The sequence below is a fragment of the Lepidochelys kempii genome, chromosome 8 (assembly GCF_965140285.1).
Source record: "Lepidochelys kempii isolate rLepKem1 chromosome 8, rLepKem1.hap1, whole genome shotgun sequence".
Classification (NCBI taxonomy): Eukaryota; Metazoa; Chordata; order Testudines; family Cheloniidae; genus Lepidochelys; species Lepidochelys kempii.
The window spans coordinates 82,841,596-82,976,384 of NC_136387.1; the positions used below are offsets into that span (position 1 = coordinate 82,841,596).

At 41.3% G+C, this 134,789-nt stretch overlaps 2 protein-coding genes across 4 annotated transcripts; both read right to left on the reverse strand.

The window, feature by feature from the left end:
* Positions 1 to 62,345: 62,345 nt before the first annotated feature.
* Positions 62,346 to 108,680, reverse strand: GIPC2 (GIPC PDZ domain containing family member 2). Of its 3 annotated transcripts, XM_073357265.2 has the most exons (7): positions 108,171 to 108,653; positions 96,501 to 96,686; positions 88,960 to 89,140; positions 74,029 to 74,138; positions 72,396 to 72,477; positions 65,326 to 65,349; positions 62,346 to 64,108 (listed from the first exon to the last, which is right to left on the reverse strand). In XM_073357265.2, the coding sequence occupies exons 1-7, from the start codon at positions 108,438 to 108,440 to the stop codon at positions 63,957 to 63,959; spliced, it is 1,005 nt and encodes a 334-aa protein (XP_073213366.1). In that variant the 5' UTR covers positions 108,441 to 108,653; the 3' UTR covers positions 62,346 to 63,956. The 3 variants fall into 3 exon arrangements, with proteins under 3 accessions (XP_073213366.1, XP_073213367.1, XP_073213368.1); XM_073357266.2 differs by lacking the exon at positions 65,326 to 65,349 and having other exon boundaries at positions 108,171 to 108,662; XM_073357267.2 differs by lacking the exons at positions 65,326 to 65,349; positions 72,396 to 72,477; positions 74,029 to 74,138 and having other exon boundaries at positions 108,171 to 108,680.
* A 14,179-nt stretch (positions 108,681 to 122,859) lies between these two features.
* On the reverse strand, positions 122,860 to 134,766 carry DNAJB4 (DnaJ heat shock protein family (Hsp40) member B4). Its single transcript, XM_073357262.2, has 4 exons — positions 134,444 to 134,766; positions 133,346 to 133,634; positions 127,121 to 127,695; positions 122,860 to 124,860 (listed from the first exon to the last, which is right to left on the reverse strand). Exons 2-4 carry the CDS (start codon positions 133,554 to 133,556, stop codon positions 124,627 to 124,629), a joined length of 1,020 nt encoding a protein of 339 aa, XP_073213363.1. The 5' UTR covers positions 133,557 to 133,634; positions 134,444 to 134,766; the 3' UTR covers positions 122,860 to 124,626.
* Positions 134,767 to 134,789: the final 23 nt, after the last annotated feature.

The window sequence follows — 134,789 nt, forward strand, 5'->3', positions numbered from 1 at the left end:
CAATCTAGAGGCTTCTGTACAAACCTAACAGAAAGTTCAAGGTATGATTAGGGAAGGAAAACCCTAAGACTCAGCAAGACTAAATTTCATAGTCCAATAGGGCTTAACAATCATTTGGAATAATTTCCACACAGAGCAATTAGTACTTGCTATATAATAATTTAATTTTAACTGTGGATTTAGAAAAAAAAAAAAAAAAAAAAGTGTTGCACCCCACAAAATAAATTGGAAATAATTGGCAAATTCCTTCAACCACACTGCTGCTTAGGACTTTATATCTAAAGGACTATGTATTTATTTATAAATGGAGAGGGTTATCCTTATAACCACAGGTATACTATTGCAGTTTTTACACACAGGGTGCAAGTCAATGAAAATTTGAAACAAATGGAGCAGAGTTTCTTTTTTACAAAAATAGACATCAACGAAAAGTGCAGACCCCATTCCTGAAGATTCAGCGAGTCCTGCAGGGAATTTCCCTTAAACTGTGTTTGCCTGCACAACAGAGGAGGACCGAGCAGACTGTCGGGTAGCTGCAGCATTACTCCATACTTTACACTTCCTCTTTGGAAGAGCACTCTCATTTAGAAGAAATGTTCTGTTCACTCATCATTATTTCTGATCATCTTCTGACTGTCTGACACACGATTGCCACTGCTAGCAGGCACATACAGCCATTTAAAGACTTCTTAGTGAGTCATTTTTCAATTATAAACATTTCTTTTTTGAATTTATTACTAAGCAACAGAATATGCCTAAAGGAAGGGTCACATATATTATTCTGAACCTGCACATTTTACAACCTTGTTTGCTTCCCTGTTAAGGGCCCAATACTGCCCCCTTAAATCAATCACAAAACTCATTGACTGCAGTAGGCTCAGGATCTGGCTCTTGGTGAGAATACTAATTCTATAATAGTAGTAGGAATTATAATACTTTGCACTTATATTGACAGGTTTCAGAGTAACAGCCGTGTTAGTCTGTATTATCAAAAAGAAAAGGAGTACTTGTGGCACCTTAGAGACTAACCAATTTATTTGAGCATGAGCTTTCGTGAGCTACAGCTCACTTCATCGGATGCATACCGTGGAAACTGCAGCAGACTTTATATACACACAGAGAACATGAAACAATACCTCCTCCCAACCCACTGTCCTGCTGGTAATAGCTTATCTAAAGTGATCATCAAGTTGGGCCATTTCCAGCACAAATCCAGGTTTTCTCACCCTCCACCCCCACCTCCCCACCCCACACACACACAAACTCACTCTCCTGCTGGTAATAGCCCATCCAAAGTGACAACTCTCTACACAATGTGCACGATAATCAAGTTGGGCCATTTCCTACACGAATCCAGGTTCTCTCACCCCCTCACCCCCCCCACCCCCATACACACACAAACTCACTCTCCTGCTGGTAATAGCTCATCCAAAGTGACCACTCTCCCTACAATGTGCATGGTAATCAAGGTGGGCCATGTCCAGCACAAATCCAGGCTCTCTCACCCTCCCCCCCTTTTTCCCGGGGACACATACACACGCACACACAAACTCACTCTCCTGCTGGCAATAGCTCATCCAAACTGACCACTCTCCAAGTTTAACCAGAACGTCTGGGGGGGGGGAAGTAGGAAAAAACAAGGGGAAATAGCCACTCCCAGTCTCTATTTAAGCCTAAATTAATAGTATCCAATTTGCAAATGAATTCCAATTCAGCAGTTTCTCGCTGGAGTCTGGATTTGAAGTTTTTTTGTTTTAAGATAGCGACCTTCATGTCTGTGATTGCGTGACCAGAGAGATATGAAGCGTTCTCCGACTGGTTTATGAATGTTATAATTCTTGACATCTGATTTGTGTCCATTTATTCTTTTACGTAGAGACTGTCCAGTTTGACCAATGTAAATGGCAGAGGGGCATTGCTGGCACATGATGGCATATATCACATTGGTGGATGTGCAGGTGAACGAGCCTCTGATAGTGTGGCTGATGTTATTAGGCCCTGTGATGGTGTCCCCTGAATAGATATGTGGGCACAGTTGGCAACGGGCTTTGTTGCAAGGATAAGTTCCTGGGTTAGTGGTTCTGTTGTGTGGTATGTGGTTGTTGGTGAGTATTTGCTTCAGGTTGCAGGGCTGTCTGTAGGCAAGGACTGGCCTGTCTCCCAAGATTTGTGAGAGTGTTGGGTCATCCTTTAGGATAGGTTGTAGATCCTTAATAATGCGTTGGAGGGGTTTTAGTTGGGGGCTGAAGGTGACGGCTAGTGGCGTTCTGTTATTTTCTTTGATAGGCCTGTGTGTCTGTGCGGATTTGATCTTGTGCTTTTTCAGGAAGTTTCTTGAGCAAATGCTGTAGTTACTTTTGGTAACTCTCAGTGGGATCAGAGGGTAATGGCTTGTAGAAACTCGTGTTGGAGAGCTGCCGAGCAGCCTCTTGTTCATATTCCGACCTATTCATGATGACAACAGCACCTCCTTTGTCAGCCTTTTTGATTATGATGTCAGAGTTGTTTCTGAGGCTGTGGATGGCATTGTGTTCTGCACAGCTGAGGTTGTGGGGCAAGTGATGCTGCTTTTCTACAATTTCAGCCCATGCACGTCGGCGGAAGCACTCTATGTAGAAGTCCAGTCTGCTGTTTCGACCTTCAGGAGGAGTCCACCTAGAATCCTTCTTTCTGTAGTGTTGGTAGGGAGGCCTCTGTGGATTAGTATGTTGTTCAGAGGTATTTTGGAAATATTCCTTGAGTCGGAGACGTCGAAAATAGGATTCTAGGTCACCACAGAACTGTATCATGTTCGTGGGGGTGGAGGGGCAGAAGGAGAGGCCCCGAGATAGGACAGCTGCTTCTGCTGGGCTGAGAGTATAGTTGGATAGGTTAACAATATTGCTAGGTGGGTTGAGGGAACCATTGCTGTGGCCCCTTGTAGCATGTAGTAGTTTAGAAAGTTTAGTGTCCTTTTTCTTTTGTAGAGAAGCAAAGTGTGCGTTGTAAATGGCTTGTCTAGTTTTAGTAAAATCCAGCCACGAGGAAGTTTGTGTTGAAGGTTGTTTTTTTATGAAAGTATCCATTTTTGAGAGCTCATTCTTAATCTTTCCCTGTTTGCTGTGGAGGATGTTGATCAGGTGGTTCCGCAGTTTCTTTGAGAACGTGTGGCACAAGCTGTCAGCATAGTCTGTGTGGTATGTAGATTGTAATGGATTTTTTACCTTCAGTCCTTTTGGTATGATGTCCATCTGTTTGCATTTGGAAAGGAAGATGATGTCTGTCTGTATCTGTACAAATTTTTTCATGCAGTTGATAGATTTCCACTCCATACGGCTAAATGCAGTGCCTTGCATAATGACAGGTTTCAGAGTAACAGCCGTGTTAGTCTGTATTCGCAAAAAGAAAAGGAGTACTTGTGGCACCTTAGAGACTAACCAATTTATTTGAGCATGAGCTTTCGTGAGCTACAGCTCACTTCATCACTTTCATCCTGAAAAAGCACAAGATCAAATCCGCACAGACACACCCCTGGAACCCCGACCTGGGATATTCTATCTACTACCCAAGATCCATAAACCTGGAAATCCTGGGCGCCCCATCATCTCAGGCATTGGCACCCTGACAGCAGGATTGTCTGGCTATGTAGACTCCCTCCTCAGGCCCTACGCTACCAGCACTCCCAGCTATCTTCGAGACACCACTGACTTCCTGAGGAAACTTCAATCCATCGGTGATCTTCCTGATAACACCATCCTGGCCACTATGAATGTAGAAGCCCTCTACACCAACATTCCACACAAAGATGGACTACAAGCCGTCAAGAACACTATCCCCGATAATGTCACGGCTAACCTGGTGGCTGAACTTTGTGACTTTGTCCTTACCCATAACTATTTTACATTTGGGGACAATGTATACCTTCAGATCAGCGGCACTGCTATGGGTACCTGCATGGCCCCACAGTATGCCAACATTTTTATGGCTGATTTAGAACAATGCTTCCTCAGCTCTCGTCCCCTAAAGCCCCTACTCTACTTGCGCTATATTGATGACATCTTCATCATCTGGACCCATGGAAAAGAAGCCCTTGAGGAATTCCACCATGATTTCAACAACTTCCATCCCACCATCAACCTCAGCCTGGTCCAGTCCACACAAGTGATCCACTTCCTGGACACTACAGTGCTAATAAACAATGGTCACATAAACACCACCCTATACCGGAAACCTACTGACCGCTATTCCTACCTACATGCCTCCAGCTTTCACCCTGACCACACCACACGATCCATCGTCTACAGTCAAGCTCTGCGATACAACCGCATTTGCTCCAACCCCTCAGACAGAGACAAACACCTACAAGATCTCTGTCAAGCTTTCTTACAACTACAATACCCACCTGCGGAAGTGAAGAAACAGATTGATAGAGCCAGAAGAGTTCCCAGAAGTTACCTACTACAGGACAGGCCTAACAAAGAAAATAACAGAACGCCACTAGCCGTCACCTTCAGCCCCCAACTAAAACCCCTCCAACGCATTATTAAGGATCTACAACCTATCCTAAAGGATGACCCAACACTCTCACAAATCTTGGGAGACAGGCCAGTCCTTGCCTACAGACAGCCCTGCAACCTGAAGCAAATACTCACCAACAACCACATACCACACAACAGAACCACTAACCCAGGAACTTATCCTTGCAACAAAGCCCGTTGCCAACTGTGCCCACATATCTATTCAGGGGACACCATCACAGGGCCTAATAACATCAGCCACACTATCAGAGGCTCGTTCACCTGCACATCCACCAATGTGATATATGCCATCATGTGCCAGCAATGCCCCTCTGCCATGTACATTGGTCAAACTGGACAGTCTCTACGTAAAAGAATAAATGGACACAAATCAGATGTCAAGAATTATAACATTCATAAACCAGTCGGAGAACGCTTCATATCTCTCTGGTCACGCAATCACAGACATGAAGGTCGCTATCTTAAAACAAAAAAACTTCAAATCCAGACTCCAGCGAGAGACTGCTGAATTGGAATTCATTTGCAAATTGGATACTATTAATTTAGGCTTAAATAGAGACTGGGAGTGGCTAAGTCATTATGCAAGGTAGCCTGTTTCCTCTTGCTTTTTCCTACCTCCCCCCCAGACGTTCTGGTTAAACTTGGAGAGTGGTCAGTTTGGATGAGCTATTGCCAGCAGGAGAGTGAGTTTGTGTGTGCGTGTGTATGTGTCCCCGGGAAAAAGGGGGGGAGGGTGAGAGAACCTGGATTCGTGCAGGAAATGGCCCAACTTGATTATCGTGCACATTGTGTAGAGAGTTGTCACTTTGGATGGGCTATCACCAGCAGGAGAGTGAGTTTGTGGGGGGGGGGGGTGGAGGGTGAGAAAACCTGGATTTGTGCTGGAAATGGCCCAACTTGATGATCACTTTAGATAAGCTATTACCAGCAGGACAGTGGGTTGGGAGGAGGTATTGGTTCATGTTCTCTGTGTGTATATAAAGTCTGCTGCAGTTTCCACGGTATGCATCCGATGAAGTGAGCTGTAGCTCACGAAAGCTCATGCTCAAATAAATTGGTTAGTCTCTAAGGTGCCACAAGTACTCCTTTTCTTTTTGCACTTATATTGTCACTTTTCCCAAAGGACCTCAATGCACTTCAGAAACATTAATTAAGCCTAGTCACTATACGCCAGTGAAGCAGATAAATATCACTATAAAATATAGATGAGCGGCACAAAGCAAGTGATCTGCCCAAGGTCATATACATCAAGACAGTAACAGAGATGAGAATAGGACCCAGGAATCGTGATGTCTGGTGACTTGTTCTAACCACTAGGCAACACTTTATAGAAAGATTCTGTTATAAAGAAATGTGCTTGCAAATAGCAGATTCATTGGGTACTAAAATCAATACTCACAGGTTATGGGGAAATGCATCACGGTTTAGGAACTTTCTTGATCATTTATCAACTAAGTAAAACATGAGGTTTGTTGTGCCAACTACCTATTTGTATAAACTTTCAAAAAAGTATAATATATCTTTCTTTTATTACAAGGAATAAAACTCATTTTAAAAATATATTTTGTTTCTCTCAAAGTGGGGAGGAAGGCTAGTGTAGAAACTTTTTTTCAACGGCGGAGATGACCATTCAAAAGAGCAGCACACTTGAAAGAAAGATTTTTGTCTTTATCTGAGGCTCTTTTTCACCCCTAACTTTTTGTTCCTTTGCTTTTCTTTCTTCACCCTTAAACTCAGTACTTCGGAGAGGATTACTCAGTGTTCTGCTATAGACCAGACTGTACGCAGCGTTCCACTACATATCAGGCTTAGCTTTCCTCTGCACGATCCACTCCGTCCTTCAAGGATATGGAGGAGCAGAAGGCCTAGTGTGAAATAACCCCATTAAGAAGTCCTGTGGTTCAATCTCAGCTCAGCTATATACTGTTAGCAGTACCACAATCAAAATAATGTATTCTTTTGAGTCAATTTCCTTCTCCGTGAAGGTCCTGCACGATGCAAAGTGAAACCAAATGGTCCCAAATAAAACCAATCCCCAACCCTAACCCAGCTCCTCCCCACACACTTCCATCTATGAAATATTAAAAGTTGCTACTCACTAAACTATGGAAGTGACCTGCTTCACTGTAGTATGCAAATACTTTCGAATGAATAAGAAAGCAATAAAGGTCAGCCCAGATCTGAAATGAAAAACAAAACATGAGCAGCTTTCCTTCAGCTACTTTGAGCCAGATCCTCAGCTGACAGAAAAATGATGAAAGCCTTAATAGGGCCCTACCAAATTTATGGCCATGAGAAGCGTATCACGGACCGTGAAATCTGGTCTCCCCCTCACCCATGAAATCTGGTCTTTTGTGTGCTTTTACCCTACGCTATACTGATTTCATGGGGGAGACCAGCGTTTCTCAAATTGGGGAAGTTGGGAAGGGGGTCACTAGGTTCTTTTAGGGGGCTGACGGTATTGCCACCTTTACTTCTGCGCTGCCTTCAGAGCTGGGTGGCTGTTGGCCGGGCGCCCAGCTCTGAAGGTAGCACCTTGCCAGAAGCCACACAGAAGTAAGGCTGGAAATACCACACCGTGTCACCCTTACTTTTGCACTGCTGCTAGTGGTGGCTCTGCCTTCAGAGCTGGGCTCCTGGCCAGCAGCCACCGCTCTCCGGCTGCCCAGCTCTCAAGGCAGCGCCATCACCAGCAGCAGTGCAGAAGTAAGGGTAGCAGCACCGCAACCCCCACTACAATAACCTTGCGACACACCCCTCTCCCCCGCCCCCAGCCCCAGGACCCCTACTGTTACAACACCCTGAAATTTCAGATTTAAATAGCTGAAATCATGACATTTTTAAAATCCTATGACCATGAACTTGACCAAAATGGACGGTGTGCTTTGGTAGGGCCCTGCTTATTTGATCTAGCACCACTATTGCAACCTCTAATGATTTAGGAGCCTAAATCTCATTTTCAACAGGGAGTTAGGTGCTTATGAGCCAAACTCTCATAGATAATCAATGGGATTTAGGCTCTTAAGTGACTAAAACCCTTTTGAAAATGAGATTTAGGCTCCTAAATCAATTAGGCACTGCAATGCTGAGCGCGGCCATAGGCACTGACTCCATGGGTGCTCTGGGCCTGGAGCACTGATCGGGAAAAATTAGTGGGTTCTCAGCACCCAAGCTTCCCTAAATCCCCCACCCCACCCCACCTCCTCCTCCCCTGAGCGCGCTGCATCCCCACTCCTCTGCCTACTTACCAGCGTTTCCCGCCCAGCCACCATCAAACAGCTGTTTGGCAGTGTTAGCACACCCCGGGGGGAGGCGGGAAGGAGCGGGAATGTGGCGTGCTCAGGGGAGGAGGCGGAGAAGAGGCAGGGCCGGGACAGGCATTTGGGGAAGGAGTTGGAAGAGGCGGGGTAGAGGCAGAGCATCATGGAAGGGATGGAGTGGGGGCGGGGCCAGGGGGATCGATGTCGAGTACCCACAGGAAAGAGGGGAAGTCAGCGCCTATGAGCGCAGCAACACCTAAATACCTTTAAAAATCCGGGCCTTAATGAGCAGCTATTCAATATTTTGTTTTATCCTCATTGGTCAATATGTGGCCACATCTTATTTACTGCACACTATTCAAACCCTGTGCTGAATTCAGAATTATTAATTTCCCCCTGGACTTTGCTGTGGCCGTCATCACTAGGATTGCATAGACATCCTTAATTCTGGTATTTCCTAACTTTTAAATGCTTGACTTTGTAACCTTAATAATGTTCCTTTAATGTCATTTGTGTGTGTGTAATTTCCTAGGTTTCCAAAAAAAAAAAAAAAAAAAATCCTGAAAAAACAGTAATTCCATCCTGTGGCATCATATTGACACCTACATGGTTCATCAGCAAGGCTGGAAACTTTAGTTCCACTGCACAGACCTCCGCCGCTTGGGCTAACTGATGGAATAACTGACTGCAGGAGTAGGTTGTTATACTTCATGTGAACCAGCACTAAAGAGGGATGCAACTCACACTTTGCCAGTGGGTTTCACAGACTCAGGAATCTTTGGTTCTGTTCAAGGCTTGGGCAAGGCGTGTACTCCAATGGGCATAGATTTTTCTGCCCTTTCCCAGCCTGCCTCTTCTCTCCCTCTGGTGCCTTGTCCCAGTCCATTCATCTTGCCTGCATAATCCCAGACTCCATTCCTCAGGCTTCTCATCCCAGTCCCAGTCTCTTTACCCAGCCACTCATATTCTCCCACTCCACTGCTCAAGACCCAATCTTCTTCCCCCACCCCATCAATTTCCAGTTTCTCCCCTTCCCCACTCCCAGTCTCAGTCTCCTTGCCCAGCCAATCCCACTTCCATCTTCCTGGCTCCTTGTCCAATCTGTCTCACCCCATTAATCCCTCCTGGCTCCCAATTCTAGTCTCCCTCCCCAGGCTCCTTGTCCAATCTCAGTCTCCCCTCCACGGCTCCTCTTCCTAGTCTCTTTGTACAGCCAGTCCCAGTTCTGCCCCACACACTAACTCCTTGTCAGATCTGTCTCCCCTCCTCCTTGCCCCTGTTCCGCCCACACACACACACACACACACACAGGTTCCTAACTCCAGGCTCCATGTCCAGCCAGTCTCAGTCTTCTCCATTCCCCCAGTTTTTTATCTGATCTCAGTGTTTCCACCCCACCCAGCCAACTGGCTCCCAACCCATTTCTCTTACTGGCGCCCAACCCCGTCTCAGGGATTTCCCTACAACCCACTGAATTTCCCCAACACTCTCCCCTGTGGTGAACTAGTTACCTCATGCAGTGTTGCCAATTTAGTCATTGGTTGGAAATTTGAATTGAAATTGAAACATTAATACACACTTTAAAAGCATATACAGTATGTGACAAAATACTTGTATTTGAAAAAGCATAATAGGTTTGAAAAGTATGAACAAAGACATTTCCTCACACAGCTGTAGTTTTGTCATATTTGTTTTGGCAGTGTTAGCCAACCTAATAATTTCAAGTTATGATTTTCAAGCAAAGTCTGAATGAGCTCTCCCATGACAACTAACTATGAACTGGGGGTGGGAGGGAAAGGCTTCAGGACAAGACTGTGTTTACATGAACACACCTATTCTGCCTAGGTATCCAGCAGACAGAGTTGCGAAGCACTAGTGATCGATTTTGGCTGATGTTGGGTTACAAATCACATTAGTATTGAATGCAGAGGTAATGAAATGTTGTTATTCTCATTGTATGAGTAAAGGGCAGCAGGACTGTACTTAGCCTGTCCTGATTGAGGGGGTCACCCTCAGTGCTTAATTTTTGCCAAGTTTGAGCCCCAGCACATCTAGGCTTGGCAGTTCATAGTCCCGGGACCTCTGAGCTTGACACATCAATCATGAAAGTAAAAAAAAAAAAAAAAAAAAAAACTTGCTTGAGTCCCAGGACTTTTCATTACAAAGCAAGCACTGGTCCCCCTCCACTGAACTGCATCACTAAGCAAGGGGTTTGGAAAGCAGATGCCAGTGGACAGACAGAGAGGGTGGGGACAGGTGTTTTGCTAGGTGGTGTGGGCTTTGCCTAAGAGTCACAGGCACTATTTGACCTGTCCTCCTCTGCTGTTTAAAGCTAGAGCTGATTAGGCTCCACTGAGAATTTTTTGTTTTGTTAAGTGACCACTAGAGCTAAAATCACTGATAATCAGGTCCAAGTGCTTAGACCTGCGGCAGGACAGCATTTCTGTGGAAGATCCTGCCCAGGCTGCACTAGCAGTGAGGTTCCCCCACTGAAAGCTGACGTCACCGAGAGCTGACGGAACCTCAACAGAGCACAAAGGTCACAATGGCAGGTGGCAGCAGAAGGTGACTGTGCAGGGCGATGGAGCGAACAATGGCATGGCGAACAACGGCCAGAGCAATTGGGCAGAGCGAGTGGCTGGAGGAATGAGGAAGGTGCCTTCTCCCTTCCCCTGCCCCATGTCTCCTATGAGAACCAGGGCCTGCAATCTAGTAACTTCTGTGAGTTGCCGGAAGAAAGCCTTGTCCACCTCATCCCCCTGGTCCGGTGGTCTATAGCAGACTCCGACCATGACATCACCCTTGTTGCTCACGCTTCTAAATTTAATCCAGAAACTCTCAGGTTTTTCTGCAGTTTCATACCAGAGCTCTGAGCAATTATACTGCTCCCTTACATACAATGTAACTCCCCCTTTTCTGCCCTGCCTGTCCTTCCTGAACAGTTTATATCCATCCATGACAGTACTCCAGTCACGTGAGTTATCCCACCAAGTCTCTGTTATTCCAATCACATCATAATTCCTTGACTGTGCCAGGACTTCCAGGTCTCCCTGCTTGTTTCCCAGGCTTCCTGCATTTGTGTATAGGCACTTAGATAACTTGCTGATCCTCCCTCCTTCTCAGTATGAGGCAGAAGTCATAGAATCATAGAATATCAGGGTTGGAAGGGACCCCAGAAGGTCATCTAGTCCAACCCCCTGCTCAAAGCAGGACCAATTCCCAGTTAAATCATCCCAGCCAGGGCTTTGTCAAGCCTGACCTTAAAAACCTCTAAGGAAGGAGATTCTACCACCTCCCTAGGTAACGCATTCCAGTGTTTCACCACCCTCTTAGTGAAAAAGTTTTTCCTAATATCCAATCTAAACCTTCCCCACTGCAACTTGAGACCATTACTCCTCGTTCTGTCATCTGCTACCATTGAGAACAGTCTAGAGCCATCCTCTTTGGAACCCCCTTTCAGGTAGTTGAAAGCAGCTATGAAATCCCCCCTCATTCTTCTCTTCCATAGACTAAACAATCCCAGCTCCCTCAGCCTCTCCTCATAACTCATGTGTTCCAGTCCCCTAATCATTTTTGTTGCCCTTCGCTGGACTCTCTCCAATTTATCCACATCCTTCTTGAAGTGTGGGGCCCAAAACTGGACACAGTACTCCAGATGAGGCCTCACCAATGTCGAATAGAGGGGAACGATCACGTCCCTCGATCTGCTCGCTATGCCCCTACTTATACATCCCAAAATGCCATTGGCCTTCTTGGCAACAAGGGCACACTGCTGACTCATATCCAGCTTCTCGTCCACTGTCACCCCTAGGTCCTTTTCTGCAGAACTGCTGCCTAGCCATTCGGTCCCTAGTCTGTAGCTGTGCATTGGGTTCTTCCGTCCTAAGTGCAGGACCCTGCACTTATCCTTATTGAACCTCATCAGATTCCTTTTGGCCCAATCTTCCAATTGGTCTAGGTCCTTCTGTATCCTATCCCTCCCCTCCAGCGTATCTACCACTCCTCCCAGTTTAGTATCATTCGCAAATTTGCTGAGAGTGCAATCCACACCATCCTCCAGATCATTTATGAAGATATTGAATAAAACCGGCCCCAGGACCGACCCTTGGGGCACTCCACTTGATACCGGCTGCCAACTAGACATGGAGCCATTGATCACTACCCGTTGAGCCCGACAATCTAGCCAGCTTTCTACCCACCTTGTAGTGCATTCATCCAGCCCATACTTCCTTAACTTGCTGACAAGAATACTGTGGGAGACCGTGTCAAAAGCTTTGCTAAAGTCAAGAAACAATACATCCACTGCTTTCCCTTCATCCACAGAACCAGTAATCTCATCATAAAAGGCAATTAGATTAGTCAGGCATGACCTTCCCTTGGTGAATCCATGCTGGCTGTTCCTGATCACTTTCCTCTCATGCAAGTGCTTCAGGATTGATTCTTTGAGGACCTGCTCCATGATTTTTCCAGGGACTGGAAAAAGTCCTCCCCTGTCGTACTCCTTCTGCTTCCTCCCGGTATCCCACCTTCCCACTTACCTCAGGGCTTTGGTCTCCTTCCCCTGGTGAACCTAGTGTAAAGCCCTCCTTACTAGGTTAGCCAGCCTGCTTGCAAAGATGCTCTTCCCTCTCTTTGTTAGGTGGACCCCCATCTCTGCCTAGCACTCCTCCTTCTTGGAGCACCATCCCATGGTCAAAGAATCTAAATCCTTCTCTCCGACACCACCTGTGTAGCCATTCATTGACTTCCACCATTCGACAGTCTCTACCCGGACCTTTTCCTTCCACGGGGAGGATGGATGAGAAGACCACTTGTGTCTTAAATTCCTTTATCCTTCCTCCCAGAGCCACGTAGTCTGCAGTGATCCACTCAAGGTCATTCTTGGCAGTATCATTGGTGCCCACATGGAGAAGCAGGAAGGGGTAGCGATCCAAGGGCTTGATGAGTCTCGGCAATCTCTCCATCACATCGTGAATCCTAGCTCCTGGCAAGCAGCAGATTTCTCGGTTTTCCCGGTCGGGGCAGCAGGTAGATGACTCAGTCCCCCTGAGGAAGGAGTCCCCGACCACCAGCACCCACCTCTTTTTCTTGGGAGTGGTGGTCATGGAACCCCCATGCCTAGGACAATGCATCTCATGCCTTCCAATAGGCGGAGTCTCCTTCTGTTCTCTTCCCTCAGATGTATCATCTAGTCCACTCTCTGCATAGTACCCGTGGAGAGAACATGAAAACGGTTGCTTACCTGTATCTGCATTGCTGGTACATGGACGCTCCCCTTTCTTCTAGAGGTCACATGCTGCCAAATTTCTTCACCGTCCTTCTGTCCCCGCTGTTCAGCCTGCTCTGAATCTTCAGAATATTGTGTCCGTAGAAGCATATCCTGACATCTGTCCAGGAAATCTTCAGTTTCTCTTATGCAACACGGGATCGATACTTGTTTCTCCAGACCTTGAACCTTCTCTTCCAATATGGAGACCAGCTTGCACTTTGTACAGACAAAGTCACTTCTGTCCTGTGGAAGAAAGACAAACATGGCACATCCTGTGCAGGTAACAGCTGAATGCTCACCTTCCTTCTACTAGCTTCCTCAGGAGTTATAGTAACTACTCAGAGAAGCCTGCAAGATGTAAGCCCCAATGGGCTCTCCCCAGGTGAACTCCCAGGCAAACTCCCTCTGTTCGCCCCTCAGCTGGTTCGCAGCTGACTGGCTTTTTATAACAGTCAGGCCCACTCAAGGCTCACCTGGAGCAAAGCACTCCCAATTCACACTTTTCAAACAATCAAGTACATGGTCAAACTGACAAACTGTCCCCACAACAGACACTCAGATACTCACCAACATAGCCCCCCTAATGCAGCACTTAGCGGACCTCCTCTCAGACAGATCCCAGGCAAACTCCCTCTGTTGCCTTCTGCCTGATCATAAGCATATCATGAAGGACTGGAAGTACCGGACACTTGAGAAGCCAAAGATGAATGCACTGCATTCGAGAAATTCATTAACAGAGTTGTGCAAAATTACAAGGAACCAAGAAGGATATAGATGTAGTGCTTCATAGTAGGATTGAGTAGCCAACTTTAATTTATATGATGATTTTAAAACATGAGTTAAATCTAATAGAATGGTCATGAAATATTTTTCAGTTTTTACTGTCATGCCATGCAGCCTGCCTTTGCCTTCAGGGTCTCATCCCTCGTCAGCCATCACAGACGCACAGACACACACACACACACACACACACACCCCATATATTCGAACACACCCCCTAATTTCAATTCCTGGGGAAAACACTGCCCAGTCTTCTTGTCCAACCAATACAAGCCTCCCCTCTCCCACTGCCATCCCCAGTCTCCTTTGTCCAGTTGTCCCAGTCCATTCTCCTGCCCTCAGATTCAGTCTTACTTGATTTTTTGTCCCAAGTTGCTCCTTTCCCTCTCCCAATGTGGCTTTCGTCCTCTCTGCATTTCAATCAGACAGCAAGTTCCTACTCTGCACAGCCTGCAGCAAGCAGGGGGCTCACTGAGAACACAGCAGAGACAGGCCCTCTGCTCTCAGTTCCAGCTACTACAGGAAAAGTCTGACTTTAGTCCTGTTGTCCTGGGTTTGTGGCATGGTCATTTGCTCTGTGAGGAGGGGGTATGTACAGTCTGTTCACACACAGGAGCTGTGAGGAGATGAGGCATGCTGTCAGGATGATGCATGTGCAGTCTGGTTGGAACTAGAATCTGAGAGAGGCAGAGCCATGTTCAGTAAGGGTGGACTCTTCCTCAGTTTTAGCAGCTAAAAATCTGTGAAGTCTCTGTGTACGTGACAACAACAATTTTTCAAACGCTTATAAATTGGACAAATTTGGGAAAATTTTCATGGGAATGGCAAAAGACACATCCCTGACAAAGGCTCTGCCAAATTTCAACTACCTGCTTCAAAGCATGAGGGTGCTACAGCTATTCAAACGCTACCAACATTTTTGAACATGGGTAAAACAATGCATGTTCCCCAGCCTCATTCTCTTGTTGTTTTCCAAGACAATTCAGCTTGAGGCAGACATCGAGCATAGAATATTTCAGCTCAAATGGCTTGGCAAAGGGAAGTTCCTCTCATGGATTGGTAACTGGGTAAAATATAGGAAACAAAGGGTAGGAATAAATGGTCAGTTTTCAGAATGGAGAGAGGTAAATAGTGGTGTCCTCCAGGGCTCTGTACTGGAACCAGTCCTATTCAACATAGCTGATCTAGAAAAAGGAGTAAACAGTAAGGTGGCAAAATTTGCAGATGATACAAAACTACTCAGGATAGTTAAGTCCCAGGCAGACTGTGAAGAGCTACAAAAGGATCTCACAAAACTCTGGGTGATTGGGCAATAAAATGGCAGATGAAATTCAATGTTGATAAAGTAATGCACATTGGAAAACATAATCCCAATTATACATATAAAATGATGGGGTCTAAATTAGCTGTTACCACTCAAGAAAGATCTTGGAGTCATTGTGGATAGTTCTCTGAAAACATCCACTCGATGTACAGCGGCAGTCAAAAAAGTTAACAGAAAGTTGGGAATCATTAAGAAAGATATAGAAAATAAGACAGAAAATATCATATTGCCTCTATATAAATAGATGGTATGCCCACATCTTGAATAGTGCGTGCAGATGTGGTTGCCCCATCTCAAAAAAGATATATTGGAATTGGAAAAGGTTCAGAAAAGGACAACAAAAATGATTAGGGGTATGGAACGGCTCCTGTTTGAGGAAAGATTAATAAGACTGGGACTTTTCAGCTCAGAAAGAGACGACTAAGGGGGGAATATGATAGAGGTCTATACAATCATGACTGGTGTGGAGAAAATAAGAAAGTGTTGTTTACTTCTTCTCAATACACAAGAACTAGGGGTCACCAAATGAAATTAATAGGCAGCAGGTTGAAACAAACAAAAGGAAGTATTTTTTCCACACAACGCACAGTTAGTCTGTGGAACTCCTTGCCAGAAGATGTTGTGAAGGCCAAGACTATAACAGGGTTCAAAAAAGAACTAGATAAGTTCATGGAGGATAGGGTCCATCGATGGCTATTAGCCAGGATGGGCAGGTATGGTGTCCCTAGCCTCTGTTGCCAGAAGCTAAGAATGGGCAACAGGGGATGGATCACTTGTTCTGTTCATTCCTTTTGGGGCACCTGGCATTGTCCACTGTCGGAAGACAGGATACTGGGCTAGCTAGACCTTTGGTCTGACCCAGTATGGCCATTCTTACATAACGTTATAAGCAGCTGAAAACAGAAACTTATAATGGGAAGAGTTAGGCAACCTTAATAATAAATTATGCTACCAGCCCTGTCTAGAATTATAATACTGTAATTGTGATATATATTGCACTTATATAATTCCTTACATGTGAATATCTCAAATTGCCTTACAAACGGTAATGAATTAACCCTCCCACCACCTCTATGAGATAGATATGCCTATTTCATAATTGTGGACGCATCAAGAATAGAGACAAATGACTGGTCCAATGTTATGCAGCAAGTCTGGTTTATGCTAGTTTAACAACTAAATCATGCTTTCCATTTCAGTACTGCACTATGATGCTGTTTCCTTATACAAATATGGTTGTATTTGCTGTGGTAGTTGATGAACAACAGTATTCTGGGAAGAAGAACAGAGTTTTAAATGACCTTCTAGGTTCACACATCCCTAGTGATCTATTATAAGGATTGTGTGAGCATGATCTTAGATGGCTATTATGAGGACCTTTTTCTAGTTCACTTTTGAAAGAACTACTATTTTCCTGCTTTTAAGAGAGTCAGCTGCCATCCCAACATGGTTCAGAGCAGACACAGAACAGCATAATTGGCTTACAGTAATTCTCTTTCCTTTTGTCAGAAGAGTGACAGGTTTGAGGAATCAGATGACAAGCAGTTTTAATAAGTACTTTTCACTCAGACTAAATGGGTTTTCTAATAATTCAGTAGCCCTTCCTAAATAAATCTGTATTTCATTTTTTAGTTTAGATTTTGGATTTCCATTCCTTCCCCTACACACCCTTGAATCCAGTTGCTTTTCGAACAATGGTAGTGTCCCAGACAGTCACAAAGTATCTTCCACATTCAATAAGCCAGAGGATAAAACAAGATGAGAAAAAGGTGGGAGAGTATTAAATAGCTGGTGCATTAGGATTTACAAAGGAGGATGGCCCCACTGACCAGAAAGTGCTGCACAAATCAGAAGCCAGGACAGTCTCAGAAGCACATTAATGCACCTACTCCCATCTATCATTCTGAGACCAATTTTTCACTTATAAAAAGGTGAAATAGGAGCAGTTAAATGCTGTTATATTTAAGATTTACAGGTGAAAAATTAAACTTCAACGAGGGTCTGCCAACTGCCAGGTTCTAGTCCACTAGGGGGCCAAGCAAGAAAAGGCAATCAAAAAAGTTAGTGCTCCTGTGAAATATAACTGCTCAGCTGCCTGGCTCAGTAGAACTCCATGGGTAATGAAGTCTTTGAAGTTTTGCTTTCACTTCTAGAAGCTGAGCTCGGACATGTCAGATCAGTAAATCAAGGGTATGGGAAAAAAGAAGAAAACCTAACTTTCCTTCCCTAGCAAATAACACTCCAACACTCTAAGCTTCAATGTTCTATACACTCCACTACACACAATAGTTATTGAATATCTGATTATAATCAGTGGTAGGTCTGCTGGTGGAGTACTGACAATATGGGGAAAAAGAAAAATATTATGCACCATTCAGATCAGCCAGTGGCTCTTTCAGATAAAGGGTCCGTGTCTAGTCTTACACAGGTTTTACATTCACACCAATCCACTTCTGCTGGTGGAGTTACACCCTGTAAATGAGAGCAGAATCAGGCCCAAAAGAGCCATATAAGGCAGCAGGTCAAGTGCCCCAAAGTGTGTAATGCACACTCCTGAAGGGGCTACAAAGCAGCAGAGTGGAGTACCTGCAATTAGTTCCAGCAGCCCAGCATCCAAAGTGGTTGGGCAATTAGAGAGACTTGGTGGGAGAGGTAATATCTTTTATTGGACCACCTTCTGTTGGTAAAAGAGAAGCTTTCAAGGGACACAAAGCTCTTCTTCAGGTCTGGGAGTAGCAAACATGGCACTTCTCTGAGTTCACTCAGAGTCCTGCTGGCAACCACTGTAGAGGCTGGGGGGGAGGAAAACCTAGTTCTATGGCAGTCAGGCTTAATTAATGGCTGCACAGGAAACTAAGGAGAGTTTTTTTCTATCCAAATGTTAGTTTAACCCACTGATTACAATGGCAGAGGAAAGAGACTAATTACTTATTTACCACTATTGATTTAGCTACCCCACTTTTCCTTCCGCATGCCCCACTACCACAACCAGCAGGAGCATTTTCAAGTCTATTTACATATTATGTATATTTATATTTAGGGCCAAATTCTGCAGTAGACCCCAGCCTCTTTATGCCAATCTGGTGTTCCCTGGGCACTCTAGAGCTGTAGGGGAACATGCTGGTTGGGAGTATATTGGGGAAGAGAGAATGCTCCTGGCTCTCCAACTATTTTCCATTGGCATACTAGCTGCTCATGGCCCATTACAAGCCAATGCAACTTGGAGCAGCCCTGAGTCTGCTCTAAGACACACAGGGATCAGAATACAGAAAACACAAAAGAAGCGTAGATGTAACGGAATGCAGGAAGGGAGTAGTGGAAGCTGTGGCCCTTACTATGTAAATGAGCTGATTTCATGACACAGCTGGTGATTTCTTATTTATATCTAGAGATAGACAAACACAAAAATCTGGCATCACCAAAAATGCCCAGTCAGCAAGAACATGCCCTTGCTGATCACTCATTTATGTTTAATTGCCTAATTAGCCCATAATCTTGCTTAGGTTGCATTAACGTTCTGTTATAACTTACATTTGCATGGGCTAATAGTGGAAGCATTTCAAAGCCCATCAGTCTGAAACTTGGTTAAAAGCACTAATTCCGAAAGCAATTTTTTATACCAAAAATAATTTCAAGATGTTAGAGTAATGAACAAAAATAAACTTGCCATGGTTTCAAGATTTTTATTTTTTTTTTTTTTTGCCAAGTCCTAGCTAAAAAATAATAAACCTGACTAGCTGAAATACCACTGAAATGAAGGCGCTCCTTCAGAGAGAGCAGTAGATATCCTCCTACAACACTCCCCACTGTTCCTTGTGGCAAGTTTGTCTCACTGCCTTTACTGTGACAACTCACAGCTCCTTACAAATTTTCCCCTTCTGCTCATCAGAAGTTTTTAGGTACAAAATATTTGCACACCTGCTTAAATAGCTAGGTCTGGCCCTATGACTCTGTAGCTAGAGGTATATACTGCTAAAGGGAAGGGGATTGGGGAAGGTTCTAGAAGAAGATCTAGAGTAAAGCAGACAGGGAAGGAGAGTTAAAAGTAGTGCTGTTTTCCCTATTTTAATAAAACTTTCTGGTCGGTGTTTGTTAAAAGTGATGCTTTCCATGATTCTCTACCATTGCTACACAACAAAAGTCTCTTACAGGAAATTGAAAGAATGAAGTCTGTGAATCAGTCATTTCAAAACAAAAAATTCCTACTTACCTTGGGATTGAAAGCATAATGGAAAAACTAAACAAGAGGGAGTTTAAATGTATATTTTGTCCATAGCATGTAATGCATTTGGACACACATAGGATCCTGAGATGAGCCGGCACAGAGCCATAGAATTTACAGCCCTCTCAAAGAGAACTAAAATTCAAACAATTAAGGAACTGCATTATTTTATGTCAGTTTAAAATATTCAGTCCAATGTCAGTCATTATTGCCTTTCTGTAGAACACAGCAAAGTCATTTTCTGGTACCCAAAGGGGCATTGTTGCAAATACTGGAAGCATCATACCGCCTGGTGGGGTGGATACAGCCAAAGTTATGAGAAAATGTGATAGCCTCTGATTAACAGAGCATTACCCAGGCAGCGTGGGGCATCTTGTTTAACCTCACAACGTTACCTAACAAATAGGCTAGGATTACTGGTCTAGGATGTCTCTTGAAGATTAACTATAGGATAGTGCCGCTGCAGGGGTTGGAGGAATCCTGAGACTTACCCTGAGATTATTTTATATTGTAGCTCAGTAGAGCCCTTAGGCAGAATGCTGTTCAGTCAAATATCAATAAATAGCTCAAAAATTGCACCCAGTGGTGAGCGCCAGGTGGCTGACTATCTAGAATGGAAATTTTCTTCCACAAAATAAAAGCAATACTCAACTTGTAAAAATGAAGAGCACAAAAGCACAAATCCAAAGGTCTGCTCCCAAAAGAAGGAGAGAGGCAGGGTGTTCGTTTAAATGAATTATTCATAGAACTCTGACAATAACCTGAAAACCACAAAACAAATAGTTGCTTAAAAGCTGAAACAAATAATTCAACAATCCTTTCTTCACAAAAGGGTAACTGAGGATGCTGGTTAAAAACAAGCAGACAGTAGCTTTGAGAGGTACTTTATTAAGTAGCTACTTTATTATTTGAGACAATACTTCTCTACCTTTTTGAGACAGTACTGTAGGTTTTGTTATTTTATTAGGTTTTCCCGAGGATGAGGTCACAACAGACGTGGCCTTGATTTTCAATTACTTTTACACCCAGTTTTACCCCTACTGTCAGAATGGTGTACTGTAAATGAGGTATATCTACACTGCACTTGGAGGTGTGATTGCAGCTTGGGTAGACATACCTGTACTAGCTTAATCTAGTTATCAGGACTAAAAATAGCAGTGAAGCCATGCCTGGGCCACAGTGCAGGCTAGGAAGACGAGTACATACCCAGGGTCCCAGGCTTGCTTCCACAGCCCTCTATAAAGCCAGCGCTGCTGCATCTTCACAGCTATTTTCCACTGCATGAGCTAGATTAAAGATAGCACACCTATAGCTACCTGGGCTCAATCATATCCCCTATTACAGTGGAAATGTACTCAGAGTCAGGCCCTTCTCTCTTAAAGTGACAACAGCATGTTATAAAATACACACACCCAATTGCAGAAAATAAGTTGACAAAACATTTGTCAGATCAAAATAAAAACAGGTTAAGCACATGGAAATCTAAAAACAGCTAAGTGAGTAAGCATCGTAAAATGCAGATGAAATTGAGTGCAGGTAAATGCAAGGAAATGCACATTTTGGCAAGAATAATTTGAGCTACTATGGGATTCTAAATTAGCTATAACTGCTTAGAGGAAAAGATCTGGGAGACAACAGAGCCCACTTAATTAAAAACTTTGCTTAGTGTGCAGCAATGATTTTTTTTAAAAAAAAAGTTAGGACACATAAGGAATGAGATAAAAAATAATAATCAAAATATTCTAATGTCATTAAGTGAAAATCAACGGTAGGCCATCACCTGAAATATTTTGTTCCATTCTGATCCACCTATCTCAAAAGAATTCCTCAGAAACAAATAGAGCATTGAAAATGAGCAAAGGCATGGAAGGCTATCCATGTCAGGAGAATCTGAAAAGACTGAGAAGATTTAATTGAGAAACTAGTTAAGACGGATCATGATGGAAGTACATAAAGTAATGCATAAGACAGAGAAAGTAAATCAGGTACTCATTTATCCTCTCATAATACAAGAATAAAAAAGGAGTCATTCAATTAAACTGAAGGTCAACATATTAAAAACTGATAAAAAGGAGATCTTTTTTATGTACTGCATAATTAGCCTGCGTGATTAATTGACACAAGTGAATTCATTGGATACACCTACACTGCAATAAAAGACCCGCAGTACGGCTGCAGCAAACGTAGGTCAACATACTCTGTCTCACAGGGCTTGGTCTGCAGGGCTAAAATTTGAAGTGTAGGCATTCAGGTTTAGGCTGGAGCCTAGGTTCTGAAACCTTGTGAAAGGGGGTGGGTCTCAGAGCCTGGACTCCAACCTGAGCCCAAACATTTACACTGAAAATTTTAGCCCTGCAACCCAAGCCCCACAAGCCTGAGTGAATTGATCCAGGCTCTGAGGCTTGGTGCTGCCGTATTTTTTATTGCAGTGTAGACATACCCATTGAGACCAGGAGCTCAGAAGAATTCAAAAAAAAAGAGAAGACATTTATCTGGGTAAGGAGAACATCCACCGTAACATCAGACAAAACAAAAGAACAATTTAGAAGGGATAAACACACTCCTTCCTGATCCAAAGCACATCAAATCCAATGAAAGATTTTCTCTGATTTCAGTTTTATTTGGATCAGACCCTCAAGGTATGTGACCACTGACTGATACGGACTAGACAGAAACTTCTCAGGTCAAGTTATTCCATAATTGCCCAGTATGGGAAGTTTCTTGCATTTTTCACTGAAGCATCTGGTTCTGGCAAGTATTGGAGACAGGATACTGGGCTAGATAGACCACTTCTCTGACCCAGCATGGCATGTTTTGTAATTAAGGATGACTGATTCAGTTCAGTGGATAAAATAAGATTTTCCACCCAAATTAAAAGGTTTTTTTTAGGTTTGAAAAAACTCAACTAACTTTTGTTGCTGAAGTTTTTCAGTGCGCCTCTATTTCCTGGGTCCATCTAGAAACAGATCTACAAAAGTACAGTGAGAAAGGTTATTCTTGTAGCAATTCCCACCAGATCGGAAGTAGGAAAGACAAGAAATATTAAGAGAAATTTGTTAGGGAACAGCAGTTGAAGCTCAGGGAAGAGATTTAGCAACTGGCAGAGTTGTCACATTCAGCCCACACAAAAAAGTATCAATTTCCAAACTATTTTTTCCAGGATCTCCTGCTGATTTGTACTCCTAAATGTCACTTTGTTCTCAAAATCATAATTTCTATTTGGTAGAGAATCCTGATCTTTCCTGGGCCCCCAAACAAGGCATATACCCAGAGGATGTGTGTTCTCCAATCTGATCATTCTAATCTTGGCATTTTGGACTTTGTATGAAAGCAGTTGAAGCTCTTGCTCAGTATTATACAGATGTTCTGAACAGTGTCCAGTTTCTGTTTTATCCATTTAGGACTTCAGGTTCCACTAGTCTTCAAAAATCTTGCCCAGAAAGGCATGAAGTTTGAAACAAGGATCAATTTGCAAAATGTCAGAGTTTCATCATGGTAATGGAAACATAGCAGGCCATAAACTAGTTAAAATAAAAGCTAAATCTCCAATGAGGGGAGCTCATAACTGAAACCCAACAAATCTGCTCGATTTGTGAACAAATTAACCATTTTAATATGATTTTAAATCATCCTGTATTCCATGTTTGTTTCTAATGCCCGACAACTTTTCTTTAGTTCACCTTCTTTGCTGGTTTTGTTTCCATGACAGTCATTTGTTTCTACTTAGAGTTGGGTCAAACAAGCCCAGCAAACTTCAGGTACTTCTAAACGCATGGATGGTGGTCATGCCTGCCAAACTAGTTGCCAAGCCAGCAGACTCCACCATTTTGTAATTAAATTTTTTATTGATTTTCATAAAGAAACAGACAAAGAAAAGTGCAAAAAGGCAAATGACTTACAGCTTATATGTTTCCAAATACTTCATGCTTCACAGGCTCTACAATGGAATTATGCAACTATACAACAACTTGTCAAAGCTGCAAGACCAAATAATACTACATAGATATAACATGGGGGAAAGGGGTAACAGTAATAAGAAGACATACCGGAATAGGGAGAGGAGGGGGTGAAAAAAAGAGGAGGGTTTAAGTAGAATGGAGGTCTATCATTCTTTGAGCCATCCACCATCTTTATTGTTGCTGTTTAAGTAATGGCCTCAACATTGCCGATTTACTGATTCTGTGCTATACTGTATTTCATCACCTGCTAAAAGTAGTACTTCTAGGAATAGCATAGTGAAATGAAGGCCCCCTCCAATATTTGGCATTCTCAAAGGTAAGTAGGAACTGTGGGGGAAGGAAAAAACAAACATGGCTGAGATTTTCAGTGGCAGGCCATTACTTGTTTAATGTTTATTTTCAGAAGGAATGAAATGCTCTGTACATATAGGTTTCAGAGTAACAGCCGTGTTAGTCTGTATTCGCAAAAAGAAAAGGAGTACTTGTGGCACCTTAGAGACTAACCAATTTATTTGAGCATGAGCTTTCGTGAGCTACAGCTCACTTCATCGGACATATAGAAATAATAATGTGATAAAGTTCTTCATTGCCAGAAACTGCAAATAGTGCATATAGGAAACTCTCCAGCTATTTTATAACAAATTGTCCAGCTGAAATAGTACAGACAGGCAGCAGCAAACTAAATTATTGTAAGAACTTTCTTTTTGAACAATTTTAACTCAACTGGTAGTCTTTATAAGTCAGTGAAACATGCCAATTAATGGAATAAGAGGCCTGAGAAAAGCCACGTTGCTATAGATTTGGTGTCTGTATTACATCAGTTGAGGTACAGAAAACTGGATCAATAGCCCTTATATTTTACATGGTTGGAGCTGGTGTGCACAGCAGGTATATCTGATGCCTAGTTAGGACAGGCAAAAACTCAACTAAAGATGACTTCTCTGTCCATATTGGAGACTACCAAAAGAGAACTAAATATTGTACCAAACTCTAAACAGTTTCAGTGTAAGACTGGACTAGACTTCGGATATTTTAGCATAACTCATTCCTCCAGTCAGTACATATTAGAAAAATTAAGATTGTTTTGCAATAACTAGAGATCATCAGAAGAGCTTTGCCATTTGGCAAGTAATTTTTTCAAAAGTGGGAGTGTTACCCAGGGTTTTCAGAACCCAAAGCAGTGGTAACTTAACTGTTTCTTTCCAGGCGGTGTCAGGAATAAATCAATGGAGACAGTTTTTGGTACAAACAAGAATGGTTTTACCTATTTCTATAAGGCAGGGTGGCCAGACTTACTGAGCTCTGAGCCACATAAAAAAATCTTCAGAAGTTTGAGAGTTGGGGCACACCTGCTGCCAGGAGCCAGGGCTCGGGGCATCAGCCTCACTCCTGCTGAAGCCCCGACAGGTGCGCCCTGCAGGGCTGAAGCCCCTAGACTCCCCCTCCCTGCTGGACAGAAGCCCTGACAGGTGCGCCCTGCAGGGCTGAAGCCCCAGACTCCCCCTTCCTGCTGGACAGAAGCCCCTACCCCACCTCCCTACGACAAGGCAGTAATCCTGAGCTCCCCTCTCCCAGTCTGGTAGGCAGAGAAGCGGGGTGGCATGGGGGGCTTGCAAGCCACACTTTAAACAGTAAAGGAGCCACAGTTTGCCCACAGAAAAGCTTCCTCAGACTGCTCCAAAGCACACTTTCTAACTAAACTCTTTACAGATTTTGCTGAGACAAAGCACATAACTCGTAATAATCCCTAACAGGGTAACAAATTTCCCTAACAGTGGCCAATAACAATTAATTATGCTCCTTATCAAGAGAAGCAGCTTCAGCAAAAAACAAAACAAAAAAAAAACTTACAAAACACAATCAGAATCAAGATCAGTTTTCCACATTCCCCACACACACACACACACACCCTGCTCTTATGAATCTGTCCTTTCACTTTTCTATCCCAGTCAGTAACACTGCACCTTGCAGCTGTTTTTGTCTGTCTAAGCAAGGCCAGATTTTTCTCCTGACTCTGTGGTGTCCTCATTTCCAGGTTAGGGGTGTGGGAGGGTGTTAAATGCACTAGATGGCTGTAGATTATATCAAATCCAGTTCTCTCACAACAGAGAGATGCCTTGTGTAAGGGGCAGCATGGAAGAATGCAGAGACATTTGTGTGAGAAGCAAAATGGAAAAACAAGACTTGTCGACATTGGCAAAGCAGAGGGAAGGGGGCAAAGCAATAAGAAACAAGAGGAGACAAGTGGGGAGGACCAGAACTAGGAAGAGCCTTTTAAAGGGAGGACAAGCAGCTTGAACTCGATGTGATGACATAGGAAGAGCTAATGGAGGATTTTAGAGAGCAGGTGAAATGGACTGAATGATAGTTCAGGAAGATGATCTGAGCAGCATTGTTCTGAATAGATTGGAAGGGGTGATTCAGAAGGCTGGAAAGTAATCAAGGTGGGAGATGAGGAGGGATTTTAACTGTCGGGATAGAGAGAAAAAGGATGAACCTTAGAAATATTATGGAAGCAGAAGCAACAATATTTGGAAGCAAGAAAAAAGGACACGGAGAAGTTCCTAGATAATTAGCCAGGATGACATCCAACAGTTGTCCAAGGAGTGGAGTGTGTGGCTCCACTACAGAGACAGCCTTGCCCTCTGGCAACCTCTTGGTCTCACAAAGATACAGTGTTCTTTCCATCTTCATGATGAAGAATAAAACAGCTATTGTGAAGAAGCCCAGCAACTAAAAAAAAATTGCTCTTTTGGGAGCTTTTCAAGTATATGATTTTTTAAAATTGTTATGCTACAGAAACCTGGAAAAAAACATTATATTTTAAAAGTTGAGCTTCACCCACAGTTTCTAGTGTTATCAATAAGGCTGTAAAGCATATTAAAAAAATAATCTAGAAAAAGAAAGTTTTACCTTCTTGAAATATTCCACATGTGTAATGATCTCTGTATCCTGCTGAATTGCATTCCACTTTTAGTGGAAAACTCACTACAACCTGAAATACAGAACCCGGAGGGTGTCTCTATAAATTACCTGAAACAATACCAATAATCTGAGTACTGTATTTGATATTGCTTCTTTTGTTGTCAACTTGCATTGTGGCTAGTGAAACAAACTAAAAAATAAATTCTAAAAATGAAAAACAATAGATGAGAATTAAAGCAAGTTAAGGAAAAACAAGGAGCTTTGGAATTTTCAAAAAGCAGCATCTGATGAAGATGACCTGGTAATGACTGGCAGTATTTTAGAAATTAAAAGAGATGATTAGAATGTCTCATGAACAGAGTTCGACAGTATAACAGAATGCAATTAGGTTTAATGGGCCTGATTCGCCTCTCACACTAGTGTGGATCAGGTAAATTTCCACTAAAGTTAATAGTCCTTTGTTTATGTGTTAGTTTCATGCATGTTCTTTCCCTGTATCCAGAAAATATTGTTACAAATGTTTTCAGCATAGTATATTAATTATATATTTATGACTTTTCTCGCATTACATTCTTATCTTTCCATTCCTCCATTTTTAGGTCTATTTGTCACGACAATCAAAATTTAAATTAAAAAGAACAGTAAAGTGGTTCTTAGACTAAACTCTTATCTGATGCATTCACAGCTATTAAGCAGCCATTTATCATAATGGTTTGTGTGTGTGTTTTTTATTAGGGACAGCTAGTCAACGCTTCTGCTGTATCTGCTCTTGTTGGATGAAGGTTTTGCTTTTCTCATAGAGCAAAGCTAGCCAATCAGACATTCCATTTGTGAACAGTTAGAAGGTAGCACACAAGGTTACACATGGGAAATGCAAATGTTTATCATCATGAATGAAAAGAGCCATTTGAAAACCTTGGTGCAGAATGTTCCCGGTTATTCCCCTCGGAACCTTTTAAAGCTGAGGAAGATTAAAGTTCAAAACCGGTGTTTTGAATCCAAATGAAGAATAACTAAGCTAAGGGCTTTTTGAGAACTGGAATATAGAGGTACTTGAACTTTGTACAGCTTTAGCTAATGTTCTGTCCTGCTGTGCTTTTGCATAATATTAATGGACTTTGAATCTTTAATCCACAGTGACCATTTACAGACTTTAATCCCGCCTAAAATGATGGGCAATGATTTCTCTGTAACTTTCATAGAAAAGTTAGAGTGAACTCTATCAGCAAAGCCTTCTGAAGTTTCATTGCAAAGATCTTACTGAGTAGCTCAAATGAGAATTCCATATGTTGTCACAAGTATCTTTATTAGCTGTCACTGAGTGCAGTGTTTTAAACCCATAACATGTTCCCTTTATTTTATTCCAAAATAGTAATTGAAAGAATATTTGCCTATTTTTTAAACCTATTATGGTACTATTAAGACTCTCCTCAGTTTGGAATTATTCTGAACAATTTTAACAGGCTGTAACCCTCTTTAATTTAAAGCTTCTTTACTCTCAGGTGATTAATTTAACTCCCAAACTTCTAATTTACTCTTTATATCCAGTGTTTGAAGATGGTTCAGATTCATTTATGTGCCCTCCTAACGCAATTGATCTTGTCTGAAACATTTCAGGCTACCTTCTTGTTTTTCTTCACACTTCTCAGCTCTCCTTGATTTCGTTTAGATTTTCTTTGCAGCCTGGGGTGAGCCTGTCTAAAATAGATTTGGACTGATTTCAAATCATATTTTTTAGAACAGCCTTTGTTAATTCTTTTGGAGTAAATTTAGTTTCAATTCATTTATTTGTGATCATGAGTCTTGAAAGGTTTGAGACTATGACTATTGTATGCATCTGCATGATTGCTACAATTCATTATTATGATTTCACTGTTATGCTGATGATAATGCAGAGTTAACACTTCAGCTGCAGGGAGGGATAGCTCAGTGGTTTGAGCATTGGCCTGCTAAACCCAGAGTTGTGAGCTCAATTCTTGAGGGGGCCATTTAGGGATCTAGGACAAAAATTGGGGATTGGTCCTGCTTTGAGCAGGGGGTTGGACTAGATGACCTCCTGAGGCCCCTTCCAACCCTGATATTCTATGATTCTAGTTAGTACTATAACAGTGTTAACTAATTCTTAGTGTGATGATCACATGAGGAAGGTGGCAGATAGAGAAGAAATCTAGTAAAACAAATTCTGGTGATCTTCAGTGCTTGTTTGGAATGGCATCTTCTCTGGCAGTTTACTTAGATAATAAGAAAAGGATACTAGTGGCACCTTAGAGACTAACCAGTTTATTTGAGCATAAGCTTTCGATGCATCCGATGAAGTGAGCTGTAGCTCACAAAAGCTCATGCTCAAATAAATTAGTTAGTCTCTAAGGCGCCACTAGTACTCCTTTTCTTTTTGCGAATACAGAGTAACATGGCTGCTACTCTGAAACCTACTTAGATAATAGTTCAAGTTTCCACATGTGAACATAAATGTTTATAGTAGTTGGATCTAGGTGTTTAGGTCTTTGGATTTATCTGCAGATGAACACTTTGTATGGGTTACAAAATCATTTTGTAACATCATAATGTGGCCAGGTAAAGACTTCTGCTTAGCAAGCATATGGGATGTTAGGAAATATTTTTGTAGATTTTAGTAACTCATTTTCTGGGCTGTTAATATTACTACTATTTTACCTTTTATATACCACATCAAAAGCTGACATACTATGTTGGTGTATAACATTGATACCAGAGTTTTAAGCAGAGCTATATTAATCCCTCCTATTAGCAGCTAAAGACCTGCCCTTCTGGATCCCAGTTGCCACAGTGTAAAAAGATTATTTTACTTCCCTACCTCACACTGGTGTTGCATGCTCAAAGTATGGTGATGAGGACAGATAAATGCCTACTCAAAAGGCACAATATTTTTTGCTTATAATCACGCTTTTCATATTAAAAATAGCAATATTCTCATTTGAGGTGGTTAACTAGTAGTGAAAGAATTTAACATCACATATTTCAGGACTCAAACTTTTGAGAGAGATTTTCAATGCAAGCTCTCAAGCTCTCATCAACTGATGACCATCTAATTCTTCAGACAGAGGAATCACTATGTTCTTCACTATTGCACAGGCAGCATCTGACCACAGAAAATTGACTTTATAAATGTAACTTGTAATTACATGATGCAAAGGTGCATAGTACAACAGGTGAAAAAAAGTAAATACATATCTATGGAAAAACATCATCAAATGGCAGTGTTGGATATGCATTTTTGCAACAGTCTCTTTTATTTAACCAAATTTTCTGTGCGGGAATACAAAAAATTGGTTAAATAAAATCTGTTGGGTCTGATTCTGACTACACACCCATTTTAAACTTGTGTAACTCCATTGGCTACAGCGGAGTTACTCCTGATTTACACCAGTGTAATTTAGATCTGAATCAGATTCATCATTTGTGAAGTGACAGGTATAAACTAAAATGGAAGTGATAAGCAGTTAGAAGACTTGCTTTTCAACATACTTTTGAGTCTCTCATTAATTTTCTTCTTTTCTGGTTAGTTTTATGGCTCTTTTTCATTTCTTCCGTCTACCTTCCAAAGCCTAATCTCCCTTACCAATTCTCTAGTGCACATTTCTTTATTATTGATAAACTTAAAATTATTCAGTGGTTGGTCTTTGGTACTTTTCATGATTATATTGTCCATTTCTTAGCAGACATAAATATGTCAATTTAATGCAGAGCTTCTGAAACTTTCTCAAGCTGTGACCCCAGTTTTTACAATGAAAAAATTCTGACCTTAATCCCTCAATTTTTATGAGTACATGACACTTATTTTTTACTTTGATTTTTGTTCATTTGTATTAGTTAATGACCCTAACATCTTATAATATATCTAATATTGTACATACATCTCAGACAGTTATGGGGCAATAGCAAGGAAAAGGCAATTACTACATTCATTTTCAATTTCTTATAAATTCATGTCTGTGGGATAACTGCTTGTTTGAAGGAGGAGAAGCAATCTAAAATATGTTTCCAGGCAGCTGATTTGTAAATGAAGATTGCCCTAAAACAGCAAGATAGCATAAATTCCTCCCCCCGTTAAATATATATTGAAAGTTTCTGTTAGAAAGGAAAAATAATTGGGACTCAGGACATCTCTGACAGGCTCCCTGTGTGCATTGTGCAAAGCACTTAATCTCTATGTAACTCACTTCCACCTCTGTAAAATGAGTTAATATTTCCTCCCATCTTCTGTCTGCTGTAGTTAAATTACAAGCTCTTTGCAGCAGAGACTCATTCTAACTATGTGTATGTACTTCACCTAGCACAACGGGATCCCCATCTCAGCTGGGCCCTCTATGAATGAAAACAACAACAAATAATAATATGCTGAAGAGCTACTGTATCCAAGAGCAAAAAATAAAGATGGGACGACAACTGAACAGGCATACTATGGAGAGATACGCAATGCCTCGAGAGGAATTGGATTAATACATGGCAAAAGTGGTCAACAAAGGTGAAAGCAGTAACAATTATGGAGAAATAAAAAGTAATACTAAATACTAAACAGTAATGAATTATTTGGCAAGAAGTTCTAGAAAAAGGTCAGGCTAATGAGAAGTGTCTTTGTATTAACATTTATTACATGGAAATAGGCCGCCTGGGTTTCATTTTGAATGAGGAAGGGTCATTTAACATTTATAAGAGTTGAATTGTAATGCAAATAAAAATGTGCTTATGTAAGGCTTATGTAACAGGATGCCTGATCAAAATTAGACAGAGAAGTTGTTTTATATTCAATATCACATTCAAATCTGTTATTTAAAACACTACACTGAAAAATTGTATATTTGGGCTGATTACAGAAGTTACTACAACATTGAAAAATGACATTTACAAAAGATTACAATAACAGCATTATGGATAGAGAAAGATCTTTGTTTGTTTGTTTAGTGGGCATAATGATTTCTGTTTCTTATAAACAAATAGAGTGATACCAATCTTCAAAACTAACGGTATTTTAATTTTTTTAAATATATATGGAGAGAGATAGTTTCTAGAGCAGCAACATTCTTTCTAAGTGACCGTAATGATGTGAGAAGTTAGAAAGAAAAATACTACTTAGTATTCTATGTACACAAGACTGAAATCTATGGGTAATCTGTGATGTTGCCTTAAGGATACTAAGCACTAGTTAAAAAATGCAACACCTAGCCACTCTAACATCCCATATCAAAAGTCTTTTTAACAATTGCCAATTTATGGAGATGTTTTTCAAAATAAGTTTATGAATCAATGTTTGAAAACTGAAGATTACTAGAGTCCAAGGGCAGAAGAGACCATTCTGAGCATCTACTCTGATCACCAAACACAAGTCATAGAACTTCTCCAAAATAATTCCTAGAACATCTCTTAGAAAAGCCTCCAATTTTGATTTTAAAATAGTCACTGATGGAGAATCCACCATGATCCTTGGCTAATTACTCTTGTTAATTAATCCAGTGGTTAATTACTCTGATTTGTTAAAAATTTCCACCTTATTTCCAATCTGAATTAGTCTAGCTTCAACTTCCAGCCATTGGATCATGTTATACCTTTATCTGCTAGATTAAAGAATCCATTATTAAATATTTGTTCCCCATGTAGGTTTTTATAGACTGTAATCACGTCCCCTCCTGAACTCTCTCTTTATTAAACTAAATAGATTGATCTCCTTGAGTCTATCAATGTAAGGCGTGTTTTCTAATCCTTTAATCATTCTCATGGCTCTACTTTGAACCCTCTCCAATTTATCAACATCCTTCTTGAATTGTGGGCACCAGAACTGGACACAATATTCCAGAAGTACTTCCACAAGTGCCAAATATAGAGGTAAAAGACCCATCTTAAGATTCCCCTTTCATGCATCCCAGGATTGCAGTGGTTCTTTTGACCACAGCATCACATTGGAAGCTCATGTTCAGCTCATTACCCATCACAGCCCTCAATCTTTTTCAGTCACTGCTGCCTCAGAAAGAGTTCCCCATCCTATAGGTATGGCCTATATTCTTTGTTCCTAGATGTATACATTTATATTTAGTCATATTAAAATGCATATTGTTTGCTTGCACCCGATTTACCAATCAGGATCATTCTGTATCAGTGATCAGTCTTCATTATTTACCACTCCCCCATTTTGTGTGTCTACAAACTTTATCGGTGGTGATGATTTTATGTATTCTTCCAGGTCATTGATAAAAATGTTAAATAGCTTAGGATCAAGAGCCAGACCCTGCAAGACCCCACTGAAAACACACCCGCTTGATGATGATTCCCAATTTACAATCACATTTTGAGACCTATGGGTTAGTCAGGTTTTCATCCAGTTAATTTATGCCATGTTAATTTTATATTGTTCTAGTTTTCTAATCAAAATGCCATGCAGTAGCAAATCAAACACCTTCCAGACAGGGGTGCTGGACCAATTTTAATAGTGGAGGTGCTGATAATGGAAAGTATGTATTTGGTGTTTTTAATTACTACTTTAAGCCAAAGGGAGCGGCAGCACCTCCAGCACCCCTAGTTCCAGCACCCCGCATATAGAAATCTAAGTATATTATGTGACTACTACTACCTTTATCAACCAAACTTGTAATCTCATCAAAATATATATTAAGTTAGATTGACAGGATTCAGTTAATTTTCCATAAACCCATGTTGATTTGCATTAATTACATTCCCTCCTTTAGTTCGCTATTAATTGAGTCCCATATCAACTGCTTCATTGTTTTGCCCAGGATTGACGTCAGGCTGACAGGCCTAGAATTAACGGGGCCATTCCATTTACCATTTCTAAATATCGGAATTACATTAGCTTGCTTCCAGTCTTCTTTAACTTCCTACTCCAAGACTTATTGAAAATCAGCATTAATAGTCCATCAAGCTCCTCTGCCAGATCTTTTAAAACACTTGGATGAAAGTTATTTATATCTGCTGATTTAAAAATGTTTAACTTCAGTAGCTGCTGTTAAACATCCTCCAGAGATACAGGTAGAATGGAGTGTCATCACTATATGATAACACTACATGTGTTCTTCCCCAAATAAAGAACAGAAATTTTTATTAAACATTTCTACCTTTTCTTCATTATTACTGATAAATTTACCATTTCCATCTAATAATGGACCAGTACCTTTTTGCTCCTAATATATTTTAAAAATTCCTTCCTATTGTGTTTAACCCTGCTGGACATAGATTTCTTCTTGTGTCCCTTTGCTTCCCTTATCAGTTTTCTACAGTTCCTAGCTTCTGATTTATATTCATTACTATCAACTTCTCCTTTCTTCCATTTGTTTATTTTTTATAGATGCCTTTGGTTCCCCTTTAAACCATGTTGTTTTTTTAATCATAGCCTTCTTCCACAATTGCAGGACTGTCGCTTTTGGGACATCTAGTAAACTGTTCTTAAATTATTCTAATGATCATTTAGATATTTCACATGTGAGATATTTGTCAACATATTTCCCAGTCAACAAGTTAAAACTGAGTACCATAACATGCAATTTCCATTTACAGATAATTCAGTTATTCACCTCCAGTAACCCTAGCACAATTATATTATATTGGTTAAACAAGTGTTACTAAACCACACTGGGCAAAATTTGCTGCTGGCATTACACAAGGAACAACACTGATACATCTCTATCAAATATAAAGAATGCAGATAGTCCATACAAGTTAAATCTGGCCACAGAAAGAGCTCTTTCCAAGTCATCCCTTGAATTTATGACTTCTTTCTCATTGTAAATATAATTATCTTGGGTTTCCATCATACCTTAAGCACCTTGAGAGATGCATTCCAAACTAAGTGATAAATACATAGCTGGATTGTTATACTCATGGGTGGCGGGTGAATGCGCCCTTGGGGGAGGCTAGCCCTTGGCCCCTCCCCCTCTGCCCAAGTACCTGCCCCTTCTGCTCCCCCACTGGAGCCCGGAGCACACCACTTCCCCCACCACCACCGCCGCCGCCGCCATCCCCACCCCTGACCCCAGTCCAAGCATTGGGAGGGCAGGCAGAGTGCCCCCAGCTCCAGCGTGGTTTCAGAGCTGGGCAGGCAGGTGGCACCGCTGGAGCGCCCCTGGCCCTAGCATGGTCCCAGTGCCAGGAGGACTTGGCCTGTGGCATGGTCTTGGGCACCAGGGCCCCCAGCCTGCCTGCCCCAACCTCTCAGCCACAGAAGGGAGCAGCAGGCAGGAAGGCGGACCTTGTGAAGTGCAGGTCGGGCCACACTATGCTGTTTGTGGAGGCATTGCCTTCCTTGCCTACGATACCCACTGCCCATGGTTATATTAATATTGAATCACATCTGAAATAACAGGTAATATTTCCCTGAAACCATCTATACAGTTGTATACCACTTCCTGCTCTTCCATGCCAAGCTATAAGAAACTCTCTCTTTATACATTATGAAAGTATATACTTATTTTTAAATTTTGTTTTCTTCTTCTGCTGTCTTATGTAAGCAGCAGGTCAGGATTTCCCCATTTGTTAGCTTCTTTTCTTCTACTTTTCCAGAAGACCTTGCTAACTACCATTGTTTTTTTCTGATGGTTTACTCTGCCCATGCTGGAATCACACCAGCAGCTCAGTAACAATTTAAAGAGACAAGATGGGTGTGAGAATATCTTTTATTGGACCATTTTCTGTTGTTGAAAGAAACAAACTTTTGAGCTCCACAGAGCTCTTCTACAGGTCTTTCCTACCTTGTCTCTCATATCCTGTGACCAACCAAGCTACAGCAACACTGCAAATAATTTAAAGAATCCTTTCTTAAACACATACACTATCCCACAATTACTGGGCCTTTCAATTTTTCCTCACTTAAGAAATCCTGAGGTATTCCCTGGGCTCCTGAAGGGGAAGGTGCAGGGTGCTGTCTCCCAGACAGCCTGCCCTCCAGAGAACTCTCCAAGCCTTTTAAGACACAGCTGATGTGATTCATTCACACTTTGCCCAGGAGTGGCCTTTATCTTGCTTTAGGAACTATTATGCCTTACTTCCTCGATTTATTAAGCACCACTCTAAAAAGGTAATGATTCCAAAGTGCTCCTGGCATGACTACCACACTAAATACTCTTCAACTGAGACCATTTTAATGTACAATTCTTAACTATTAACATTTTTATGTTGTATTAAAAGTCAAAGCTTGAAATCTTGAATAATGGATTGCACTCATTTACATATTTACAAGCTTGTCCATAAATATTTAAGAACAATTAGATACTTACATTTGAGCTAATAGAAGACTTTCCCAACATATCTATAACTACTACAGGGAATTCTCTCTGTGCTCCATTTCTCTTTGAAGAAGCCTCTCTCCTTCCAGCTTATTCTGTTTAGCATTTGCTGCAGTTTCTCAGCACTCTTAAGTTCTTTCAGGTGAAGAATCATCTAGTTTTTGCAGCTGCTCTAAGTACTAGCTCTTTTCAGTCTGCTGCAATTAAATGCTCTTTTTCCAGATTTCTGCCTTTAAATTAGCTCCATATTCTACCAAATACATTGATGGCTGCAGTCACCTTTTCCAAACCTTTGTCACAAGGTTTGTTTGATAACAATAAGCCATGCAGAGAGAGAGAGAGAGTTAACATTCCAATTTTTGCTTCTTCATCTCTCCCTTTTCTTGTCACTCAACCTGATCTTTAATCTTTTTTTCTTCTTACGTAAAATATGAGTTGGCTTATGCCTCTTCGTTTTCACCTGCTGCTTATAAATAACTAGATGGGGAAGATTAACAATAAAGCTGGGAGATAGGAGTGGAACTCAGGTCTTCTAACTGTGCCCCTGATTTCCTATGTGCACTCAGACAGGACATTTAACCTCTCTGTTGTGCCTCGGTTACACCACCTGTAGAATGGGGAATAATACAGCTTATCTACCTTCATAAAGTACTTTGAGATCTACTAAAGAAAAAATACTTTATGCAGTCAATTGTAAGGATTATAAATTAACATCATCCATCAAAATTAAAGTCTTCCCTCAACAAATGCTGCATTTCCTAATCTGCAATGTAAAGGATCCAATTTACATGGTATTCAGTCACTGATAGGTCAGATAATACTAGCTAGCTGAATGCTGCTGCATATGCTTGCTAGAGAGGGTACATAGATTCATTCTTGGAAGTGAGCTGTAGCTCACGAAAGCTTATGCTCAAATAAATTGGTTAGTCTCTAAGGTGCGAATACAGACTAACATGGCTGTTACTCTGAAACTCTAAGCACTGACATTCAGAGACATACTCTCCCACATTTGGTTTGGCACAGAAACTAAAGCAGCTGCACTTGGGAGTGAAGGGGTCAATAATTCTTCTTTGGAGCATCTCAAGATTTGGGCATTTACCAGCTACAATAATGCTGAAACTGGTATCAGAAATAAGTGTAATTGCATTTTCCAGCTCACACTCCCCTGTCTTATTTACAAAATGGAAACAGGTGTTAAAAGCACACAGTCTACTTGGGAATTAAATTCAGCAAAGAAGTAGACAAAACAGTAAGGGATAATTGGAACCTGAAAGGCAGATTAAGGAAGACCTAGGAACAGGATCAGCATCTTATCCTCTGGGGAAGAATAAGGGCAGTTAAAATGATGTAAACATTGCAGTTTAATTATTGTGAACAGATGCTTCCACTAAGTACCCCAAAATTGTACTTTACATAGTAAATGTTTAAAATGGTAATACAGCAAATTACAAGGCCAACCACGTAGAAAACTTGAAAACATATCAAATTACACTATTGCTTACACATTTATCTCATTATTTATCTGCTTATGTTCTTATACATGTGCATCACCATAATATCGGAGCAAATTTTTAACAGAAACACATGGAGGATCTAATATTTCTCTCTTCATCCCCAGGTTCAGGGACTTTTTTCCTATTTCTATTACAGTAGCATGTAGGGTTCCCAGCTGAGATCAGTGCCTCATTTCTAGTCACTATACATACACCGTGACACTCCCTATCACAGAGATCTTACATTTCAACTGAACAAAGTGGGAAGGGCAAACAGGCACATAAAGGTGAAGTGACTTGCCCAAGATCACACAGCAGCTCAATGGCACTACAAGGAAGAGAAGCAAAGTCTCCAGAGTCCCAGTCAGTACCTATTCCCTGGACCACACTGTATCTTTACACTCAAAAGGAAACAAAGTTATTATAGGAGCACTAGGTCAGTGAGGTGCATTTATATTTTATTTGGAAAGTGGTTAGAGCCATTGTCCTTCTGGTGTGATTTTCACAACTATGGAGCTTTCTCAGAATCTAGCCCATCTCCAGCACATGCTAGCTTCATGTTTTTGGTGGACAATTCCCTGTTCCAGTGGAACATAGCTGCCATGAGTAGACACATAATATTGGAGACTGAGGCAGTCCTACAGCTAGCACCAGGCACTCCCATGAAGGTTTCACAGCTGAAGCCATGGATAGGCCCTGAAGAGACCAGAGTAATGAAATAAGCTTTTGGTGATCTGCATTGCTAAATATTGCTGAAATCTGTGTCTGACACAAGAAGACAGTCACAGAATCTCCAGAGGAACTCAGAAGAGAACATTTTTTACAGTCATAGCTATTTCTGTGACTATTATCAGGGAGAAGAGAGGGCCCAAAGACTGCAGAACGACCTCAGTATAAAAAGGTCATGTTACTGTGAGGACAAATTCTTTGAAGAGCTTCTTTCTCCCCACCAGCATCATTGATCCCTTGCCCAAATTTAGTTTCATCCAACTGCTTTTAATCCAGGTGCTTATGTCTCCTAGGAAGACATCTAGGATGTCTCCTAGCTGGGAAATTATGTTGTGTACATGTGCTGGCAAGAAGGTGTAGGCCTGGGTGTCATCTGCATATTGTTCACATTGGAATTCATGCTGTTTTACAGCCTGCCCTTGTGGATGCCCAGAGATATGAAATAAGGCTGGGCAAGAAGGATGGAAGTCCATAGGTAACCTTCTGGGCTCCATCTGAAAGAGAACTGAAGATATTTCAGAGAATTAGCCCATGAAATTATGGCTCTCCAAAGGACAGAGTTTTTCCCAGGTAAAAAATGGAGCAGCAAATTACAAATATATATTCTCCTACATATGGTAGAAATTTTTTATATTCACCCAAAGATCTGAAAAGTATTCATTCATTTATATAACACTAGAGAAAATAATGGAATTTACCCTTCTATACTGTACGTCCAAATCAAAAACATGGACGCAAAAGAACAAACATTTGAAACACTTCCTTGAAAATTGAATAGAATTACTCTATTGGCCCACATAGGTATAAAAGGGAATGTTAAAAGTCTCAGACTTGTTTAGAGATTGTCTAATTTTGTAATCTTTGAAAATTTGGCAACTAAAATTAAACTCGGACAAAAAGCTTCTGGAGATAACAATGGACAGTTAAGATAATCTGGGATGGATCAACATTCAGATCATATTTAGTGACTGCAGTGACCTCTTCTAATGCAATAGTTATTAGATTCAAAATCTCCAAACTTGCGAGGAAGATGATTCAGAACAATCCATACATTGTAAAAGAAATCAGGAGAAATCATGAATGTTAATTCATTTAATTTTTTAATCATATAATGTAATTTATGTCCAAATATAGATTCACTGGATGAAGTAAGAGACAGATTATTCAGGAATTTACTGAATGGTAAATCCAAATTACCCAAAATCATAGCAATTAATCTGAATTTTCTTCCTACCTCTCTACAGCATAGTTCTTCAGAGCATAACAGCCACGATGGATCAGACCAATGGTCCATCTATCCCAGTATCCTATCTTAAGACAATGGCTGGTGCCAGATGCCTCAGAGGGAATGAACAGAACAGGCAAGTATCGAGTGATCCCGGTCATCCAGTCCCAGCTTCCGGCAATTGGAGGCTTAGGGACACCTAGAGCATGGGGCTGGTCCCAGACCATCTTGGCTAATAGTCATGGACAGACCTGTTCTCCATGAACTTATCTAATTCTTTTTTGAACCCAGTTATACTTTTGGCCTTCACAACATCCCCCGACTACAAGTTCCACAGGCTGACTGTGTATTGTGTGAAGGAGTACTTTGATTTGTTTCAAACCTGTTAATTTCATTGGGTGACCCCTCATTCTTGTGTTATGTGAAGGGGTAAATAGCACTTCCTTATTCACTTTCTCCACACCTTTCATGATTGTATAGACTTCTATCATATACCCTACCCCTCTTAGTTGTCTCTTTTCTGAGATCAACAGTCCCCAGTCTTTTTAATCTTCCCTCATATAGATGTTCTGAAAGTACCAGTCCAGATCATTTTCTAAACAATTCATTCCTGTCTTTTATTAAAAGAACTGCAAAAAAGATATATAAATTAATCCAGGGACTCTGTGGCTGGGAATCAGTCATTGGCATGAACGATTCACAAAGGAGGTCAACCCTGGCCCTCCCGAAGTGCGACTCCACACTCCAAACCCCCATAGCATAACCTGGACTGGCTGTGAGAAGCCATTCTCTCCAGTGACACCTGCAGGGAAACTACTACGGTAGAACCAGGTAATTGTACATGGGCCCGTATCAGATCCATCCATCATTAACTAATGAAATTTAGAATCCTGGTGATTTAAAATTCCACAGCCGTGAGCTCATTATTCTACAGCATTTCAATAATAATAAAGCTCTTAGACTTTCAGGTTATTTTTCAAGAAGGAAAGATAGATGGAAAAAAAAAAACCAAGAAATTGTCCTGTGGGTAGGGGAGAACATATGGGTGATTCTAGTTAGTCGAGGATCCAAAGTCAGCTCCAAGACAATCTAACCATCTGCTGACCAGTAAAAATTACCCTTGTGGGTGCAAAAGTCACTTGAAAAATTTACCAGACATTTATTTTCTTACCAGAGAACCAAATCTACAAGCTAAAGAACAATATAACAGAGAACTCACCCTATGAGAGCCATATCATCTGTGAAAAACTTATCATCTGTCTGCCACTGCTGGGATAGATTGCTTCCTCTCAGAGCATAATCCCTGGGTTAAAAAAATCTTTTCTTTTTTTTTTTCCCCCATGTGCTCATTTTACCAGATGATCTGCAGCTGAAAGTGAGGAGGTAACTAACTGGGGCAAGGACAACAGGCAGGTGAAGCCAATAGGAAGGGTTGCTTATCAGTTATTGCTTACTTAGAAGATGCAGTCACTGAGGAAAATGCTGTTTGGAAAATAAGCAATATTCTTCATTTGTCCTTTTTAAAGCAAGATTTTGAAAGATTAGTGAATATTCAGAGGGGCAGTCGCTGCTGACATTATCCTAAACGCAAGCCCTTCTGTGCATAAATTGGTTACATTTTTAAATGTTTTGCTAATTCATTGAAAGGATGCATTATTGTAGGAGCCCAGAGGGGTTGGGTAGTCAGGCTTGTAATAAATCAATGATAATGCGCAAGATAGGGTAATTTGAGATAAACAGCTTTGTTCTGTTTAAAACACATTCCTAATTGGTAATTATGGAGAAATCATGTTTATCTCAAATTGCTTATTTTCCAAACAGCATGAATCTGCACTTCCCTACTATATGACAATTTTGCCAGATTTTCCTCCACTTTCGTTTATGTACAGGAACTGGGCCAATAAAGATTTTAATTTTAAAAAGAAAAACACCAAATGGTTGTTAGAGAGGTCACTCCCTTATTGGCTTACAGAGCTCAGTAAGTCTTTGATCCTGCAAGGGAATGGGTGTGACTTATGAGAAGAGCAGCACTGAACACTCCTGTAGAAGTCCAGGGTGTTTTGTTACTCAGAACACAATCAGATGAAGGGAGCTGGCACTGTTTGCTAGATCTATGTGACCAGCAGAGATTATAAGGCTTAAAAGCTGGCTGTGAGAGATATGGCTTTCTATCAATGGCTGGTCCTCATGGCTGCCCGTGCTCTCAGTCCCAATTAAATGTAGCTCTTAAGCACACCTGAGTACACAGTAATCCTGGCTGGATCCAGGAGTAACTGAAAATCCTAAATGTGGCCACTGTACACATCATTTTGATTCATGCATATCTAACACCACCTTATCCCCACCTCCCTCAGACCCACTTTCCCCCTGCTCCAGTCAGTGTAAGTATAGAAGTCATGCAATCTCCTTGCTATTCGCTGTTGAAATTGTTACTTGCTCACATCAGGTCTGGAGCCACATCCATTTTGGAATTTCCAAATGCAGCAGAAGGGGGCAGGGGACAAAACAATCAAACAGGACTCGGACACACAGCCCTGACTGGTGTAGAAGGCCCAAGGTGATTTTTTTTAAAATGAAGTATGAGACATTTACATTTTCATCTGCTTCTGTTGAAGTAGACCCTGAAGTAGGACACCAAGAGGTGCACAAATTCCACTTCCATGAGCATGGACACTAACAGATCATACAGGACTCATCAAGGAAGAACATAAAACAATAAGAAGAATGACAAGCTATAGGGAGGACCCTTAAGCCCTGGACTGGACACTGCTCACTTTACATGTGCAAAGAGAGGAAGCAGATACACTGGTACAGTTTATGAAGGCCATTTTGAAGTTTGTTTCGTCAACAACCTGAGGTTTTATTTTTCAATAACTTTTAGTCATATTATTTGTCTCCTTCTTTTTGAACAAATCCGAGAGGCTGCTGAGCATTTCTCTGATGGAAAAAGGAAGCCAAGAAAAGGGGTGGGGAGTTAGAGAATGAAGGCTGAGAGGTGGGTTAAGAAAAAATGAGGCCAAATGATGTCTATGGGAGCTCTCTGAGCAAGAGCTGCAGGATCAGTTCTAATGAGATGGCATTAAAGCCTACGGGTTTGAGTTTCCATATGATTCAGAGGAATATTTTAAGTTGCAAATTAAGACACAAACAGGAATTACCTGTTACTGTGTTAACTACTCATTAGCCATACGTATTACAATATGTGACTGAGCGAGGTCATCTTTTCAAATCAGGTATCACATAACTATAATGGAGAGATAATTACTCAGTGAAACTGTCTGGAAGTAATTTTCTGTAAAATAGACCTGAGAAAAATTTGACAAAGAGAGAGAGATAGTTTCGGGTTCTCAAAGGGAAATTATTTTACTGGTATCTCTGTAATCTGACAGAACAGAGCTCATTTTCTAGTACTTATATATTTGTAAGCAAATGCAATATTATGTTTCTAATAATTCACAGAGACTAACAGGACATGAACATGCAGACTGTGGAGGAAGGATAGCCTTGTGGTTAAGACACTAGACGGATTCCTGGGACTCTCAATACCCAACTCTACTCCAGATTACCTGTGTGACCCTGAGCAAGTGAATGGGAGTTGGGAATCTGTCTCCATCCTTAATCTCTGTGCCTCAGTTCTCAATCTACTGCTTTTATTTTGCATCCCCTTTGTCCATACTATGCCTATCTTGTCTATTTAGACTATAAATTCTTCAGGACAGAGACTCAATGTAGGTTTATCCAGTGCCTTGGCCAATGGGGTCCCAATACCAGTTGTGGTTTGTAGGTACTAATGCTTTACATACAATAAAAAAGAATCATTTTTGTGCCAAGAAAAGACAACATACTTCTGTTCTATAAAGTGAAGTGCTGTGAGAGAGGGGGAAAATTGCTTCTTATTGCACTTTTATGCTAACTTAACGCCATGAATTGCTTTTTGTTTTGTTTTTGTTTCCCGTAACTAAATCATGATGAATGGCCATAATAAAAGAAAAATATTGTTTTAATTGACTCACTTAATGCACTAGAGAATTGTCCATTTTGCTCCCACTTGAGGGTGTTGTAAAAGCTGTATCCTGTATGTTTTAATGCCCCTTTCTCTACAGAAGGGCACCAAGAGGTTCCAATTGATTTTTAAAAATAGATGTGTCTGGTATTCTGAGAGTTATTTATTTTGAAATGTAAAGAAGGCTGTGGTTTTTATTTGAGTTATTTGGGGTTTTTGTGTGTTAGTTTGTTTTTGATGGTCCAGTTACCATAAAGTCCTTCCTAGAACAACACTCCCTCTGATTCGGCTCCATTTGTTTGGCTCTGCTACAGTTTTTTTCCCATGATAGGATTTGGGGAGTTTCTAACTGAATAATTTGAAAATTTGTAGGAATTGTGTCTTAAATCATTTTAGTAAAACCAAATTTTATTATTCCATCTCCACTCCCAGACTAGCTGATCTCCTAACCAAATGCCATATGGAACCTAGACTATCTTAAATTGTTAAAGCAGAGGATCCAGGTCAGAGGTCTAGAGCAGCGCTAGGACCCTGCGGAGAAATGGAGAAAATTGAGATGGTGTAATCAGCTCCTTTAATCTAAATGTTCCACATGGCTGATATTGGGAGTCTATTGTGTAAATAGAGCAACTTCATGTCTTTCTACAATAAAGCAATTCAGCACAAAGAGTTTGTTGTTGACCCTTAGTTGGTGTTGCTCTGATTTAAATGAGTAAAGTTCCAAATTTAATACAGTGAATCCCATACTAGTCTCACTTTCCCATAAAATGTCTCTTGGTTCCTCCCTAGGCTCTAGCCGGTTTGTGTACACTACTACTTAAAATTTAGGTCAACAAAGTTACAACACTCAGGAGTGTGAAAAGTATACACCCCTGAGTATCATCACTATGCCAACCTAATCCCCAGAGCTTGAATGCTTCTATCAACCTGAAAAAATGAGGAGTCCTTGTGGCACCTTAGAGACTAACGAATTTATTTGGGCATAAGTTTGGCCAATGTACATGGCAGAGTACCATGATGTGCCAGCAATGCCCCTCTGCCATGTACATTGGCCAAACCAGACAGTCTCTTCACAAAAGAATAAATGGACACAAATCAGACATCAAGAATTATAACATTCAAAAACCAGTAGGAGAACACTTCTATCTCCCTGGACACTCAATAACAGACCTAAAAGTGGCAATTCAACAACAACAACAAAAAAAATTCAAAAACAGACTCCAACGAGAAACTGCAGGAACTGGAATTAATTTGCAAACTGGACACCATCAAATTAGGCCTGAATAAAGACTGGGAGTGGATGGGTCACTACAAAAACTAATTTCCCCCTGCTGATACTCGCACCTTCTTGTCCACTATTTGAAATGGGCCACCTTGATTACATTGGCCTCATTAGCACTACAAAAAATGATTCCCCCCCTCCCTTAGTATTCACCCCTTCTTGTCAACTGTTGAGAATATCCCACTTCCACGTAATTGAATTGGCTCATTAGCACTGACCCCGCCCTCCCCCCCACTTCCACTTGGTAAGGCAACTCCCATCGTTTCATGTGCTGTGTATTTATACCTGCCTCTGTATTTTACACTCCATGCATCTGATGAAGTGGATTCTAGCCCACAAAAGCTTATGCCCAAATAAATTTGTTAGTCTCTAAGGTGCCACAAGGACTCCTCATTGTTTTTGCTGATACCGATGAACACAGCTACCATTCACTCTGAAATCCGTCAACCTAGTTACCATTCCTCAGGGAGGTGGTTTTCCTACTGCAATGGAAAATCCCTTCCTTTACTGTAGGCTGCATCTACACTACAGGGTTATGCTGGCATAGCTATGGCACCATAGCTGTGCTGCTATAGTAGTGAACACATGGCCTCAGCATTGTTTATCTGAAGTGACCATGAGAGGGAAGATTCAATAGGACTCTTTCCAGGCACCCTGCTTACCTGAGAGTTTCCATTTGGCTTTCATATGCTGAGGTGACTGTGATGTTTGCAGTTGATGGTGTTATGATGGAAGGTGTTAATGGCGGCCATCAAGTCAGTCTTTGATCTAGAGCTGATCACAGATTCTGGCTAAAGCTGATGGGTGTGCAAAGCACCCTTCTTTCAGGCTGAATGGAAAGAGCTTCAAGTAGTGAGATAGCCTGATCAGAAGCTAACCTGTGTGGGCTGAGGGGTTCCCTGATTGCAAACATGGGATATGTCTACACTGCAATAAAAAAAAAGTCTGCAGTGTGAATCTTAGAGCCCATGTCAGTTGAGTTGGATGAGCTACAGCTATGCTGCAGGTCTTTTATTGCAGCACAGACATACCCATAGGGTACATGTACACAGAGATAAAGATACCCACACCAGCCCAGGTCAGATGACTGGGCTCAGACTCCAGGGCTGAAAAATTGCTGTGTAGACATTTGGGATTGGGCTGCAGTCCGAGCTCTGGGACCCTCCTATCTCACAGGGTCTAGATCCTGGGTTCCAGCCCGAGCCCAAATGTCTACAGCACAGTTAAACAGCCCCTTAGCCTGAGCCCTGAGAGCCCAAGTCATGGACCAGAGCCAGGGTTTTAACTGCAGTGTAGACATCTCCTGAGAGGGAACAGAGAGATAGTGCTTCTTGGGGCACAGCACTCCCTGGCCAGGCAGGCTTGAAAGCTGTGAGCAGCTGTTTGCTCCTGCAGCATTCAGGGGTACAAGCATCTGTTAACATTCTTTGTAAATAAACAGGATTGCACCAATATACCTGACATCACATCAATTTCTCCTAAGGGAAACAAACTTGGAAGGCCCCAAATACTGGCAAACCACCCAGGCCAAAGGGGCAACAATAAGAACCTTTCTAGACACATTAGCTTGTCTCTTAGCAAAAACAGCACTTTTCACAATTTCGCTCATCAAGCTAATATTTTACAAAATAAAAATGCAATCATCTAGACATAAGGCAGAGCTGTCAGGCTATTACACATGCCACCTGGCAGTCATAAAATGGGGAAGCCTGCAGATTGTTCTATCACATTTCAGACCTACTATATAATAAAAAAAAATAAAAATTGATAATTTGCAGCAACTCTGTACAATTATTCTTTTATATTATAAAGACGGATCATTTTACTGTGCATTGTATTTATGCATTCTAATGAGATTCCAGCATAGCTATTATACTGATATTCATCTTTTTGTGGTAATATAAAAAAAATATATAGACTTGGCCTGTATTGATTCTACCCAATTTATTTATTTACCAATTTCTCTTGTACCTATCACTGTGGTGACTAGACACACACCTGCAAGAATTAAAATACAGGTGTAGAGGATCTCTTAGGTAAGGCCAATCCCATGAAGAGCTTTCCATATCAGGACAGAGATCTTCAGCTGGACTCTGTACTCAATAAAAACCCATCAACATGCAGAGAGTGGAGAAAACATATAATGGGTTCACAGCAGTGTCTGTTGCTTAACAGGTTTCAGAGTAACAGCCGTGTTAGTCTGTATTCGCAAAAAGAAAAGGAGTACTTGTGGCACCTTAGAGACTAACCAATTTATTTGAGCATAAGCTTTCGTGAGCTACAGCTCACTTCATCGGATGCATACTGTGGAAAGTGTAGAAGATCTTTTTATATACACACAAAGCATGAAAAAATACCTCCTCCCACCCCACTCTCCTGCTGGTATAGCTTATCTAAAGTGACCACTCTCCTTACAATGTGTATGATAATCAAGGTGGGCCATTGCCAGCACAAATCCAGGGTTTAACAAGAACATCTGAGGGGCGGGGGGGTAGGAAAAAACAAGGGGAAATAGGTTACCTTTCATAATGACTTAGCCATTTATGGTCACATAAACACCACCCTATACCGGAAACCTACCTATACCTATTTCTACCTACACGCCTCCAGCTTTCACCCTGACCACACCACACGATCCATCGTCTACAGCCAAGCTCTGCGATACAACCGCGTTTGCTCCAACCCCTCAGACAGAGACAAACACCTACAAGATCTCTATCAAGCATTCTTACAACTACAATACCCACCTGCAAAGTGAAGAAACAGATTGATAGAGCCAGAAGAGTTCCCAGAAGTCACCTACTACAGGACAGGCCTAACAAAGAAAGTAACAGAACGCCACTAGCCGTCACCTTCAGCCCCCAACTAAAACCCCTCCAACGCATTATTAAGGATCTACAACCTATCCTGAAGAATGACCCAACACTCTCACAAACCTTGGGAGACAGGCCAGTCCTTGCCTACAGACAGCCCCCAAACCTGAAGCAAATACTCACCAGCAACCACATACCACACAACAGAACCACTAACCCAGGAACCTATCCTTGCAACAAAGCCCGTTGCCAACTGTGCCCACATATCTATTCAGGGGACACCATCACAGGGCCTAATAACATCAGCCACATTATCAGAGGCTCGTTCACTTGCACATCCACCAATGTGATATATGCCATCATGTGCCAGCAATGCCCCTCTACCATGTACATTGGTCAAACTGGACAGTCTCTACGTAAAAGAATAAATGGACACAAATCAGACATCAAGAATTATAACATTCATAAACCAGTCGGAGAACACTTCAATCTCTCTGATCACACGATTACAGACATGAAAGTTGCTATATTACAACAAAAAAACTTCAAATCCAGACTCCAGCGAGAAACTGTTGAATTGGAATTCATTTGCAAATTGGATACAATTAACTTAGGCTTGAATAGAGACTGGGAGTGGCTAAGTCATTATGCAAGGTAACCTATTTCCCCTTGTTTTTTCCTATCCCCCCTCCCCCGACGTTCTTGTTAAACCCTGGATTTGTGCTGGAAATGGCCCACCTTGATTATCATACACATTGTAAGGAGAGTGATCACTTTAGATAAGCTATTACCAGCAGGAGAGTGGGGTGGGAGGAGGTATTTTTTCATGCTTTGTGTGTATAAAAAGATCTTCTACACTTTCCACAGTATGCATCCGATGAAGTGAGCTGTAGCTCACAAAAGCTTATGCTCAAATAAATTGGTTAGTCTCTAAGGTGCCACAAGTACTCCTATTCTTGTTGCTTAACAGATATACACTGCATTCTTTGCATTTTTTGGCCCTTTATCTTATATACTTGATACATACACAAAACAAAAAGGCCACATGCTGCCAGCTCTAATAGCCTCCCATCTGTGTGGCCCAGGGCAGAATGGATTCTAGCCTCTGAATTCTGGGAAGAACAAAATTGCTCCCAGCTGTGCATAGGGATACAGTTACATTCTACATTGAGGTGCAATAGCAGGTAACCAGCTTTATTTACCTCAAAGCTCCAATACTGCCTGCACCATCATATGTAGTAGACTGTGCTTAAGTGATATAAATGAGCCAATAGAGGGGAAACATAGTAATCTCACCTGAAGTTTTGGTATCTACATGTCACAGTGTGGCTGGACTCTGTGGTTAACAACAGGTGCAGCGCCTCTGTGCCAGAGCAGGTGCTCCCAGTTGAGACAGATAAAGGGGCTGCACCTGGGCTATAGAGGGTAGAGCTAGAAGGGGAACTGTAGAGTGAAGCCATATAACAAGATGGTCTTCTATAGCAGCCCCTAAAGAAGGGTGTTGAGGCCTGGGGAGAAGGCCCAGCTAAGACAGAACTTCTGGGAAGAGAAGCTGTGCCTGGTTTAAAGCTGGCTGCAAGATTTATTTTGTGTTTGCTTCTTTCTGGAGCTTTGTAAATAAAGAAACTAGACCCTCTGCAGGGCTGTGACTTAATGAAGGGAGGGGAGGCGGGGGGTGTTGTTTAAGGAGCCCTGAAGGGGAAAATAGGGATGGGGTATGGCAGAGGCTCCCCTGGCTGCAAGTAAGTGCGTGGATGGCAGTCATTGTGTTATACTATGTTGGATGTAGGGAAGTTCCATCCACCATACACAAACTCTGAACATTAACACTGGTAACTAAGCATAATTGAAAAAATTCCTTCTAAATACAGCAGGTTCCAAATTCCTGATGTCTTTTTCTTCTCAGCAGATTAATTCCATAAGTTAAGATGGGGGAAAAAATAAACTCCTTAATATCATTTTCCCAGCTGAGTACATTTGCAACCTCTTCCCAATAAAATAGTGTGTTTACCACTTGCTCATAGCCTGCAGCCTTTCACGGCTTAAGCTATAACAGTTCCCTGAGATTTTAGCATAAATTTATATTACTAGTAAAACCAGTCTGCTCCCCAGTTCTTCAGTCATGTCCCACATATTCTGATTCAATGATGATTCAATCAATCCTTCTCCAGAGAAAGAATTTTTTTAAGTTGGAAAAAAAAAGATTGCACCCCCAAAAATGTGGACAAATGAAATTGTACAAGACAGCTCTTTAAAATTTTGGACCACAGTTTGTAATTCACATTTCTTTCCAAGTGTTCATATTCACTGAAATATGTGGGCAATCTCTGGTGGTTAATTTGAAACTGTCTCATCTTGTGGGCCCAGAACTCAGCATAAGCTAGTAGCTAATGTCCTGATCCTGTAAAGACATATGCACAGATTTAATTTGAAGTACATGACTAGTACCAGGTCATTAGCCTATGCAGGATCATAGCCTGAGATAGTTGTTTTGATTATACTGATCCAAAGTCTTAGCTGGTGTAAATGAACATAGCTACACTGAATTTATTGGATGTTCATTTACTCAAGTTGAATATCTGGCCCATAAAGCAATATGTTCACATTATGTTATGATCTCATTACAATTCTGCTGTTAATCTGTTTTCCTTTCAGTGTGACATAGATGAATATATTGTCACCCATACTTTTTTCAAACAATAAGGAAATGTGTGATCAAAACATTTAACCTGTTAAATCTTCCAAGAGAGAAAGCTAGCACTGTAGGGATAGGCTATCTACCAAAAGAAAGAACTGAGAAACCATCCCCAGTGGAGTATATTATCTAGAGCTAACTTAACCCCACCTTGATTCCCAAACTTACTCACATTTGGTGTCTCTATGTTTTGTTTTTTGGAGTTTTTAAATGGTCACCTCATTTCTCCCCTGGTTTACTTTATAGACAGAAGAAGACGACGCCAACTCTGTAATGAAGTACTTTCATGACTTTAACAAGGTGTCCGGTGGCAAAGAAGTGGTGTTTTTACCCACGAAAGCTTAAATCTTTTAGTCTTTAAGGTGCCACCGGACTCCTTGTTTTTGTGGATACAGACTAACATGGATACCCCCGATATCTTGACTTTGTTAATATTGAAAGGATATGGTCAACCTTTTAATCCGCATCATAATTTAGTGTCATAACTTTACAAATAGATTTTGTTCCTTACTGATTTTGTTCTTGCCAGCTGGAAAACATTCATCGGGGGTATGGGATGTTTCCTCTTGCCATTAGAACTAACACTGACATGACTTTCTTGGTCTATTTCCTTGTTTACTATTCAGATTCTAATATCTGAACTGTATTGTTTAATCTATTCACCTAAATTTGGGTTATTGCTGATTATGTACTCTGTATATCATATGACTTTTAAAAACAAACTTCGTATTTGTGGATAATCTAAGCACTATATCCAGATGTACAAACACTCTTTTCTCAACCTACATATTATATTTTTTTTAACTTTAACTTTAATAATATTTTTAAATCTACCATTATGGATTGTCTAGAAAGACCTGAAAATAATGTTTACTAGTTAATTGCTAAGCCATCTGGCCAAAAGCATACACATTATTTCCAAGGGTTCACAATTTATTTTATTTTTTTCCAAAGTAGCAGAACATTTAAGATTTACATGTAAAAGAGATGGTTGAAAAATGGAAAGTTCTGACATTCAACATTTGTTTTTATTTCAAATAGTAAAAGTTTGAAAGTTTTCTTCGAATGGAAATTCTGAAAAATTTCAATTTTAAAACATTTTGTTTAAATCAGATTTAAACATTTTGTTTCAATAAGTAAAAACTTTTCATTTTAATTATGTCAAAGCAATATAAAATATTTTAAACTATTAAATATATAATATTAAAATATAAATATGGTTAAATGAATAACAAACTGTTCATGTTTCAACATTATTGATACAAAATGAGAAAGTCAAATTGATTCACTGATACTTTTCCATAAAAATGTCAAAATCAATTCATTCCCACAAGACATTTCCGTTTCAACAGCATTTTCCAAAGGGAAACTGCTCTGTAAACAAAAATGAGGGGGGACTGACACTGTCGCACATAGAAATTGAAGAAAGAAAAACAAGTGATATTTAAAGGAACTTACGTAGTTTTAAAGTTATGAATGTTGAAACTTCCTGCACACAGTATATGTTAGAATTTTTTATTTAAATTTATAAATCAACTTTAATAACAGATTTCAGAGTAACAGCCGTGTTAGTCTGTATTCGCAAAAAGAAAAGGAGTACTTGTGGCACCTTAGAGACTAACCAATTTATTTGAGCATAAGCTTTCGTGAGCTACAGCTCACTTCATCGGATGCATACCGTGGAAACTGCAGCAGACTTTATATATACACAGAGAATATGAAACAATACCTCCTCCCACCCCACTGTCCTGCTGGTAATAGCTTATCTAAAGTGATCATCAGGTGGGCCATTTCCAGCACAAATCCAGGTTTTCTCACCCTCCACCCCACACACACAAATTCACTCTCCTGCTGGTGATATCGAATTTGTGTGGGGGGGTGGAGGGTGAGAAAACCTGGATTTGTGCTGGAAATGGCCCACCTGATGATCACTTTAGATAAGCTATGACCAGCAGGACAGTGGGGTGGGAGGAGGTATTGTTTCATATTCTCTGTGTATATATAAAGTCTGCTGCAGTTTCCACGGTATGCATCCGATGAAGTGAGCTGTAGCTCACGAAAGCTTATGCTCAAATAAATTGGTTAGTCTCTAAGGTGCCACAAGTACTCCTTTTCTTTTTAATAACAGATTAAGCCTCAATCCATCTATCAGTCTCTTAGGTGGAGTTCAATAGGTTTACTTATGTGATTAAAGTTACTCACATGTACAAGCATTTGCAGGATCAAGCCTTAGAGTAAAGTCAAGCATTCAGTTTTAGGAAAGTTTAAACATTAATGTATATAAGTATAAATATGCTGCCAAATAAAATATGCACATAAATATTCTGCCAAACTTTAATCCGGGTCTCTCTCTAAAATATTTCACCTCAGTAAATCACTGATATATCTGGAAAAAGAAAAGGAGTACTTGTGGCACCTTAGAGACTAACCAATTTATTAGAGCATAAGCTTTCGTGAGCTACAGCTCACTTCCTCAGATGCATATATCTGGCAATCCCTTGGTGAAATAATCTTTCCCACAGATAGGCTGTGGGCGTGGTTTCTAAACTTAGTGTAACTTAAAAAAAAAAGAGTTGTTAGTTTCCTACCCAGGTACAGAGAATTTAGATGCCCAAGCCTGGAGCTTACAGATGCATAGGTGATATGGCGAAGGCTCTGTCTGATAACAAGGAACCCAATTTTCTTGCAGGCACAACTGGAATTTTTCACCCTCACAACAGTTTGGGTCTCCAGAAGCAGTGAAGTATCCTGGTGAACAGCAGGGCTGTGGACTACCTTGCCCACCTTAGAGCAGGCACCATCAATTGACTACAGAGGGGATGAGTTCTACTCTTCTCCTCATGGTGCACTGCTGGACTTGCCAGCCAGGTGTGTGGGGCAGGGGAACTACCTGGTGCGTTCCTCATGCACACCTAAAGGAGCGGGGGGGGAGGGGGGAAGGGGAGATGGAAGATGGAAGAGGATGCAAGTTCACCTTTGCACCAGCTGCACAGCAATGGTGAGGGGTTGCTCTATGCTTCAGTGGCTGCCACAGTGAGCACCTGCCAGCTCAGTCCCAAGCCTCAGAAACAGTTAAACACTTTACCTAGCAGGGCCAGTGTAAATGTTCACAAAGGACCATGAAGCAATATTTGCTGCCCTGTGCCCCTGAAAGCCATCACCTCATCACTATAGACAAGGCCAGACAAAAAATTTGGGGGAGGGGTTAGCAAGATAATTCTTTGGGATACACCCTGAACTTTTTTCAGAGTAGCAGCCGTGTTAGTCTGTATCCGCAAAAAGAAAAGGAGGACTTGTGGCACCTTAGAGACTAAATAAATATTTATTAAATAAATAAATTTGTTAGTCTCTAAGGTGCCACAAGTCACCCTAAACTTTAACTCCTGTCCCATGCAAAACGTGTGGGGAGAAGAGAGATCGTGTTAGCTGAAAAATGAATACAGCCCCAGAATGTATTCCCTCTCCTGTGTACCCTTGTAGGGTCCCAGGGAGCTGCAGTTAGGGGAGTCCTCCCAGCATGGCTGTATAGGAGCTGCACTACTAGAAAGTAGGGAGGAGCTGGGACCACTGGTGACCGCCTCTTTGGCATGCTAAGGCACCCACATGAATAGACCTGGCCTCACAGATGGATCTGCAAAGTTTACTTTTCCATAGTGGAAAGTCACTCCTGACAGAATAACTAAGGGGAATCTCCACAAAGAAATCCTTGTGAAGATCTTCACAGAATGTCCCCTCCCATGATTCGTCACAGGAGAGAACAATATGGCCCTTTATCTGTACTGTAATGAAGTAAGAACCATATTTCATCACCAAGGAGAGGCCCTCAAGGACTGGTAGTTCATCTTTAGAGGCAGTGCTTAATTTTTGCCACGGCTTGCCAGGGCTTAGCCTCAGCATCTCAACACTTGGCAGTTCATAGCCCTGGCACCTCTGGACTTGTTGCATCAGTTATGAAAGTAAAAAAATTGCTTGAGCCCCGGCACCTAATTGCTTGAGCCCCTGAATCTCTTTCATTAGAAATTAAGCACTGTTTAGAAGGATAGAAACAGACGCATGATCTTAGATCAATCTATCTTCAACCAGTCTATCAAATAGGGTAGGGACTACAGAAAAAGCTAAGTAGCAGCAGCTAGTAGAAAAATATGAGCGAATCTAAAAGGGAAGAGTGTAATTACTAACCTATTTTGGGCTTTAAACCAGACTCAGTTCTTGGAGACATCTCTTTGTTTGATGCTGTTGCGATATTGGACCTACAAATATACCCTAATTGTGAGCTCAACTCTAAAAAGTGAGTATAGGTTCATAAGATGTCACAGTAACCTTTAACAACAAATGCTGATAGGAAAAGGTGCAAAAGTGAGACAAAAAGCCTGAATTAGTCCAAACAAAAAGGCTTACAGATAGAACACAAGGGCTGCGTTAAGATCATGCCTAGTAAACAGGAAACGTGTGAGACAGGAACAAAATTGGTGTGTTGGAAGCAGAGGCGCCAACTTTCTGAGTTCCTGGCAGGTGCTCGACCCCCACTCCACCCCAGATCCTGCCCCCACTCCACCCCTTCCCCCAAGCTGCTGCCCCCGCCCTTTCCTACCCTGTTCCGCCAACTCCCTTGCCTATTCCTGCCCCAGTTCCTCCTGCCCACCCCCCATATGCTCAGTGATCTTCCACTCCCAGACTCCTCCCACTTCTCTGAATCACACATTTCTTCTCTCTGGAGTTTCTGGCGGATGTCTCACCTAGGGTTCCCATACCTGCTTCTCCCCATCCCCAGGCTCTCTTCTGTCTTCCAGCCCTATTTCTTGTATCACCTTGCAATCATTGCCAAAGTAGCTCCTTGGTATGGGTCAAGCCCAGAATTTTCACACCTTTGTCTCCAGCACACAGTGATGAAACATGTTTTTGTTCAAACAAAACTCTTCGATCCAAAATGCTTTTTCTTTTAAATTTTCATTTGTAGACAATATTTAAAATTTTAGGGTTTGTTCTGACTTGGAATTAAGCCAAATTTCAAAATCCTTCGTGAAACAGAATTTCTGTCCTCCACCAGCCGTACTATTTAATTACATTGTTGACAACAAGTTCTGAAATCTTAAGCCAAATTTTTGAAAAATCACTGGTAGTTTCTAGGGCCAGCACTGACTGAAAATTAGACTTTATTTTTACACACCTAAATATGATGTTAGATGCCTAACTTTAGGTATTCAGTTTTTAAAATCTTGGCCATATTGTTTTAACTGGCAAATTAGATGTGCTGACTGAAAACAAAGGGGAAAGATTTCCCTTAGTTCGATTACTTACCGTTTTAATGCACAGATTTGTGCACTAAAAGTCTTTATTCCTATATTTATTGCAGTCCCTCAAATTCAATATTAATGAGCCATAATGCATCTGTGTGAGCTGGAAAAACATTTGTAGTATTGGTATGCAAATATGTATACCAAAGCTTAGCTAGCATCAACCCAATATATTGTGCAAACCCATGGCTATAGCAGATGGCAAACTCTCTCACAACACAATTTAGAAAATTAAATCTATGCACTTTGTGAAGGTCTGCATTATACCTACAACCTAGGTCTAGATTTTATACTGCTGTTTGTATATCAACTAATGCTGAATTAATTAATACAGTGTGGCAGAAACAGCACATATAGCATAGCTGTCCGCGAACAAAGATACGCCAACTAGAAAAACGTAGAAGCTATTTCATCCTCTTCTTCCCACTTTTCTTCCTCCTAATAATAATAGGCAGTAACATTAAGTTTACAATGACTCCAGATCTGAATTCGTTCTTGGAAAAAAATCATTTGAAAAGCCAAATTCATGCATCAGCTACAAAAATTGCTGGGGCATTCTTCTTGGAATAGTACTGGCCCGGTACTACCAGCACAGTTAAGGATTCAAGTGAAGGAAGTAATCCAACCTTAAGGCAATGTTGCAAAACCCACTTCCGAACAAAAGGAGGACAGAAAGCAGCTGAAAAGCACTTGAGGAGGTTGCTCCAGTTCATTACATGGGTCCATTTCTGGGTTGTTTAATTTAAACCCAAGCTGAGAGTGAGTCTGTTAAATTGAGCTGCCTTTTCTACAGTTATGTTGTCTTAATCTATTCTTCCCTTTAACTGAGTTTACTGCAAATCGGACAGACACACAGTGGAATCCAGCTGTTCCAACATAGAATCATAGAATAACAGAGTTGGAAGGGACCTCTGGAGGCCATCTAGTCCAACCCCCTTCCCAGAGCAGGACCAATCCCAACTAAATCATCCCAGCCAGGGCTTTGTCAAGCCTGACCTTAAAAACTTCTAAGGAAGGGGATTCCACCACCTCCCTAGGTAACGCATTCCAGTGTTTCACCACCCTCCTAGTGAAAAAGTTTTTCCTAATATCCAACCTAAACCTCCCCCACTGCAACTTGAGACCATTACTCCTTGTCCTGTCATCTGCTATCACTGAGAATAGTCTAGATCCATCCTCTTTGGATCCACCTTTCAGGTAGTTAAAAGCAGCTATCAAATCCCCCCTCATTCTTCTCTTCCGTAGACTAAACAATCCCAGTTCCCTCAGCCTCTCCTCATAACTCATGTGTTCCAGTCCCCTAATCATTTTTGTTGCCCTTCGCTGGACTCTCTCCAATTTCTCCACATCCTTCTTGTAGTGTGGGGCCCAAAACTGGACACAGTACTCCAGATGAGGCCTCACCAGTGTCAAATAGAGGGGAACAATCACGTCCCTCGATCTGCTCGCTATGCCCCTACTTATACACCCCAAAATGCCATTGGCCTTCTTGGCCACAAGGGCACACTGTTGACTCATATCCAGCTTCTCGTCCACTGTCACCCCTAGGTCCTTCTCTGCAGAACTGCTGCCTAGCCATTCGGTCCCTAGTCTGTAGCGGTGCATTGGATTCTTCCGTCCTAAGTGCAGGACTCTGCACTTGTCCTTGTTGAACCTCATCAGATTTCTTTTGGCCCAATCCTCCAATTTGTCTAGGTCCCTCTGTATCTTATCCCTACCCTCCAGCGTATCTACCACTCCTCCCAGTTTAGTGTCATCCGCAAACTTGCTGAGGATGCAATCCACATCCTGATCCTCCAGATCAATAATGAAGATATTGAACAAAACCGGCCCCAGGACCGACCCTCGGGGCACTCCGCTAGATACCGGCTGCCAACTAGACATGGAGTCATTGATCACTACCCATTGAGCCCGACAATCTAGCCAACTTTCTACCCACCTTGTAGTGCATCCATCCAGCCCATACTTTAACTTGCTGACAAGAATACTGTGGGAGACCATGTCAAAAGCTTTGCTAAAGTCAAGGAATAACACGTCCACTGCTTTCCCTTCATCCACAGAACCAGTTATCTCATCATAGAAGGCAATTAGATTAGTCAGGCATGACTTTCCCTTGGTGAATCCATGCTGACTGTTCCTGATCACTTTCCTCTCGTCTAAGTGCTTCAGAATTGATTCCTTGAGGACATGCTCCATGATTTTTCCGGGGACTGAGGTGAGGCTGACCGGCCTGTAGTTCCCAGGATCATCCTTCTTCCCTTTTTTAAAGATGGGCACTACATTAGCCCATCTTTAAACATCCCACGCCAAGTTGTTTGTGATGGTGGAATAGCAATGTTATATCTCTCATATCCTGGTTCCAAAATGGGTGAGGAAATATTGTTTATTGGACAAACTTCTGTTGGACAAGAGACAAGCGTTCAAGCTCCACAGAGCTCTTCTCTGTGGAGCTTATAAGCTTGTCTCTTTCATCAACTGTCTTTGGTCCAATAAAAGATATTATCTCACCCACCTTGTCTCTCTCATTCTACTCCAAGGACAGTTTAGAATTGCAGGATGTATGCTAACTGATCAAAGATTTAGGACAAAAATATCTGTCATTATTGCTGACATTTGGGGTGAAAGTCTGGTGCCATTGGAGTCAAAGGCCAAACTCTTTGCTACATTATTCAGAGCTTCTTGGAATAAAAATTCAACTTTAGGGCTGTTACCATTCAAAATAGCATGTAATTTGAAATCAAGCAAAAGCCTAAAATAATTAGAGCAAGCATTTTACAGTCAAAAAAATTCTATTTTTTAGTATAGACATATTTTAAATAATTAAATGTTCTAGGATTTTAATTTGTTTACAATGTTTACTTTCATTGCTGTTATTTTTCCCCTTTGTTTTTATAGTCTTGTCTATCCGCTTCACCTTTATGAAATTACTCTCATGAGTTGACTTTAAGTTCAATATTTCATTTAAGGCATGAGGGACTAGTATTTCAAAGCCTTTTTAATATATGCATATCTAAAACAAGTGAGCATGCAATATGATGTAGAAGGTGATGCATTGAATTAGATGTGTATGCAATATTCAGACCAGGAAGCAAATCTAGGTGCAACTTTCAGATTTTATTTGTTCGTTTTACATCTGCCTTAGAAGTACTGACTATACAGATAGCTGCTTGAGCACCTTTTCCCCGTGAGTGCTCCAGCCCCAGAGCACCCACGGAGTCCGTGCCTATGCCAATGTGTATTACTTTGCATTTATCAACATTGAATTTCATCTGACATTTTGTTGCCCAGTCACCCAGTTTTGAGAGATCCTTTTGTATCTCTTTGCAGTCTTCCTGGGCCTCCACTATCTTGAGCAATTCTAGCTTTTCATTTTTTGAACTTAAATTACCCTTGGCTCGCTCACAGTTAAATCAGGGGTTCTCACTTTGTTGATGATGAAATTATTAATTATTATTATTTGTGCTATAAAGGACACATCAGTCCACCAACTTGCAGGTTCTATGTGATACTGAATGTGGGATCATGGATGTAATCAAATTTCTAGTATTCTGTCACAATTCATTCATCCTTGATGGTTTGAGTCAGAGAGGATAGCTCTTACATGTGTAGATTTTAAGTGGTGGGTGGGATTATTCATTATTCTTTTTATTTACTTTCAGTTCCTAAGACAGCTGTGTATCTTATTTCATATTTTTCAGATGGCATAGCCTACTCTCTCAAGATTTTGTCCACGACTCCAATTATAAATCTTCAAACTTGTGCATAATTACACTATAATGAATCCTATAAAATCACCAGCTCTGTCATTGAAATGACATCTGGAGTACTAAAGATAGCTCAGTAAGTCCAGCTGTAATCACAATATTCATTCCCTTAAAAGTGTAAGATATTCCTTGCCTGCTGCGTTTTGCACACTGTAAGATCAGTCCATCAACTTCAGTGGGAGCAGGTTGGAACCCCATAGCAGTTAATGAGTTGTCTCGCAATTCTTCTTTTAGAATTACACGTGTAAGAGAACATAAGAACGGCCATACTGGGTCAGAGTGAAGGTCCATCTAGCCCAGTATCCTGTCTTCCAACAGTGCCAATGCCAAGTGCCCCAGAGGGAATGAACAGAACAGGAAATCACCAAGTGATCCACCCCGTCACTCACTTTTAGCTTCTGGCAAACAGAGGCTAGGGACATGATCCCTGTCCATCCTGACTAATAGCCATTGATGGACCTATCCTAGATGAATTTATATAGTTCTTTTTTGAACCCTGTTATAGATTTGGCCTTCACAACATCCTCTGGCAAGGAGTTCCATAGATTGACTGTGCATTGTGTGAAAAAATACTTCCTTTTGTTTGTTTTCAACCTGCTGCCTATTAATTTCATTTGGTGACCCCTAGTTCTTGTGTTATGAGAAGGAATAAATATCACTTCCTTATTTATTTTCTCCACACCAGTCATGATTGTATAGACCTCTATGATATCCCCCCTTAATCATCTCTTTTCTAAACTGAAAAGTCCCAGTCTTATTAATTTCTCCTCATATGGCAGCCATTCCATACCCCTAATCCGGGGGGGGGGGGCAAACTTTTTGGCCTGACGGCCACATCGAGTTTCTGAGATTGTACGGAGGGCTGGTTAGGGGAGGTTGTTGCCCCCTATCTAACCCCCCCTGCTTCTTGCCCCCTGACAGCCCCCCTGGGACTCCTGCCCCATCCAACCCCCGTTCCCTGTCCCTGACAATCCCACCTGGGACCCCTGCCCCATCCCTCCCTCCCTGTCCCCTGACCGCCTCTGGACCCCCCACCCCTGACTGCCCCCTGCCGCCCCATTCAACCCCTCCTCTCATTCCCCCCCCAGGGACCCCTGCCCCATCCAACCACCCCTTCTCCCTGACCACCCCCCCGAACCCCTGCCCCTGACTGCCCCCCGCTGCCCCATCCAATCCCCCCTCTCCTTCCTGACTGCCCTCTCTGGGACTCTTGCCCCTATTCAACCCCCGTTCCCCGCCCTCTGACCACCCCGACCCTTATCCGCACCTCTGTCCCCTGACCACCACCCCAAACTCCCCTGTCCTCTATCCATACCCCCCTGCTCCCTGCCCCCTTACTGCACTGCCTGGAGCACGGGTGGCTGGTGGAGCTACAGCCGTGCTGCCCAGAGCACCAGGACAGGAAGCCGGAGCCAGCCACAGCACCGCACAGCACAGAGCACCGGGTCGGGCAGCGCAGCTGCAGAGCCGCGGCCTGACAAGAGCTTGCAGCCCTGCCGCCCAGAGCATTGTGCCGGTGGCGTAGTGAGCTGAGGCTGTGGGGGAGGGGAATAGCAGGGGAGGGGCTGGGGGCTAGCATCCCGGGCCAGGAGCTCAGGAGCCAGGCAGGAGGGTCCTACGGGCCAGATGTGGCCGAGGGGCCATAGTTTGCCCACCTCTGACCTAATCATTTTTGTTGCCCTTTTCTGAACTTTTTCCAATTCCAGTATATCTTTTCTGAGATGGGGCAACCACATCTGTACACAGTATTCAGTATTGATATAGAGGCAATATAATATTTTCAGTCTTATGATCTATCCCTTTCTTAATGATTCTCAACATTCCGTTTGCTTTTTTGACTGCCGCTGTACATTGAGTGGAGGTTTTCAGAGAACTGTCCACAGTGACTCCAAGATCTCTTTCTTGAGTGGTAACGGCCAATTTAGACCCCATCATTTTGTATGGGATTATGTTTTCCAATGTGCATAGGTGCCGACTTCTGCTTGCACCGGTGGGTGCTCAACCCGCCTCTGACTCCAGCCCCACCCCGCCCCCATTCCAACCCTTTCCCCAAAGTCCCCGCCCCAACTCCACCCCCTCCCTGCCCTGGCCCCGCCTCCTCCCCTGAGCGTGATACATTCCCGCTCCTCTCACTTCCCTCCAGAAGCTTGCTATGCCTCCAAACAGCTGTTTGGCGGCCGCAAGCCCTGGGAGGTAGCAGAGGAGCGGGGACGCGGCCCATGAGGGGGAGGAGGCAGAGGTGAGGCGGGGGGGTGGGGAGGGGAGCTTGGCTGCCGGTGGGTGCAGAGCACCCACTAATTTTTCCCTGTGGGTGCTCCAGCCCCAGAGCACCCATGGAGTCAGTGTCTATGCCAATGTGTATTACTTTGTATTTATCAACATTGAATTTCATCTGACATTTTGTTGCCCAGTCACCCAGTTTTGAGAGATCCTTTTGTAGCTCTTCGCAGTCTGCCTGGACCTTAACTATCTTGAGCAATTCTAGCTTTTCATATTTTGAACTTAAATTACCCTTGGCTTGCTCACAGTTAAATCAGGGGTTCTCACTTTGTTCCATAATGTGAACCACATCTTAAAGGAGAGATATTATGGACAACTCATGTTCCATTTAACATCCAATCATAGCAACTCAAACAATTGTTTATATGAAGAAATATGCATTTTACACCATTTTCGATGCAATAAAAAGCTGGAAAGCGAGGAGGAGGAGGACCCTGCAATATGTAACCTGGCAGCTCTCTGCAGATTACCAGCAAGTGCCACTTCAACACACATGCATGCAAACACGCTTCAGGCCCCTACCCCGAGTAGATGCCCCACGTTCCACTCAATTCAGTATCTGTATAAATGAACTTAGAACATTCTTATATTGTCCATCCTCTGAAAAGAACTGAGACTTATTGCTCTGATGCACTTATTCTCAAAGGAAATTAAAGAAATCCTCTCATTTAGTACAGCACAGCAAGTATATCTCACTGGTCAGAGCACATTATTTTACTAACTCCATCATTACAAAGAATCATGAAAAATAATTACCTACCCCTTTTTTTAGATGTTTTGAAAGATAATAAGGCATCTTGATTTCCATTTGATGTCACATTTATGTATAGATGAAAAATGGAAATGAACTACTAAGTCAGATATCCATGCTACCTATGTCGTATATGTTATTGAGATACTGAACACAAGATACCATTTTTATAAAATGCAGGATAAAAAAGGGTAGCCAATAAGTGTGTTGTCTTAGTTGTCTAAGCCGCTGTGTCCATTTCCGTGGACACCAAGTGTACCATTTTCATTAGTTCAGCAACCTCTTTAGTAACCAAGAGTTATGAGTCAGGTCCCAAATGGCACCTTTCAGGTTCTAGTACAGGCGGTGCCATTTTGTAAGTGTCATATTTTTAGAAACATTTAATTAGCATGTAATGTGTGGGCACTTGTTACATCCATTTCAATCAGCCACAGGAAGATAATGAAAAACTTTTTCTATTGATGGTTCACAGGGGAAAAAGCAACAACTAGACAGAAATTTAGAAAACTTTATTTTTGGAATAGTATTTATTTTATATGCTTGTTCTAATATAAAAGAACATTGAAAAGCTACAGTACTTGCACAGATAAGGTCCCACTTTTTTCTTCAGCTTTGTTGTAAAGGGATCTTGTCACCCATCATTTGGCCCATGTTTAAATTATGTAAAACAAGCTTTTATAAATTCCAAGATCAATATATTTCCACAATTTAAAACAAACAGAAAACAAAACAAAACCTATTGAAAAAACAGTTGAAAGTATCCTTCTGCCTTGTTTAAAATCCAAACATTGCAACACTGAAAACCTCAATATGAAACTGATTAAAAAGGAAACTGAAATGGATTGAACACAAACAGTAAACACGGGAGTAAATATAGATAAATTGGATTTTTTAAAAAAGTTCTTTCCCCTTTAATAATCATAGGTCTTATTACTGATATATAAAAGAGAGAAAGAAATGTGCTTATGTACAACATGATTTTCTAAAAGGACACTGACAACTTGAAATCCAACCTATTTGAAAAAATGAGTTAAAAGTAGTTTCAAGTTTAAGCCTGGCCTTTGTGTCCATGCTGCCACTTTTTTTTGTGATTTTACAAATCACATTTTCCTGTTTTTAATGTATTTTTAAATTTTTCTCTCTCTCCCATGTTTCACGAGAAAGCCACACAAACAACAGGAGAAACTAAGATCCTGATTCAGCAAAGCACTCACGCACATGCTTAACTCCAATAAGCACATGAGTCGTCATATGCCACAGCATTCAGTGCCACATCCCTGCCATTACGTACGTGTGCGAATAAATAGGTGCAGCTGGCTTTTGGGTGTTCTTTTGTTGTCCAGAAGACTTTGATGCAGGAATATGGCAGACAGAGACTGATCTACAATCTGTCCTATTCATTTCTAATAGACCCACCACAGTAGTACTTAGGCATCTTATATTACACACCAAATTAAAACAAATCATTTCCATCCAAAGTGTCTCAGACCTCAAATGAAGCCTCAGGGTTGAGGGGAAGCTTTTTCTGAACCTCACCGCATACAAAGGGTAGCCTCTTCCCAACTTTCTGTAAGGAAAAGCACTCCTTCATACACAGCAGTAAGAAGGGGTTAGATGTATAGCAAAGTGTACATGAGGGAACAGAGGATTATTGAGTTATAGCACATCTGAGTACTTTTTTATATTATCAAGTTTTATAAGCGTCTCTTTAAAAAAGATGAAATAGCCCTAGCTCTTTATTATATATGTCTAACATCTCTTCAGAGAACTGCAAAATACTTTTAATATACTGCACATGTGAAAAAAAATACTGGATCAATGGAATACTAAACAGAAACCATGGAACTGTTCCATATATTAATTCATAAAAGTAGATTAAATATTTGTTTTTAAATGTGTAGTTTTCAGCATAACTGGATGCTATACAAGGTTTTTCAAAACTCGTACCCAGAAAATACTACTTTGCAAAAGGTTTTAAAGGGGAATATTTCAAATATATACAGCATCAGCCTATAGTTTATATTAATAAACTGAAATTCTGATCCCATAATTGTTTAAAAACAATTTTATCTTCAAACAGCAATTAATAAATTGTACATTTCTCATTAAAATCGTCCTTGTTTAGCATCACCCATGGCTCCCCATACATCAAATACAAACTCATCAGGAAATGCGAAGTCTCCAAGAGCTTCATCAAGTGCAACAGCAAATTCATCTGGATTGTTCTTGTCTCTTCCTGCTTCTACCATTGTTGCAGCTTAAACAAACAAACAAAAACAAAAATAACCAGCCCACAAACACAGATATATAGAAAGACTATAAAGAAATTTATAGTTAAATTACATGCTCATTGTAACATTTCAAAATAATATATTTTAAACACTGAGAAAGGTCTGCTTAGAGGAGATTTTAAAATGCATCTAACAAGATTTAGGAGCACAAGTCCCAAAAGAGAGTCAACAGGATTCATGCTCCTAAATCTCCCCCTTAATCACAAGTGCTCTGCTATGTGGGACAGCGTGGTTGAATTCCTAGGGACAAATTCTTCCTGATCTTGTTCATGTTCTGTTTAGTTCTGGTTCATTTCTCCTTTGCTCAGCACAGATTCAGTATCCTTACTACTAACTGTAGTGTCTTGTGAAAGTAAATCCAGGTCTGGGGCTAAAGAACCAGAAAAACGTGACACAACCCTTCATAACATAATGTCTATTCCAGGATGTCAGAATTTTTATGCCAGATTGTGACACCAACTACTTATCATAAATTCAGTTATTTTAATTGTGAGATCAAGATGCAAAAGTGCAACACATTTAATCAACTGGGCTTCACAGAACAGCTTTTAGCAAGCCAGAGGTTAAAATAACCACACTGTTGGACACTGGATGATCTGTGGAAGTGGAGAATTCACAGGACCTGAGCATGGAGAGCAACATACAACCTGTACACAAAAGGCATGCAGACTGGTTTCCAAACACTTGCAGAAGTCAGGGTGAATCAGACCCCAATCAGGAGTAGGGTGACCAGATATCCTGATTTTTGGGGCTTTTTCTTATATAGACACCTATTACCCCCCACCCCCGTCCCGATTTTTCACACTTGCTATCTGGTCACCCTAATCAGGAGCATATTCAGCTTGCCCAGCATTTGAAAAGGAACATTGTAAATACGACAAGAAAAAACACTGAAAACACTACATCTTTTCTAGGATGAAAGAATTCAAACCCTGGACAGGAAAAAGTAAATCTCTCTGCTATATAAAAGGCAAAAAACAGAGGGCAGAGCACTCCAGGCTGGCCAAGCAATGGATACAGAAGGAAACAGAGATGTAGTATGGCCCAGTGAATAGACTGGGGCTCAAGAAACCTAAGTTCTTTCCCTACTGGGCCAACAGCCTTCTGGGTGATGTTGGGTAAGTCATGTCACCTATCTGTACCTCAGTTTCCCCATACATAAAATGGGGATAATGATACTTACCTTGTCTGTAAAGTGCTTTGAGATCTACAGATGAAAAGAAAAAGCTCTCTGCATTATCTGAAATTATCAGCATTATCTGAAATATTCTCATTTGAAAGATGAATACACAAAAATTGATTATAAGAAAATTGCAAGGCAAAGAGAAGATGCCAGAGGGCTTCTCCCACACAAAGCAGAATTAACACTTTCAAAATAGCTACAAGGTGCTTGGGAAAAAACCCTCAAGAATGTATAGGATAAACTTAATCAGTTTACAAAAAGTTAGTAAAAAGATACTAAACATGGAGAGATTTCAGGTGCAAATGAAGATCCAGCGAGGGGAAAAAATATCTGATTTGTCGTTAGGAATTTTGAAAAGCAGGTCTCTTTAACATCGTTTCAGAGTAAAGGAACACAAACAGCCTTGGAAATTACGCTGTGGCAAGATCAGTTAGGAAGATTTGCTGTACTGAAACAGCAATAGTGCTATTAAGGCAGATATGAGAACAAAACTATAGAAAAATGTGCATTAGGCCCTAGTGTATTTGTAAAGCCTTAGAAGAAGGATAGGATGATGCATCCCTTTAAAGCCACTGTGTTGTAATCTAAGACAACTAGCACATCTAGTACACAAGGTTGTTGGGGCACAGAGCTGACTGCTGAAGCTCTGCTAATAGAGCAACATTAACCCTGTATGCGGATGTGAGCCAGCATTTACTTTCACAAAACAGCAGAGTATGAGAAAATGTGATCGAGATACAGGTTTCAGATTGGAAACGGATACACTTATGTTAATTATGTTGGGCTCAATCTTCAGCTTCTGCCAAGGAGTAATCGGTGGCGTTCAGGATGGGGGGAAACACAGGGGTGTCCTTTGTACCCTCCCAACCCTGGACCATCGGGGCACTGGTCTAGAACCCAGGATCAATTAGAGAAGGCTGCTCTAACTTTATGCCTGCTACCAATATCCCCAGGGGCCTGTTACAGCAGTTGGAGATTGCCAAGGCCCAGGGATGCCTTGGCCATGCTGCCTGCACCAGCTGCAAGGATAATGAAGGGGTGTCAGCACAGAAGCCACAAGAGCAGCTCTATGCAGACAAGGACCCCTTAGTCAGGAAGAATCCTTCAGTGGATGGCTGAGATAATATTAGGGATGCTGGGTGCTTGCAAAGCTATGCAAAGCAGTCTCAGCACAACCAAGAACTGGGCCTTTGAATACAGCTTGCTCACTGAGATATTTGTTTAGATGTCACAGCCTCAGGGCATATTCACAACAATGGAGAATATTACAGCCTAGAATCAAATCAATTCAAAAACACTTCTGCTTTTATTGGCTCATGTCTTTTTCTTAAATTGCGAGCTGATATTAACTGAAACTTTGTGATCCATCCAATACTCAAGTCACTGTTTTCCCAAGCACCACAGAGAAAATACTATTGTCACATTTGGAAGGATTCGAAAACCCCTATAAACTTTCCACTTAGAGGGATGTAAAACAACATATGCAACAGTGCCTGACCAAGGTAACAGAAGCATAAAACCACTAGCAGAGGATCTCTACCTGTGAGTTAGGTCTGGAGCCTGTAAATCTGTCTGATCAAAACCATGTGAGCGTCTCCTGGTTTCAAGTTTTCTTAACATGAAACTCCTCCCAAGTTCACTGATGTTCATGAACTTTTGGCAAACCAGAGCTGACTTATGTGAAGATGTGACAAGTTATGAGTAAACTTGGATCGCTCTGGGTGAAAATAATTGAATCAGTAGTTTTGACTGAATTTTACTTTGAGTTTGAATGTGCAGTCAAACGTCCTGGCGAACTGAAATTCCTGAGATTTTCACAGCGCTCATTGAGATTCCCCCCTGACTCCCAGAAGTTATTAACCCTGTTTAAACTAAACGGTTCCATGTGGAGGAGGGTATAAACCAAAACGTTGCTGCTAAGTGAAATTTTAAAAAATGAGTTATTCAAAGAGCAGAAATAGCATCTCAAAAATATCTAATTAGAGGTTTAACTAATTTTTTTTTAAAAAGTGACCATAGAGCTGAAACACCCATGAGAAATTTCAGCCCAGTCAGTGAGATTTTTCAGAACAAGACCTTGTAATAAAAGTGCTTCCTCAATGGTAATCATAATGTCAGTGCCCCCGTGGTACATTATATATATTATTCTCATTAAAGCAACTTCTTCTGCTCAGATACATGTGATATTATGAAATCTGAAATTTCTGAGAGGAATTATCATAACTTTAGTAGTAGGTGTGTTACTTTCACAATAGCTTGAGGCTGACCTATAGTGTCTGTAGAGCGGAATTACCTTACTACGGTATGTTAAATGGTAGTGCAAGATGTAGAACCAAATCCTTCTTGATTTTCTCAAGTCCCACTAAGGTTCTTGCATGTGTGAGGCTGAGTCCTGCCTCATTCCCTGCACACCTTAGCAGTAAATAAAACAAGGACTCCTCATACACTGAGTACTTTCATTTCATTTTTCACTGTGAGACTAATTTAGCCATGTGTGCATTCACAGTATATGGTTTCCTTTCAATAAGTCCTTTATGGCCTAGTGAGAAAACTCCATGAAGTATGTACTGATCTTTACAGAGTCCAATTTTCCATGGATAATTGCAACAGCAAATCAGACCAGTGTTCGTTAAAACATTAAAAAGGCACTTGTCAGGGAGAGCTATTTCCATATAATTTTTTTAAGTAAATCTTATTGGTTCACAGACAGTGTCAGTTTTCCTCTTTTTTACCCCAACTGCTTCTTATAATAGCTGCACAGTACAAGGTTGGAAGGATTTTATTCTAAGGGGGAAAGTGTATTTATTCCCTATTCTCCTCACACTCAAAAGGCCGAGGCATTTTTCCTCAAACTTTGCTAAACAATCCACCTTGAGGCAAAAGCCAAGCCTGGGAAATATCACCCCAAACCATGAATTTCAATAAGTTATAAGAAGTGATTGAAAACGGGGTGTTAGAACAGAAGTCTATTGAAAAGTCAACTATAGTGACCTCTGCTAGAATATATAGACGCATAGCTACTCTGATGTTTTACCCACTTTTTCTTATTTTCTGATATAGTCCCATTCACACTTAACATCTGAGGTGAAGTTTCCTTTGAGTTTCACTTTTGACACCATATAATACTTCTGATGTGCTATGGGATGTTAGATGGGTTGGGATCATAGTTACCCAGGAAAGAATTTTCTGTAGTATCTGGCTGGTGAATCTTGCCCATATGCTCAGGGTTTAGCTGACCGCCATATTTGGGGTGGGAAGGAATTTTCCTCCAGGGCAGATAGGAAGAGGCCCTGGAGGTCTGTCACCTTCCTCTGTAGCATGGGGCATGGGTCACTTCCTGGAGGATTCTCTGCTCCTTGAAGTCTTTAAACCACGATTTGAGGACTTCAATAGCTCAGACATAGGTGCGAGGTTTTTCGCAGGAGTGGGAGAGTAAGATTCTGTGGCCTGCATTGTGCAGGAGGTCAGACTAGATGATCATAATGGTTCCTTCTGACCTTAGTATCTATGAATCTATGAGTCGTCTGATCTGCCTGCCATTCTCATTCAACTTTTTATGCACTTTCACTCCTAGACAGCAACCGGCTAACACTTACTGCACACTTAACTGTTTGGAGGCTTCATTGCCACCTAAGTCCTACCCCATAAACGAGCCTAAGTCCAGCTTAATAAAATGACTTTAGAAGTCTGAACTGAATCAACAATTTTTATTTAGCAATGAATAATGCGCACTATGATTTGCCCACATCAAAAATATCCAAGCAATATGTGGTTCTGGCCTGTGCCTTTAATAAAAAAAGAGAGAAATAATTCCCTTTCCTAATACCAATGAGACATTCCAGACAATATATTTCAAGTGCATCACTGCCTTTAGCAGGTGGTGAGAATCCCTTGGTTTTGACTACATGTCTAACACAACCATCCAAAATATTTAAAAGAATCCCTAGAAACCAGTTTCTTTATTGTTTCATTTTAATCAGGTGCCAATTTTAACTAGGCCACAACCTACCAAAGACAGGAACAGAAACCACATAGATTCTGTTTTTAGACACACTTGCTCTTTTCTTTCCCACAAAATGCCTGTTATTCTCCCTCATAATTAACTAACAGTCATATTGCATCATAAACATACACTGGGTTTGCAGTACTCAGAAAAGACATCCCCCTACTCCAAATAACTTACAGCATAGAATATACAAGACAAAAAACACAAGAGGACAACAAAGATTCTTGGGGAAAGGCCGTTTAATTGGGGGAGAGACAGGAAGCAAGTGAAGTCAATAAAGGAGAGTGATGATACTCAGAGCAGTTGGAAAGGAAAAGAGCTTTCACAGAGTCATGTTGGATAGATTGGTGGGAGAGCAGGTGAGAATCAGGGAGGCTGAAAAGAAAGATACAAAAGTCAAAGAGAGAGATGACCAGGTACAGAGAAGCGTTTTAGCAACAGGGATACTGAAGATGGTAGAGATTTTGCTGATAAGATGTTAATGAGATACTATTATGTGAGAAGGAGATAGAGACACAAAGTACTACACTTAGGAGGGGAAAAAATCATATGCCCAAGTACAAAATGGGGAATAATCAGCAAGGCAATAATACTGCAGAAAAAAATTGTGGGTTATAGTGGATCACAAACAGAATGAGTCAACAGCATGATGCCATTGTAAAAAAGGCAAATGTCACCCTGCAATTTATTAATAGGAGTGGCATATGTAACACACAGGAGGTAATTGTTACACTCTGCTTGGCACCGCTGAAACCTCAGCTGGAGTACTGTTTTGGGCCCCACATATTAAAAAAGATGTGAACAAACTGTAAAAAGTCCAGGGGACAGCAACAAAAATTATATGAGATTTAGAAACATGTCCTATGAGGACATGTTGAAAGAAATGGGGAAGTTCAGTCTCGAGAAGAGAAGGCTGAGGGGGAACATGATAACAGTCTTCAAATATGTAAAAGGTTGTTATAAAGATCAATTGTTCTCCATGTCCACTGAAGGTAGGACAAGAAGTAATCAGTTTAGTTTGCAGTAAGGAAGATTTACGTTAGATATAAGAAAAACTTTCTATTAATAAGGATAGTTAAGTACTGATACAGGTTACCTACAGAAGTTGTGAAATCCCATTAGAGATTTTTAAGAACAGGTTAAAAAAATACTTATCAGGGTCAGTCTAGGTTGTACTTAATTCTGCTTCAGCGTGGCTGGGATGGACTAGATGACTTCTTGAGGTTCCTTCCACATTTCTGTGATTCTATGACATCAGGGTTGAAAGCCTCAGAGAAAGTAAGAAGAGTAGAACTGTCAATTGCGATGAAGAATAGAGGTGGTGGACGGATAAGAAGAATTGGATGGAAGTTTTGGGCAGAGTTGAGATAGTGGTAAGACATCCCAATAGACATGTCAGAGATGTTTAGAGATATGAGACTGGAGAGAGGGGTGGAGGTAAAGGGTTGAAAAGTAGATTTAGGAATAATCTGAATAGAGGCAGAGAGGACTGATGAGGTTGCCTAAAGTGCTAGAGAGGGTACTAAAGGAGCAGAAGAAGGGACCAAATACAGCATCCTGAGACATACTAATAGATAAGCAACATGGAAGGACAGGGTGATTTTCCGTAAGCACTGGAGAAGAGATCCCAAGTTGGAAAGGAAGTCATCTTTGTCATGAACTTTCCATCAATAGCAGAAGAGCTCTTCTGGGATTGGGTTCTATTGACATAAGCTTCCCATCCTCTTCTGTCCGATTTGGTAGTAGGAGCAGTCTTCCATGATCAAACCATCACCAGGATAGAAGAAAGAGTCCCAGGTAGCCCCATGTGTCTGAGACCTCAGCTTTAGAGGAGCAATTCTATAAGTGGCCTTCACTGTCATCATTCAGGGAGGAGTCTCTCTTGCCCCACCAATCAAAGAACAGTTTCCATTCACTCACCAGACACCACACACCAGTGTTAGAATCGTTTGTGGAGGCCTTCACTGGCTCATTCATTTTTAAATAAGAAGCAGAGTCTATTGGCTCAGTTTCCATTGTACCCTTAAAATTGTTAAGAACAATTCATTTCCAAACTCGGGGACACATTCTGCATAGACCTGAATGGAACTCTAGTAAAATGGTATATGGGACAGATTTTTAAAGGCACAGATGAGTTACATGCATAATTGCCACTGAAAGCAATTGGGAGTCTAATGGCCCTTTGTGTCTTTGAAAATGTTCCCCTAACACTACCTGCCAAATTGCATTGCCACTGAGTTTAAAGCATTGTACCTATTTAGGTATTTATGTGCACTTAGTCATTCCTAAAACTTCACGCTGTACAAGATCCTTAACTGGACAAATATTATGGCTTGATCTTATTTGACTCCATTATGTGTTATAATGGATGCTACTTTCTCATTTCTTTTTTAAACCTCTGAATTAAAATTAGGAGCATTGTATTCTAAACACAATCACACTATGAAAGATGTCAGTTTAATGGAGATTGAATAGCAATATTATCTGACATCAAAAGCCCCTGGAGAACGGAACAGAATGGGGGCAGGGGTCAATGATAAAGCTTTTAATCATTTGTCTGTTGAATAACTATCACACTTGTGGTGATTTGTATTTTTGGCTAATCTGGGATAAGTAATGAGCGAAATTCCTAGTTGAACAGTTACTGGCATTCTCTGAATGAATCCTTTCCTCATATTTCATTTCCATGGGCAACTAATCACATTTATAGTAGTGTATGAAAATGAAATTACATATTGATTGAAAAGATTTGCGACAGCTGATAATCTTTCCACTGCTAAGGAATCTTAGGTGCTTAGTGTTGTGTAATAGTGTAACTAAGATAAAATTCTGTTTTTGCTGCCTCGTTTTTACCACTGGCCCTTGATACTTCTGTTTGACCACTGAAGGAGATATCTTCGTGGTATAAACCAGAGCAATAATACACACTATCCAATAATCCACACAACTACATATACATATTGCATAGAAGAGGAAGGATTTGATAGGGATTAATTACAACAACAAAGCAGAGGAATATAATTTAATCAAATAGCAGTTCTAAATACATTAATTAAATACTCACCTAGCTCAGTATCTCTTATTCCCATGTATGTTTCAAGAAGGTCATCTACTTTTTTTATTGCTTTTTCTTCAATTTCAGAGTGCTTTATTGAAACAAAACACTTAAGAGTTTAAAATGCTACATCTTGGTTACAAATTTCAAAAATTACAAGATACCCAAATTAATCCAGATTTTGCATTTAGGATCTGATTTATTCCCTTTTTATTATGAATAAATTGCAAGCAAATCTTCTATCTTAATGTTTTGGGTTTTGGTTAAGATTTACCCTCGACCCCCAACCCAAATAAGTCAAGGGTGAAATAGTAATACAATACAATACAGTTAGTGAGAAACATCTGACTTCCCGGTGACTCTGCATGAGTAGAACAGAAGATATACATTTCAAATCCCTCCATCTGACAGGTGGATTCAGCATTTTGGGCATGCACATCAATGAAGTGAGAAGCATGTGATTCACTGTCACAGAGCTAGCCCTTTAAGGGAAGTCAGCTACTTAGGCAGTTAGCTAGCCCCAGGCAAAGCTGGGCTGGCTCCTTCCCTTCAGCAGAGCCTGTTGCAGGCAGGCAGGGCATCTGACACCTCTTAAAGGGCCAGCCCTGTGACACTTACCTACTTTTTGGCTAAGATATGCCATTGATAGCTTACTATATGGCTGGAAAACAGATGTGACATGCCTTTCACTTCCCTGACAAATGCCAAAAGATTCAGTCATCTTTCATGTTTCGAGTTATCAGTAATGAGATATAATAACTGAAAGCGACGAAGGGTAATGCGGAAAGATGTTTCCTTGGTCAAAGATAATTTAATATTCCTATAAACTCCAGATAAAGGATGCTGATAAATTTATTACTGAAACTTATTATTATTATTACTACCACCTTTAGCACAGAGGAGTCCTATTCATGGACCTATTCATTGTGCTAGGTGCTGAACAAACACAGAACAATCTAATCTCTGAATGATTTAAAGGGTCAGATATTTGCACAGTATACATAAGTATCTGTATTGCAGACTCCAAGCATTCAAAAATCATGAGTTAGACTCTCTAAAAAAAATCACGATTATCTTAAAAAATAATGTTTATTAAAAGGAATACATTTTGGAAACTTTTTGTTTGCCTTACGGGCTTTGAGCTGTTCGGGGTTCATATTTTCTAGGTTTTCTCCATAGCCATCAGGTTTAGAAACTGTTTTGTTAAAATGCAAGTTGAAATTCTCACATAATCGTATGGCTCTAGGAACTGGGGCTTTAAAAGGGCGGTGGGGGAGGAAGGGAGAAATAAATATTGTGAGACCTGTAATAGAACCACGAGAGTTCACAGCATTGATAAGTATGCCACAAGAAATATGGTTTTAAATTTATTTCTATAAATATTCCACATTTCCTAATGAGCCACCTTGTTCCATTACCCACTATTTTTATTTCTGACATCAGTACTGAATGTAGCTTTAAACAAACTTTTAGTGACATTTAACAAAGTAAGAAACACTGAGATTTTGCTGTGCTGGAATTTTTCAAGAAAATCCCATTTTGCCACATAAACTTTGCTGAAGGATAAATCTGATGTTTTACATAAATTTAACAGATGCTAAAAGTTTCAAATGCTCTCATTACTACCCCAGTAGAAACATACCACTTCCTCCACAGTGGCAGGACCTTTGAATCTCAATCGAAGTGTTTCTCTTCCCTTGGAGATTTTAGCCTTTGATAGAATTCCACTTTTTAACCTTGGTTCAATCATTTCTAAAAACAAAAGTACAACCGTTAAATGTACCATTTAATTAGAATTAAATAAGTACGCTTTAGCTGACTCAGTAGCTTCAACTTTTAGATCTACTTAAAATCTAGAGCAACTTGAATTTATAATTTACAATATTTTAGATATAATTTGGGCCCCAATTGTGCATTAAGAGTCGCTACACTGGACCGCTCAGCCCTTGTGGAATCCTACTCAGATGCTTTACAAGCACAAAGAAATTACTCTGCAATAAAATTAAGACTCTCCTTTGAAAAATGCATCTATGTAGGCATAGTTCATTCTACTATATTTGTGCATATTTGAATAAATTTAGTTCTCTGTTCTAGAGCAAATCATTATTCATTAAATAGTATTGGGAATTGGTAAAAATCATGCAGTTTTTACTCAGGCAGAATTCTCAGACTTCAGTCCTGCATTGTGGTCCACACTAAGAGGTAGATTCCTGCTCAATAGGTTTAGCTTTCTTCCAGGATTACATTGTTATCCCTTTTTGACCCAAGAGGCTAGTCAAAGTGCAGGGCCTGGGGATGTTGCAGTTGCAAGTACAAATTGATGGTATCTGGTATTTTCTTTGATGCAATCTTGTTTATTTACAAAGAATGTACAAAGTCCTAATTCTCCAAACTCAGAATCAAGAACAAAAGGAGCAGTTTCTTCGGTTACAGCTCCAAGCCTCTGTAGCCAACAGACCCAAGGGATCTCTTTCTAGTTTCTTCCAGGGCCACACTGTGGTCACCAGGTTCTAGTACAGAGGTTCTCAAACTGGGGGTTGGGACCCATCTGGGGGTCGCAAGGTTATTACGTGGGGGGTCGTGAGCTGTCAGCCTCCACCCCAAACCCCGCTTTGCCTCCAGCATTTATAATGGTGTTAAATATATAAAAAAGTGTTTTTTAATTTACAAGGGAAGGGGGGTTGCACTCAGAGGCTTGCTATGTGAAAGTGGTCACCAGTACAAAAGTTTGAGAACCACTGTTCAAGTACCTCACGCTCTGTTCTGATTTCTCTGTGCTCTGCCTTCCTACCTCCTCCCCCACACTTACCGAAAAAAGCACTTGCGCGGGTTCACACACTTCTTTTTCTTAGGTGGGGGCTTGTGTTTACAATTATGTTAATCGAAGGGCAAGTTCACACCTATCAATCTCAAGGAGGTTTTAACTCAACCCATAACAAGACTTCCCCAGCTTGGAACACCCCCACCCCCAACTCAGCTTTGGTTATCGTCCCAATGAAGCCTAAAATGGCAATATCCAATAACCCATCCCAAACAGAAAGAAAAGAAAGAAATAAAAAATTATACAAGGTTGACTATTTACATATGTACAGTGTTGTCTATCAAGATGTTTTCACATCAGCCCCAAAAGAATTTTATTCCCACCCAAATCTCTTTGGGGTTTTTCTCTTCCCGGGTTTCTTTTCAATCAGCCCCTGAGGAACATCTATTGTTTTTGTGGAATTTGTAAGCTGCGAGTGACCCTGCACATTTTGTTTTGATGGGGCATTCACCTCCGTAACAACTTTTCCAGCCTTACCTTCCACAGCTACAACCTCAGATTCAGGAAGCAGCCAAGCTGAAATTTTGTTCCCCTGATATCTTCTCAAATGGTCCTTATAGGTAACTGTGTTCAGTCCTGGGACCCAACTGGACCCTGTACACCACTTTATTTATTTGGGTTAGTATCGTACACGGTGCCTCCCAAGGTTTATCCAATTTAGGGCTCCTACCCTACTTTCTTCTAGGATTGTGTACCCAGACCACGTCCCCTCTTTTTAAAAGTTTCCCCATATGAACTTATATAATACAAACGTTTTATCTTATCAGAGACTATCAACTTTTCCCTAGCAAAGGTTTGAACTTTTTCAGTTTTGGATTGTAGGGTTTTTACATGGTCCAAATGGTTCGAATCCATTTGTTCCTCTTCAGGAACTCCATACAAGAATTTTTCTGCCGTCCTTAGCTTATGCCCAAACATGAGAAATCTTAGGGTACACTGTGTACTCTGAATGACTGCTATCCTATAAACTATCAAAAGGAATGGGATTTTTGCTAGTTCCACTCTGTTTGGTACTGTTCTACAAAAGTAGCCAGCTAAAACCCCCCCAGAGTCCTATTCCATCTTTCCACCATCCCATTAGATCCTGGGTGTGCTGTGGTGGTAAGAATTTTGCGAATCCTTAGAATCTTACAAATCTGTTTAAACACTGGATTCAAAGGTTCTCCCTTGATCTGCGTGTAACTCACTCAGGACTCCAAATCTGGTGAAAAATTCATTCACTAGGACCCCTAATACTGTTACAACTTCTTGATTTCTTATTGGATAAGCCTCAGGCCATTCTGTGAAGCAGTCCATAGCTACCAGCCACTACTGATTACCAGATACCCCACAAGATACTGCTGCAAAGCAGCTCTCCCAGTTTTAGGGGGCCCTTCTTTATAATGCAAGCATTGTATTTCCTGCACCAATTTTATAAATCCAGCCTGCATTCAACCCAGCAGAAATTCTCCCTTAGCTTAGCTAAGGTTTCTGCAATCCCCAAATGTCCAGCAGTTTTAAAATCATGACACAACTACAGAACCACCTTTTCTAATGTATCTGGTGCAATTCGCTGGTACTTGTATCCATCACCCACTGGTTTATCTCATCTCCCAGGGGTAATGAAAGCCATAGAACCAAACTGTAAACCCTGTATATGATGGAAACCACTTCAAGCCAGGGGGTGCGGGAGCAACCCAGCCTCCCTAGTTCCAGCACCTATGTCATCTCCTATACAGTATTTCGTCTTTAAATTCCAAGCTTTCCTACTGTGTCCAGAAAAGTTTTACTGTGATATTATGAATTGACATCACAATTGCCAACTTTCACATGGTAAATAAGCATCCTGACTTTCACAATAAGCCAAAAATCAAGCGAATCCTATTTCAAAACAAGGCCAAAACAAGCCAATCCCCAAGAACCCCAACCCTCTATGTGACTAGATCCCCACACGTGCAGTCTGGGACTGTGATGGGCCTGCTGTGCACCCCTCACTCTTTCCCACCCCCTTCACTTACCCCTGCTTGTCAGGAGCCGATCAAAAAAAAAAAAAAAGCAACAAGCAACGAGCTACAAAACAAGCAACAAGCCAAAAAGCAAATCACAAGCCAATTAAGCCAAAAACAAGCCCAATTTCTGAGTTTTTTCCCATGGGTTTTGCACGTCTGGTTGACACTACAGTCCAGTTAACTTTCCAGTTGATTTTTCCAATCACAGACTATCTTGATAACAGGCTCATCTCTTTGGGAAGATTTTAGTTGGTCTGGGATCCATTCTGGGGTAGCCATCCCCATTGTTCTAGCAGATGAGCCAGGAACATGGACACTTCTTCAAATCAGAGGTAGAGCAGCACACCCATCCTCCTGAGCAACTAACTCCTTGCTCTTCTGCTTGGGGCAGTGTTTGCAATTAGCCTCCCAAGAAGGTCAGCTGGACAAGACATCAGCATTAACATGCTTATGGCCAGGCCTGTGTGTGTTTGTGAAATCATAGCACTGAAGTTCTCCAACTACCAAGCAAGCTGTCCCTCAGGTTCCTGAATCTAAAAAGCTATTGCAGGGAAGCATGCTCCATCCTGACCATAACCCTCCTCCCATACAAATAGTGATGAAGACATTCTATAGATTTAACCACTGGAATGTAACCCAGGAATGCTTCCAGTCAGCTATGATGCAATTTGTTTTAAAGGTTTAGCATATCATCAGTATTCTTCCTTAATCCTACTCTCTTTTTAACTGATGCAGTTCTGCTGATTATAGGTTATATCCAAGCAAGCAAACAGTATACAACTGAAAAAAATTATACAACTGAGGCCAGTGGTTAATTTGTGCCAAGGCTGAGCCCCAGCACCTCCAGGCTTGGCAGTTCAGAGCCCCAGCACCTCTGGGTTTGCCGCATCAGTTATGAATGTAAAAAAATTGCTTGAGCCCCGGCGCCTCCTTCATTACAAATTAAGTACTGACTGAGGCTGATAGTGAGGAAGAAGCATCTCCAAATTTACATGTACAGAATGAGGCTGGAGTTCCTAGGAGTTCATACTGGGTGTTGCAATAATGTCTCTCAAAATTCAGACTTCTGCAGCAAGAAGTTACCACCCTCTCAAGTCTTTGGAATTCTTGTGTCAATACTGCCCCGAACCCAAAGCACTAGTACATGAAAGGGGTTTTGAAACATGTATATGCTAAGAGCCTGTTTCAACTCTGAAAATGCTACATCACACTCTGCTGGGCACTGAAGTGACTTCCCTTTCTCACCCATCCTATGCAGTGGTTTTGCAATATTGGCAAGCCTATAAATGATCCTTCTGTGATAGGAGCAGAGCCCTATAAAACTTTACATATCTATGAGTGTCTGGGAAGTTGGCAAGCTCTGTACAGTCTCTTTTGGGGGGTGTGGTGAAGGAGGGACAGTGGAAATTCCCTCCTAACCAATTGTGTGCCCAAGGTAGATTACCTTTTTTTTAAATAATTCACATTTCTGGGAGTTCAGTTTCAAATTGGCCACATTCAGTTTAGTGCTTCCCCCATCTCCCAAACTCAGAGAGAAGCTTTCACTAGACATCTTCAACAGTCTGTCCTGGCCAGCCTTAAATTTATAGAAGTCCTTCTTTTTGTGGCCAGATTTGTCATAGTACAAGCATTTAACTGAACTGTTTCCTTTAATTTTTGCATTATTGCCAATTTCCCTTGTTCTACCAACCAAATTTATCATCTGTTCTAATCATTCAGTACAGTCTTGAGCCAGATTAGAATCCCCTCTTTCATCATACATATTAGACACAGAGCTATACTTACAGGACTCACGGTTAGGGTCCTATCAAATTCGTGGTCATCAATAAATGCATCACAGACTGTGAAATCTGGTCTTTTGTGTGCTTTTACCCTATACTATACAGACTTCACAGGGGAGACCAACGTTTCTCAAATTGGTGGTCCTGACCCAAAAGGGAGTTGCGGGTTGGGGGGGGGCGGGGGGTCTCAGTATTGCCACCCTTTCTTCTGCACTGCTTTCAGAGCTGGGTGGCTGGAGAGTGGCGGCTGTTCGCCGGGCTCCCAGCTCTGAAGGCAGCACCCCACCAGCAGCAGAGCAGAAGTAAGGGTTGTAATATCATCCCATGTCACCCGTACTTCTGCGCTGCTTCCTTCAGAGCTGGGCGGCTCTGCTGACTGAGGCTGCTAACTGCGGGCCCAGCTCTGCAGGCAGCAGCACAGAAGTAAGGGTGACAGTACCGCAACCCCCCTTACAATAACCTTACAACCCCCACACCAACTCCTTTTTGGGTCAGGACCCCTACAAATACAACACTGAAATTTCAGATTTAAATGTCTGAAATCCTAAAATTTACAATTTTTAAAATCCTCTGACTGTGAAATTGACCAAAATGGACCGTGAATATAGTAGGACCCTACTCATGGTGACCAGCTTCCATCTTCCTCACTAGTACAGTCTTCTGCTTTCTTTTCTGGTGCATTATTGCAAGAAAAGAGGCAAGTTCTGTGGCAAACACCACAGCCTCTTGGAGTGTCTTTGGCCTCCTTTCATTCATCTTAATCTGCAAATCCAAGTCCAGCAGACCATCTATAAACTGATCTATTGCCAATCTATCCTGGAAGGTCTTGGTGGTACCTGGGTATGCCAGGAACAAGTCATATTGCCAGTCCAGAGGGGGTTTCTTCTTTCCCTCTCCTTCTCCCTCTTGGCTATGCATGCACCAGATCCAGTTGATGGCTAGCTTCAAACTGCCTGTCAAGGGCTTGTACCAGGCCTGGATAACGCTCTCTCTTTTTTGGGGGTAAGTTCTGTAGCATCATCAGAGCTGGGCCACCCAAGTTGGCTACTAGAAACACCCTTTTCTGTCCCTCTTCCCAGCCATTCATTTGAGCTATAATGCTGAATTCAGATAAGCCTACCACGGAGTTTTTCCCTCAAAGATTGTGGGCTTTTGCATCATTTGAGCTGGAACAGCCAGACCTCTCCCATCTGAACCTCTGTAGGTTACAAATGGAGTAGAAAATGATTGTAAATATCCGGTCTTATTCAAGGCCTCTGGCTGGCTGAATTCATCATCCAGGGGGTTGTCTTCCACTGTGATCGGTGACGCTCTTATTTCCTTCCAGAGCTGAATGTTCAGCTCCTTAAGTCCTTGCTGGGCTTAGGTTGGCATAGCTACCACACACAAAGGTGTGGATTTTTCACACCCCAAGTGTCACAGCTGTGTCAGCCTACATTTTAAGTGTAGATCAGACCTTAGCTTACAGCTCCAAGCCTATTCAATGAACAGACCTCAAAGCTCTCTCTCTAACTTTTTGCAAGGTCACACTGTGCTCCCCAGCTACTGCTTTGCTTTCTTGATGTTTTGCCTCTACCTCCTTCTCTATTCTGTTGTCAGTTTCCCTGGGCTCTGCCTTCCCTCACCACACATCTACCCAAAACAATATTTAGCAAAAAGCCCCTGGATGGGTTTACATGCTCCTTTCGTCTTAGGTGGCATCTTATCCTTACAATTATGTTAATTGAAGGGTGAGTTCATTACTATCAATCTCAACCCTTTATAAAGCTGCACTGAGCTTATAACAACACCCTTTCATTAAGGCTGTACTGTGAGCACCATCGCTACTTGGGTCAAAGCGGCAATTTAACTAGGTTTGGAACTAGATGAAGGTTCTGTCTGCTTCTTCTGTGCCAAGCACCTGGATCAGTTTCAAACATGTAGGATGGGATTCTTGGGGTGAAATTCTGGTCCTACTGAGTTTTGCCATTTACTTCAATGGGTCCAGGATTTCATACCTAGTGCTCATCTATCCCTGGGCCTCCTGGTTTAATTTTGGGTAAGACTTGAGCTGCATTTTAGTAGTTATAGAAGAAAGCCTGAGACCTCTTAGACATGGCATGTCTCAGCCTCACAGCAGCAGTGCCACTTAGGATAGAATTTTATCTGTAAGGTTGGCAGCATTGTTCTGATCTGTCAACCCATAAGCAGCTGAACTGGCCTTAATCTGTTGACTGATGTGGGTGTTGCAGGGCTGATTGTACAAAAATGGACTTCCTATCTTCTTAATCTGGTAATACTCTCTCCACCATTTCATTCCTTTGTGCTGGTGGGAGCTGGGAGAATATGCTGAAAAAGTATCCCAAAAGCTTAAAATTCAGAACTGTCAAACTGTGGCCCATTATCACTGTTTTGTTCTTCTTCTGCTTTATTCCTGATTCATGTGGAGTCTGTTTTAAGCCATTAATTAGGAGTCATTTGCAGTCTGTCCATGTGCTATCAGCTGCAAGACTGGAGCAGTTGTGCACTGATTGTAGCGGACTAATGCTTTATAGACTGGTACTGTTTAAGGTGTGAATGTTACCTTAGCTTTGTTTTTTAATGTTTACATTATAAGAAAATGTACTTGCCAAATCTTAACTCTGAGTTAATGAAGATTCTTTGTTTGGGAATATCTATACATACACACAGATATATACACAAATATATACATAAACTATGATACACAGCATTAGTTCTGTATGTGTTAAATTAGTTCATTACAGGTACAGTACTTAGTTCAATGCTGCACATATACTATATTTATGACAAAATAAAATAGAAAACCACTGTTTATGAACTAGCTAGAAATCCAAGTTAGGAGAAGATTGAGTAGCTATATAATCTCAAAATAAATACTGTACATTGAGAACAGGTGGCAGTGTGGGCTTACACTAGCCCAGGGGTCGGCAACCTTTCAGAAGTGGTGGGCCGAGTCTTCATTTGTTCACTCTAATTTAAGGTTTCGCGAGCCAGTGATACATTTTAATGTTTTTAGAAGGTCTCTTTCTATAAGTCTATATTATGTAACTAAACTATTGTTGTATGTAAAGTAAATAAGGTTTTTAAAATGTTTAAGAAGCTTCATTTAAAATTAAATTAAAATGCAGAGCCCCCCAGACCGGTGGCCAGGAACCGGGCAGTGTGAGTGCCACTGAAAATCAGCTCGCGTGCCGCCTTTGGCAGGCGTGCCATAGGTTGCCTACCCCTGCACTAGCCTTTTGCTTCTGGAAACTTAAGTACAGCATTCAGGTCACAAGTAAAAATGGTACTACAAGCATACTACAAACTTTTCCACCACTCATAATCTATTTAAGAAAGTCTCAGAAATGAATAGCAGGGGTTTTACAGGTCTGAACTGCATACAGAATTGTCACAGTGAACCTTTCATGAGCACCAAATCCATTCACTAACTTTTACACATTGTAAAATATTAAATGACTGTTTCAAATGAGATTGAACTATCCAGAACAGTGAATTTTAATTTTTTTAAGTACTGTAGAAATAATTTTACAAACATTCTGAATAAATGTTGATGCATCAGACTACACAATTTCCAGATAACACTTTGTGACGTTATCTGATTAAAATATGACCATATAGATAATTGTTGCAACCACTGTTATATATTTGCAGCAAATATTGTGCAAAGGTTGTCAAGTAAGATGTCTATGAAAAGGTTATGATTATGCTATCTGTATGTGTGTATCATTTTTGTATTTAAAGTGATAAATATTGGCATTAAACCTGGATTTCAAAAGTTTGCTCCTGGGGTAACACCCACGAAGTAATCAGCCAGATATGTCATGTAAGGTATCTGCAAAAATGTTATAATTTGCCAAATACGATAATCTTGTTTATACATTTGTATCACCTTTGTATTATACGTTATAGATATGTATGTCTGTATTTCAAACTTGTGTTATGCTTCTGGGTGACACCCCCACGCAGTTTGGCATTAGCACTGCCTAGCCTGCTTGACGGCCCATTAAGGACCATCAGCTATACAACTGACCCATTGAGAGAAGACAGATACACCTTATGACTCAGCAAGGCATGCAGGGACATGCCCATGGACAGAACTCTAAGGCTTCCAAGCCATGTGCTGAGCGGCTTGTGTTTGAAACTGAGGCTGTATGGCAAAAGACTATAAAAAGCAGCTGCATCTTCTCCATTTGGTCTTCAATCTTGCTTCTTACCTCTGGAGGAACTTTGCTACAAACTGAAGCTCTGAACAATGGACTGAATGACCCATCCAAGCCGTGGATGTACTCCAGAGACTTGACTTAAGCCAGCAATTTATTCCATCACTACTATAAGCCTGAGCCAAGAACTTTGCCATTACTGTATATAATTGATTCCTTTAACCAAATTTTAACTTTCACCTTTCTTTTTATAAACCTTTAGATTTCAGTTAATAAAACTTGGCTGTAGCGTGTATTTGGGTAAGATCTGAAACATTCATTAACCTGGGAGGTAATGTGTCCAATCCTTTGGAATTGGTAGAATCTTTTCTTTTATATGATATAAAATTTACAAAAATTTTCATCATATTTGATGTGGGTACCTGGATGGAGGCCTGAGGCTGGATCACTTTAAGGGAACTGTGTTGTTTGGACTTCTGAGTAACCAGTAAGGTAATAAAGAAGGTGTTGCATGCTGGCTTGGTAAATCTAGCTATTGGAATATCCACCAGCTTTATGGGGATTGTCTGCCCCATTCTTTGCAGTTCACCCTTATTGAGTGACCATAACTCGTCCCCACTAGGGCCCTGGTCACACACTTATTACTAAGAAATCCTTTCTTCAGTTACTAAAAATCTGTCTCTCTGTTTCAACATACATTATTTCAGCATATGACTGAGCTAAAAAAAAAAAAAGCATTGGTCTCTATCTAAAAAGTGATACAAAATATATTTTACTCTTTTTTACAGAATTTTTAAAAAAGTCTCGTATTACTTTAATTAACTGCATTACTTTAATTCTTTCCATTGGGAGCTTTACACTGTCACTTTATGCCTGACTTTTCATCCATGCTATTATATGCTCATGCATAGGGAAAAAACAACAACTTGGTTATCAATTTTAAGAAAAACAGCCTATTTGCATATTCTCTTGAAAACTGCTTCATAAAATTAGTGACTAGTGTTCCTAAAGAGATGCATTATTCACGTTAGCACTATTACTCATGTAAGTGGAAAAATACAGAGTGGGGGGCTGTAAGAAGTTGTAATATAATTAAAATATAATTCCAAATGCAAAAGTAGAGTCAGAGTACCCAGGAATTTAGTAGTATAAAGCCTTTAAAATTGTTCATTATCCTTCCAGAATTACCCCTCAGAAGAATTCCCTGTCCATGACATTTTCTTAATAATCTTGCTTTTAAAAAGATGAATCTTTAGTATTTTACATTCATTTTATTCAGATGGGTTCCAGTTGGTTGCTTTATTAGTCTATAGAGTCAGATTATGTGAGGAGAATTTCTACTTCTTTTCAAATTTAAAATTCACTTTTCAAAACACTAATTTTACTTTATTTCATTTTAATAAACTGATGCTGTACAGTCTCTATTACTCACATTTGTTTAACCCTCTGTATAGTTTTTGTGCTCATGGTGCAGTAACAAGGAGGAAGTTAAATTCTCTTTAACAAGAAACATTTCAAATTCTCATTCCTGATGAAGGATACATCTACATTAGCTCTACCACCAGTAGTATCTTTACTCATGATTTGACATCTATAGTTGCTATTGTAGATTTGCAACAGGCGCCCAACATTTTGGCCAAACTGCCTGTAAAGTTATACTGGAGAGAACAGGACCTTTTTATTAATTCTATCACTATTCACATTTTAAAAAATTGTGCTATAGTTCCTCCAATTAGCTTCTGTTGATGCCAAAACATTTCATTGAGGGCTGACCACATGCCTACCCAAGGGAAAGCAAGAACCCTTTCTTACTCAGGCTACCCATTTGCCTAGCTTACTGCTTCTCCCGAGCAGCACTCCTGGATGGGGAATGGGGGCACAGTGGTGGGAAAATGAGCAAACCTTTTGGGTCCATCATACCCCTACTCACTGGCCAGAATAACTGAGCCAAGGTGTGTATGTTTGCGGGGGAAGAGGAGGTGCAGCTGGTAAATTACTATTCTTCCCTCCTCCCCTGGGAGCAAGGAGTGAGCAGGCATGACACAGAGGTGTGACTCCCAGGCACCATGCCTTCTGCAGCTATTCTTGGAGTAATGCAGCTTAAACACTGCCCCTTGCTCAGGAATATGCCTAAAGTTCCAGGCTAGCCCCACGTGGTAAGAACTCAAGCTATGTTGACACAATTTCTTCTACATACTGGAACTATATGTTTTTTGGTTTTTTTATTTTTTTTTAAACGGTAACAAATGGGCTGTGGTGAATATAATTCCATTTGCGGTTTATATCTCCTCAAAATCCTACATAAACCAATTTCCTAATACAATAATTCAAAGAAAGACATTACCTATATAGGACACACAACATTTTTACGTTTTGAGAGGAGGAGGGGAAAGTGTTCCCTCTCCAAGTACCAACATCTGCTAGTATCCCCATGTCTAGAGTAAGAAGTATCCTAGAAGATTTTTCTCATCCCTGTTGAACTATTTATTTTGAATATCAAATGATATCAAAATCAATTGTCTCCATGTTGCCATTTGCAACATGTTTTATATTCTTAGCATCACTATTAAGTACATATGTGCAATATAAACATGTATATATTTAACAAATATATATTTATGTTTAGAGGTAACACCCGCACCTCTCTTACCATTCTGTAGCACCAAGCATAACACACATACTTCCAGTTTCTTTCATTCTGTCTAATTAGTGCAGTTATTCTGACACCAAGTGTCCACACCGGTGCATTACAGTCTTCCTAGATTAGTCACAGATTACAATGACTTGGAAAACAAATATTTCAACTTGCTGCTGAAATTGGAGGTAGTGGTGGAGAACCCAGAATTTGGGGTGTATATGCCAATGGTTATCAATGATTTATCAATATTTTATTTTGAATGATTTACTATGTGGAAAAATATTGTATAGAAAAGTTTATGGGATGAGGATGCGTTTGGAAGCAAGCACCTAATGGGACCGACGTGATCTAGCCCATAGTGGTCTGCACTGCTGACAAACTTCAGAAAGCACTCACCATTCCAGATACAATGCTCAGAGGAGCTGAATGCAAGAGGCATTCATTCATTATGGTATAGAAGGGTACAGCTTGCTCAGGAAGGACAGGCAGGGAAAAAAAGGGAGGAGGTGTTTCCTTATGTATTAAAAATGTATACACTTGGACTGAGGTGGAGATGGAAATATGAGACAGACTTGTTCAAAGTCTCTAGGTAAGGATAAAAGGGGTAAAAAACAAGGGTGATGTCATGGTAGGGTCTACTACAGACCACCAAACCAGGAAGAAGTGGATGAGGCTTTTTTTAAGCAACTAACAAAATCATCCAAAGCACAGGACTTGGTGGTGTTGGGGGACTTCAACTATTCAGACATCTGTTGGGAAAATAACGCAGCAGGGCACAGATTATCTAACAAGTTCTTGGAATGTATTGGAGACAAATTTTTATTTCAGAAGGTGGAGAAAGCTACTGGGGAGAGGCTATTCTAGATTTGATTCTGACAAATAGGGAGGAACTGGATGAGAATTTGAAAGTGGAAGGCCACTTGGGTGAAACTGATCTTGAAATGGTAGAGTTCGTGATTCTAAGGAATGGTAGGAGGGAGAACAGCAAAATAAAGACAATGAATTTTAAGAAGGCAGATGTTAGGGAATTCATAGGTAAAATCCCATGGGAAGCAAGTCTAAGAGGAAAAACAACTGAAGACAGTTGGCAGTTTTTCAAAGAGACATAATTAAGGGCAAACAGCAAACTATCCCATTGCCTAGGAAAGATAAGAAGTATGGCCAGAGACCACTCTGGCGTAACCAAGAGATGTTCAATGATCTGAAAATTTAAAAAAAAGTCCTACAAAAGTGGAAAGTAGGTCAAAGGATTACAAAGGATGGATATAAACATATAACACAAGTATGTAGGGAAAAAATTAGAAAAGCGAAGGCATAAAACGAGATCAAACTAGCTAGAGACATAAAGGATAACAAGAAAACATTCTACAAATACATTAGAAGAAAAAGGAAGACCAAGGTCAGGGTAGGCCCGTTACTCAATGAGGAGGAAAAAACAATAACAGAAAATGTGGAAATGGCAGAGGTGCTTAATGACTTATTTGTTTCGGTTCTCACCAAGAAGGTTGGTGGTGATTGGACGTCTAATATAGTGAATACCTGTGAAAATGAGGTAGGATCAGAGGCTAAAATAGGGAAAGAACAAGTTAAAAATTACTTAGACAAGTTAGATGTCTTCAAGTCACCAGGGCCTGATGAAATGCATCCTAGAATACTCAAGGAGCTGACTGAGGAGATATCTGAGCCATTAACGATTATCTTTGAAAAGTCATGGAAGATGAAGAGATTCCAGAAGACTGGAAAAGGGCAAATATAGTGCCCATCTATAAAAAGGGAAATAAGGACAACCCGGGGAATTACAGACCAGTCAGCTTAAGTTCTGTACTCGGAAAGATAATGGAGCAAATAATTAAGCAATCAATTTGCAAACATCTAGAAGATAATAAGGTGATAAGTAACAATCAGCATGGATTTGCCAAGAACAAATTGTGTCAAATCAACCTAGCTTTCTTTGACAGGGTAATAAGCCTTGTGGATGGGGGGGAAGCAGTAGATGCGGTATATCTTGACTTTAGTAAAACTTTTGATACTGTCTCACATGACCTTCTCATAAATAAACTAGGGAAATGCAACCTAGACGGAGCTACTATAAGGTGGGTCCATAACTGGTTGGAAAACCATTCCCAGAGAGTAATTATTAGTGGTTCACAGGCATGCTGGAAGGGCATAATGAATGGGGTCCCGCAAGGATCCGTTCTGGGTCCGGTTCTGTTCAATATCTTTATCAATTATTTAGATAATGGCTTAGAGAGTACACTTATAAAGTTTGCGAATGATACCAAGCTGGGAGGGGTTGCAAGTGCTTTGAAGGATAGGATTACAATTCAAAATGATCTGGACAAACTGGAGAAATGGTCTGAAGTAAACAGGATGAAATTCAGTAAGGACAAATGCAAAGTACTCCACTTAGGAAGGAACAATCAGTTGCACACATACAAAATCAGAAATGACTGCGTAGGAAGGAGTAGTGTGGAAAAGGATCTGGGGGTCATAGTGGATCACAAGCTAAATATGAGTCAACAGTGTAAAACTGTTGCAAAAAAAGCAACCATCATTCTGGGATGTATTAGCAGGAGTATTGTAAGCAAGACATGAGAAATAATTCTTCCACTCTACTCTGTGCTGATTAGGCCTCATCTGGAGTACAGTAACTCCTCACTTAACATTGTAGTGATGTTCCTGAAAAATGCGACTTTAAGTGAAACTATGTTAAGCGAATCCAGTTAAACTGCCTTTACTTTCCAATACTCTTACTTCTCCTTTCCCCTAATAGTAACCCTGATATTTACCTAGAAAACTGTCAAGTCAATTTTTTGCACTGATTTTCACCCATTTTTAAATTTTTGTAATAAACACTGATAAATTCCCAGGAAATCTGCAAGAAAATAAAAACTGAAACAGGAATATAGCTCACAAGTCAAATAAAACTGAACTATAATTATAGTGAAACTTGAGCAAAAGACCACCTCCCATAGGTAGCATCTCAACATCTTAAAGTACCCTCAAGGTTTCCAGTTCAACTATGTTCTCCTATAGATTAAAAACAAAACACCTCAACTCCTCTAGGCAACTAGGTTACCTAGGATAAATTTCACTGTGTTTGAAAAACAAACAACAAAACAATGCAGGCATGGTATTTCACTTTCCAGTTACACGGGGTGGACAATATGCACGTCACTCACCAAATGCTTTCATAGGCTCTATCAATGTTAGTTTAAATGTCTGACCCTTCTCCAGTCCTTTTAATAGGTTGGCAACTTCATAATGACGACAACCCACCATATTTTTTCCATTTATAGATTCTATATGATCACCCACGCATATCACTTTGATTTGGTCGACAAGGCTGTCTTCTTTAATATGCTGTCAGATAAAAAAGCATTTATATTAGTTAGAAACAAAACTGAACCAGAGGTTCTCATGTACCATGCCTTGATAATCATTCAAAAATATTTAATCTGCATTTAATATAAAATTGCATTTAGATGTGGCACAAAACGCATTTTGAAATCTGCTTTAGAAATGAAGCTGAGCTTAAGTAGATGTTGGATTATTAAAAGATTTTTTACTATAAACATGTTTATAGTTTAGTATGTTTAAAATTACCGAACATCTCTCAGAACACCATATGTTCCCACACTTCCCGTGCACCCCACAGACACACATTATAGTATTTCCACTGAGATAACAACGAAGTTATGAAATCAGTGTTCTTAATTGGACATCTCACGGAAAACAAATCATCTAAAATTTATAAAAATGTCTTTTATAACAGAAGTTAGTATTTTTTTTAATCTTATGGTGAATGAATTATAGAGGATAGAAAATCCCAAAACATGTAAAGATGTCTAGCACTTGCATCATCAGAGCATTTTAGGGGCAGAATTTATAAATATAGGACTTATCATTCAAATTTCAATTTTTATATGAATTAAAAATATGTTGTAGTATTAGTTTTTCTACGCGTGAGTCCCATCTTTAATTCCCTTACTTCGGTGGAGAAACTATAACATAATCATACAACTTATTATCCTGAGTAGTTAGGGTGAGATAGGACTTTTATTCCAATCTTCTCCTGAAATACATACTATTTCAGTGAGAACTGAGTTTATTTTCAAGTAAATCCATTCATCCAGCTTACAAAATGACATAGGAAATAAAATATTGTTGTCTAATATTTTAACACCTATCCTAGCAGCCCGTGGTCCCAATGGGGGGCAATTCTCCTCCTACAAGGTTTCCATGGAACTGGGGGTCACTTATAAGCAGTGGTCCCATACTAAATCAGTACGGCTGCCGTCGGAGCAGTCCCAAGAATCACTTGGGCTGTGTGGTTGAAATGCCACTGAAATTTGACCCGGACGCTTGACCATACAGATGGAGTATCAGCTGGGACAAATTTCAACAAGTGGCATTGTGACCTGGCACACAGCGTCGCAACACCACTCCAATTTAGCCCAGCTGCCCCTCCATCCAGACAAAAGGGTGACTGGGCCAAAGGGTGTTGAGACCCGGTGCACAAGGAGTCTGTCCCAGTGAAGTACAGGAGGATTTGCTGAGAACTCAGCTCATGCATTGTGTAGGTGGAGAGGGGAGACTCCCCAGCCGAGGCAGACTCGAGGTCCCTGCTAGGGTGGGAAGGAAGGGGGACAAACAGGAACCAGAATGGGGTCCCTGCCAGGGAGGACAGGGACTGAAATTTCTCCCCACAAAAATATCTGAACTGGAGCAACTGCTAGGAGCATAACTGTCTCAAAAGCCTGCTTCCAGTGTGTGTGCCTGTGTCTGAGCAAGACAAAGGGAAGCCTGGTAGTATATGGTGTTCTGTTAGACATGTGGCAATTTTAAACATCCAACAGAGTTTAACTCTGATAGCACAAATCATTTTAAAGTCTAGATTAAAGCCTCTGAGAAGACTCAGTTGGGAGGGCAGGGGGGAAGAGGAAGGCATGTTATACACACAATGAATCAGGCCCAAAATGCTGCAACACATTCCTGTTATAAAGTGCAAGGTGTATCTAGCAAAAGCAGTGAAATCTCATTACATTCAATCCCCACTTAGTTTCTTTACTTAAGCAGATGTTCTTATTATCAGGATCCAAATTAAGTGGTGTTGACTGGAAACATGTATGTGGTACTTCAGACTACCTTTTGTATTCCAGGCTAATTATAATAACTTTTGGGTGGACTGTTAAAAGAAAGCAGGGCTATGCTAGACACTGCCACTGAGATTCAATGTTTAATTTTCAAATGGTTTACAGTCCATTTTAAAGGGTATGTCGTGCATTTTCAATGCAGTGCACAGAGAATTAATTACACTGTTCCAGTTTTAAATAATCAGATTTGCACACCTATAACTTCGTACATCATACTATAATGATGTGCTCTTAAGCATCTACAAAAATGTCCTTTTCCCCAAATAATAACTCATGGATGATTAGTTTCACTCCAAAATATATCTTCCCATTTAGCTATAAATCCCTAAAAATAGGATTTTATAATAGAATTGGTGACAGACTGTTGAATACAGCTTTGCAAAAGTGACATGATAATACTGAATTGAAATGAATGCTTTTATTATAAAGCAGAACATTAGATCTTAAAACAAAAGCACCACTGTTTTCAACTTCGTCCATAAAATCTGACCATGCTGTCAACTGCTTTAGAAACTTACCCTTTTAAACACAGAACAGTAAGTAGTTACAAGCAGGAAGTGATTATAACTATCAACAGATTACCTAATACAACAGGGATTGTTATTATTGTACTGATTAGATGACATGGTATTAAAAACACTGGCAGCCACAGGAGTTTTATCTATACTAGGCGCCCCACTGTTGTTGCCACAGGTAGAGCAGAAGAGGTGCTAGCAACAGTGGAAAATATTTGTCAAAAACTCCAAGGACAGAGACAGTCTAAAAGAAAGATGAGATACAGCTGAGGCCCAAAATAGTTTTATTACTATTTTTAAATGAGTTAAATGTTTTTATTATTTATTTTGCTTATGCTTGTGGGCTTCACAGTGGAAGAGGATGTTTAGAAAAGTTTTAAATAAGGAGAATTGGGGATGGGTGCATAGGAGATTGAGAGGGCCTTCCATACGCATGGAGTAACAAGGTAAGATGATGATAAGAGTGACAGAAGGACCTATGAAAGAACAAAGGGCGATACTGTACAAAATGAGATTAGTTTTCTGGGCTGGAGTGGGGTTTTGAAGGTGATGTTAAATTTAAGCATGAGGTCCTAGTGGGTGATCGGGAGCCAGTCTGACAACTCTAGTCTTAATATTTATGAATCTATTAATTCTGTTTATGTCCCAGTTCCTCCAGTGTGACAGTTCCAGACAGCGAATGTATTTGAATGTACAGGCCAGATGCTGAACATGCTATTTTAGAAAAAGCTTCCTTTATTTCTACCACTAAATTTATCCCTAATCTAAGTGGCTTTCAGATTACTTTTCTCTTCCCCTTGGGCTCTCTGTCCCTGTCTTATCATGCCAACCACTCTTAATAAATAAAAATAACTAGGGCTGTCGGTTAATTGCAGTTAACTCACACAATTAACTCAAAAAAATTAATCACGATTAATCGCAGTTTTAATTGCGCTGTTAGACAATAGAATACCAATTGAAATTTATTAAATATTTTGGATGTTCTTCTACATTTTCATATATACTGTATTCAGTGTTGCAATTGAAATCAAAGTGTATATTATTTTTATTACAAATATTTGCACTGTAAAATGACAAAAAATAGTATTTTTCAATTCACCTCATAAAAGTACTGTAGTGCAATCTCTTTGTTATGAAAGTGTAACTTACACATGTAGATTTGTTTTTGTTATATAACTGCACTCAAAAATGACAGGTTTCAGAGTAACAGCCGTGTTAGTCTGTATTCGCAAAAAGAAAAGGAGTACTTGTGGCACCTTAGAGACTAACCAATTTATTTGAGCATAAGCTTTCGTGAGCTACAGCTCTTATGCTCAAATAAATTGGTTAGTCTCTAAGGTGCCACAAGTACTCCTTTTCTTTTTGCACTCAAAAACAAAACAACGTAAAACTTCAGAGTCTACAAGTACACTCAGTCCTACTTCTTGGTCAGCCAATCATTAAGACAAACAAGCTTGTTTACATTTACAGGAGATAATGCTGCCCTCTTCTTATTTACAATGTCACCAGAAAATGAGAACAGGCATTTGCATGGCACTTTTGTAGTTGGCATTGCAAGGTATTTACGTGACAGATGTGCTAAACATTTGTATGCCCCTTCATGCTTCGGCCACCATTCCAGAGGACATGCTTCCATGCTGATGATGCTTGTTAAAAAAAATGTGTTAATTAAATTTGTGACTGAACTCCTTGAGGGAGAATTGTATGTCCCCTGATCTATTTTATCCACATTCTGCCATATATTTCAAGTTATAGAAGTCTCGGATGATGACCCAGCACGTTATTCATTTTAAGAACACTTTCACTGCAGACTTCACAAAATGCAAAGAAGGTACCAATGCGAGATTTCTAAAGATAGATACAGCCCAAGGTTTAAGAATCTGAAGTGCCTTCCAAAATCTGAGATGGATAAGGTGTGGAGCATGCTTTCAGAAGTAAGGACCAACACTCCAATGTGGAAACTACAGAACCCGAACCACCAAAAAAGAAAATCAACCTTTTACTGATGGCATCCGACTCAGATAATGAAAAAGAACATGCATCGGTCCACACTGCTTTGGATGGTTATAGAGCAGAACCCATCATCAGCATGGACACAGGTCCCCTGGAATGGTGGTTGAATCATGAAGAGATATACGAATCTTTAGCACCTCTGGCTCGTAAATATCTTGTGACACTGGCTACAACAGTGCCATGAGAATGCATGTTCTCACTTTCAGATGACATTGTAAACAAGAAACGGGTAAGCATTATCTCCTGCAAATGTAAACAAACTTGTTTGTCTGAGCAATTGGCTGAACAAGAAGTAGGACTGAGTGGACTTGCAGACTCTGAAATTTTACAAAAATTATTAGGGGTATGGAATAGCTTCCATATGAGGACAGATTAATAAAACTGGGCCTTTTCAGCTTAGAAAAGAGACGACTAAGGGGGGATATGATAGAGGTCTATAAAATCATGACTGGTGTGGAGAAAGTAAATATGGAAGTGTTATTTACTCCTTCTCATAACACAAGAACTGGAGGTCAACAAATTAAATTAATAGGCAGCAGATTGAAAACAAACTAAAGGAAGTATTTCTTCACACAACACATAGTCAACCTGTGGAACTCTTTGCCAGAGGCTGTTGTGAAGGCCAAGACTATAACAGGGTTTAAAAAAGAACTAGATAAATTCATGGAGGATAGGTCCATCAATGACTATTAGCCAGGATGGACAGGGATGGTGTCCCTAGCCTCTGTTTGGCAAAAGTTGGGAATAGAAGACAGAGAATGTATCACTTGATGATTACCTGTTCTGTTCATTCCCTCTGGGGCACCTGGCATTGGTCACTGTTGGAAGACAGGATACTGGGCTAGATGGAACTTTGTTCTGACCTAGTATGGCTGTTCTTATGTTCATAATTCTACATTTATAAGTTCAACTTTCATGATAAAGAGATTGTACTACAGCACTTGTATTAGGTGAATTGAAAAATACTATTTCTTTTGTTTTTTTACAGTGCAAATACTTGTAATCAAACATAAATATAAAGTGAGCACTGTACACTTTGTATTGTGTTGTAATTGAAATCAATATATTTGAAAATATAGAAAATATCAAAAATATTTAAATAAATGGTATTCTATTATTAATAGTGAGATTAATCATGATTCATTTTTTTATTCGCTTAACAGCCCTAAAAATAACTTTTCAGAAGTGTATTGAAACCCAGGACAGAGTTTCCTTGGGCTTATAGTGTTGCAAGCACTGCTCATATTCTTCCAGTACCAGAGGATCCTCTCCACCTAAAACCAGGTCCCAGAGTAGGCCAGTATACAACAGTTTGGTGAGACTGCACTTTTCTATGGTGACTGCTATCTTTAGTTCCAGAATATAAACTGTGATTTTGTTTATATAAGTATCTAGCTGTCAAGGCTGCAAAGGAAACCTTCCAAATGTGAGATGAAGGAAAATGATACAGTAGTGTCTGCCTGAGTCTGCAGACAGCCTGAAACAATAGCTCTGTCCAGTGAAAATTGCTTCCATTCAGCTCAATAGGGTGTTAAACTCTGAAGTGTAATCAGCTTTTGACATTTTAAATGTCAGGATTGTTAGCCATTTTGGTGCTTTTCAAGGAACAAGAGAAAGCTGAGGTGTAAGGTGTGGTCTACATACAGTTTTTGTTCCAGTATAACTATGTCAGTCAGGGATGTGATTTTTACTGATATACTTATACCTGTACAATCCCTAGCATGCAGAAATAAGCTATACTGAGGACTGGTCTATATTCCAGACCTATATCGATATAACTACATCACTCAGGGGTGTGAAAAATCCGCACCGCTGAGCAACACATTTATACCGATTTAACACCACCACCCCGCCCCTCCCCATGTAGATAGTGCTATGCCGAAAGAAGAGCTTCTCCCACTGACATAGCTACCACTTCTGAGAGATGTGAATTAACTACACCAACAGGACAGCTCTCTCCTGTCAGTGTAGAGCATCTTCATTAAAGCACTACAGCAGTGCAGCTGCACCGATGCAGTGTTTGAAGTATAGACGCACCCTGATATAAGCACATTCATTCCAGCATAACTGCACTCAACTAAGGGGGTTGTGCTGCTTTAACTATACTGGTACAGTTAAAGTGGTACAGCTTTTGCATGTAGACAAGGTGTTGGTGTATTATGAAGATCTACACAATCTACTGTGAATGGCAGCTCATTTTTATGACATGAGCAAGCAGGATTTAGAGAGTTGATGGAGCATGGGAAAATACTATCACTTATTTTTTTCCCAATCTGCCCCCAGCCTGCAGTAATCCCTGTGATTGGCACTTCTCTCTCCACATGCTACCAGCTAAGCAGAGACGGGAGAATCATTCCCAGGAGTGCTTTAAGAGAGGAACTTTAAAACATCCTCAAGACATTTTTAGAAAAAAAAAATTAATCAATGCACATCCAAAAAAAGGGAACTGGAGGTGTTAGGACTTTTAAGCATCGAAGTGTTGATACAGTACTAGGAAATTCAAAGTTTTGTTGAGAATTCAGTGTTCATATTCCTAAATTCAGGGCGTTTTACAAAATTCATTGTAGGCTCTGAACCGAACAACCAGTGATCAAAACAGCTGATCAAAAAAATCTCTCTCTAGACAATCTTCCACTCTTCACCCTTCCCAGCTGCACTCCAATTAACTTTGCTAATGCATGTAAAATAAATGCAGAGGCAGAATAAAGAGGGACAGTGCAATGAAGCCTATTTTCATTCAGTGGAAGGGCACTATATGTGCAATGAACAGGCTTCAAGAGTGACAGAAATTTAGGATAACTTCATTGTCACGAGTGAGCAGTTGCCCTGTCATCACCTTCTCAAGAACTTAAGAAAGTAATGAAAAGGTTAGAAATAGAGCAATATCCAAAAAACTAAGGGCTCTCTCAACACAGGATTGACTGCTGCTTTTCTTTAATTGTGATGAATGTTCAGCCGTAAAAGGGCTCCAGTTCTAGAGGATTACTAAAAACAATAAAACTTAGAGCATTAGATATAAAAGATTCTGTTAAAATTTACCTTTATGAAGGCATAGCCCGTTCCATTGTCTGTAATGGTGAGCCCGAGAGAATCCTCAGATTTAAGAACATCCACTTCTTTTTTTGATCCCTTTATGTGGGCAAATATGAAATCTTCAAGACCAATCTGCCCTCCTAAGAGGTTGTCCATATCAATTTTGTGCGTATTCAAAGTGCAAAATATGATCTACACAGAAGGCAAAACAAATCAATTACATTTGAGTTTTAAAATATTTCATCAGTCATGGCAAGCTCCATTATGATAGGAAAATAAATAGTGGAAAGAATTCTGTTTCCCTGAATTTGAATTACCCATGAGTTTGGAGCAAAAAATCCTTTGTGGTCATAAGTGATGACCCCCATTTTCTGTCCAACCGTCAGTACTTATTCCCATCCACTCATATGACAAGAAGAGTACTAAATAGCCCAAATTCTACAGAGAAGAGATATCAGGGTGCAGGGGAGAGGGTACATGTTATCCAGTTCCTTAGCTCATAGATGTGCGACCGAGACACGAGTTGGTACCAACTGGTAGAGGGCACGGGGGTTGCACAGGGTCTTATAGGGATTTCCTGGGACAGATATGCGCATAATAGTTCATCAAAGAGTGACATGTAAGGTCTCTACAAAGACACAGTAGCTCACTTTTCATCATAATCATTGAAAAATTTATGTACAGAGAATATTTAAGTTATGTATCTATACTGAAAATTACTTCCTTAAGGTCTTGGAGTTAAGGCAGGTCACCAGGAGATGACATGTCTCTGACAGGTCCCTTTCAGGGAGCAGGTAACAGACACTTATCGCCCTATCTATCCATTTGTGTATTATCTGCCTCACAATGGAGGCCTATTTGCATACTAAACCAGGTGCCAGTTGAAAGGTTGCAAAATCTACAACAGAAAATCTAAAGGAAGAAACAAAGCAGCAGAGGGGTATCCTGTTTATGAATGAAGACAAAGGATAGGACTTGTATATCTTGGGAGGCAAAAGAACACATTGGGTCCTTCACCTAGGAGATGAGCTGACAGCATGCCTGTTTCATGAAAGGGGGTATCACAGCAAAGCCTCACTGTAAAATACTATGAGGACTTTGGTTGAGCCATACTCTACAAGACCTAAGAGTATCTAATTAATTAAAACTAGGTTCTTGAATGTGTGTTATGATTTTATTTTATATATAACCATGTGTTTGCAATACTTCTAACTTGCTATTACTTGAATCTCTACACTCTGTTACATAAACTTATGCTTGATTTCAGTGTAAACATATCTAAGTGCTGTGTGTTGAGCAGAGAGGTGACCTAAAGGTTTGACTGGTAAACTGGGCTGGGCTGTTTCTTTGAAAGCAGCAAATCTGTGAATACTGCAGGTATCTAATGGATCACGGGCTGGATGTTCCAGGTTGATGCGTGGATGGCTGGAGTGTGCCTATCTCTAACCTGCCGAGAGGCAGTAGGGCCTGCAAGACCTGGAGAGGAGTGCTTGTGTTGCAGATAGCTGGGGGAGTTGGACAGCTGATCCCCGGCAGGTAAAACATCACAACCTACCTTTCCTCTCCCTAATCTCTGTTAAGAAGCTAACCTCCATGTGGCCCAGAGGCACGACCGAGGTGAATGAATCTGGGGAGATCATCAGCACCTTGAAGTGGTTTCCTGAGCATGTGTCTTGCTCATTTCGCACTCTGTTTCCACCAATAATCAACCCAGCTCCCGTGTCAAAGCTTATACCAACCAGGAGAGAAAAGAGTCCAAATTGCAGGCCGCAGCAGTAAGATTCCCAAACTGTTCACTTCCTAGAAGAAGTTTTCTGTTCAGGACATTGTGGATGCTGTGTTGGTGAATTCCCTACACGCCCTATTTTTTATATTTAGCATCCTTCTACATAACTACAGCACAAAATTTCAAAAAATGTGCTATGCCCCACTCAGACAATTTCAGAATATAGCTTTTGCCAGCAGAACTCTCAATACCTCCCTGTCCACTTCACCTCCCACAGGTCTTTTTGTATATCACGGTGGTCTGTGGGGGTAGTGCGAATGGTGGGAGTATTTATGGTGCTCCCCAATGAAACTGTAGACAGAAGAAACTCCATGTCCAATCAGGGTAACTCTAGAGGGAACCACTGGCTTAAAATCATTACCTCTCATTCCCTAGCGCAATCTGAATATCAGCTTCCAATAGCATACTTCAAAGTAGAAAAGTGGATAGAAAATCATAATTCATTGTCTTTTGCTAATTGCTGATATTAATACATATTTTTGTTTGCATAGTGATATAAGCATGCGGGAATTTGCAGACCCACTCCCACTGAGGCAAACAGAGGTTGCACACCTCAGTGGGAGAATGAACTGAACAGCACTAAATAACTAGGAAAGATTTTTCTGCAATACCATTACATTAAATCGTAAACAAGTCTTTTGTCAGAATTATGGTAGGGTTTTTTGGGGTGGTGTGGAGGGTTGTTGTTTCTCCAGAAACTTGTCCAGCAGAGAAGCTGAACTTTAGCTTTCTTCTCAAACAAAAAGAGATACTTGTTCAATAAAACATTTCTGGGACAATCTTTTTGCTGTGAGAAGCAACATTAAGGGCCTTGAATTAGGTTTCATTTTGTACTATTACAACATCAAGACATTTTCAAAACATCCATAACAGTAGACTGTTAACAACAAGCAGCCTGCAAAATAGTATACATAATGTAGCTAAGTTTCTTCATGGAAAGAAGAATGCACATTTATTCATAGCATGCATTGATTAAATAGAGTCAGTCATTGAAACATGCAAAAAGAAAAGGAGTACTTGTGGCACCTTAGAGACTAACCAATTTATTTGAGCACAAGCTTTTGTGAACTACAGCTCACTTCATCAGATGTAGCTCACAAAAGCTTATGCTCAAATAAATTGGTTAGTCTCTAAGGTGCCACAAGTACTCCTTTTCTTTTTGCAAATACAGACTAACACGGCTGTTACTCTGAAACCTGTCATTGAAATATGCCACAGTTTACAGCGAACAGCAGTCTTTGCCTGAGAGGATGTGGTTCAAAGAAACTGCTAAACCCTTTGGACATTTAATTTTTTTTTAAATGCTAACTGCCAGTGTAACTCTTTAACTGACAGCCTATTCAAGAAAAACCTTTGATCTCCCTGTCCCAGGGTGGTCCCCTAAAGTCCTCTTTCACCTTAAGTGTAGACCACACCCACTCTAGTTCTCCTTCATCCCCACCATGTGTCCTTATACTGTTCCAGCAGGCTACCCCCTCTGGAGGAAGGGAGCAATGCTAGCAGCAGCCAGTTCTGCCTTCCTTCAGTCTCTCAGCTCCCTTCTCCTCCAGGGCTTCCTTCCTCTCCATTTATTTGCTCTCTGCTGCTGGGGTTGCCTCCCCCTCTAATTAGCCCTTCAATTGTAGCACCACTTGTTAATTGATCCTCTAATTAAGTCCCAATTAATCTATAGTGGTGGGGAATTTGAGTAACAGTAGGGTACTGACTTAGCTCCTGACTCAGCACCCTTATTACACTCCCATCAACTTTGAAGTGCCTGGAAAAATTCTGATAGCAGCCCTTTGGGTTGGCCTGGTTTTGATTTCACTTATACCAGTGTAAATCAGAAATAACTCCAGTGAAATCAGACAAATTAAATTGTGAGGACAGAAGCAGGTGCCTAACCTGTTACTCAGCACTGAGGTTGTGCATGAGTTCAGATCAACTCATAAAAAATGGAAGGTACATACCGCCCGGCTGCAGAAAGAATTTAATTACTGAGAGTCCCAGACTTTAAAAAAGCCTGTGCAACATCTGGTATGAGTCCTCTGTCTTCACATCTTAAGAATGTATTTCCTAATTTTAAATCAGTTTAGGAGGTAGAGATAAGGCTCGTTAACCACTGAACAGGCATTATAAGAGTGGGAGAAACAAAAGACGGTCTTAGAATTGCCTTGCTGGCAATGGTAGCAAGAATAGCCTTGAAAGCATTCTCGAAAACACACCCATAGGAAGGCATTTTTAATGTATTTATAAATTAAGAAAGCACCCAGAAAGCTTAGCGCACTGCTTGTCTGAGGGTATGTCTACACACAGCAGCAAGGTTGTAGCGCTGCATTTGTGCTGCTGTGGTGCCTTCAGTGTAGATTGAGGGGGCTCCCATCAGTGTAGGTAATCCACCTCCCCAAGAGGTGCTAGCTAGGTTGACAGAAGAATTCTTCCGTCAACCTAACACTTTCTAGACAGGGAGTTAGCTGTCTCTCTCAGAGGTGTGGATTTTTCATACTCCTGAGAGATGTGTCTATGCTAATATAAGTTCTGAGTGCAGACCAGCCCTTAGTTTGAACAAAAATGAATTGGATCTTAACATGCTGTTTTACTCTGAAAACTGCCTTTATAAAAATGGCACTGTCCTACCCAGCAGACATGTTGTCTTTGTGTACTAGAGTCTGATCTGCTTGCAGAAAAAGGGGGGAGGAGTGGCTGCTTTTACCCCATAAGTGCTGCAGAATCCTCACAGTTTAGAATAAACAAACTGCAGTCTATTCTATCCTATGCACATCATTCATTGATTTTTTTATTTATAACCTAAGCACCTCTCCACAGCTCTAGAAACTTTTATATCATAAGGAACTGGTTTAAAGCCACCAACTCATTTCACATAGTCCAAACAACCATTACATTCTAATGTCTTATTTTAGCAGCCAGTCAGAAAATCGCACATCAGCTGGCCACTGAGTGTTACAGATTCATCCAACCACTTCCGTTTTATTCTATTAGGTAACTAAAATGTTCTTTGGTTAATTATCACTCCACCATCATCACCAACATTTTACTTTCACACAGTCATTCTTTTTAAGCCATCAGCATCAAATATGCTATTTCCTGAGGGAGCCGAATTCAAAATGCCTTTACAATGATTTATGGTAAGTTCCAAGCTTTGTATCACGATTTAGATCATAACTCAATCAGTTTAATTGTGATTTAATGCTCTTCCATTATGAAACAGAACAAATGTTATTTCATCAATTTTTTGCTTCTAAGAAAAATATAGTGCCCTTGCTTTGACCTTGTCAAACATGAACACTCATCTAGTAATTTGTTTCACACCTCTGAACAGATAAAATTGGCAACAGAGCAGAAATGTGATATTTAGAAACACGATCCAGAGTTTCTTTATTTAGCCTTCATCTGGGTGGCATTCTCACTGCAGCCTACAAGACTGCAGAACTTTCTACAAATGCGTCAGTTCTATACTAGCCTGAAAGCGCATCAGCCAGTCAAAAAATAAAAACTGAATCACCCTGTATGCTCTCTCCTTTCTTAGTGAACAAATGCTTCTATTCAGGACAACTAAATAGACAAAGTAACATATTAAAGATACATCTACACGACATATTATACTATTACAGAATCTACAAGTTAAAAGTATACTTATATTTGTTACATCTTGGAGGACTGCCAATGCAGAAGTTAAAGGCTTCATTACCACTGTTTTAAGTTAATACAGCATTAGTCAATCATATGCATGTAAATGGCAATTTCAAGTTCTGAAAACTACTTTCAAAGCCCTGCAGGAAAGAAAACAATTTTCCAAAAATTCAAAGCAGAAGAAATAAAAACAACGTCATTAGCATTTAATCATGTTCATGAAACAATTATTTAGATTCTAACTGTATTTCCGCCCACCCATCACAAAGGATGTACAAAACTTTCTTATGTTAAACATGGCCTGAAATCCTATTAATTGGTCAGGAACATCTCCTTGAAGCAACTGGACAAATACATGGGTGAATCCCTTATCAACTTAAGCTAAACTGAAATAAGCAACTTTCAAACTGAAATAAGAGATTCTACACAGAGTTTTAGAGCAGTTTGCCCAAGACTGTTTTAAACCAATTTACATTAAATTCGTGCAAATTTCTTATATGGACAAGCCCTTATTTTTGTCACTAGCACAAGCGGATATAACTCAATAAATTTTTATACAGCTGTGTTTCAAAGTTTAACCACAACTTTTGCTAAGACCTGCAAACTTTGGTTACTTAGCAAGATAAGGGACTGACTCATTGTTTACAGTACAATAACCTATCATTTATCAATTATTGTTTCCCAAGAAAGAGAATTACTGTGCTGGGATGGACTCCACCTATTGAATACTGTAAGAGCAACTGTGGACATTGTCTGGCTAATCTGATAAGGAGAGTTTTAAACAAGGTCTTGGGGGGGGTGGTGACAAAAATCCGGCCCATGAGCATCTAGGCTTGAATAATGAAGACAAGGGAAAAGGGCTAAATTCTGGAGAAGGGACTAGAAACCATAACTGCAGTAAAGGCGCAAGAAGAAAAACAACAGGGGAAGTCTGCAAAATATCTTTGATGCCTGTATACCTATGCAAGGAGTATGGGGAACAAGCAGGATGAAGTGGAAGTCATGATATATGAAGAAAATTATGACTTAACTGGTGTTACAGAGACTCGGTAGGACAATTCCCATGATTGGAGGACCAACAGTGAGGGATATGGCTTGTTCCAGAAGGATAGGCATGGGAATAAAGGAGAAGGCATTGCGCTGTATGTCAAGAATGTATACACTTGCTTTAAGGTCCTAGAGGAAGTGAGCGGAAGACCTACTGAGAGTATCTGGGTGAGGATAAAAAGGGAAAGGAATAGTAGTGATATTATGGTGGGCGTTTACTATAGATCACCAAATCAAGAAGAGGAAGTAGATGACATTCGTCAAGCAGGTAACATGAGCTAGTATTAATGGGAGATTTTAAACTTCCCTCATATTTGTTGGAAGACTAATACATAATATGTCCTGCAAGTTTCTAGCATGTGTAGGGGACATTCTGATTCAGAAAGTTGAGGAACCAACTAGGGTGTCGTCCATTTTGTATCTTGTTTTGATCAAAAGGGATGAATTAGTTGCAAATGCAAAGGTGGTCAGAAACTTGGGAGGAAGTGATCATAATCTGATAGAATTCAAGATCCTAAGAAAGATTTGAGAACAGCAAAACACTGGACTTCAAAAAGGCAGATTTCAACCATCTCAGAAAAATAGTAGGCATGGACCCATGAAGAGACCAATTAGGAAGAAAAGGAGTTCAAGGGGGCTGGCAGTTCCTAAAAGATGTAATACTAGAGATCCAACATCAAGCTATTCTGATGCAGAGGAAAGATAAGAAGAGCCCCAGGAGACCAGTGTGGTGACACAAGGAGCTTTTTAGCTATCTAAAAACTAAAAAGGATACATACAGGAATTGGGGCATGTGACCAAAGAAATATACATAGGAATAGCATAAGTGTGTAGGGACAAAATCAGGAAAGCCAAGGCAAAGAATGAGTTACAACTGGCAAGAAACAACAAGAAGGGTTCTACAAATACGTCAGCAACAAAAAAAGATCAGGGATGGTGTGGTCTGCTGCTCAATGGAAAAAGTAAGCAAGATGCTAAGAAGGTGGAGCTGCTCAGTGCCTACTATGCTTCAAGAAAAGGAGTACTTGTGGCACCTTAGAGACTAACCAATTTATCTGAGCATAAGCTTTCGTGAGCTACAGCTCACTTCATCGTATGCATACGTATGCATCCGATGAAGTGAGCTGTAGCTCACGAAAGCTTATGCTCAGATAAATTGGTTAGTCTCTAAGGTGCCACAAGTACTCCTTTTCTTTTTGCGAATACAGACTAATACGGCTGTTACTCTGAAACCTGTTACTTTGCTTCAGTCTTCAAACAAAAAATAACATGTGACTGGATGACTAGCAAAGTTATCATCAACAATAAAGGGGAAGCAATGAAGAACAGGATAAGTAAAGAACACATCAGAGATCTTCTGACTAATATGAACGAATTCAAGGGAGCAGGGCCTGATGCTATTCATGTAAGGGTGATGAAGGAATTAGCTGAAGAAATCTCAGAGCCACTGGCAATAATATTTGCAAACTCATGGATGACAGGACTGGTCCCAGAAGACTGGAGAAGGGCTAACACAGTGCCCATCTTTTAAAAAGGTAAAAGGAGAAGCCAGGGAACTATTGACCAGTCAGCCTGACCTTGGTACCAAGGAAGCTACTAGAGCAATGTATATACTTAAAACATTCAATTTGCAAAGAGTTGGAGGATGAAAGGGTGATCACTAGCAGCCAGCATGGATTTACTAAGAACAAATCATGTCAAACGAGCTTGATTTCCTTCTTTGACAAGGTAACTAGTTTGGTGGATGGGGGAATACAGTGGACATAATATACTTGACTTTAGCAAGACTTTTGACACAGTCCCACATGACATTCTCATAAGTAAGCTGGAGAAATTCAGGCTCGGTAGAACTACAATTAAGTGGATACATAATTGGTTAAACAACCGCAAACAAACTACTAATGGAATTATGTCAGGCTGGAAGGAGGTCTCAAGTGGGGTTTCACAGGGATGTGTTCTGGGTCCAGTGTTATTTAACATCTTTATTAATGATCTGGATGTAGGAATAGAAAGCATACTGATTAAATTTGCAGAGACACAATGCTGGCGGGTGGAGGGGAGAGAATTGCAAACACTTTAGAGGATAGAGCTAAAATTAAAAGGGATCTTGCTAAATTGGAGAACTGGGCTATAGATAACAAAATGAAATTCCACGAAGATAAATGTAAGGTGCTACATTTAGGGAAGAAAAATCAGATGCACAAATACAGAATGGGGGATAACTGGCTTGGCAGCAGCACAGCTGAGAAGGATCTGGGAATTGTGGTGGATCACAACCTCAACACAAGTCAACATTGCAATGCTGTTGCAAAAAAAGCAAATACAATTTTGGGTTGTATTAACAGAGGCATAGCATGCAAGTCACAGGAGGTGATAGTACCACTTCTACTCAGCACTGGCTAGGCCTCTACTGGAGTCCAATTTTGGTCACCGCTGTATAGAACTGGTCAGTTCATAACTCTGGTGTTCATAACTCTGAGGTTCTACTGTACTACACTTAGAAAGGAAAAAAAATCAAAGGCACAGATACAACATGGGGAAAAACTTGATAGGGAGTAGTACTGCTGAAAAGGATGTGGGGCTTTAGTAAATCACAAACTGAAAATGAGCCAACAACACGATGCAGCTGTCAAAAAGGTTAATAGCTTTCTGGGGTGTATTTACAGGAGTGTTGTACTGTATGTAAGAGACAGAAGGTAAATTGCTCCACTGTAGTTGGCACTGTGAGGCCTCAGCTGGACTACTGTGTCCATTTCTGGGCACCATACTTTGGCAAAGATGTGGATAAATTGGAGACAGTGCAGAGAAGAGCAACAAAAATGAAAAAGGTTTTGAAAACCTGACCTATGAGGAAAAGTTAAAAAAAAAACACTGGGCATGGTTAGTCTTGAGAAAAGATGACCAAGTGGGGGGACCTAACAACAGTCTTATGTTAAGAGTTGTTATAAAGAGGATGGTTATCAATTGTTCTCCATGTCCACTGCAGGTAAGACAAGGAATAATGGGTATAATCTGCAGCAAGGGAGATTTAGGTTAGAAAGACCAAACTAGAAGGATAGTTAAATATTGGAATAGATTTCCAAGGGAGGCTGTGGAATCCCCATCATTGGATTACACTGGATTGGAGAACAAGTTAAACAAACACCTGTCAGGAGAGGTCTAACTAGGTATATTTAGTCCTGCCTCAGTGCAAGGAAATGGACAAGATGACCTCCAGCATTCCCTTCCAGGCCTGCATTTCTATGAACCTTGAAACTGAAGGGAATAGAGAATCAATGGGGAAGGGAGACAGAGGATCAAAGAGAAATGGGAAAGGACAAGGACTGGTGCATGGGGAAAATGAAAAATGTAGTTAGTTCTTAATTACTGAATGAAACTGAATGACTAGGTAGAGTATGTTTTCAACAATATGGCCACTCTTTGTCTTTGGGATAATTTACTACAATGTTAGTACAGGGAAACACTGCTAGGTCTGTCTCCTAGATCAAAATCTACTCTTTTTTCCACTATACCAGAAATAAAGGAACCAGACAATACTGACAAGACACAATCATACTTTATAAAACCCCAAAAAAACCAAACTTTTAAATGTAAAAATCAAACTTAAGTATTTCAAAATATTTACACTTTGTTTTAGTTTGACATTTAAAGCTGTAAAGTGTCCACAGCTACATCAAGGAACAGTTGCATAGGCTCACTGTCATGCTAAAATGAAAACAATGCATTTACAAACACAAGTAAACCATAATCCAAACAAATCAGTTTTAAAACTTGACTCAAAAAGGGATCAAAGAGGGTTTCTATTAAGGAAAGGGTGGACCTTCCTACCACGGCTTTTATTCATGTGCCTTAATAGTTGGCCTTTTTAATTAATTCTTTATTTGTCTGGGAAGGGAGCATCCTACACTGCTTCCTTAATTTACCCTCACTACCCCATAATTTTGAAGTTAAAGGAATGCTAAGGTTAAAAATCATGAGTCTGATTTTTCATGGTCTTGCTTCTTGTAGTCACTTACATCCATTGATTTTTAAGCCAGAAGGAACCACAATGATCATGTAGCCCAGTAATTCCTGCTCTGAAGGGAATTATTCTTCCCCACTATGCAAGTTAATAAAACTGAGCCAAATAAATGTGTTTTCCTAAATTTATAAGTGTTAAATTGTGTTGAACACCATACTAGTTAAAATGTGTTAGGTCTGTAAGATGATACATTTCCCCCCAATGCAGATACAGCCAAAGTGATTAGAGAACAAATTGTATTTGCACTTGACAGCACTGACCATGTATTCAGTCCACTGTCTCCTCTGTTTCTGTGAGTCTTTTGAAACAGCAACAGGAGAAGGAAAAACGTTTTGAAAAATAGAAAAATGACAGGTTTCAGAGTAGCAGCCGTGTTAGTCTGTATTCGCAGAAAGAAAAGGAGGACTTGTGGCACCCTAGAGACTAACCAATTTATTTGCGCATAAGCTTTCGTGAGCTACAGCTCACTTCATCGGATGCACCTTTTCTTTTTGAGAAAAATGACTGTAAAACCAAAACAATTTTCGGGGGAGGGGGGCACCTGTATTACCTGAAGCTACTCTAAACTCATGTTTAAACTGACTGGATATCTAGTCCCTGATGTTCCTTTCATTCAAATATATTTAAACAAGAGACAACAGCCCATTAAAAACAAGGTGGCCACTGGTTCCATTGTGCAAAGGCTGCTTTGTGTGTGTCACGTTTTGACAATATAATGTGTCACGCCGTTTGCACTCCCGTGTCGCACGGAGCGTCCCGCAGCGCGCCCGTTGGTCCCGTGGGAGAGCAACAGAAACTTCTGCTGCAAGCGGCACCGCCGTGGTGAACGCCAGGGCTCCCCGGAACCGGGGTTAGAACAACCTGCCTCCCTGGGCCTCTCCCCAGCGCACGCGGCGGTGCCCGGCAGCGGGGGCGCTGAACGCGCCTCCTTACCTCAGGGCAAAGCAAGCCTCTGTAAAGCCAACTCCCTCTCCTCCCCCGGGGAGCTGCACCTTTCCGCCTGCCGCCAACAGGCTCTGCCTTGCCAGGACAGCTTCCCGCGGGGCAGGTGCGCTCACCAGGCCGTACGGGGAGCAGCAGCGGCTCCCCCGGAGTTTCCGCGCTGTGGCTGGCTGGGCTGCCCGGGCCAGGCGCGGAGGGGATGGGGCAGCCCCGCACCCCAGCCCGGGCCGGTGCTGTGCCCTGCGCTCACCTCGGCGGCGGGGATGCGGTACGCCTGGCCGATCTGCTCGTACAGCTCCCTCACGCTGGCGAAGCCCCCCACGCGGCCGGTGGGGCTGCCGTGCGCCAGCTGCGTGTGGAAGAGCAGCCGGGCCCCGGGCTGGGCAGGAGCGGGCGGCGCGGCCGCGGCCGCGGCCGCAGCCTCGCCTCCCCCGCGGGCCGCAGCCGCCTCCTCGCTCTCCACCAGCTTGGAGGTCTCCTTGGACTTGCCCTTCTTCTTGCCCCGCAGCCGCAGAGGCATGGCGCGCACCCCAGCGGCCTCCCCGCGCACCCACAGCGGCTCCCCCCAGGCTGGACTCTGCCCCTGCCTCGGGCGCGCCCTGAGACTGCCGGCTGGCACACGCCCATCCCCGGCCGCCAGGTGATGGCAGCCGGCGGCCAATGGCAGGCGCGCTGCTCCCTGCCCCGGGCAGCGCCCCTCCCCTGCTCGGGGACCGGAGCAGCCTGGCCCAGTGCGGCACCACGTCCCCGAGTGCGGGTTACACAGCCAGGGCCTTGCTCCTGCCAAGGGCAGCCGGAGCTGTTGAAAGGAATCCCGCCTTTAAAAGGACGTTGCAGTTGGGGGAATGAAGTTGTAAGGGTCGGTGCAGCAAGGGCTAGCGCAGTGATTTGCCCCACCTTTAGGACAATGGTGATCCTTCATTGCCAGAGCCAGAGTACCTGTCCCCTGCTTGGCTGTATCCCCTTCACGGAGGGGTAAGTTACAACAGGACAGTTACAGGAGAGGACACTGATGTGCAGGAAAAGCATAGATGCAAATAGGAAGACTGGAGGGTGGCTGATATGAGGAGGACCCAGAATAAGGGGGTGAAATCAGGAAAGAGAAATTGAAGACTAGATAGCATTCATAAATAAGACTTCCTGACAAAGATCTGTTATCCTATTAAAGTTTCCAAAGGGAAGCAATGGAAAGCTTCTTTGCTTGGGACATTTAAAACGAGACTGCATCATTAAAACATAGTCAATGTACAAAAGAAAATAATCACAATTCTTCAGTGACTGAAAGATGGACCATAGTTTGTAATAATGTAGGTTTTTTCCATCCCTACATTCTGAAAAGAAGCCACAATTAAACTGTACAGTGCATCAAGCTATTTAGCCAAGTGTCTGTGGTTCCCATTTCAAAAGCAAGATACTAAATATTGATCAAAATAGATCTGTATCCAGGATACTATAAGACAAAAAATAGCACAGAAAAGGATTCTTACCACCCCTTGTATATATAAAGTAATTCACCTGCAACTGTATGTAATGTGGCTATAATTCCTTCAAAGGTCACTAACCCTAACTTCTTAAGCAAAGCTTTAGAGGCTTCTTAATGGCACCTGTTCCTCACCAACAATGGAATTATAACCTTAAAATTATACATAATTTAAGAATACATTATCTAATATTTTTACCAAGCCCAACAGTTAACCTTCATTATTTATACAATGGGTTTGTTGAGTGCAATAAGTGTGCTAGAAAGTATTGCTTTTATACATTTCTCCAGTATAAAAAGGGTTTTTTCTTTCATTTACACTAGAACTTCAATGGAGTTTACACTGGTGTAAGGGACTCTGGTACCAAGGGTGCAAGACAGTGGAACACGTGCAACAGTATCGCACACTCCATAAGAATTCTCAGTGTAAGATAATGTTGAAAGGCAGCATCAACTTACACCAATTCCCCCAGCACTCAGTAACCACCTGCCTCCCCACCCCTGAGAGAAAACCGGATGTCTGGGAAGTGGCAGCACCCATACCCAGGTGCACATAAGGAAGTGGTTACACAGGCTCTCTATGCAGATGACATCCAGATGTAGCAGATCTTAGAAGAGATACATATTGTTGGTGGTAAATCCTTTGCCAATTCCTTGGGGACAAACAACAATCCCTGATGGCATGCTCAGCCAGGAACTCTGTGCTGGGCTGTCCTGCAGTGGCTCAAGAATGGGCGTACCAACCTCAGGGCAGACTGTTAAGAAGCAGGGCACAAACCCCAAATTGCTTGAGAGTTCTATATATTTAGATTTCACCAACCAATTAAATGTAAACTCCTCAAGCACTAACAGCCTTAACATGGAGTCACAATCAGTCCCCTTGGGTACCCTGATCTTTCTTGCCACCCAGGTGAGCCTACATTTGATAGATGGTCCCTTACACTAAAGATCACAACAATGTTCAGGTTACTCCTAGTCCCAAATGACTGGTCACTTGTAATTTGTCTTTTGTGTGAAATCTAACACTTGTAACCCATTCTATAATAAACTAACTAAAGATTTATTAACTAGGAAAAGGAAATAAGAGTTATTTACAAGGTTTAAAGCAGGTAAACATATAATCATATAATGAGTTCCAGTCTGAAGTTTCTAAAAGTAATAGAAGCTTCTATAATAAGCAAGCTCTATATGTCCTTTAGGGCTAACCCAGACTAAGCACTGGAGATGTTTTTCTTATACCAAGTAATCCTTGACTCCCAGAGTCAAAGCAACATCCTCCTTTGTAGGGGTTTTTATTCCCTTCTCCCATTCTGCTTTGAGCTGCAAACTCTGCTGATGGGAGAAAATCACTTGTAAGACTCATCTTCATGGGCAGGTCAGGGGTGAGTAAACAACAAAGTCTTTTGTCCTCTTTAATGTTCCACTCTAGTCCATCTGGTGTCAATGGGCCTTCCCTGTCAACCAGGACATAACACTTTATGCTGGAGATCAGCACTTTACACTAGTTAATGTCTCTCTCCTGTCTAATGATTTCCAGTTACAGAAGCTTACAGTGAAAACACTCAAATATTACTTGATAATATTGCATACAGATGTTGTGAGATTAATGCATGTAGCAATTTACAACCATCCCATAAAGTTAAAACACATAATTCTAGTACCAGTTTTAACAATACTAACACACAGGTGAGCCAGACTTATTTCAGCTATGTATTTATCAGTGTTCAATTGAGGCATGGGCTTAGCATGAGCTGGCACCTGGTATGCCAACATCACACTCTACAACTCATAACTCATGGGGTTTCCACTCCCTTGCAGGGGAATAACCTATGTACGGGCCAATTTGTCCCTGAGCAATTTACATAATACATTTCACTGGAGATTCTGTTCAAATAAGCAGTTAACAACCTGTACACTATCTATTCTTGAAACTTTTTATTTCAAAACTGAGTGCTCTCATTAATTTTCTAGTACTTCCCAGTAATGAAAAATACCACAAGATAAATCAAGAGCCCTATTTTGATACTTCTCTTTCCAGTCCTGACTGAGACCAGAAAGTGCAGAGGCAGACACTTCTTTTCCTTTCTTCTTTCTAATTAAAGCTGATTTTTTAAAAACAAAAAAATAGTCTGTATTCCTTTTGATTTTTTTTTAATCTGAACCACTATGACAGTCTAAAGCTAGGGAACCTTGAAATTACACTGATTATTAAACATCCCTTTCTTTAGTTCATTTTTTAATACTTGAGATCCTATACAAGGAATGGAGTACTTGTGGCACCTTAGAGACTAACAAATATATTTGAGCATAAGCTTTCGTGAGCAGGTTCCTTCCCCACTCTGAACTCTAGGGTACAGATGTGGGGACCTGCATGAAAAACCCCCTCAGCTTATTTTTACCAGCTTAGGTTAAAACTTCCCCAAGGTACAAACTATTTTACCTTTTGCCCCTGGACTTTATTGCTGCCACCACCAAGCGTCTAAAAATATATAACAGGGAAAGAGCCTGTTTGGAAACGTCTTTCCCCCCAAAATCCTCCCAAACCCAACACCTCCTTTCCTGGGGAAGGCTGTAAAAATCCTCACCAATTTGCATAGGTGAACACAGACCCAAACCCTTGGATCTTAAGAACAATGAAAAATCAGGTTCTTAAAAGAAGAATTTTAATAGAAGAAAAAAGTAAAAGAATCACCTCTGTAAAATCAGGATGGTAAATCTCTTACAGGGTAATCAGATTCAGAACAGAGAATCCCTCTAGGCGAAACCTTAAGTTACAAAAAGACACAAAAACAGGAATATACATTCCATTCAGCACAACTTATTTTATCAGCCATTTAAACAAAACAGAATCTAACGCATATCTAACTAGATTGCTTATTAGCCCTTTACAGGAGTTCTGACCTGCAGTCTCTAAGGTGCCACAAGTACTCCTTTTTCTTTTGCAAATATAGACTAACACGACTGCTACTCTGAAACCTGTCATTATACAAGGAATGTCTAAGCACTGTATTACTACAGAATGTAGCACATTAACTAAATCCTCTTTCACTGCTCTCCTCCTTCCATTACACTAATCCTTCTTCCCTCTCCATAATTTCACATTCTCCTCCTTGTTCTGTATAAAAATACGCTTTCTATAACAAATTATAATTTAAGAGTTTGGAAAGAGGTATGCACTGAAGACAAAAGTAAATGAAATGAATCACAGTCATGATGAGTTTGCACAGAGAGATATGGTGGTTAGGTGAGAGAGAGGCAATTATTGGAAAACCTTGAAAATACCGGAGGAGCAAGAAAGCAATGACCTAGAGGTGCTTGTATCAGAGCTTTGTCACAGGCAGAAGGAGGAATGTCAATACAAGGGGAATGAGTGCACCTAGAATCAAAGGAACAGTGCTCTACACATACAAAAGGATGTCAGGTAGCTGCTCTGGAACATAGTTACAACTGGCTAACACTAAGGGTATGTCTATGCTGCAATTCAAACCACACGGCTAGCCCATGCCAGCTGATTCAGGCTCACAGGGTTGGGGCTGCAAGACTCTTTAACTGTAGTGTAGACATTTGGGCTTGCGCTGGTACCTGGGCTCTAGGACTCTGCAAGGTGGGAGGGTCCTAGAGCTTGGGCTGAAGTCCGAGCTGGAACTTCTACACTGCAATTAAACAACCTTGCAGCCCCACCACCACGAGCCAAGTCAACTGGCATAGGCTAGCCACAGGTGTCTAACAGCAGTGTAGACATACACTACAAGGCCTAAGAGGAAGTATCTTTGAGGTATTTCAAAGCTCTTAGCTATCCAAGTGGCTGTTCCTTCTCACCCAGATTCACTATGACATTATCAGATAGTTTTGTCAGCCTTCTTTTGTAACATTACAAAAATAAGCCATTTGTGTACAAGCAAAGATTATGAAACCAGTGGGTTTTGAACATATCACTGTGAAGTGGCCTAGCCACAGGGAAGGGAAAGCAGAAAGACACTTAGTTTTCTAGATGGGTTTTCGATGTAGATAAAAGTATTTAAGTGTAGGTCTCCATTTTTATGGATTACTCATTATTCACTTTTGATGCAAAAAGAATTATCATTGTCCTAGATTCCAATTACCAGCAGCACAAAGAGGATTCGCTGCATTACTGGAATGCATTAGCTACACAGCAACAGTGATTTGTTTCAAACCATGAAGGCCAAAATTATGACTTTAGAATTATGCTAATGTTTCAAGCTTATGGAAAGTAGAGTTAAAGGGGCCTTCTGTTTATTAAAATATGTTAAAAAGTGGATAGGTGAGCAATTCAGCTGTTTATGCAAAAAGAAAAGGAGTACTTGTGGCACCTTAGAGACTAACCAATTTATTTGAGCATAAGCTTATTTATTTGAGCATGCATCCGATGAAGTGAGCTGTAGTTCACAAAAGCTCATGCTCAAATAAATTGGTTAGTCTCTAAGGTGCTACAAGTACTCCTTTTCTTTTTGCGAATACAGACTAACACGGCTGCTACTCTGAAATCTGTCAGCTGTTTATGTTTCATTAATTCATGGAACATATCCAGTTGTGTCAAGAAGAACAATTTATCAACAGTATCCAGGAAATGACAAAATAAGGAGTTCTGTAAGCAGAAAAATAAAATGGCAGACAAAAAAGTAGAATGGGTGGTCCCACTCACAGCTGGCACAGAGCCAATCTACGCTCTATCAAATTAGAGAAACTCAAAGTCCAACACTTCTACTTGTTGCCTACATAAAAAATTAGAAAAATAATTGATTTTAAAGGGATTACTGGAAAAATAAAGTGCTACTCAACACATGAGCAAAGCTAGCAGAAACTGGCCCCTGGGGATTTATTTTCACCTTTGCATACACTGTTGCAAATATTAAGTTGGCAAAGTTAAAGTGGAGGTGTGATGTAAATCAGATGAGATGGAGTGGAAAAGGATTAAATGGGTGTGGAGAATAATCTAGATCTTTTAACAGTTAATTTTCAGATGTTCTGATGTTTGGGTTTTTGAGTGGCATGGAATTTTTGTAAAGCAATATTTACAAAATATTAGGGTATTAGCTGGACTCCATTGGAACACACTTTTATCCTTACCTCTTATTGACTGAGATGAGGGAGGAAGTTGTTTGTACTTTCTGAGCACCAAAAGTTTAAATCAAAGGTCAACAAAAAAGGAGCCCTGCTCTGACAAATCTTGTGAGACCTATGAAAGCAGAGCTCTGCCTTACAAGACTTTAGCAAGAGTTGCGGGTGGGGAATTATACCTGGATAAAATATATCATGCAATAAAAACTTAAATAGAAAACTAAGTGCTTCTTCCCCCCCACACCTCTACCAACCTGCAGATTTTTCCCAGTCCCCAGAACACAATCTCTGGTCTCCTGCACCTCATTCACTTCTCCATCCCCATGAGTTCCCTCTCACAACATCTGCCTTTTTCCATGCTCTCCTTCACTGTGGTGATGCTATCTTTGGCCACAGCCATGCTGTCCTTGGTCACTGCCATCATCTACTGGGAAAGCTGCATTTCTTTCTCCCCCTGGGTCTTCCTCTGAGCCAGCCAGGTTTTTCGCTGTGAATGCCATAGGTTCTGAAAACAGTTTGTCCTGAATCTTCCTTTATCTCCCCCTCAGGTTGGCCAGCCTGTCAGGCATAGATAGAGGCCCTGTCCTTGATGGTCCAGCTGTTACTGGTGCTGTGGCGAGAATAAGGGAAAAAAAGAAGTCGCTCATTGTTCACATCCCAGACAAGTCATGATAGCTTTCAGTATTATGTATACGTGACCTTACCTCCCTGAAACTCTTCCCATTCCTGCAGGAACTTCAGAGACAGTTGGGGTCTGTGTGTATGGAAAGTGCTGGGTGCATTTGGATTTCAGTCTACTGTATCTGCATTCATGCTGTTGGTCCATAGCTATATATGGAGCTATATGTTTCAGGTTTCTTTTTTCAGTTTTGTTTGTGTGGTGGAGGTGCTGCTGTGGTGTCAGAGGTGTCAGGGGGTGATAATAAGGGGCAAGGTGGGGAGCAATTCCCTCTACATTCCCTTTAGGCTGTCCTCACTCTCTTAGTTGAGCTGAGGCCGGTCACTAAGAGGCAGAAAATTCAAAAAGGTGAAGGGTAGATCGGGGAGATATGTTATTCACCAGGATGGTCCCCCCAGAAGTGCTGCAGGAGTGGACGGGACTTACAAGCTATATGGGGGGATGGGTGGCCTGCCTGAGCATCCCTATGACATGAGAAACAAAATTAAGCTGTTTTTCAGTCTTACGTTCTGCTATATATCCCCTGCAGACACAGGGAAAGTGAAGAGAAAAATAGACAGGAACTAAGCCCTGGTCTACACTAGGACGTTAGGTCGAATTTAGCAGCGTTAAATCGATGTAAACCTGCACCCGTCCACACAATGAAGCCCTTTATTTCGACTTAAAGGGCTCTTAAAATCGATTTCCTTACTCCACCCCTGACAAGTGGATTAGCGTTTAAATCGATGTTGCCGGCTCGAATTTGGGGTACTGTGGACACAATTCGATGGTATTGGCCTCCGGGAGCTATCCCAGAGTGCTCCATTATGACCGCTCTGGACAGCACTCTCAACTCAGATGCACTGGCCAGGTAGACAGGAAAAGAACCGCGAACTTTTGAATCTCATTTCCTGTTTGGCCAGCGTGGCAAGCTGCAGGTGACCATGCAGAGCTCATCAGCACAGGTGACCATGATGGAGTCCCAGAATCGCAAAAGAGCTCCAGCATGGACCGAACGGGAGGTACGGGATCTGATCGCTGTTTGGGGAGAGGAATCCGTGCTATCAGAACTCCGTTCCAGTTTTCGAAATGCCAAAACCTTTGTGAAAATCTCCCAGGGCATGAAGGACAGAGGCCATAACAGGGACCCGAAGCAGTGCCGCGTGAAACTGAAGGAGCTGAGGCAAGCCTACCAGAAAACCAGAGAGGCGAACAGCCGCTCTGGGTCAGAGCCCCAAACATGCCGCTTCTATGATGAGCTGCATGCCATTTTAGGGGGTTCAGCCACCACTACCCCAGCCGTGTTGTTTGACTCCTTCAATGGAGATGGAGGCAATACGGAAGCAGGTTTTGGGGACGAAGAAGGTGAGGAGGAGGAGGAGGTTGAAGATAGCTCACAGCAAGCAAGCGGAGAAACCGGTTTTCCCGACAGCCAGGAACTGTTTCTCACCCTAGACCTGGAGCCAGTACCCCCCGAACCCACCCAAGGCTGCCTCCTGGACCCAGCAGGCGGAGAAGGGACCTCTGGTGAGTGTACCTTTTAAAATACTATACATGGTTTAAAAGCAAGCATGTGAAAGGATTACTTTGCCCTGGCATTTGCGGTTCTCCTAGATGTAGTCCTAAAGCCTTTGCAAAAGGTTTCTGGGGAGGGCAGCCTTATTGCGTCCTTCATGGTAGGACACTTTACCACTCCAGGCCAGTAACACGTACTCGGGAATCATTGTAGAACAAAGCATTGCAGTGTATGTTTGCTGGCATTCAAACAACATCCGTTCTTTATCTCTCTGTGTTATCCTCAGGAGAGTGAGATATAATTCATGGTCACCTGGTTGAAATAGAGTGCTTTTCTTCAGGGGACACTCAGAGGAGCCCATTCCTGCTGGGCTGTTTGCCTGTGGCTAAACAGAAATGTTCCCCGCTGTTAGCCACAGGGAGGGGGGAAGGTTGAGGGGGTAGTCACGCGGTGGGAGAAGGCAAAATGCGACCTTGTAACGAAAGCACATGTGCTATGTATGTAATGTTAACAGCAAGGTTTACCCTGAAAGAGTGTAGCCACTGTTTTATAAAATGTGTCTTTTTAAATACCGCTGTCCCTTTTTTTTTCTCCACCAGCTGCATGTGTTTCAATGATCACAGGATCTTCTCCTTCCCAGAGGCTAGTGAAGCTTAGAAAGAAAAAAAAACGCACTCGCGCTGAAATGTTCTCCGAGCTCATGCTGTCCTCCCACTCTGACAGAGCACAGACGAATGCGTGGAGGCAAATAATGTCAGAGTGCAGGAAAGCACAAAATGACCGGGAGGAGAGGTGGCGGGCTGAAGAGAGTAAGTGGCGGGCTGAAGAGAGGGCTGAAGCTCAAATGTGGTGGCAGCGTGATGAGAGGAGGCAGGATTCAATGCTGAGGCTGCTGCAGGACCAAACCAGTATGCTCCAGTGTATGGTTGAGCTGCAGCAAAGGCAGCTGGAGCACAGACTGCCACTGCAGCCCCTCTGTAACCAACCGCCCTCCTCCCCAAGTTTCATAGCCTCCACACCCAGACGCCCAAGAACGCGGTGGGGGGGGGGCCTCCGGCCAACCAGCCACTCCACCGCAGAGGATTGCCCCAAAAAAAGAAGGCTGTCATTCAATAAATTTTAAAGTTGTAAACTTTTAAAGTGCTGTGCTTAAAGTGCTGTGTGGCATTTTCCTTCCCTCCTCCACCACCCCTCCTGGGCTACCTTGGTAGTCATCCCCCTATTTGTGTGATGAATGAATAAAGAATGCATGAATGTGAAGCAACAATGACTTTATTGCCTCTGCAAGCGGTGATTGAAGGGAGGAGGGGCGGGTGGTTAGCTTACAGGGAAGTAGAGTGAACCAAGGGGCGGGGGGTTTCATCAAGGAGAAACAAACAGAACTTTCACACCGTAGCCTGGCCAGTCATGAAACTGGTTTTCAAAGCTTTTCTGATGCGTACCGCGCCCTCCTGTGCTCTTCTAACCGCCCTGGTATCTGGCTGCGCGTAACCAGCAGCCAGGTGATTTGCCTCAACCTCCCACCCCACCATAAACGTCTCCCCCTTACTCTCACAGATATTGTGGAGCACACAGCAAGCAGTAATAACAGTGGGAATATTGGTTTCGCTGAGGTCTACGCGAGTCAGTAAACTGCGCCAGCGCGCCTTTAAACGTCCAAATGCACATTCTACCACCATTCTGCACTTGCTCAGCCTGTAGTTGAACAGCTCCTGACTACTGTCCAGGCTGCCTGTGTACGGCTTCATGAGCCATGGCATTAAGGGGTAGGCTGGGTCCCCAAGGATACATATAGGCATTTCAACATCCCCAACAGTTATTTTCTGGTCTGGGAATAAAGTCCCTTCCTGCAGCTTTTGAAACAGACCAGAGTTCCTGAAGATGCGAGCATCATGCACCTTTCCCGGCCATCCCACGTTGATGTTGGTGAAACGTCCCTTGTGATCCACCAGAGCTTGCAGCACTATCGAAAAGTACCCCTTGCGGTTTATGTACTCGGCGGCTTGGTGCTCCGGTGCCAAGATAGGGATATGGGTTCCGTCTATAGCCCCACCACAGTTAGGGAATCCTATTGCAGCAAAGCCATCCACTATGACCTGCACATTTCCCAGGGTCACTACCCTTGATATCAGCAGATCTTTGATTGCGTGGGCTACTTGCATCACAGCAGCCCCCACAGTAGATTTGCCCACTCCAAATTGATTCCCAACTGACCGGTAGCTGTCTGGCGTTGCAAGCTTCCACAGGGCTATTGCCACTCGCTTCTCAACTGTGAGGGCTGCTCTCAGCTTGGTATTCATGCACTTCAGGGCAGGGGAAAGCAAGTCACAAAGTTCCATGAAAGTGCCCTTACGCATGCGAAAGTTTTGCAGACACTGGGAATCGTCCCAGACCTGCAACACTATGCGGTCCCACCAGTCTGTGCTTGTTTCCCGAGCCCAGAATCGGCGTTCCACAGCATGAACCTGCCCCATTAGCACCATGATGCATGCATTGGCAGGGCTTATGCTTTCAGAGAAATCTGTGTCCATGTCCTGATCACTCACGTGACCGCGCTGACGTCGCCTCCTCGCCCGGTATCGCTTTGCCAGGTTCTGGTGCTGCATATACTGCTGGATAATGCGTGTGGTGTTTAATGTGCTCCTAATTGCCAAAGTGAGCTGAGCGGCCTCCATGCTTGCTTTGGTATGGCGTCCGCACAGAAAAAAGGCGCGGAACGATTGTCTGCCGTTGCTCTGACGGAGGGAGGGGCGACTGACGACACGGCTTACAGGGTTGGCTTCAGGGAGCTAAAATCAACAAAGGGGGTGCTTGTACATCAAGGAGCATTTCAGGCAGGACTGCACGGAGGGTTCCAATAAGAAATGGTGCACCTAAGTTATCGTTCTTATTGGAACAAGGAGGTTAGCCTGGCCTCTGATTGATACATGGCTAGATTTACCTCGCTGCACCTTCTCTGTGAGTGACTGCAGTGTGATCTAGAGGAATGAGTCTCCTAGACAGGGGAGGAGGCAAATGAGTACAAAACAAATCTGGTCTATTTCTTGTTCTGACCCACTCCATCTATCTTTTACATCTTTGGCTGGCAGCAGACGGTGCAGAAGGACTGCATGCCATCCACATCTCATGGCTGCTCGGCAGAAGATGGTACAGTACGACTGCTAGCCATCCTCATCTCTTGCCTGCCCGGCAGAAGATGGTACAGTACGACTGCTAGCAGTCCGTATCGCCTGCCCGCTCACCATAAGACGGTTCAATAGGACTGACTGCAGGACTAAAGAGAATGACCTGGTCAAGTCACTCCAAATTTAGTCCCTGCACCCATGTCTGCCCAGGCGCTCCCAGCCGACGTGGCCAGGAGCACCTCGGACATGACGATGACGGCTACCAGTCGTACTGTACCGTCTGCTGCCACAAGGCAAGGGGTTGCTGCTACTGTGTAGCAATGCCGTACCGCATCTTCCAGCACCCAGGAGACATAGGGTGACGGTTACCTGAGCAGGCTCCATGCTTGCAGTGGTATGGCGTCTGCACAGGTAACTCAGGAAAAAAGGCGTGAAATGATTGTCTGCCCTTGCTTTCACGGAGGGAGGGAGGGAACGGGGGCCTGACGATATGTACCCAGAACCACCCGCGACAATGTTTTAGCCCCATCAGGCATTGGGATCTCAACCCAGAATTCCAATGGGCAGCGGAGACTGCGGGAACTGTGGGATAGCTCCCCACAGTGCAACGCTCCGGAAGTCGACTCTAGCCTCGGTACTGTGGAAGCGCTCCGCCGAGTTAATGCACTTAATGCACTTAGAGCATTTTCTGTGGGGACACACACACTCGAATATATAAAACCAATTTCTAAAAAACCGACTTCTATAAATTCGACCTTATTCCGTAGTGTAGACATACCTTACAGTGATTGTCAGATACTATGAAAGTTACAGCCATTTGTACCTCAACAAGGAGCAGTATTGTTTGTGCCTTGACTGGGCATACAACGGGCAGTTATATCTCATGAAAACTAACCAAATTTATTTTCCTGTAAGTCTCAATAAACTGTTGAATTTTGCACAAATGAATGCTTTTGGTTTTAAAATCTATCACAGGACAGCGTGAAGGGGAGCAATGATACAGACTGCAATGGTGCCATATTGAAGTAATATGGCGGACCGGAAAGACGGGAACTCCTAGCTCCCATCTGCAACAATAATGAATTGTAAAGATAGATACTTACATGCCATAGTTCCCTACAGGGGATTTGACTCTTTGGCCTTGGCCCAGGTTTTTGCTAGGAGTCAGGCTCAGCTGAAGCAGGGCAGAAATCAGGGTTTGTTGCATCAGGGCAGAACTGTAGCTGGCTTTCCAGGTGGCTGTCATCAGGGTCCTGAGTCACACCTGCTTACCCTCTGATAAGCAAACCTAGTCCACTTTGCAAGAGGATTCCAGAGTTCCCAGTAAATGTGGAGTTAGTGCAAATGATGGGTTGTATTGTGTGGACATGTGGTCAAACTGGATTAACTTGATTTGATCTGGCTTAAACACACATGTAGATAAGCCCCACAAAAGGATTGTCAGAAGCTAGGCAGCTGGGAGTGGGGAGCCACTTAACCATTTCACTCCTGGCTAGCTTAGGAGAGGGGCTTAGTCATCTAAGCTGCTCACCTGGTACATGTGGCTGACGGGCTAGAGATAGGGATCTTCATCCATGAATCTTCTCCCAGAGTGCAGCACCTAAGCCAGCTCAGCCACTTAGACGTTTTTTCGGCTTCGAAGGCATGGGCTACTACCTACCTCCTGCTCATGCTCTGTATCTCCCTCACGCTCACCCTACATTACCCTGAACTCTTGGCTGTCTTTCTGTAGGTGCTGTCACTCCACCTATTGGTAGCCTACATCTGGCCCTCCTTCTGCAGGGTCTGACTGGTAGCAGGTCTTAGATGTGCTCAAAGCACACTTATGGGATCAGGCCCTGCTGCTGAGATAGACGTTTCTGTACCTAGTTTTAAAATCAGCTTTAGGGTCTCCAGAGCTTTGGCTTGAGATAGGGCTCCAAGCAACATGTTAGCTTTTGGGTCACAGCAGCACTTATTCAGAAATGTAGGTATCTAAAGGACTTGAGCAGTTGGGAGAGGGTGTTTGAGGAGTCACCTGACCTTTGGCTTTGAAAATTTCAGTGGTACCTACCTGGTTGAATTAGGCACCTATCTGCCTCTTTAAGCACCTAAATTCCTTTAGGAATCTGGCCCTAAGTCCTATTGACTTTCAATAAGCCATAAGCACCTAAGGGCATCTCTCCACGTAAAACGCTACAGCTGTGCCACTATAGCACTTCAGCGTAGACACTACCTATGCCAAAGGGAGAATCCTCCCATTGGTTTAGTAGGTAATCCACCTTCCCAAGAGATGGTAGAATTCTTCTGTCAACCTAGTTCTGTCTACACAGGGACTTAGGTTGGCTTAACTTTTCACACCCCTGACCGACATAGTTAAACCAACCTAAATAACTTTCTAGTTTAGAGTAGCCTTAGTCCCTTCTGGAAAAAAAAAAAGGAACTCAGGGCCAGATTTTCTAAAAAGGATTTGGGTGCTTAAACCAGCAGCAAAGTTCCTAGTAGGGTTTTCACGAGTGCCCAGGTGCCCGACTCCTATTGATTTCAATGGGAGTGAGGCATCTTGATGCTTTTGAAAATCCCATTAGGCACCTGGCTGCTGGTTTAGGTACCAAAATCCCTTAACAAATCTAGTCCTTAGGCACTTTTTGAAAATTTTATCTGTTGTCTATACAAGGTGTCTAATTCCTTTTTGAACCCTGCTAAACTCATCTCCTCACCAGTAGGAGTGGCAATGCGTTCCACAGGCTGACTGCATTCTGTGAAAAAAAATATTCCTTCCACCGAGAAAACTGTAAAATGTTTCAGAATGATGTGGCAGCTTTTTCTGTACTTTAAGTTTTACACCATATTCAGAAATGGTGAAATAAAAGAACTTAGTTTTCCGTATGTGTAAACATTCACTATTAGGGACTACTATGGAATTCTGCCAATTCAGCCCTGCTGCTCTGACCTGAAGTTGGACATTGAAAAATATCTGCAGTTATTCTAAGTATTGTAGCTACTTAGATTATGGGTGCCCAAGACTTGGTTTCAAATGCTCAGCCTCATTTGCTCTTCGCAGAGTTTATGGCATGTGGTTATGGCAAAAAATAAAAAAAAAAAGTTAAAAACAAGTTTATTAAAAAACACATGAGAAATGCCATACAGAACATACTGAAACTGGAAATCTTTTAAATGCATGAACACAATATATAAGGATAACAATAGGCATAAGCAGTAGGTAGCAGTTAATTTTAAAACTTTTTTTCCCTTTGTAGTATCACTCCAGCTACTGTTCAGGTTCCCTGCTTGTTTAGGACTGCAAATGAATATGATTTACACTATCATATGTGTCAGCTGTATGAAAGAGAAACTGTAGTTAAAAAATTGACAGTATCTTTTAGGAATGTGTTCCTTTGAAAAATTGAAGTGGGATTCTTCTGTGCAAGGGCTCATTAAAAAAAGGCTAACTAAATTAACCCCAACTCTCATAATCCACCTTCCTACAGAAAATCATTTATATGATGTTGCTAAACACCCTGTTATAACCTAAATTACCCAGAGCAGATAACTAGAAGATTTCCACAGGTAAATGAATGACTGCTAATAAGAATAATATTTTCTTCTTATAAAGAAAAATAAATCTTCCCTTAAGAATGTCATTATTAAAGCACTGTGGCATGTTTTTAAAACCTAAGTTATGAAAGTAAGTCTGCAAGGCAATTATATGACCAAAATCATACTGCAACCAAGGGAACCAGCCCTATAGCATGTTATAATACTAGACTCAATTACTGAGAGCTCTCTCCTTCCCCTATATATGTGTTTTCACCTTAAGGGCTAGGAAAGTCATGTTTCTATTCACAAAGGAACTAAAGCCCAAGCCCGCTAAATTGATGGAAAGACTTCCACTGGCTTAAATGAACTTTGGGTCAGGCCCAAAAAGTTTCCTCAGAATCCTTTAGCTGGGAGCTGGGTTTTGTCCCTTCTCTCTTACGGAAGTGGTAGACTGTTCAGCCCTTGAATTCTACAGATGTCCTGAGATCTGCATGATCTTGAAGTGTGTGTGTGTAAGCCAAGTGCCTTTATTTACACCGTTCCACGGGCAACCTTCCACAAAAGGACAGCATGGCTCCTTCTAGAGCCAAGATACCATGTCGTCCTGCCAATGGTTGGACTGAAATCCATCCCTAGGGAATGGGTGTTAGCACCGATTAGTAGTATTCCCCAGCTGGATTTCTGAAGGGAGCATGTCACAGTGTGGCTACACCTTTCCCCAGAGCAGCTGAGGCAGCTTCTGGGGCAGCTGGGAGAAGGCTCACACTCTTTTGTGGGTTCAGGAGCTCTACAAACAGATTTAGCTAGCCTTTGCTTTGTGAAATGGAAGGTAGCATGTGGGCCTTCATATCTAAATGGAGTCAGTTAATGCTTTAGTCTCTTTAAATATCTGTGGATATTACATGAGCGTATTTCTAATAAGAATTCTGACTTCTGATATTAGTGGGTAGCATCACATAGATAATCTAGAGATACATAAAATAAAGTACTTGGATGCTCAAGTACTTTATTAGAAATATGTGCACTGAGCTTTTGCAAAATGATTACATTTTACATGTAAGCAAAATACTGAATAAACTCTCTGATTAGGAAGATCTAAGTAAGATACAGTGAGTGGTTTTCCCTGTATGTTTTACTGCAAGAGTCACCCGCGTGACTTGTATTTAACCATTCTCTTCTCATGCAGCATTACAGTATTCCCTCCCTCCACCCCACAAAAGAAAATGAATATTCCACAAATGGATATAGATTGCACTTTTACAGCATGAACTTGCCAGTCTTCTGCATTTTCAGTGTCCTGCTGAAACAGTGTTAACACAGTCCATTCCTTTATGAAACAGGAAGATTTCTCCTAAGTACTTCTTTTGATGCTGGAGGAATATTGTCTGGGAAATTTACTTCAAATTCTATAATTAAGTCGCCACGTTGGTCGGGATTTTTGGGAAATGGCAACCCATATCCTATAATTCTTCTCCTCATCCCAGGCTTTACAACCTCATTTACTGTCATAGGTATGGTTCTTCCTTCTATTGTTGGCACGGTGACCGAGGTGCCGCATAAAGCCTAAAATAAATAGTTCATATCATGAGAAAGAGGCAACCATCAAAAGCTTATTTGTACTGAAAACTGAATTTTCAGATTACAGAATTAGAAAAAGATGATATTGTGAATACATGGATTATTTTGCATAACTGAAGAGAACTGTCAAAACTGAAAGACAATAACTTATGTAGCTCCCTTTAAAAGGGGATGCTTGTTTTATTACCAATGTTCTCTCCAATATCAAAACAATGGTCAGTGCCCCAGAATAACATCTAAAGCAGTCAGGAAAGGGTTTACTCCCTGGTGCCGCATCCTAAACATCAACAGATAATGCTGTGATCAGTACAAACAGAACAAATACGCTCAGTACTCCCACTGTCTTCTGCTCATGAATCTCTACCAAACAAGCAGCATCTCAGCTGTCATTAGAAATTCAGAGTCCTAGCTCCATTGCACTTCGGGTTACATAGAGTATTTATTCATTGTAAGACTCTTGCAACGCTTGTTTTGCTCATACTTTGCTTTTTAAAATTATTTTAGGGCTAGTGTCTGACATTTACGTTGAGCCTTTTTGATAGAGCTGGGCAAAAAACATGTGGCTAAGATTTTTTTGTTGGTTAAAAAAAAAAAAAGGCATTTTCTGGTGTCCCAAACCAGTTTGAGAATTTTGATTGAATTCAATTAATAGTTTTGGCCCAGAAAAAAAAAAAAAAAAAAGCAACCTCAAACAATTTGAAATGTTTCATTTTGAAATGGCATTTTGAATTCAAATTTGGCCAATTAAAAAAAAAAAAAAAAAGCAGGGGAGGAGGGTTGGAAAACCTCCTGAAATGGCTGACCCAAAAACGTTTTGTTTTGAATAGACCAAACCGTTTTGGTCAATTCAAAATGAACATTTTGGGAAAAAAAATGGTTTTGGTTTTAAATCAAATGGGATTTTCTTTTCCCTCCTAGATTTTTTGGTTTGATCTCCAAACCAAAAAAAAAATCCATTATTTGCTCAACTCTGCTATCAATCTTCACAGTGTCCTTTTATGTGCACATTTGTGATGTTCAAATTAAAGTAAATATTAAAATACAAACCAAGAATTTACCTGCTCTGTATCAAGATATAATTTCTTGGCAAAAACAAAAACAAACTAAGCACTTTGTTTTTTAATAGAGATAATTCCCACTAATCTCCTCTTTTATCTAAATACTTATGCATTTAATACTGTACTTCTGGCCTGCAAGGATTGCTTTTGTTTTCCACCTACCCTCTATGTACTTAATCTGTGCTGACAAAACTCAGTGTTATTTGGACTCAGTGGAAGAATTATGATATTTATGCAGAAACCACATTACCCATCCTGTCATTACATAGTGCTTTTCCTCTTGTATTATGTGGTTCATCTCATGAAAAATCTAAAAAAAATATATTTTTTTTTAAAGTTCAGAATACAGGCAGACTTTCTTTGCACGTCCTCTGCACATCGCTTGAGATTTGTTTATTCTCACTATTCCTTAATGCTACATTTTTAAAAATACAGACTTGATTCATTTTGGGGAAAATCAATTCCTTTAACTGTCTTCAAACACTAAAGAAAACACTCTCCAATCTCTTATTTTTGTTTCTGAAAGCAAAACTACTTTGGTCTTTGGAGTGCATTTAAAAAAGAAGATATGAACTTATTTTTATCATCACATATAACTCCCATAACAACACCTGCTCACAATTTATCCTCATGAAATCCACCTCCATATATTCTAAAAGCACACTGAAATGTGTTGATATGAAAGGAAAGATATTTTGCAAGTTTGCTAAATTAAGCTCCATTGGTGAGCTGTGAAAATATTCTAGACGTGCGTTCTAGATACCTTCTACTCCAGAAATGATAAGGACGGTATATCATAGCAGAAAGGAGTCCATTACATTGGATGCATTCATTGTTACTTCAACCCAATCTGCATTTACATATAGATAGCTATTGTACTTACTGTAGTACTAAAACTTAGAAAAATGGCAAATATGCTCTACTTTCCTTTCTCACAGATCGTTCTGTATGTTGCCATAGACAAAACTTAACAACATATGATGCAGACCCCAGTAAAAAAAGCCAATGATTCTGGTACTGATAACTATGCACTATACTTAGTCTGATTAAATTGTATTAGCTAGAGAACTGGAGTGCTGAATTATGATAATTGCTACAGATTTATTTTCTGCAGTGTAGCCACAATACCATGCTAAGACAATTTCTTTTTATATTTCATTTGCGCCATCAACTAACACAAAACTTACCTCCCTCAAACTTATTTTAACAGGATAGATAATATTTGAACCATCTCTCTTGAAGAGCGAGTGACTTTTGTCTTTAATGACAAAAACAATATCAGCTGGGATAGTATTGGGTGTTTCATCTCCTTCTTTTGGGAAAGTGATTTTAGTGCCTTCTTTCCACCCTCTCTTGATCTCAATGGTGAGGATTTTGTCCTCCGTTCGCACACTTCTGCCATCTGGGTTCAGCCTTTTTCGGGAAATTCTCATCCTTTTTGTGCAGCCATGATATATCTCTTCCAATGATACTTTAAGTTCATGGATAATCGGGGGATCTTGTTTACGACGAGGCTGGCTACCAACTGTATTCCTCTCTCTTGGAAATCCATTCATGCTAAAACTAGTGAAAGATCCAAAAGGATCACCATCCACTTCCATGTCTTCAGTGTCTCTGCCACTAGGCATTCTTCTCCCAAAGAAGATCTCAAAAGGATTTGTGCCACCAAAAAATGCTGCAAATGTGGCATGTGGGTCACCATGGAAAGCGTATCGAAAGGTGCCACCCTGTCCATCGGGTCCTCCAGCTCCTCCTTTCAACCCTAATTGGGACATATGGACAAGGTTAGGAAAGTCCATACTAGTTTTCAATCCTGGTACTTATTAACAACATAAAGAGTAAAATACAGTTTTGTCTTGAGTCACAAACAAATACTGAAAGGACTTGTAGTTTAACAACTGCACAAACATAGAACAGTAAGCAGAGATTGAAGGGCTCCTCTTTAAAGAGACCTCACCCTACTTGCCAGTGGACTGTAGAGTAGCAACTACTCATCATCATACAACCTGGAGTAATTCTGAAGATTTAGAATTGTTTCCTAAAATAAGATGCCCCATCAGCAGCAAATCTATTTAATAATTGGTCACTCATTGAAATGACTGGATTGTAAATAATGTTTTAATAGTGTGCTGAAAATTATGAGTGTTCTCTGTCTGCATGATCTTAAAGACCATATTCCCATGTAATTTTTTTAACTAAGGATCTGCTCAATGGGACTAGGGTTAAGCCCTTCAAGGCCACTATAGGTATGGAATATATAAAGTTGTATTATATTTAAAGCTTCAAATATGCTCCGTTTCTAATCAGACTAGGCTAATTTCTGTGCTCTTGAGATCAATGGGATTGCACAGGGTGTAAGTCAGACAGAGTGGGTCAAATTCTGTGCTATTTTAGGAAACTACCATAAATCAACAGCTAGCCATAAAGCACATTGGTATGAATGGATAACAGAAAGCATAATTGTTTTGGAAACAGGACTTCACCAAGTCTGAGATAATGGAAACACTGTGTTTTGCTTTGTTTCTTGGGGGGTTATAATCTGGGAATGGAGAGGAAAGAGAAAGTTGAAAGGAGTGCAGCAAACCAGAAAAGTTTGGCCACATTTTTGTTTATTAAAAGCTATTTTCCATCAGTAGCAACCCAGCATTAAAAACCTCCCAGAAACAGTAAATCTTACATTTGTACTATGTGGAAGAGTTAATATTGTAGAAACTTTGACTTTCAAAATTTCTGACTTCTTTGGGTGCTTGATTTCTCAAATTTAATGCTGCATTAACTAGTTTTTGTATTTAATTTCCTTGAAGTTTTCAAAGTCAAACAATAGTAAACAGAAAAAAGTTAAAAAGGCAGGCTCCTTTATTAGTTAGAAATTTTCAGTTGTGTTTATCAAATACTCTAAGCTAGTGGTTCTTGACCTTTTCCGGACTGCACCTGCATGTTACAAACAGAAAAAGCCCCCACTCCCATCTAGTGATGAAGAAAGGGAGGTGCTTGTGACCCCCGGAAACTTTTTTGTGGGAGGAGACTGTGACCCCCCCAGTTTGAGAACCTATGCTCTAGATACTTTATGAGATTAAAAATAACTTTAGAGGTAAAGAAGCTTTGCTATCTCTAACCACCAAACTCATCCTATCACTTCCTTAGTAAAAATTCCCACTCTCCACTCCTCTTCCCAGGCCATCCAAGATTTTACTCCCCCACAAAAACACAAAACAAAAAAACCCATCATCATCTCTAGGAGTCCTTTATAGTTCAATCTCCTTTCTCAACTAATTGACTACTATTTCTTTCTCTTCTTCATATTGGTTGTCCCCATTCTTCCCAGTGTGAGATCTTCCTTCCACTTCCTTCAGGTGACAGTTTTCTCATGCCCAGCTTTTCATTTACCACAGTCCCCAGCACCCACCCAGTTATCTTCTACCTCTACTCTGTGGCTCCAGACCATACCTCACGCAACAAACAGTTCTTTTCTACCTCCCTTCCCTTGCTAATGACCTCCATATACTTCTTCCTACTGGTTAATTCCCTCCCCCACTCTCCCCCTGACTCCTCAGACCTTGCTTAAGAGGTTTTAAGGCCAAAGGCACTCAGTCCTTAAGGAGGCCTTCAGTTCTAAATACTTAAGCATCTCAGCAACACTTAACCACTAAGCTGCCTCGTAAGATTAAGGTAGCTCTGCACTATATGCAACCATTTTCCTTCTAAGGCCCTTAAGCAGTTATGGATTTAGTCTTATGCTAAAGCATAAGGGAGGGATACCTCAGTGGTTTGAGCATTGGCCTGCTAAACCCAGGGCTGTGAATTCAATCCTTGAGGGGGCCATTTAGAGATCTGGGGCAAAAATTGGGGATTGGTCTTGCTTTGAGCAGGGGGGTTGGACTAGACGACCTCTTGAGGTCCCTTCCAACCCTAATATTCTATGATAAAGCAGTTCAGCATGCATCCTACTTTCTAATCCATGTTAGAGACAGATCTTTTAAAAGAAAAGCTGAATTCAAAGTATTCATAAACCATGCATAAATTTTTAATGCTAGGTCCTCAGCTGCAGCTGATTAGCATATAGTGCAGCTCAAATGGAGGAGTGAGAGTCAGATAAGGCAACTTCCTAACATATCTTTGGGAGACCATATTGAATTAAGTGTATAAATGGTTTATGTATCTTTGTGGGCCAGGGACGGTATGCACTCCACAGTGGGGAGGATTACCACAATTCCTCCAGGAAGTAAAAACAGTAGGGGATGATTAAGGCAAATCACTCAGGTTCTAACACCTCAAGAGAAGTACCACCTCCCGTGGAGGCTCACATATTCTGGTTCAAACTGGATTCTCCAGTGATCAAGAGACAAAGAAAGGACTTGTAGATAAATAACCTGAGCTTAAATTGATGCAGGGCCATTGTTCTGGTTCCTGCTCTAAAGACTGATATGACCTTGTAACAAGGAGGAAAAAACAGTTGTGGGGTTTGAAGACCTAACACCTGTGCTGAGTTGGGGGTGGGTGACCTCTGGTAAGATTTTTAGCACATGGGAATGTTTTTATATGCTTTCTCTGTAATGCTTCTACCTTCAGAATAAATGTGCTTGCTTGGAAGAAGCTGTGTAGTAACTTGTAACTGCAGGCCAAATATTGGTCACAGCCCTCAGAGAAAAAGCAAAGCACAGGCCATGGCCTTCTAGGCTGGGGATATCACAGTGTAGATCAGGGAAATGTGCATCCTTAAAAATCCCACTCCCTTCTGACTGAGGCATGGATCTCTGCCCAGGAGAACTGATGGCTGAGAGTGAAACGTTTAAGGACCAAGAAGGGTGAGTTACCCTAAAACTGTGGCAGAGGGCAAAAGTGGCCTTTGCATCCTCTTGATCCTGGGCCCAAGTCAGTTGCCTAGCACAACACAGACCATCCTGAAAGGATGTTATTGGACCATTGGCGGTTGGCAAGAGATCAATACGGCAGCCAAGTATCAGCTAAGTATAAAGGAGCCCAGTCACTCCCTCCACACTGGCATCAGGGAAAGAGTCAGCATAGGAGTTCCCCAGTTGGTGCTACAGCTACACAGGGGTGATCCTCCCATGAAATGCTGACTTTAGGGCCACTTTCCACCAGTGGCACAGCACAAAGCAGCAACCCATAGGCCTTAGCATTTACTATTTCCAAATTCAAAAACCCCAAACTGATCTTCTTCAAAAATGTATTGCTTTTCTTTCTCTAAAAAGGACTCTAAAACAAGACAAGTGTCCAACTTGAACAAATACATTTAATCCAGATATGAGGAATGGATTTTTAATATTTGTTTAATTCCAGGATGACTGAACTGATTTTACTCAAATTAAAAAGTTAAACAAATTTGGATTAAACCCAAGCACAAAAGGTTTGAGCCCTAAAGGAATGTTTTGATAAAGTTCTGAACAACTGCAGAGGGGGCATTAGAATGGAAATGGCATCTCAATCATAACTCTAGTTTTGCTATGGCAAATGCTACACTAAACGTTTTTCAATTTTTTTTTTTTTAAAATGAAGTACTGGTATTGTCAAACAAATGCATGACAAACTGTGTCATGTGATTAGTGGAATGATACTTCCTAGAATAGATACTGAATAGTTTTTGCTGAAAGTACATCAGGTTCCATGGTTGTAAAACAATCACAGAGCTTTACAACTACTGACTACATTCTGGACAACAATGACAGAGCTTAGGCAGCCACTCAGGCGACAAGGGATATTTCCAGACACATAGCTGCAGGAACTTGTCAATACTTTTGTTAATATTATGCCTAAAATAAACAGAAGTACATGCTTTGAGCCTCTGTTTCAGGTATGCAATGCCACACTGCCAAAGGCTACACTGCTTTATATGCCTTGCCCTCCACTCTTAGGAGAATCTGACTAATGATATTTTTAGGAGGGGGTTAGGAAGTGCTACTGCACTGGAATGGAATGAGTATTACCTAAGCTGTAGATTAATTAAGTACTTGCATATAGGAAAGAAGAACAAACAGAGCTAAAGGGAAAAAAGCAATAAGGCAAAAAGATTAAGGGCAAGATTTTTACAGCTATTTAGGCATTGCTGCACTTAGCATTGCAATGCCTAAATTGATTTAGGAGCCCAAGACTCATTTCCAAAAGGAGCTTGGGAATTTAGGAGCCTAAATCCCATTAACAGTCAAGTGCTTAAACCCCTTTTGAAAATGAGACTTAGGCATTACAATGCTGAGTGCAGCAATGATGGAATACTTTATAAATCTGGGCCTAATACCAAAGGAGATGCATGAGCCCTTAGTAATCCCAGATAATAGAATCGGGTCAGGTAACAGAGTCTTATGAATGACATGAGAACCTGTGGAAACATCAGTAAAGACTTGTAGTTCCAGAATTCTCTCATTTCACAGTGGTACAAGAGACTATGGAATTTGCCTCATTTATAGAAGTTAAAGTTTGCAAAGACGCAATGATCAGTGACAGCACCACACACGTTGATAAAGGGCCAGATATCTTGCATAGCACTTACTTCACAATTAGTGCTACTTGTCAATGAGACTACTGATGGAGTAGTGTGCAACTCAGCTTGAGTAAAATTATCAGAATCTGGCCCCAAATGAATGTTAACGATTAAATGAGCCTACCTAGTTTCTGTGGGCAGTGCTTAACCAGTTTAGAGTCTCAAATAACGTGTAAAAAGTAACTGCTGAATCCTAAAAATGGTGGGGAACCATCACAATTGATGATTAAAAAAGAAAGAGCTTCCTGTTTAAGTAACCATTTTAGGCTATATAATATTTCTGGGGCCTCATCCCTTTGGCACGTTATTACTGTTTACAGTTAAACTAAAAAATTGTTCTGGTATTTCATGACATCAGGCAAATACTTTCCTCTACGGGCAAGAAGCCAAGGCCAACTAAGGACTGGACACCTGGACTCCTGCTCAGTAGAGGGATTATCCTGTCTTGTTTTGTACAAAAAAAGCAAATTATCCTTTATGAAAAGTTTGAGAGATATATTATTCAAAGAGGCGCTCTGTCTCTATGTAACATTTTGATGGCTATCTCAAAAAGCACAGGGGCAAAAATAAATAAAATGCATCCAGCTATTTATAGGTCATAGACAAATCTTTATTACATTTAAAAAGTTCTATAAGATGGATTTGGGATCTTTTAAATTTTTTTTTAAATAAACAAAATTGACTTAAGCATGGTTCTAAACTATGAAGGATACACTATACATGATTATATATATTTATTAACATATAAGTCTCTGTAATTACCATATATCAGTCTCCAGAAGAAAACAGTCATTGTCCAAATCAGTACATGCATGGATAAATACAAACTTTCTTCTTGTCTTGTGGCATTCAGCACAACTAAGTGTCCATTGTAAGAGTGTAGCACAGATAGATACTGAGTAAGAGAAATACTTACCTTCCTCCCCAAACTGATCATAAATGTCTCTCTTTTTGGGATCACTCAGGACTTCATAGGCTTCTGCAACCTCTTTGAATTTTTCCTCTGCGTGGGAGGATTTGTTCTTATCCGGATGCCATTTAAGGGCTTGTTTTCGGTAAGCCTTTTTGATATCTTCTTCAGAAGCCCCTTTTTCAATTCCCAAAATTGAATAATAATCTTTTCCCATTCTGAGTGTTGTTAGATGAATTTTAGTTTCCCTTGATATGAAGAAACCAGTGTCCTGTGCCTGAGTAATGCAGTGATACTGGGGGGAAAAAATAGCACAAATCAGCAAAGCTGTTGGTACTCTAAGCAGTGGGTAGACTGCTTACCCTTATTTGATTCCCTCCCCTGTTGCTCATTTATAGATAAATATACACAGTGGTAGAGAGACAGCCCTCTCCAGAGCCCTCCTATTTATACTACGTGTCTCTGCTCTTTCTAGAACAGCAAATGCTACAGAACGTCATTTCCCAGACTGCTCACAGCCAAAACATTCTCTGCACAGCTGTTTCCTCTGCCTTCCAATTAACTGTTCAATTTCCATTTCTCTCTTTTGAGTGATAAATAAGCTCTGTATCTTACTATCAGACCCCGGAACCTGTAGGTCAGTGGTCTCCAACCTTTTTACACCCAAGATCACTTTTTGAATCTAAGGGCAACCCAGGATTTCCCCGCCCCTTCCCCGAGGCCCCGCCCTGCTCATTCCTTCCCCCTTCTCTCCCTGGGTCGCTCACTCTCCCCCACCCTCACTCACTTTCACTAGGCTGGACCAGGGATTTGGGAGGGGGTGTGGACTCTGGGCTGGGGCCGAGGGGTTTGCAGTGTGAGAAGGGGCTCCGGGCTAAGCCTGGAGCAGGGGGTTGGAGTGCAAGCTTTAGGAGGGAGTTTGGGCGCAGGAGGGGGTACAGGGAGGTGGGGCAGGGCTGGAGCAGAGGGTTGGGGGGCAGGATGGGGTATGGGGTGCTGGCTCCAGAAGGGAGCTCAGGGCTGGGGTTTGGGGTACAGGAGGGGGTTTGGGATGCTGCCTCCGGGAGGGGGCTCAGGTGCAGCCTCCCGCCAGGCAGCACTTACCTCTACCTCCGGTGGCTCCCGGTTGGTGGCGGGCACAGCGAGGCTAAGGCAAGCTCCCTACCTACCCTGGCCCCACATCGCTCCCGGAAGGGGCCAACGCACCCTACACCCCTGGGGTGGGGTGGAGGGCACGTGGTTCCATGTGCTGCCCCTCTCTGCAAGCACCGCCCCCGCAGCTCTCCTGGTTAATGGGAGCTGTGGGGGCGGTGCTTGTAGGCAGGCACACTGAAGGAGATCCCTGCCCCCCGCCCCAACTCCAGGGCTGCAGTGGCGACTTCTGGGAGCGGTGTGGAGCCGGGGTTGGCAGAGAGTCTGCCTTAGTAGTAGCCACACTGCACTTCCACCG

Excerpts from the sequence above, each read along its gene's own strand:
- DNAJB4 (XM_073357262.2), bottom strand. The coding sequence starts at position 133,556 with ATGGGAAAAGATTATTATTCAATTTTGGGAATTGAAAAAGGGGCTTCT. Across the intron at positions 127,696-133,345 it reads TGATCAGTTTGGGGAGGAAG|GGTTGAAAGGAGGAGCTGGA; the intron begins GTAAGTATTTCT and ends TGTCCCAATTAG. Across the intron at positions 124,861-127,120 it reads TTAAAATAAGTTTGAGGGAG|GCTTTATGCGGCACCTCGGT; the intron begins GTAAGTTTTGTG and ends TATTTATTTTAG.
- GIPC2 (XM_073357265.2), bottom strand. The coding sequence starts at position 108,440 with ATGCCTCTGCGGCTGCGGGGCAAGAAGAAGGGCAAGTCCAAGGAGACC. Across the intron at positions 96,687-108,170 it reads ACCGCATCCCCGCCGCCGAG|ATCATATTTTGCACTTTGAA; the intron begins GTGAGCGCAGGG and ends CCTTCTGTGTAG. Across the intron at positions 64,109-65,325 it reads CAAAGCACTTTACAGACAAG|CTGCAACAATGGTAGAAGCA; the intron begins GTAAGTATCATT and ends TGTTTGTTTAAG.